The sequence below is a fragment of the Loxodonta africana genome, chromosome 3, assembly GCF_030014295.1.
Source record: "Loxodonta africana isolate mLoxAfr1 chromosome 3, mLoxAfr1.hap2, whole genome shotgun sequence".
Classification (NCBI taxonomy): domain Eukaryota; kingdom Metazoa; phylum Chordata; class Mammalia; order Proboscidea; family Elephantidae; genus Loxodonta; species Loxodonta africana.
The window spans coordinates 50,230,264-50,352,159 of NC_087344.1; the positions used below are offsets into that span (position 1 = coordinate 50,230,264).

General features: G+C 42.8%; 2 protein-coding genes and 1 pseudogene across 2 annotated transcripts; 2 read left to right on the forward strand and 1 right to left on the reverse strand.

Moving 5' to 3' along the window:
* Positions 1–13,729: 13,729 nt before the first annotated feature.
* On the forward strand, positions 13,730–21,933 carry CTRC (chymotrypsin C). Its single transcript, XM_023551915.2, has 8 exons — positions 13,730–14,123; positions 15,657–15,748; positions 15,847–15,944; positions 17,679–17,804; positions 18,618–18,754; positions 19,721–19,866; positions 20,662–20,814; positions 21,870–21,933. The coding sequence occupies exons 1-8, from the start codon at positions 14,084–14,086 to the stop codon at positions 21,882–21,884; spliced, it is 807 nt and encodes a 268-aa protein (XP_023407683.2). The 5' UTR covers positions 13,730–14,083; the 3' UTR covers positions 21,885–21,933.
* Positions 21,934–54,476: 32,543 nt separating this feature from the next.
* LOC100657159 (chymotrypsin-like elastase family member 2A) lies at positions 54,477–86,677 on the forward strand. Its single transcript, XM_064279931.1, has 9 exons — positions 54,477–54,516; positions 54,805–54,893; positions 66,253–66,350; positions 68,586–68,714; positions 72,987–73,123; positions 73,929–74,074; positions 75,288–75,440; positions 85,965–86,018; positions 86,660–86,677. The coding sequence occupies exons 1-9, from the start codon at positions 54,477–54,479 to the stop codon at positions 86,675–86,677; spliced, it is 864 nt and encodes a 287-aa protein (XP_064136001.1).
* Positions 86,678–87,741: 1,064 nt separating this feature from the next.
* LOC104846181 (caspase-9-like) lies at positions 87,742–119,144 on the reverse strand (annotated as a pseudogene).
* Positions 119,145–121,896: the final 2,752 nt, after the last annotated feature.

A 121,896-nucleotide genomic window follows, 5' to 3' on the forward strand; every position in this document is an offset into this window, starting at 1 on the left:
AGGATGAATAAAGGAGACCGAAGAAGAACTGATGCCTTTGAGCTATGGTGTTGGCAAAGAATATCGAATATACTAGGGACCGCCAGAAGAAGGAACAAATCTGTCTTGGAAGAAATACAGCCAGAATACTTCTCAGAGCAAGGATGGTGAGACGTCATCTCACATACTTTGGACATGTTATCAGGAGGGACCAGTCCCTGGAGAAAGACATCATGCTTGGTAAAGCAGAGGGTCAGCAAAAAAGAGGAAGATCCTCAATGAGATGGACTGACACAGTGGCTGCAACAACGGGCTCAAGCATAACAATGATTGTGAGGATGGCACAGGACTGGGAAGTGTTTTGTTCTGTTGTACACAAGGCCACTACGAGTCTGAAGCAACTCAATGGTAGCTAACAACAAGGCAGTCCAGACTCAAGCTTTCTCTTAGTAATCAGATAACAACAACAATAATAACAGCAAACACTTATATAGTACTTACCATATGCCAGATACTCCTCCCAACAGCCCTATGAGGCAAGTACCATTTTGATTTCCATTTTACAGACGAAGGAGCAGAAACACAGAGAGGCTGAGTCACTAGCCTAGGGTCACATAGCCACAAATTGACAGCCCTGGGTTTTCTCTGCTCTGGGGATATCATCCAACCCTAAGCAAAGCACTCAACAGCACTTCTTCAGCAACTGTGGGCAGATTTAGGGTGACCTCAGTTTTCTCCAGGGACAATGGTGGTCGCTACTTTATATAAAGGCCTTTACCTGGTGTCATGGATTGAATTGTGTCCACCCAAAATATCAGTCAGCTTGGCTGGGTCATGATTCCCTTGTATGATTGTATGATTGTCTATCATATTATCTTCTGCTGTGATTTCCCTATGTGTTGTAAAGCCTATTACTACGATATAATAAGATGGATTAGCAGCAGTTATATCGATGAGGTCTACAAGATTAGGTAGTGTCTTAAGCCAATCTTTTTTGCGATATAAAAGAGAGAAGTGAGCAGAGAGACAGGGGGACCTCATACCACCAAGAAAGCAGCGCTGGGAACAGAGCACGTTCTTTGGACCTGAGGCTCCTGCGCTGAGATGCTCCCAGACAAAGGGAAGTCTGATGACAAGGACCTTCTCTAGAGCCAACAGAGAGTGAAAGCCTTTCCCTGGAGCCACCGCCCTGAATTCAAACTTCTAGCCTACTGGACTGTGAGAGAATAAACTTCTCTTTGTTAAAGCCATCCACTTATGGTCTTTCTGTTACAGCAGCACTAGATGACTAAGATACATGGTAACTGTTTCAGAACAAGGAAGTTCCCCTAAAGCTGACTTAGCTGCTTCAAGAGAAACCAGCAACTTCCCTCCAAAAAAGGGTTTGTTTCTCTGTGAACATTTGTATTCATTTCCTAGAGCTGCTGTAAAAAGTACCACAAACTGATTAGCTTAAACAGAAATTAATTCTCTCACAGTTCTGGAGGCCAGAAGTCTGAATTTGGGGTGTTGGCAGGGCTGTGCTCCCTCTGAAAGCGCTAGGGGAAGAACTTCCCTTGTCTCTCCCACCTGCTGGTTAACTAACCAACTAACCTGTTGCCGTCGAGTCGATTCTGACTCATAGTGACCCTATAGGACAGAGTAGAACTGCCCATAGGATTTCCAAGGAGCAGCTGGTGGATTTGAACTGCCGATCTTTTGGTTAGCAGCCGTAGCTCTTAACCACTGAGCCCCAGGCTTTTCTTGGCTTGTGGCAGCATCACTGCAGTCTCTGCCTCCATCTTCATATGGCTGTCCTCCCCCTATGTCTCTCTGTCTCTGTGTCTCTTCTTATAGGGACACCAGACATATTGGATTAGGGCCCACCCTGCTCCAGTAAGACTTTGTGTAAACTCAACTAATTACGTCTCAAAGATGCTCCCTCCAAGTATGTTTTGGAGGGACACACATCCACCCATAATAACATTAAAAAAAAAAAAAAACAGGATGGCTCTCTTCATCTGGCACTTTGTTCTCTGTGTATTCGTGACTGTTTCTATATTTGTGTACATGTTTAAATGTGTGGCATATGGCTCTGTGTGTGTCTGTGTACAACTGAAGGCTTTATATGTGAGATGCTGGTGTGTGTGCCTGTGTGTAGGGGTGGAAGCCTCTCTCTGCATGTATGCGTGTATGTTTATCTGTGTAGGTATGTATGTGTGTATATGTGTGTATGGGTGTAGGTGTGTGTGTATTTGTACAGGGGTGTATGTGAGTGTGTATATGTGTATGTATATGTAGGTATGTGTGTGTGTCTGCCTGTCCCTGTACGTTTGTATATCTGTAGGCACATGCACATGGCTGAGATGGGGCACTAAGAAATTTCTGTATCTCTCTGGGTGTAAATCAACAAGCTCCCACACATGGAAGTCCCGTTAGTCATTTTCCCAGGTTGCTCAAGAGGCATAAAGAAATTGAGTCCCCAAGAGGTTGCCCAAGGTCCGAGGTCATCCAGCAAGTCACTGATGGAGACAGAAACCAGGAGCCTTGTCTCCTGCCGCCCAGCCCCTGCTACCTCCCAAGACCTGCCCCTGGCTCAGTCCCATATCACTTTGATGGTGTCAGTCCCCAGGTCAGGGTGAGCCTTTGCAGGACTTGGCAACCAAAAGTGCTGAGCCTGAGGTGGATTGGGCAGTAGCTGCTGACCCCTCTATCAGGACCAGCCCGTAAAAAGGACCAGAAGATCCTACATCCTGAGACCCCCTAGATGCCCCAAGTCTGGGCCTGATGTCATCATGGCAGGGCAGACCGCTGCACACACAGTCATCCCCTGCCTCGGTGTCTTTTTTTTTTTTTTATCAAAACTTTTTTGATTTTCTACATTACAAAAATAACATATGCTTGATTTAGAAAAGAATTTAAACTTTAAAAAAATACACAATTTAGAATCCTCTTTCACCCCACCCCCACCCCCCGACGACCACCATTGACAGTCGGGAGTGTAGCATTCTGAACTTTTTGATTGGGAAACCATTCCTAAGGTGACCAGTGGGCCCAGCTTAGAAAACAACTTCCAAGGAAACTGAGGGATGAGTGGAAAGGGAGGAAGAGCAGAGTCTAGCTGACCAGACCCAAGTCTGGCAAATGAATTAAACCAGAAGCGCCAAGATGGCCGGGGGTCTGGATGGAACTTCTGGGCACACCGTGCTTTGAACTCACAGCCAGCGCCATGAATCCAGACCCACCATTCGACCTTGGCATTCAAGTCATGGAACCTTAGGGCTGAAGAAGCCTAATGTCCATGTGGTCATATTGACCCATTTTAAAGACAAGCAGACTTAGGGGCCTTGCAGGGAGATAACTCAGCTGACTCCAGGTAGGCATTTGGCCAGCCAAGCACCTTCCAGGGTCTGCCTGTCCCTCATCAGGTCCTGGAGGGCAAGGGGTGCCCTGAGCCCTGGCAATATTAGCTGAATGAGGGCGAAAGAAAAAGAAAAGAAGCAACAGAGACTTAGGAAGACAGAGAAGGAAGCAGTGTGTCCCAGTAGTTTGAAGCCCCTGGCTGGTGTTGCTGTTGATGTTTTGCTGTTGTTATTAGTTGCCATCAAGCTGGCTCTGGCTCAAGGCAACCTTATGTATAACAGAACAAAACATCGCCCATCCTGCACCATTTTCAAGATTATTGGTATGTTTGTTTCAGCTGTTGTGTTAATGCATCTCATTTACAGTTTCTCTTGTTTTCACTGACCCTCTACTTCACCAAATATGATGTTTGTACCAGTGTTAGAAGTGCTGAACTCAAATCCTGGCTCTGCCGCAATCCAGCTGTGTGACCCTGGATGGTCACTTACCCTCTCTGAGTCTCAGCTTCTTCATCTCTAATGAGCAGATAATAGCATCTTCCTCACGTTGTGAGGAGAATTAAGTGAGATAATGTAAAAAGTATTGGGTGCCCAATAAACAACTAAAAAAGAATAAGATGGGAGAGTGAATTGGAGCTCACTCCACCCAGAGTGGTGGTGTTGCTGTCGTGTGCCATTGAGTTGATTCTGACTCACAGCAGTCTTATATGACAGAAAAGAACCAGCCCATAGGGTTTCCTGGGCTATAATCTTTATAGCGGCAGATCACTATGTCTTTTCTCCAGCAAAGCAGCTGGTGGGTTCAAACTGCCAACCTCTTGGTCAGCAGCCAAGCACTTAACCATTGCACAACAAAAGTTCCTTTACCCAGAGTGGTTGTTGCTATTGTCGTCATGATGTTAGATGTCACTGAGTTGGTTCTGACTCATAGCAACCCAATGTACCACAGAACGAAACACTGCCTGGTCCTGCTCCATCCTCACAGTCATTGCTATGCTTGAGCTCATTGTTGCAGCCACCATGTCAATCCATCCCGTTGAGGGTCTTTCTCTTTTTCGCTGACCCTCTACTTTACCAGTCATGATGTTCTTCTCCAGGGACTTGTCCCTCCTGACAACATGTCCAGACTGCATGAGACAAAGTCTTGCCATCCTCGCTTCTATGGAGCATTCTGGCTGTACTTCTTCCAAGAGAGATTTGTTTATTCTTCTGGCAGTCCATGGTATATTCAATATTCTTCAGTGACATCTCAATTCAAAGGCGTCAATTCTTCTTCTGTCTTTCTTATTCATTGTCCAGCTTTCACATGCATATGAGGTGATTCAAAATACCACTACTTCTGTCAGGCCCCCTTAGTCCTGAAAGTGACATCTTTGGTTTTTAACACTTTAAAGAGGTCTTTTCCTGCAGATTTGCCCAATGCAATACATGGTTTGATTTCTTTCTTTCTTTTTTTGTATAGAGAACAAGTGGGTGGGAGGGAGGGAGGTGTTATTGCCTATGGAGTACTGAGTTTTGGTTTACAGTGATGGAAAAATCACATTGATTAAGGGTAAGACTGCTCAGTCGATTATTATAATTGCTGTCAGTAAGTTGTATATCCTTAAAAAGTTAAATTGGCAAAAGTTGTGTGACAGACATTTACAACAAAGACAAAAAAGAGAGAATAACTGCTGGGGCTGCTTATGTACAACCAGACGTCTCATGCAATTTGCTTCCTTGGTTTGGAGGTTTAGGGTCATGGTTTCATGAGACATCTCAGTTAATTGGCCTAATAACGTGTTTAGAGCTTCTGTTCTACCTCCCAGTTTGTTGCGTAATACCTGAGGTCTTAAAATCTTGGAAGTGGCCTTCCAAGGCACAAGAATTGGTCTCTATTCTCCTGAAGCGATAGAGGAAGAAAGAGTCAGGAATAGGAGGAGGCAGTAGGATGTGTGGCTAATTGTCTCCGTGAACAACTGCCTCCTTTGCCATGAGAACAGAGGAACTGGATTGTGCCCAGGTATCACTACTGAACATTTTGATCAAAGATTCTATAGAAGAATCCTGATCAAAAGGGAGAAAATACAGAACAGAATTTCAAATTCTCATGGACTCCAGACTTCCTGAAGCTGCAGAGGCTGGATGAATCCCTGAAACTATTGCCCTGAGATAACCTTTATACCTGAAACAAAAATACTCCCTCAAATCTTAAAACCAAACAGTAGTTTAGTTTAGCTTAGCTAGTAAAAAATGTCTGCCTTGAGCATTATGCTTTTTTTTTTTTATTACTGTCCTTTTTTTAAGTTGAACTTTTGATGAAGGTTTACAGAACAAACTAGTTTCTCACCAAACAGGACACAATCATTGTACGACATTGGTTAACAATCCCACGACATGTCAACATTCTCCCTTCTCAACCCTGGCTTCCCTATTACCAGCTTTTCTGTTCCCTCCTACTTTCCAGTCCCTGCCCCACGGCTGGTGTGCCCGCTTTGTCTTGTTTTGTTCCATAGGCCTGTTCAATCTTTGGCTGAAGAGTGAACCTCAGGAGTGACTTCATTACTGAGGTGAAAGGGTATCCAGGGGCCATACTCTCAGGGTTTCTCCAGTCTGTCAGGCCAGCAAGTCTGGTCTTCCTTTTTGAGTTAGAATTTTGTTCTACATTTTTCTCCAGCTCTGTCTGGTACCCCGTATTGTGATCCCTGTCAGAGCAGTCAGTGGCGGTAGCCAGGCATCATCTAGTTGTACTGGACTCAGTCTGGTGGAGGCCATGGTAGATGTGGTCTATTAGTCCTTTGGACTAATCTCTCCCTTGTAGCTTTAGTTTTCCTCATTCTTCCTTGCTCCCAAAGGGGTGAGACCAGTAGAGTATCCTAGATGGCCGCTTACAGGCTTTTAAGACCCTAGATACCACTCACCAAAGTAGAATGTAGGGCTTTCTCTTTGTGAACTATGTTATACCAGTTGAGCTAGATATTCCCAGAGACCATGGTCCCCACAGCCCTCAGCCCAGCAATTGGGTCCCTCAGGGAGTTCGGATGTGTCTATGGAGCTACCATGGCCTTGACTTGTATGGGTTGTGCTGGCTTCCCCAGTATTGTGTACTCTCTTAACCTTCACCAAAGTTACCGCTTATCTATTGTCTATTAAGTGTTTTTCCATCCCCGCCCACCCTCCCCCCATAATCATCAAATATTGCTTCTTTTTGTATGTAAACCTTTTCATGAGTTTTTACAGTAGTGGTCTCATACGATATTTGTCCTTTTGTGATTGACTTGTATCACTCAGCATCATGTCCTCCAGATGCATCCATGTTATGAGATGCTTCCCAGACTCATCTTTGTTCTTTAACACGTAATACTCCATAGTGCATATGTACCACAGTTTGCTTATCTATTCATCTGTTAATAGGCATCTAGGTTGTTGCCATCTTTTTGCTATTGTGAACAACGCTGCAATGAACATGGGTGCACATCTTATTTCTCTAGGATATATTCCTAGGAGTGGGATTGCTGGATCATATGGTATTTCTATTTCTGGCTTTCTAAGGAAGCACCATATCATTTTCCAGAAATGTTGTGTCATTTTGCATTCCCACCAACAGTGCATAAGAGTTCAGATCTCCCTGCAGCCTCTCCAACATTTGTTATTTTCTGTTTTACTGATTTGTGCCAGTAATGTCGGGGTGAGATAGTATCTTATTGTGGTTTTGATTTGCATTTCTCTGATGGCTAGAGATCGTGATCATTTCCTCATATGTCTGTTGGCCACTTGAATGTCTTCCTTGGTGAAGTGGCTGTTCATTTTCTTCGCCTATTTTATAATTGGACTATTTGTCTTTTTGTTGTAGAGGTGTTGGATTTTCTTGCAGATTTTAGAGATTAGACCTTTGTCTGATTCGTAATAGCCAAAAATGTTTTCCCAATCTGTAGGTTGTCTTTTTACTCTTTTGATGAGCATAAGTGTTTAATTTTTAGAAGATCTCAGTTATCTAGCTTATCTTCTGAAGCTTGTGTGGTTTTGGTTGCGATTTGTATCCTGTTAATGCCATGTATTAGGGCCTCTAGCATTGATCCTATTTCTTCTTCTATGAACACCATAGTTTTTGGCTTTATATTTAGGTCTTTGATCCATTTTGAGTTAGTTTTCCTGTATGGTGTGAGGTATAGGTCCTGCTTCATTTTTTTTGCAGACGGACATCCAGTTTTGACAGCATAGTTTTTTAAAAAAGACTGTCTTTTCCCCGTTTGATGGGCTTTGGGCCCTTGTCAAAGATCAGGGGACCATAGGTGAATAAATTTACATCTGGGTTCTCAATTCTGTTCCATTGGTCAATGTATCTGTCATTGTACCAGTACCAGGCTGTTTCGAATACCATAGCTGTATACTAGGTTCTGAGGTCAGGCAGTGCAAGTCCTCCTACTTTATTCTTCTTCTTCAATAGTGCTATACTTATTTGGGGCTTCTTCCCTTTCCATATAAAGTTAATGATACGTGTTTCCATCTTTTTAAAGAATGTTGTTGGTATTTGGATCAGTATTGCATTGTATTTGTAAATCACTTTGGGTAGACTTTCATTTTCACAATGAAAACTACCTATCCATGAGTCTACCTATCCATGAGCATGGTATATTTTTCCATTTAGGTAGATCTCTTTTGGTTTCTTGCAGTAGGGTTTTGTAGTTTTCTTTGTATAGGTCTTCTACATGCCTGGTTAGATTTATTCCCAAGTGTTTTACTTTTTTAGGGGCTACTATAAATGGCATTGTCTTCCTGATTTCCTTTTCATCATTCTCTTTATTGGTGTATAGGAATCCAGATGATTTTTGTATGTTTATCTTGTATCCTGCAACTCTGCTGAATCTTTCTATTAGTTACAGTAGTTCTCTTGTGGAGTCTTTTGGATTTTCTTAGTATACAAATAGGGACAGTTTAACTTTTTCATTACCAATTAAAAGAGAAAAAAAACCATTGCCATTGAGTTGAGCCCGACTCACAGTGACCCTATAGGACAGAGTAGAACTGCCCCATAAGTTTTCCAAGGAGCACCTGGCGGATTTGAACTGCCAAACTATTTACTGGTTAGCAGCCATAGTTCTTAACCACTACGCCACCGGAGTTTCCATTACCAATTTGAATGACCTTTATTTCTGTTTCTTGCCTTATTGCTCTAGCTAAGACTTCCAAAGCAATGTTAAATAGGAGTGGTGATAAAGGGCATCCTTTTCTTGTACCTGTTCTCAAGGGGAATGTTTTCAGCCTCTCTCCATTGAGAACAATGTTGGCCATTGGTTTTGCATAGATGCCCTTTATTATGTTGAAATATTTCCCTTCTATGCCTCTCTTATTGAGAGTTTTTAACAGGAATGGGTGTTGGACTTTGTTAAATGCCTTTTCTGCATCGATTGAGATGATCAAGTGATTCTTTTCTTTCCTTTTTATTTATGTGGTAGATTACATTGATTGATTTTCTAATGTTGAACCATTCTTGCATACCTGGTATGAATCCTACTTGGTTGTGGTGTATTATTTTTTTCTATATCATGCTGAATTCTCTTGGCTAGAATTTTGTTGAGAATTTTTGCATCTATATTCATGAGAGATACTGGCCTGTAATTTTCTTTTTTTTGTGATGTCTTTTCCTGGCTTTGGTATCAGGGTTATGCTGGCTTCATAGAATGAACTGGGAAGTATCACTTCCTTATCTATGTTCTGAAATAGTTTGAGTAGTAATGGTGTAAGCTCTTCTCTGAATGTTTGGTAGAATTCTCCAGTAAAGGCATCTGGACTAGGGCTTTTTGTTGTTGTTCTTGGGAGTTATTTTATTACCTTTTCAATCTCTTGTTTTGTTATGTGTCTGTTCAGATTTTCAACATCATTTTGTGTTAGTTTGGGTAGGTCATGTGTTTCTAGAAATTTATCCATTTCCTCTAGGTTTTCAAATTTGTTGGAGTATAGTTTTTCATAATACTCTGTTATGATCCTTTTTATTATAGTTGAGTCTGTTGTAATGTCCCCCATTTCATTCCTTATTTGGGTTATTTTCATCCTGTCCTGTTTTTCTTCTGTCAGTTTGGCCAGTGGATTGTCGATTTTGTTGATCCTTTCAAAGAACCAACTTTTGGTTTTGTTGATTCTTTGTATTGTTTTTCTATTCTCTATTTCATTTATTTCTGCTCTGATCTTTATTATTTCCTTTCTTCTGGTGAGTGTGGGCTTCTTTTGCTGTTCTGTTTCTATTTGTTCAAGTTGTTTAACTAATGTTTTGATTTTGTCTCTTCTTTTTGATGTGTGCATCTAGTGCTATAAATTGACCTCTGAGGACTGCCTTTGCTGCATCCCAAAGGTTTTGGTATGAGGTGTTTTCATACTCCTTTGATTCTAGGAGCTTTCTGATTCCATCTTTGATTTCTTCTATTACCCAGTGGTTTTTAAGCAGGGCGTTATTCCATTTCCATGTAATTGATTTTTTTCCCTTGCTCTTCCTGTTGTTAATTTCTACTTTGATGACATTGTGGTTGGAGAAGATACTTTGTATCATCTCAATGTTTTGGATTTTGTTGAGGGTTGCTCTGTAGCTAAGACGTGGTCTACTCTGGAGAATGTTCCATGTGCGTTGGAAAAGAATGTGTACTTTGCAGCTGTTGGGTGGAGTGTTCTACCTATGTCTATGAGGTCAAGGTGGCTGATTGTGCTCCTTAGCTATTCCGTATTTTTGTTGAGTTTTTTTTTTTTTTTCCTAGAAGATGTTCTGACCTTTATCGAGGGTGATGTGTTGAAGTCTCCTACTATCAGTGGTGAACTGTAGATTTCTGTTTTCAGTGCTGTTAGAGTTTGTTTTTTGTATTTTGGGCATGTAAATGTTTATTATGGTTAAGTCTTCATGATGGATCAACACTTTAATCATTATATAGTGCCCTTCTTTATCTTTTATGCTGGATTTTGTTTTAAAGTCTATCTTATCTGAGATTAGTATTGCCACTCCTGCTCTTTTTTGGTAGTTATTTGCTTCGTATATTTTTTTCCATCCTTTGATTTTTAATAAATTTACATCTTTGTTTCTAACGTGTCTTTTGTAGACAGCATATTGATAGACCCTGTTTTTTTATCCATTCTGTCACTCTGTGTCTCTTTATGGGTGCATTTAGGCCATTTACATTCAGTGTAATTATTGATAGGTGTGAGTTTATTGCTGTCATTCTGTAGTGCTTTTTTTTGCGTGTGTGGTGCTAACATTTTCTTTGTTCCTCTTACTCTCCTGTGCTAAATTCCTTTTGTTTGTGGATTTCTTTTGTTTTTGCAGATTTTGTTTTTATTGAGACTTTATGTTTTTCTTCTTTATTTCGATGAGTAGGTTTGTTAACTTTCTTTGTGGTTACCTTTAAATTTACCCTTATCTTCCTTGGTTTGAACCAGTCTATTATTACTTGGAATTGCCTTGCCTTCCTCTCCATTAGAAAGTTCTATACCTGTATCATTTATTCCCTCTTTTATTGTTCTGACATTGTTGTCATTTACAGATTAACCTCTCTGGTTCCCTGTTGCAATTGCTTTGGTTTTGGATAGTCCTTGAGAGTTCATTTCCTAGGTTGGTATCTGGCTAGTAGAATCTTGCGTCCTAGATTCAGGCTGTGGTCTGATGTTGTTTGTTCTCAGACCAAAGGACTTCCTTTAATAGTTCTTGTAAGCTTGGTCTTGTTTTTACATATTCCCTTAATTTCTGTTTATCTGGAAATGTCTTAATTTCACCATCGTATTTGAATGAAAGTTTTGCAGGACATATGACTCTCAGTTGGCAATTTTTTCTTTCAAGGTTTTATATATGTCATTCCCATTGTCTTCTTGCCTGCATGGTTGCTGCCGAATAATCAGGTCTTAGTCTTATTGTTTCTCCTCTGTATGTGACTTTTTGTTTTTCTCAAGCTGCAAGAAGGATTTTTGATTTGTCTCTGGTTTTAGGGAGGGTGATTATGATATGCTTTTGTGTTTTTCTTTCAGGGTCTATCATATATGGGGTTCATTGAGCTTCTTGGATGGCCAGCTTTTCATCATTCATGATATTAGGGAAGTTTTCTGTCAGCGATCCTTCAATGATCCTCTCTGTTTTCTGTTTTCTCTCCCTGTTCTGAAACTCTGATCACTCACAGATCTTTGCTTTTGATTGAATCCCACATAATTCTCAGGGTTTCTTCATTTTTCTTTGTTCTTTTTCTGATTTTTCACTAAACAGAGCTGTATCCAAGTGTTTGTTTTCAATTTCGCTGATTCTGTTTTCCATCATTTCAGACCTGCTCCTCAGTGGATTTTTCCTCAGCCCTTCTATGACGCTGTCTGTTTCTGAAATCGTGTTTATTTTTTGGATTTCTAATTGTTGTTTTTGAATGATTTCTAGTTGTGAATTTATTTTGGCATTTTGTTCCTGTATTACTTTCTGGAATTGTTCCATTTTTTTTTTTTGTCTGTATTTTCCATGATTTTGTCTGTTTTTTCCTCATTTTTTGTCTGCTTTTTGCTTCAGCTCTTGGATTGCTCTGAATATTAGAAATTTGAATTCCCCATCAGATAGTTCTAGTGCCTTTTCTTCTACTGGAAAGTCATCTGGAGTTTTGTTTTGGACGCCTACTGGAACCATCTTGTCCTTTTTTTTTTATGTTTTGATATTGTCTGCTGTCTTTGGGACATTCGGTAGTTATTTTCTTCATTTCTTGATTGTAGATTTGTTTGTTTCATCCTGCTTTTTTGTTTTATTTGGTTATGTCTGAGCAGGCAGGCTGTGAGTTCTTTGTTGTTTGCTCATCTGTAGTCAGGATACTTTTCACCTCTTTGTCCATTGGGCAGGGCCAGTCATTCAGCTATGGACGGTGCAGCAGGGCAGGTCCAACAGGGTGGGTCAGGAATCAGTGCTGGGCATGTTCCAGTAGGCGATGCCTGTGCTGCTCAGGGGTGTGATTCTCTGTGCATGGTGCAGGTATACAGGAAAGTGGGGGGAGGTTATGCTGTGTGGAGCTAATAGGGGTATGGCAAAGAGGAGAGAGGAGAAAGAAAGTGGAGCCAAAAACAAAAAAGCAAAGAAAGGGGGGAAAAAAGAGTGCTAAGGGGGCTTGCCATTGGAGTGGCTAGATGAGAAACAAAGAAATGGAGAAAAGCTAAAAGGGAAAAAGAAAGAAAAAATAGATAAAAATTTGGGAAAGAAAAAAAACCAGGAGTCCCAGAGTCCCACCAATGGGGCTGCTAAGGCCAGGGAAGTGGCTCCCAGGCTTCTCAGTATAGCCTGGCTAGAGGGGGTATAGATGTCATGCAGCACCAGGTATTCAGGAGGCAGGAAAAGAAGATAAGTTTAGAGAGACGAGAACTGAGAAACGAAGAAAGGGAAAAAGAGAAAGTAAAGAAAAAGAAAGAAAGAAATGCCCCCAGGGATCCCACCTAGGTGGCTGTGCAGATTGGGGTAGTGGCTCCTAGGCCATGCAGTGCAGCACGGCTAGAAAGGGCTCCCAAGCTGCAAAAAGAAGATAAACAAAACAGAACAAAGCAAAACAAGGAAAAAAAAAAAAAAGGCCAGGGATTCTACCAGTGTGGTGTCACAGGCCGGGGGGAGTGGTTCCCCAGTGGAGCATGGCTTCACAGCCTTTCAAGAAAAAGAAAAGATGGCACATGGAGCCAGGTGTTCCAGAGAAAGGCGGGGGAGGTAGTAGAAGGCACAGAAGAAACCAAAAGAGACAGAAAGAACCAACACCAGCTCAAGGGCCCAACCAGCGTGGGCAGGGCAAATCCAAGCAGCCTGAGGTCAAAGCAGTTGCCTCCCGACCAAGAGACAGCAGTTGGCGGAAAGCAGAGGAGACTGAAGCGGGGGAGAAAAAGGGGCTGGGAAAGCATATATCGCTTGTTACCGGGTGCTCTGTCTTCTGCTGGGAACTTTGTGAAGCTGCTTTCCCGTACTCCCTGTCTTCTGATCTCTGACATGGGTGGGGTGAATCCAAGCAGCATGGATGTTGCACCTCCTGTCTGGCCGAGCCACCACAGCCAGCAAGGAAGGTTGTGTCATCTGCATAACGCAGGTTGTTACTGAGTCTTCCTCCAATCCTGACGCCACGTTCTTTCTTCATATAGTCCACCTTCTCGGATTATATGTCCAGTGTACAGATTGATAGGTGTGGTGAAAGGACACACCCTGACGCACACCTTTCTTGACTTTAAACCCCTCAGTATCCCCTTGTTCTGTCCGAACAACTGCCTCTTGATCTATGTACAGGTTCCACATAAGCACAGTTAAGTGTTCTGGAATTCCAATTTTTTGGAAATGTTATCCATAATTTGTAATGATTCACACAGTCAAATGCCTTTGCATAGCCTATAAAACACAGACAAACATCTTTCTGGTATTCTCTGCTTTCAGCCAGGATCTCTCTGACATCAGCAATGATATCCCTTGTTCCACTTCCTCTTCTGAATCCAGCTTGAGTTTCTGGCATTTCCCTGTCGATATACTGAATAACCATCTTTTAATTATCTTCAGCAAAATACCCAGAGTGGTAAGGGTTAGCCTGCAAACCTCAGAATTTGGCTGTGTCTCGGGATGTTTGGAAAGTCTGTACCCTCGAGCCAGCTCCATCTCCCATCCAAGTTAAACAGTAACAACCCAAGGTCGGGGAAAGAGCCTTGTTGGAACAGGTTTCTTCTCCCCAAGCGGTGGCTTAGCCTTGACCAGGTGGGGCCCACCCCCTCTCCTGCCTATAAATATACTCCAGCCCCCTTGGGGGCCATGCAGTTCGGACACTCACACCATGTTGGGAATCGCAGTCCTCGCCGCACTCCTGGCCTGTGGTAAGATCTGGGTGGGGACTAGCTGCTGCCAGTGGGCTGTGAGCTCTGAATGGCCTCCTGGGGACAAGGCCAGGGGCCCTCTTCTCAATAAGGCTTCAAAAAAGGAGTTTGGGGTCCAGTGTGGGCTGTGTGTCAGACAAGTCAGGTCCCCTCTCCTTAGCTCTGTCTCCACCCCAAAACAGGACAGTGGCCTGACCTCCCTAGGTTGGGTGAGGATTAGAGATGAGGTGTGGAAAACACCGAGCATGGGGTCAGGGACACAGAAGATGCCACATCCCAGATTCGCTCCAGGGACCATTGGAGCTTACACTTCTCTGTGACATCTCTCACTTGGGGACTCTTTGCTCTCCCATTTTGGAGGCATTCCATCAGATCAGGAATCAAAGGACTTGGCTTATATGGCACTCACTCATGGCAAGACTTAGACCAGTCACTCCATCTCTCTAAATATCACTGACTTGTTTGGAAAATAATAGCACTGGACTGAGAGTTCTTCCAGCTAAAATCCAAAACCAAACCCATTGCCGTTGAGTGAACTCCGACTCATAATGACCCTATAGGACAGAGTAGAACTGTCCCACAGTTTCCAAGGAGCACCTGGTAGATTCCAACTGCTGACCTTTTGGTTAGTAGCCGTAGCACTTAACCCTTATGCCAGCAGGTTTTCCCCTTCTAGCTAACAACATTAATAATGGCAGCCCTTGTTTATTGTGTGTTTACTATGTGCCAAACTGTGTGATAAGCTCTTTTACATGCTAATTTGACTCACACAACAACCCTGAGAGGTGTTGTTGTTGCTGGGTGCCATAGAGTCGATTCCAACTCACAGCTACCCAATGTGACAGGGTAGAACTTTCTCATAGGGTTTTCTTGGCTATAATCTTTAGGGGAGCAAATCACCAGGTCTTTCTCCCTTGGAGTCACTGGGTGGGTTCCAACTGCCAAACTTTTGGTTAGCACCCGAGCATTTAACCATGGTGCCACCAGGGCTCCTTCCCTGAGAGGTGGGTTCTATAACTACCTCCATTTTGTAGATGAGGACATTGAGGCTCAGTAAGGCTCAGTATATTGCCCAAGATCATTTGACCAATTAGTGGTTGAGCCAAAGTTTGAGTCTAGGTACTCTTGACCTATCCACACAGCTTCCTAGCAGCAACATTCCATAAGTCTGGATTCGCTGCTCACACACCCCCAGGGTAAGGGTGAAGGACGGGTGTGCTCAGGCTCCTTTTTATTTCCTTCAATATACTAAGCAGCTGCTCTGTACTGGGCCCTTGCTAAGCCTCTTATATGCATTGTTTAATTTAGTTCTCAGGACAAATGCACCAGGATAGTGTTAGTCTTCCCATTTCACAGAAAGGGAAGCTGAGGCCCAGAGAGTTAGGTGTCTTCCCCAAAGTCACGAAGTGAAATACGAACCCATGTCTGCTGGCCCCCAAACCAGTGTTCTTTCCACCTGCCCCCCAACCTGTCCCCACCCCAATGGGGATGCCAGCCCCACCCACCTGAGCTCCTCCCCTCCTGCTCACCCAGCCTCCAGCTGCGGGGTCCCAAGCTTCCCCCCCAACCTATCAGCCCGGGTGGTAGGAGGAGAGAATGCCAGACCCCACAGCTGGCCCTGGCAGGTAAGCACACTGCTAGGGGATGGGAGATGGGAATGGGGAGGGTGGTGGGGTGAGGGTCCCCAGGGACGTGACTCGTGGCCCTTCTGCACCCTCTCCAGATCTCCCTCCAATACCTCAAGAATGACACGTGGTGGCACACATGCGGTGGCACCTTGATCGCCAGGAACTATGTCCTCACGGCAGCCCACTGCATCAGGTGAACTGGGATGACACTTCACCCTGGGGTGGGGGCCTGATAAGCTGCTCTTACAGACCACCTACAGCCTACAGGCATGGGGCTAAATAAGTTACTTACATCCAGTAACTCAGTTGTTCATTTAGTCATGCAACAAATATTTATTGCGCACCTATTATGTGCCAGGGAATACAGCAGGGATGAAGACCTCGTCTGTGTTCTCAGGGAGCTATAGTCTAGTGGAAGACAGAACAACAGACAATTGAAGAAGTAAATACATATCAGGTGGTGAGGGAGAAAAATAAAGCAGGAAGAGGATAAAAAGTGGGGAGGGTTCTATTTTAAAGGGTGTGGCAGAGGGAAGGAGTCCCTGGGTGATCCAAATGTTTAACAAGCTAACCAAAAGGTTGGAGCTTCCAGTTCTCCCAGAGGTACTTTGAAAGAAAGGCCTGGTAATCTAAAAAACCAGCCACAAAAACCCTACAGAGCACAGTTCTATCCTGACATACATGGAGTGACATGAGTCAGAATGAACTTGACAGCAAATAGTTTTTTTTTTTTTTGACTGAAGGAAGACCTTGTCATAACGGGATATTTGAGCAAAGATTTGGAGGAAGTAAGGAAAGCCAGGGGACAATCTAGGGAAGGGCATTCCAGGCAGAGGGAACAGCCAGTACAAAGGCCTGCTTGGTGCGTTTGAGAAATAACAAGGAGGCCAGTGTGGCAGGAGCAGAGTGTGCGAGGGGGCAGGCAGGAGCGGGGAAGCTGGAGAGGAGACACGCAGGTCGGTAGTGCAGACCACTGTCAGGACGTTGGCTTTGACCCTGAGTGACACGGAGCTATTAGAAGGATTTTGAGCAGAGAAGGGACCGGGCTGACTTATATTTTAGAAGACTCCCACTGGCTGCTGGGTTAAGGATGGACAGTAGAGAAGTCAGGGTGGAAGCAGGGAGGCAGTTAGACCACTGTTGCAACAATGCAGGCAAGAGATGATGGTGGCTTGGACTAGTTTATTCCCGCAGCAGCCCTGGCACCCAAGTTCTCATATTATCTCCACCTTACAGGTGAGGAAAAGGTCCCTGGGTGGCATAAGCAGTTTGCAATCAGCCGCTAACCAAAGGTTGGTTGTTCTAACCAGGGCTTCCAACCGGTTTTTTCAGGCTCACACCCCTACTGAGAACTTGCATTTCTAACACGCTCTCAGGGGATGCTAACGCTGCTGGTTAGGGACCAGCTCAGAAGCACTAGTAGAGCAGTAGTCCTCAGACTTTATGTTACATGAGACTCACCTGGGAATCTTGTTAAAATGTAGACCCTGATTCAGTATATTTGGGGTAGAAATGCAAATTCTCAGGAGGGATTCAAGCTAGAACCAATAGTTCTAATCCCTGGTTCTAACCCACCCAGTACCTCTGCAGAAGAAAGGCCTGGTGATCTGCTTTCATAGAGATCACAGTCAAGAAAACCCTATGGAACAGTTCTACTCTGAAACACATGGGGTCGCCATGAGTCATAATCAATTCAACAGCAATGGGTTTGTTTGTGGGTTTTTACAGATGAGGCAACTGAGGCCCAAGGCTACCCACGAGGAGTAACGAAGCCACAACATGACCCAAATCCTTTGACTCCGAGTCCAGGGTCCTTTCCCTACACCCCACTAGGAACGGTCAGTAGGGATGGACACTCTCCTTTCTATGGTGGCCACAGGGCTGTGCCACCAAATCCACTCTGACCCTGTCTCTTTCCTCTGCCCAGCAACTCCCTTACCTATCGAGTGGGCCTGGGGAAGAACGACCTGACCGTGGAAGACGAGGAGGGCTCCCTGTTTGTGGCTGTGGACACCATCTTTGTCCATGAGAAATGGAACTCCTTGCTGGTACGGTGAGTACCTGCCTGACCATCTCACTGTTCTTGGGGACAACCCAGAAAGAAGAGAGGTCCCTGAGACAGAGCTGTAGAGCCTGCCCCTACTCTGTCCCTGACACCCCATCCTCACCCTGAACAGCCAGCCAGGCAGCCTATTTATGCAAAATGGCAAAATACTAACTGGAGACAGACACCCCTCCCACCCCAATCATTGGCAAGAGTCCTTGGAACATACGGAAGGAATAAAAACGCAGAGGCCCGAGGGTGTCCTGCCTGGAGCCTCTCAGCCAGAGGTTGAGCCGGTGCTCACCTTTGTTGAGCACCTACTGCATGCTTACCCTGCAACAGGCCCTTTACATGCCACTTCTTATTGAACCCTCACCAGGAACAAGGAACCAATGCTCAGAGAGGTTAAGGCATGTGTCTCATGTCACACAGCCCAGTACATGGTAGAACTAAGAATCAAACCAGGTCTGTCTAGCGCCGCCCACTTCCATTCTGGTAAAATGAAAATATAAAACTCACAACTGTAAGGGTCCCTCTTTCATCATTACAACTTCCCATTTGCTCTGGCTTAATTTCGGATTGATACATAACCGGCAGTGGATCGGAATGCTTCAGCTCTTGTCTCCTCCTGTTAAACCTTTGCATTTAAAGGGATGGGTGATCAAGTTAGAAGGCAGATAATTTGCCCTGGGACACATCTGTCAGCCAATAAGAAGCTAGCAGTCCATGACATTTATGGAGGACCCCTGGCCACCCCTGGCATGACTCCCAACTCACAGCCCAGGGCCCTCCAACCCACTCACCCTCTAACTTGGATTCTAGCAACGACATTGCCCTCATCAAGCTGGCGGAGCCTGTGGAGTTGAGTGACACCATCCAGGTGGCCTGCCTGCCAGAGGAGGACTCCGTGCTGCCTAATGGCTTCTCCTGCTACATCACTGGCTGGGGCCGCCTCTGGAGTGAGTACCAGTTGCCGTTGAGCTGAATCTGACCGGTGGTGACCCTATGTGTGTGTGTCAGAGGAGAACTGTGCTCCATAAGACTTTTAATAGAAGATTTTTCTGAAGTACCAGGCTGTTCTTCTCAGGCATCTCTGGGTGGACTCGAACCTCCAACCTTTCAGTTAGTAGCTGAGCACATTTAGTACACTCCTGGCAAATCATGAGAGCCTTCCTGGAGGAAGCAACTCCAACAACAAGCACTCTGAGTATACTTGCCCATCACTTTTCCTTTCTGCCTAAACATTTTCACATTTTGTTTACCTTTGTAATGATAACAGCTAGTATTTCTTACACACGTACTATGTGACAGACACTCTAACAAATCAGGGTTGTAAGGATTGAATGGATTAGAATTGGCCAAGTGCTTAGAATATGGCTTGGAACATAGTGTCATATAAGTACACGTTAAGTCAAATAAATAAACCATGGGGCAGGCATACCAGATGCCCAGATAAAGTCCAGCTGAATTAAGGATTTAAACGTAAATAAATGAAACTATAGAAGACCTAGAGAAAAACACAGATCATTACTTAGAATACCTGGGCTGAGAAAGACCTTTGACTATGGTACACCAAGGCAGAAGCCTGAAAGGGAATGGTTGACAATTAAAACCCTAGCATCCAAATTGAAGACAACTGGACTCAATGGTTATTCCTTGAAGGCTTTCTGCAGATCAATTCAGCTCCAAACCTGCTTCCCCTTCCCCACCCTCACAGGGTTCTCTCCCCCAAATGGTTCAGGACCATTGGCTCAGAGTCTTGCCTCTTGATTAAGGTCATGTGTGTGGTTCCCACAAAGCCCTGCCAGGTCTCACTCCCACCCAAGGCCTCTGTTCCCTGAAGGCCCAGCAGGTGGTGGGCCTGGGGCTAGGCTCGGGCTAGCCCCATCCTTGCTGATGTCCTGGTCACCGCCCTCTCTCCTCAGCCAGCGGCCCCATCGCCGATGAGCTACAGCAGGGCCTGCTGCCGGTGGTGCAATATTCCACATGTGCCAGAATCGACTGGTGGGGTTTCCTGGTGAAGAAAACGATGGTGTGCGCCGGGGGTGACGGTGTCATCTCGGCCTGCAACGTGAGTGCCAAGACCCTGCGCCTCGTCCCTACTCCAGGTGGCCAAGTAGGGTATAGTGAGGGAAACAAGGAAGCTGGGAGTGGGGAGACCCATATGAGTGAACCCTCTCCCTGGGAGAAGACTCTTCCCCGCATGGGTCCAGCAGGCTCAGGAGAAGACCTGTCACCCATAACCCACCCCTTCCCCTCAACTTCTCTTCACCCCTGTAGACAGAGCAGGAGAGTTGAGTCAGAGTTACACACCTAACTAGCTGTGTAACCTCAGGCAGGCTATTTAACCTCTCTGAGCCTCAAATTCCCCATCTATTAAATGGGGACATAGAAGAAGCTTCATTGACGTCTCTGCACAGGTTCCTTCATGCCATCAGCTCCACTAGTCCCAGAATACAGGGGACTTGGGGAGATCTGACACAGAACCAAGAAACACTTAAGACAGTGAGAGACTGTCCTGTTTTCAAACACACAGCCTCCTCCCCACTCCCACCTTCCCCACTTTCCCAGGTCTCCAGCACAGCCCCCAGCATCCTCACCTTTCTGGGCAGCTCACAGAGCTGAGGAAACCAAGGAACAATCACACAGCAAAACAAAAACTAGTCTGACACCACACGCACCCCCAGAGCTAGGCCAAGGCAGCCCCAAGCCAGATCTCTGCCTCCCTCACGGGAACAGGTCGAGGCATAAACAGGGGACAAAGGCTGAGGGGCCAGCCCACATCCCACTCCCCACCCTGCCTCAGTTTCCCAGGCTTGCCTCTAGGGGAGGCCTGGTGGCTAATCCTCCACCCTGTCTGGCACAGGGGGACTCGGGTGGTCCACTGAACTGCCAGGCAGAGAACGGCTCCTGGGAGGTACATGGCATCGTCAGCTTTGGCTCAAGTCAGGGCTGCAATATCCAAAAAAAGCCCACAGTCTTCACCCGAGTGTCTGCCTACATAGACTGGATCAACAAGGTGGGTGCCCGCCTCGCTCCTGTGACCCCCTCCCTCCTGCCCCCATGGACCCCTCCCCTCACACACCCATTTCTTCAATCGTTTACCCACTTGCTTACTCACCAAACAAAAAACCAAACCCAGTGCCATCGAGTCCCTTCCGACTCATAGCAACCCTATAGGACACAGTAGAACTGCCCATGGGGTTTCCAAGGTTGTAATCTTTCCGGAAGCAAACTGTCACATCTTTCTCCCATGGCGCTGCTGGTAGGTTAGATCCACTGACCTTTTGGTTAACAGCCGAGCACTTAACCACTGCACCATCAGGGCTCCTTGCTTGCTCAAAAATCAAAACCCATTGCCATCAAGTTGATTCTAGCTCATAGCCACCCTATAGGACAGAGTAGAACTGCCCCATAGGATTTCCAAGGAGCAGCTGGTGAATTTGAACTGCCGACCTTTTGATTAGCAGCCAAGCTCTTAACCACTGTGCCATCATGGCTCCTCTTGCTTGCTCAGTCACCCCTTTATTCACGCACCTATTTATTCATTCACACATTCACTCACTCATTCACTCATTCATTCAGTCACTTGCTCATTCAAGAAGTATTGATTGAGCGCTTACTGTATGCAGACCTCTAGTTGAGTGCAGTGAAGGAAACACGCATTAACTCTTCCATCCATTTGTCCATTGGCTTCAGCAAATGCTTATGTCCTGACCCCAGGCACCACACCAGTACCCCCAAAATGACATGTGGCCCCATTAGAACAGGGCCCAACAGAGGAGAGGGGTGGTGTGGATGGCCATTCATCATCTTGGGGCTCACCCTGGACTGGGGGCTTTCACATGAGGGGGTTGGGGGAGGATGTTTTCTGAGCCCCTGTTTGCAGTGGCGGTGGTCCGAGATACTGAGGGGAGTTCAAGGCCCTTGGGCAGACACAAGGCTGGCGTGTCAAAGCCCGGGGCCGCGTGTCATGCCCCTCCCCTCTGTGTGCCCACACTCCTGTCTGAGCTCCGCACGGCCCCAGAAGGGGCACACACCTGAAGTCCCTTACACTATTCTCTGCTCCTCCAGAAAATACAGCTGTGATTCGTCCTTGGAATGCATGGCAGCCACAACAACAATAAACACCCTCCCCATCAACCTGCCTCAATTCTTCCTTTGTGCCTTCCCTGGGTGTCCCCGGGCTCTCTAGCGGCTGCCCTTTTCCACACCAGGGATTCCAAAGAGAGGCCTCCTCAGCCTGGCTAGCGCACGGAGGGAGCTGCTGGGGTCGTCCCAGGAAGCCACATAGATATGAGTTAAGAACACAGGAGATACTTTCCCCCCTCTGTGATCCTGGCCAGAGCACCCTCTTCTCTGGTCCTGCTTCCACAGAGGGCTTCAGTGGGTCCTCAAAACCCCCAAGCTACAGGTGGAGGATGGAGTCTTCCCAAGGGCAGCCGCCCCCAGCCCAAAGGGGCCAGCCCCAGGAGGATTCCCAGACCCCACGGACAGCCACTGGCTCCCTGAGGAAGGGACACCCCAGCAGACCCCTGTACCGGGCACAAACCCCACAGCTGCTGTTGGCCAGGGTCTGTGGTTCCAGAAGTGTTGAATGAGTCCTGACCTCAGGCCAGCCTATGCTGGGCACAGTGGTAATGCAGCCCTCAGCTGCTCAGGTTTGAGGAAAGCAATGGTTTCTACACAGAACTACAGTGGGTCATACTGGAAAAGACTTCACTATGTTAGACAGGTGGGAAACTGAGGCCCAGAGAGGAAAGTAAGAACTGTGCAGCCATGCATGAGCAGATGGAGGCTCAGAGAAGGGAGAACACCTGAGGCTGGCTGGAGGGCAAGTGAGACCCAAAGACAGAGTGACCAGTGTCCAGTGAGGGTGGGGACAGTTATTATGAGGGACATTCTTGGACCCCTAACCGTAGGAGTGCCTAGCTGGGTGCTCCTGAAAACATGCTGATCTATGGTGGCCTTCTCCAGTACGTCTCCAGTGGAAGTGGGGCAAGGGAGCAGCTCCCTAACCCCAGCCTCTGAAGTCCCCACAATGGAGCTGCAATCTTGTATGTAGTTGTTGTTGTTAAGTGCCATTGGGTCAATTCCAGCTAGTAGCGAATCTGTACAACAGAACAACACTGCCTGGTCCTGCACCAACCTCACAATCGTTGTTATGCTGGAACCCATTGTTACAGCCACTGTGTCAGTCCATCTGGTTTAGGGTCTTCCTCTTTTTCACTGACCCTCTACTTTACCAAGCATGATGTCTTTCTTTGGGGACTGATCGCTACTGATAACATGTCCCAAGTATGTGAGACAAAGTCTCACCATCCTCGCTTCTAAGGAGCATTCTGGCTGCACTTCTTCCAAGACAGATTTGTTCGTTCTTCTGGCAGTCCATGGTATATTCAATATTCTTTGCCAACACCATAATTCAAAGGTTTCAACTCTTTTTTGTTTTCCTTATTCACTGTTCAGCTTTTGCATCCAAACACAACACGGTGGGTCAGGTGTACCTTAGTCTTTGCTTTTTAACACTTTCAAGAGGTCTTTGCAGCAGATTTGCCCAATGCAATGGGTTGTTTGATTTCTTGACTGCTGCTTCCATGGGCCTTGATTGTGGGTCCAAGTAAAACAAAATTCTTGACAACCTCAATCTTTTCCCTGTTTATCATGGTGTTGCTTACTGGCCCAGTTGTGAGGATTTTTGTTTTCTTTATGTTGAGGTGTAATCCATACTGAAGACTGTGGTCTTTGATCTTCATCAGTAAGTACTTCAAGTCCTCTTCACTTTCAGCAAGCAAGGTTGTGTCATCTGCATAACACAGGTTGTTAATGAGTCTTCCTTCAGTCCTGATGCCCCCTTCTTCTTCATAAATCTATTTCGTCAGATTATTTGCTCAGCATACAGATTGAATAACTATGGTAAAATGACACAGCCCTGATGCACACCTTTCCTGATCTTAAACCACACAGTATCCCCTTGTTCTGTTCAAACAACAGCCTTTTGGTCTATGTATAGGTTCCTCATGAGTACAATTAAGTGTGTGCATAGTAGCGAAGATTAAACAACAACAAAAAAACCCTTGCCATTGAGTCAATTCTAACTCATAGTAACGCTATAGGACAGAGTAGAACTGCCCCATAGGGTTTCCAAGCAGCAGCTGGTCGATTCCAACTGCCAATCTTTTGGGCAGCAGCTGAGCTCTTAACTCTTTTTTCTTTTTTTTTACATCTTACCAAAGATAAATTGTACAAAAAACAACGGACAGCAATAAGTTTGTAGTAACTCAAATACATCATAAATCGGGGACTACCTGTAATCCCTCTTTCTTATGTTAATGAGGTCTTATCAGTGTGGGGTGAGTTTTAAGCCAATCACTTTTGAGATACAAAGAGAGCAGATTAGGCACAGATGCAAGAAAACACAAATGGAGAAAGACTGATGCCACGTGGAGATCGCCAAGGAACCAAGGAAGAGAAGCTGAAAGAGACAAGGACTTTTCCCCAGAGGACAGAGAATCTTGCCTTAGAGCTGGCACCCTGAATTCAGACTTTTAGCCTCCTAAACTGTGAGAAAATAAATTTCTGTTTGTGAAAGCCACCCACTTGTGATATTTTTGTTGTAACAGCACCAAGAAACTAAGACACTCACAAGGCAATAGGCCTATGTGGAGCCCGACATCAGCTCAGTCCTGGGAATTCAGGGATGAGTCAGACAAGATTTCTGCTCTGGAAGAGACAGACCCATAAACAGATCATTTGATTTCTCTGCTGTAAGTGTGAAGAAAGGAAACAGACCAGAAGCACAAAAAGGCACATAGTGTCAGTTGGTGGGAGGGGTGCAGGAGAGTTTCCTGGAGGTGATGATGTCCAAGTTGAGCCTTAAAAATACAAAGTACCCACGTTCAGAAGGTACTACTAGTTGCTTGATCCAAACTTTATTTTCAACCTCCTTCTTTCACACCCATCTCTTCTTTCATACCTGTCTCTGTATTAGAGGTAACAAATGATAAACACCTGCTGTCCTTTGCAATTATACAAAGGAAATAATATCTAACATTTATTGAGCACTCTGTATATGCCACACACTGCTATACAGGTTTTACATGTATTACCTCTTTTAATCCTTGAAACAACCATATGCTGTTATTAACATCATCCCCCATTTTAAAGATAAGAAAACTGAGGCCAGACAAGATTACTGGCTTCCCAACATGATTCAGCTAGGAGGTTGTGGTGCTGTAGTCCAGACTTTGGTAGTTTGGCTCCAGAGCCCATGCTCTCAGCCACCATGCTTTGCAACATAAGAATTCTGCTTGGGAAATATATGTTTTCTGATAGGAGAGGTCTGACACAGCTGGTGCTGCCCCTTCCCCTTCTTACTGCCTCGAATATGGAGTTTATGCCTGGAGCTGAGGCAGCCATCTTGTGGCCAGGAGAATGGCAGAGACATTGGTTCCAATGTCATCAAGCTGCAGAGCTGATAACAGCAAACATCCTCCTCTGAATTTCTTGTTATATGAAAAAAATAAACCTGCATTTAGTTTAGCCACTGGCTTAGTTACCTAGTGTTGCTGGAGTACAAATAGCACAAGTGGGTGACTTTAAAGACCAGAAACATTTCCTCACAGGCTGAAAGTCCAAATAGGGGTTTCAGCCACGTCAATGCCTTCCTTGTCAGTAGCCCTGGACATTACTTGGCTTTTAGCAATCACCACGTGACATCTGTCCTCCCCAGTATATGCATGATTCTGTGTCTAATCTGCTCTTTTTATAACTCAGAAGTGATTAGGTTTAGGACACACCCTACATGGAAATAGCTCATTAACACGACAAAGAAAACCTGGTTTCCAAACAGGATCACATCCACAGTGTCTTAATTATCTAGTGCTGCTATAACAGAAATAGCATGAATGGATGACTTTAACAAACAGCAGTTTATTCTTTCATAGTTTAGGAGGCTAGAAGTCCAAATTCAGGATGCCGGCTCCAGGGAAGTCTTTCTTTCTCTGTCAACTTCTCTGTTAGCCTCTCTTCTGAGGACAGGTCCTTATCACGAATCTTCCCCTGGTCTAGGAGTTTCTCAGTGCAGGGATCCTGGTCCAAAGGACAAGCTCTATTCTTGGTGCTACTTGCTTGGGGGTATGAGATCCCTCTCCTCTCTGCTCACTTCTTTCTTTTATATCTCAAAAGAGATTGACTCAAGATACAACCTAATCCTATATATTGCCTCCTGCCTCATTGACATAATTGCCTCTAACCCTACCTCTTTAACATCATAGAGGTTAGGATTTACAACAAATAGGATAAATACATCAAATCACAAAATTGAGGACAATCACATAATACTGAGAATCATGGCCTAGCCAATTTGACACACATTTTGAGGGGACACAATTCAATCCATAACACACAGGTATAAGCGTTAGAATTTCAACACATACTTTGGGAGAATACAATTCAATCCATAACAGCCACTGTAGTTAGGTTTTCAGTTACTTGCAGCTCCGCACACTCCTAACTGATATCATATTATTGTTGTTGTTGGATGCCGTCTAGCTAGTTCAACTCACAGTGACCCCATGGGACAGAGTAGAACTGCCCTATAGGGTTTTCTAGGCTGTAATCTTTATGAATGCACATAGCCAGGTCTTTCTCTTGTGGACCTGCTAGGTGGTTCGAAAGATCAACCTTTTGGTTAGGAGCCAAGGCCTTAACCATTGTACAACCAAACCAAAAGCTCATTGCCATCAAGTCAATTCCAACTCATAGCAACTCTATAGGACAGAGTAGAACTGCCCTATAGAGTTTCTAAAGCTGTAGTCTTAAGGAAGCAGACTGCCACATCTTTCTCCCCCAGAGCAACTGGTGGATTTTGGCTATCAGCTGAGTGCTTAACCACTGTGCCACAAGGACTTCTTGCTGTGCCACTAAGACTCCTTAAATAGGGAACAACAAAAGGAGTCACTTTACTGGCTGAGAGAAGAACAGATGCAAAGTCACAGCAAAGATCAGAAGATAAATCTAAGCAGCTGGTATTGCTACACCGTAAGGTGTGGGGCAGATATGGGATGACCAACTGTACAAGTTTGCCCAAGACTGAGGAGTTTTCTGAGACACAGGACTTTCAGTGCTAAAACATGGACCATCCTGGGAAAAGTGGGATGGTTGGTCACCTTAGCAGGAAGGGACAAAGATGTGGTTGCAAAGTGAGCAAAAGCCCTTCACAGAAGGTCTTATAACCATGGGAGGGGGTAACCATGGTAGGGGGTTGTTGAGACTTTATTCTCAGGTCAATGGGGAGCCATGGAAGAGTTTCAAGTAGAGAAGTGACCATAGTGTGCAGATGTATACACTAAAGTGTTCAACTGGCAGTTAAGTGGAGGGTAGTTCAAAGCAACTAAGGTTAGAGCCAGTGAGGACAATTAGGAGGCCACTGCAATGGTCAAGGCCAGAAATAAGGTGGCCCAGATCCAGGCAGTAATGGAAAGGAGAAAAGGGAGAGATTCAGTATTTATTTAGGGTGGCTAAGTATAGTGTCACCCCCACACGTCTGTCAGTTTGTCATACTGTAGGGCTTGTGTGTTTCTGTGATGCTGGAAGCGATGCCACTGGTATTCAAATACCAGCAGGGTCACCCATGGAGGACAGGTTTCAGCTGAGCTTCCAGACTAAGACAGACTAGGAAGAAGGACCTGGCAGTCTACTTCTGAAAAGAATTAGCCAATGAAAACCTTATGAATACCACTGGAACTTTGTCTGATACAGTGCCAGAAGGTGAGCCCCTCAGATTGGAAGGGACTCAAAATACAAATGGGGAGTAGCTGCCTCCTCAAAGTAGAGTCGACCTTAATGACATGGATGGAGTCAAGCTTTCAGGACCTTCATTTGCTGATGTGGCATGACTCAAAATGAGGAGAAACAGCTGCAAATATCCATTAATAATCAGAAGTTGGAATGTACAAAGTATGGATCTAGGAAAATTAGAAATCATCAAAAATGAAATGGAAGGCATAAAGATTGATACTCCAGGCATTGGTGAGCTGCAGTGGACTGGTATTGGTCATTTTGAATTGGACGATCATATTTTTTTTTTTTTTTTATGGTCTACCATGCCCGGAACAACATGAAGAGGAATGTCATTGCATTCATCGTCAAAAAGAACATTTCAATATCTATCCTGAAGTACAATGCTGTTAGTGATAGGACAATATCCATATGCCTACAAGGAAGACCAGTTAATATGACTATTATTCAAGTTTACACACTAATCACTAGGGCCAAAGATGAAGAAATTGAAGATTTTTACCAACTTCTGCAGGCTGAAATTGATCGAACATGCAATCAGGATGCACTGATAATTACTGGTGATTGGAATTCAAAAGTTGGAAACAAAGAAGGATTCGTAGTTGGAAAATATGGCCTCAGTGATAGAAATGGTTCCAGAGATTGCATGATGGAATTTTGTAAGACGAACAACTTCTTCATTGCAAATACCTTCTTTCACCAAAATAAACGGCAACTATACACATGGACCTCACCAGTTGGAACACACAGGAATCAAATCAACTACATCTGTGGAAAGAGACAATGGAAAGGCTCAATATCATCAGTCAGAACTAGGCCAGGGGCCATCTGCGGAACAGACCATCAATTACTCATATGTAAGTTCAAGTTGAAACTGAAGAAAATTAGAACAAGTCCACGAGAGCCAAAGTACGAGCTTGAGTATATCCCCACCTGAATTTAGAGACCATCTCAAGAATAGATTTCACATGTTGAACACTAGACTGAAGACCAGACTAATTGTGGAATGACATCAAGGACACCATACGTAAGAAAGCAAGAGGAGATTAAAAAGACAGGAGAGAAAGAAAAGACCAAAATGGATGTTAAAAGAAACTCTGAAACTTACTCTTGAATGTCGAGTAGCTAAAGCAAAAGGACGAAATAATGAAGTAAAAGAGCTGAACAGAAGATTTCAAAGGGTGGCTCGAGAAGACAAACTTAAGTATTATGATGACATGTGCAAAGAGCTGGAGATAGAAAACCAAAAGGGAAGAACATGCTCAGCATTACTCATGCTGAAAGAACTGAAGAAAAATTCAAGCCTCGAGTTGCAATACTGAAGGATTCTATGGGGAAAATATTAAAGGATGAAGGAAGCATCAAAAGAAGATGAAAGGAATACAGAGTCAGTGTACCAAAAAGAATTGGTCGGCATTCAACCGTTTCAGTAGGTAGCACATGATCAGGAGGAACCAATGGTACTGAAGGTAGCAGTCCAAGCTGCACTGAAGGCATAGGCGAGAAACAAGGCTCCAGGAATTAACGGAATACCAACTGGGATGTTTTAACAAGCAGATGAAGCACTGGAACCACTCACTTGTCTATGCCAAGAAATCTGGAAGACAGCTACCTAGCCAACTGACTACAAGAGATCCATATTTATGCCTATTCCCAAGAAAGGTGATCCCACCAAATGCGGAAATTATCAAGCAATATCATTAATAACACATGCAAGCAAAATTTTGCTGAAGGTCCTTCAAAAGCGGCTACAACAGTGTATCAATAGGGAGCTGCCAATATCCAAGCCAGATTTAGAACAGGATGTGGAAGAAGGGATATGATTGCTGATGTCAGATGGATCCTGGCTGAAAGCAGAGAATACCAGAAAGATGTTTACCTGTGTTTTATTGACTACGCTAAGGCATTCAACTGTGTGGATCACAAGAAACTTTGGATAGGATTTAGAAGAATGGGAATACCAAAACAATTGTGCTTATGAGGAATACATACATGGATCAAGAGGCAGTTGTTCCAACAGAACAAGGGGATACTGCGTGGTTTAAAGTCAGGAAAAGTGTCTCAGGTTTGTATCCTTTCACCATACCCATTCAATCTGTATACTGATGAAATAATCCAAGAAGGTGGACTGTATGAAGAAGAACCTGGCATCAGATTGGAGGAAGACTCATTAACGACTTGTATTATGCAGATGACACAACCTAGCTTGCTGAAAGTCAAGAGGACTTGAAGCACTTTCTGATGAAGATCAAAGACCACAGCCTTCAGTATGGATTACACCTCAACATAAAGAAAACAAAAATCCTCACAACTAGACTAATAAGCAACATCACCATAAACGGAGAAAAGATTGAAGTTGTCAAGGATTTCATTTTGCTTGGATCCACAATCAACACCCATGGAAGCAGCAGCCAAGAAAGCAAAAGATACATTGCATTGGGCAAATCTGCTGCAAAAGACCTGTTTAAAGTGTTGAAAAGCAAAGACGTCACCTTGAGGACTAAGGAGCACCTAACCCAAGCCATGGTTTTTTCAATCACAACATATGCATGCGAAAGCTGGGCAATGAATAAGAAAGAGTGAAGAAGAATTGACGCTTTTGAATTGTGGTGTTGGCGAAGCATATTGAATATACCATGCACTGCCAAAAGAATGAACAAATCTGTCTTGGAAGAAATACATCCTGAATGCTCCTTAGAAGGGAGAATGGCGAGGCTTCGTCTCACATACTTTGAACGTGTTATCAGGAGGGATCAGTCCTTGGAGAAGGACATTGTGCTTGGTAAAGTAGAGGGTCAGCGAAAAACAGGAAGACTCTCAAGGAGATGGACTGACACAGTGGCTGCAACAATGGGCTCAAGCATAGCAACAATTGTGAGGATGGCTCAGGACCAGGCAATGTTTCATTCTGTCATGCATAGGGTCGCTATAAGTTGGAACCGACTCTACGGCACCTAACAACAACAACAACAACAAGTATAGTGTTGAACATCAGCCCTCCAACTCCACTCCCAAATCTATATAAACTTTTGGGAACGTGATTGAATTATCAAACCACTTTCATTAGCTAATAAATGGTGAAACATAAGCCACAGGCGTGTTTGCATAACAAGAATGTAAAATTTTCAGATTTAGAGACAAGATCCATTATTATATCCAAATGGCCACCCGAAGCTGTCCACATCCTAATCCCCAGAAACTGTGAATATGTTACCTGGCAAAAGAGACTTTGCAAATATGACTAATTTAAAGGTCTTAAAATGGTGGGATTTCCTGGATGAATTGAGTTAACTGGATTAACCCAGGACTGCGGGCACCCTCTAGAAGCTGGAAAAGGCAAGGGAACAGATTCTCTCTCCCCTAGAGCCTCCAGACAAGACTAGCTCTGCCAACACCTTGACTTTAATCTGGTGAGATTGGTTTTGGACCTCTGACTTCCAGAACTATAAGACAACAAATTTGGGTTGTTTAAACTACTATCTTTGTGGTAATTTGTTACAACAGCCAGAAACTAATCCACCATCCCTCCATCCATGTAAGAAGGCAAAATCCAAAGTACACTGTGGTGAGGGGAGGGGTCAGAGACAGGGAGGGGTCAGGAAGAACTCCCTGGGTTCTGGCTTGGATAACAGAAGGGATTTGTGGATTTTGTCCAAGAGGTTGTTGAAAGTGAGGGAAAGTGGGAACTCAGGCACTGCCTCTCACGCCTCCAACTTCTGCTTGGGAAGGGGGCCTGGTCTAGGAGGATGAGACACCCCCCCCACACACATGCCAATGATCTACCAGGGTGCCACTGGGTGTCTAATCGCAAGTCCCATGGCAGGCGTGTCTTGAGCACTTGGTCATCTCTGTGCTAGGCACCATTCGTGGGTTTCACACACACGATCTCATTTAATCCTCATATCAACCCCATGGTGGTGGGGCTATTACACGGTTATGGATTGAACTGTGTCTCCCAAAAATATGTGTTGTAAATTCTAACCCCTATACCTGTGGTTGGAAACCCCAGTGCCATAGTGGTTAAGAGTGACGGCTGCTAACCAAAAGGTCAGCAGTTCAAATCCACCAGGTGCTCCTTGGAAACTCTGTGGGGCAGTTCTACTCTATCCTATAGGGTTGCTATGAGTCGGAATTAACTCGAAGGCAATGGGTTCTTCATATACCTGTGGTTATAATCCCATTTAGGAATGAGTTTTGTTTGTTATGTTAATGAGGCAATATTTGTGTAGGGTGTATCTTAAGTTAATCTCTTTTGAGATATAAAAGAGCTGATTGAGCAAATAACTAAGCAAGCAGAGATGGGGCAAGATAGATGCCATAGCATATGAGATTTCCAAGGAGCCAAGAAATGGAAGCTGAAAAGAGACAAGGACCTTGCCCCAGAGCCAACAGAGAGAAAAAGGCTTCTAGAGCCAGCTAGACGGCTTCTAGCCTTCTAAACTCTGAGAAAATAAATTTCTGTTTATTAAAGCCACCCACTCATGGTATTTTTGTTTTAGCAACACTGGGTAATTAAGACACCCCGCTTTACAGATGACGAAACTGAAGCTCAAACCCAATTGAAAACCCACTGCCATTGAGTCAATTCTGACTCATAGCAAACCCATAGGACAGAGTAGAGCTGCCCCATAGGGTTTCCAAGAAACAGCTGGTGAATTAGAACTGCAGAGCTTTTTGTTAGCAGCTGAACACTTAACCACTGCACCACCAGGGACCCGAAGCTCAGAGAGGTTAAAAAAAGAAAAAACTCACGCCCATTCTCTCCAAGATCACACAGCTAGTAATTTGTCACCAGGATTTGAATCCATGGAGTCCCTGGGTGATACAAACACTTAAGCGTTCAACTATTAATCAAGAGGTTGAAGATTCAAGTCACCCAGACGTGATCTACTTCTGCAATGAATTAATCACTTTTGTGTGTGGCCTTTCTAGCCATAGTTTTGTAACTCCCACCCAGGTGATTGGGCAGGACTGTGCGATAGGTTAATTGTGGCCTACCAAGGGGATTGTTCAGCTTTGTCTTAAAAGAGAGCCAATTCCAGAGCAGACAGGAGGATCCTACCACCACCAAGGAAGAAGAGCCAGGAGTGGAGAGCACATCCTTTGGACCCAGGGTCCCTGTGCTGAGAAGCTCCTGGAAGCAGGAAACAGAGAGATAGAGAGAAAGCTCTTACCCTGAAGCCAGTGAGAAGTGATGGCAGGAGAGACCCAGCATCAGGAGACAGTGTGGTGAGGTTCCCAGGCCCCAGAGAGAGAAAGCTGAGTGCTTTTGGGCAGAGGCTTAGGGCCGGGGAGAGGTGTGCCTGCAAGCACAGTTGGGAAGAGGCTGTCCTGATGAAAACACTGTATCTGAGTGTTTCTGAGCCTGAATTGTAACTGTTTTTTCCCTTATAATAGACCCCATAATCACAATTATGGTCTTTGAATTCTGTGTGGCCATTGCAAGGTATTATCGAATGCAGCAGAGAGGTAGAGAGTGCTGTGGGGGACGGCTGGTGTCAGAGTTGGTAAAGATGGCAGAGAGATGAGGCGTGTCTGACGTCCATCTCACAGGAATCAGCCTTGTACTGTTGATCTTGGTTCTCCTTCCGCCTTGTAGAGTTGGAGGAGGTCAGACACCGCCCCCACATCATTTTTACAACTTCTGAAAAATAAGCCATTGAAGACCTCATGGAGCACAGTTCTACTCTGACACACATGAGGTTGCCAGGAATCGACTCGGCAGCAACAGGTAATCTGACTCCAGAGTCTGTGTGACTAACAACCATGTTACTCTCGCTCATAATAAAGTCTCAAAGACCCCTCACACACTGGTCCTTCTGGTGACCGTGCCGGGGATGGTGTAGGCTGTGGGTATGCTGACGAGGCTCAGTGAAGCTGGCAGTGAGCCCAGATAAACAGGAACCTGAGGGGAGAATTGTTGCTCACAGATGTTCACAAAGGGCTTCCACCTAGTGTATCAGCTACTGTTGACATAATAATGCTGCATAACAAAATAATAATAACCATAACAATCATGCTGTGTAACAACAACAAACCATCAGTGGCATCCAAGGATAACCATTTATCCACTTACTGCTCACACATCTAGGATGCGGGGATGAGTTAGGTGGCCCCACTGATCTGGCTTGGCTCACTCATATGTCTGGAGGTCAGCTGAGGATTGGCTGATCTAGTCTGGATCTGCCTGAGGCAGTTCGGCTCCATATGTTTCTCATTCTCCTCCTAGGAGGACATTGCAAAGCTACATGGCAAAGGGCGTGGATACAGGGAAGGGTGAAGAATTGGGGCCATCATGGCACTCTACCACACACACATTATCTCTGGCATAAATTAGTGGCATGAACTGGCAGGGCCCACTACCCGCCTCTTAGTGTGTTGTACTATGGTGGCTTGCATGTTGCTATGATGCTGGAAGCTATGCCACTGGTATTTCAAATACTTTCAGGATCACCCATTGTTAACAGGTTTCAGTGGAGCTTCCAGCCTAAGATAATGTAGGAAGAAAGACCTGGCAATCTCTCCCAAAAATTAGCCAAGAAAATCATATGGATCACAACAGAATATTGTCTAACTAGACTCAAACATACCAACGGTCATGAAGACGGTGCAGGACCAGGCAATGTTTCCTTTTGTTATACATAATGTTGCCCTGAGTCGGAACCAAGTAGCCAGTAACTAACAACAACAACACAGCAGGGTAGGCCAAAGGGAAGGGTATTGAGTGAGCTGGAACTCTGAAATCTGCCACTAATAGGCAATGTCAATGACCACATCACTTAATCCCTATGGGCCTCCATTTCCTCATCTGTAAAATGGAGAGCTGCACTGCCTCCCAGGAGTCATTGCTACTGGAGTCCTCTCATCCTGGGCTCCAAATATCAAATCTTCCCTATCCCTTTTCTTCCTTAGGAGAAGAAGCCTCATTGCCAGTATGTCTCAGGGCTCCAGCATGTTTTGAGGGTCCGGTCCCTCAAAGCCCACTCATCAGATTGCAGCACATGTCTGTGAAAGTTCACAGGCCAGAGCACATGGTAGAAGAATAAACACAAAACATCTTCCCAAAGCATCAGATTTTCTGTGAAATTTGGGTTGTTGTTGCTATTAGGTACCATCTAGTTGGCTCCAACTCATAGTGACCCTATGTACAACAGAACAAAATACCGCCCAGTTCTGCACCATCCTAACAATCATTGTTATGCTTGAGCCCATTGTTGCAGCCTCTGTGTCAATCCATCTCCTTGAGGGTCTTCCTCTTCTTTACTGACCCTCTACTTTACCAAGCATGATGTCCTTTTCCAGGGACTAATCCCTCCTGATAACATGTCCAAAGTATGTGAGGTGTAGTCTCACCATCCTTGCTTCTAATGAGCATTCTGATTGTACTTCTTCCAAGACAGATTTTTTTGTTCTTTTGCAGTCCAAGGTATATTCAATATTCTTTGCCAATACGTCTATTCAAAGGCATCGATTCTTCTTTGGTTTTCCTTATTCATCCTCCAGCTTTCACCTGCATATAAGGCTTGGGTCAGGCACACCTTAGTCTTCAAAGTGACATCTTTGCTGTTTAACACTTTATAAGAGGTCTTTTGCATAGATAACTTTGGTGAAGGGTAAGACAGTACACAGTACTGCACAGCTTGTACAAGGGAAGGTCACAGAAGCTCCATTGACACATCCAAATTGCTGGGCTGAGGGCTGTGGGGACCATGGTCTCAGGGAACATCTAGCTCAAATGGCATAAAATAGTTTATAAAGAAAATTTTCTACATTCTACTTTGGTTAAGTAGCATCTAGGGACTTAAGAGCCTCTGTGAGTGGCCATCTAGGATACTCCACTGGTCTCATCCCTTTAGGAACAAGGAAGAATGAAGAAAACTAAACATACAAGGAAAAGATTAGTCCAAAGGACTCATGGACCACATCTACCACAGCCTCCATCAGACTGAGTCCACTACTACTAGATGGTACCCGGCTACCACCACTGCTGTGACAGGGATCACAACAGAGGGTCCCAGACAGAGCTGCAGAAAAATGTAGAACAAAATTCTGACTCAAAAAGGAAGACCAGACTTACCGGCCAGACAGAGACTGGAGAAACCCTGAGAATATGGCCCCCAGACACCCTTATAGCTCAGTAATGAAGTTACTCCTGAGGTTCACCCTTCAGCCAAAGATTACACAGGCGTATAAAACAAAGCAAGACTAAAGGGGCACAACAGCCGAGGGACAAGGACTAGAAGGCAGAAGGGGACAAGAAAGCTGGTACTAGAGAACACAAGATCAAAAAGGAAAAGTGTTGACATGTTGTGGGGTGGTTAACCTATGTCATAAAACAATATGTGTATTAACTGTTTAATGAGAAACTAGTCTGTTCTGTAAACCTTCATCTAAAGTACAATAACAAGGCGGGGCCAAGATGACAGAATAGACAGATGCTTCCAGTGAGCCCTCTTAAAACAAAAACCTGAAAAAACAAGTGAAACGGATATATTTATGAAAAGCTAGGAGCCCTGAACATCAAAGGCAAGGTTAGAAAATGAACTGAGAGGCAGGGGGAGGAAGAGACAGTGCAGTAGCACTGAGGAGTTACCAGACCTGAATTGCCAGGAGCCCTCAGGCACCATTCCTGGAAGCAGCTGCAGCTGGCTGGTACTAGCATTCAGCCACAGTTTCCTCAGGAAGAAGCAGCCAGCCACACAGCCTACTCACACCTCTGGAACCAAAGGAGAACAGCGCCTTCAGCAAAAGCTAAGTACTCGTATATATTTTACTGAGTCCCCCACCCCTAAGCTGGCTTCAGTGGCTGTTGATCTCCTTAGGCCTGAGATAGGCCCTGTGAGAGCCTAGAGCCATCCTCCAGGCCCTGGAGAAGGAATAAATTAGCAAATAGGGGAAAAGATAATTTGCCAACTCCACTCACAAGGGGAGCTCAGGACAGAAGCAGCGCCTGTCCAGGCATAAATGATCTGTGGACTTTGAGTACCCTTCCCTTCTGCATGGACCTGTGTGGGCCTATTTCAGGAGAACAAGCCCTTGTTGGCAGACTACAACTGATTCAGCTGTGCGGTGGAGAGGTGGGTATTTGATGTTTGACACTGCTTTGCCTATTAAACAGGGTAATCACCTACCCACATCAGGGGCCTCAGGACTGGTGGCTCCACTCAGGTCACCCAGCCACCTGTGCCAGGGGTCCAAGGATAACTGGTCCCTCCCAGTCCTTACAACCAAAAACATTGGGTGCCCATGGTCCGTCTGCAGAACCCACCCACCTGTATGCTGTAAGGAACAGGGACACACTTTCCTCAGGGACACTTGGGAGAAAATTCTCAGCCCCCTGCCTTGTTCAGAGTGTGACCCCTGCTGCAACCTGATACTACTACCTACACCAATCACCCCTGCCTCTCTAAGACTGTAGGACAGAGCCTGTACCACACACTTGAGAATCAGCTACCTGGACACCTGAGCTGAATTCATACAAGAAAAGTGAATGGACTCCTAGACCGACATACCTGATAACAACTCTAGCCATCTGGGGACAGGACATCAGAGCTCCAAAGGCAAAAATAATCAAGCTAGCACACTCAAGCAACCCATTTGGGCATATCAAAACAAAACAAAGCAAGAAGCTATGATACAGTAAGCAAACATAAAATAAACTAATACAGTAATTTATAGATGGCTCAGAGACAACAGTCAATATCATGTCACATAAATAAACAGACCATGACAGCCTCAACAAGCTCTCAAAACAAAGAATCAAGGGATCTTCTAGATGAAAGTGCATTCCTGGAATTACCAGAGGTAGAATACAAAAGATTAATATATAGAACCCATGAAGACATCAGGAAGGAAATCAGGCAATACACAGAACAAGCCAAGGAACACACAGAAAAAGCAGATGAAGAAATTAAAAAGGTTATTCAGGAGTGTAATGAAAAATTTAATAAGCTGGAAAAATCCATAGACAGATGGCAATCAGAAATTCAGAAGACTAACAATAAAATTACAGAATTAGACAACTCAATAGAAAGTCAGAGGAGGAGAACAGAGCAAGTAGAAGGTAGAATTGGTGACCTTGAAGATAAAGCACTTGGAACCAATATATTTGAACAAAAATCACATAAAAGAATTTAAAAAAATGAAGAAACCTTAAGAATCATGTGGGACTCTATTAAGAGAAATAACCTACGAGAGATGGGAGTACCAGAACAGGGAGGGATAACAGAAAATACAGACAGAATTGTTGAAGATTTGTTGGCAGAAAACGTCCCTGATATCGTGAAAGATGAAAAGATATCTATCTAAGATGCTCATTGAACTCCACATAAGGTAGATTTTAAAAGAAAGTCACCAAGACATATTATAATCAAACTTGCCAAAACCAAAGATAAAGAGAGAATTTTAAGGGCAGCTAGGGATAAATGAAAAGTCACCTACAAAGGAGAGGCAATAAGAATAGGCTCAGACTACCCGGCAGAAACCATGCAGGCAAGAAGGCAATGGGGTGACTTATATAAAATATTGAAGGAAAAAAATTGCCAGCCAAGAATCTTATATCCAACAAAACTGTCTCTCAAATATGAAGGTGAAATTAAGACATTTCCAGATAAACACAAGTTGAGGGAATTCGTAAAAACCAAACCAAAACTACGAGAAATACTAAAGGGAGTTCTTTGTTTAGAAAATCAATAATATCAGGCATCAACCCAAAACTAGAACACTGGGCAGAGCAATCAGAAGTCAACCCAGACAGGGAAATCACAAAAATAAATCAAGACAAAAAAACACTCAAAACAGGGAAACAGAGATGTTATTACATAAAAGAAGACAACATTAAAATAGTAAAGACGGGCTAAGAAATGTAGTCATAGATCTTCCATACAGAGAGGAAGAAAAGGCAATACAAAAGGAATAAAAGTTAGGTTTAAATTTAGAAAAATAGGGGTAAATAATAAGGTAACCACAAAAGAGACAAACCATCCTACACATAAAAATAAAATACAAGAAAAAAATAGAGACTCAGCAGAAACAAAATCAACAACAAACATGCGGAAAGGACAATATATAAAGGTGATCTACTCAGCACATAAAATTAAGTGGGAAAAAGAAACTGTCAACAACACACAAAAAAAGACATCAAAATGATAGAACTAAATTCATACCTATCCATAATTAACGCTGAATGTAGACTAAATGCACCAATAAAGAAACAGAGAGTGGAAGAATGGATTAAAAACACAATCCGTCTATATGCTGCCTACAAGAGACACACATTAGACTTGGAGACACAAACAAACTAAAACTCAAAGGAAGAAAAAAATATATCAAGCAAACAACAATAAAAAATGAGCAGGAGGGAGCCAAGATGGCGGAATAGACAGACACTTCCGACAACCCCTCTTTACAACAAAGACCCGAAAAAACAAGTGAAACGAGTATATTTATGACAAGCTGGAAGCCCTGAGCATCAAAGGCAAGCTTAGACAATGAACTGAGGGGTTAGGGGGAGGAAGAAACAATTCAGAAGTAGAGAGGAGTTACCGGACCTGAATCGGGAGGAGCCCTCAGGCACCATTCCCAGAGCGGCGGCTGCAGTGGGCTGGTACTAGCGTTCGACCGCAGTTTTCTCAGGGAGAAGCAGCCAGTCACACAGCCTACTCGCACCTCCAGAACCTAAGGAGAACAGGGTGCTCTCAGCAAAAGCTAAGTACTTGCGTATATTTTACCGTGTCCCCCACCCCCAAGCCGGCTTCAGCAGCTGGATCCCTGGGCCTGAGATAGACCCTGGTGAGCACCTACAGCCGTCCTCCCAGCCTTGGGGAAGGAAAAAATTTGCAACTGAGGGGGGAAAAGATAATTTGCTAGCTCCATTAACCAGGGGAGCTCAGGGCAGAAGCTGCTCCTGTCCAGGCATAAACTACCCATGGATCTTGAGCACCTTTCCCTTTTGCACAGACCTGTGTGGACCTATTTTGGGAGAATAGGCCCTTGTTGGCAAACTCCAACCATTTCAGCTGTGCAGTGGAGAGGTGGGTGTTTGACGTTTGACATTGCTTTGCCTATTAAACAAGGTCCTCACCTACCTACATCAGGGACTTAAGGACTGGTAGCTCCACTCAGGTCACCCAGCCACTTGCGACAGAAGTCCAAGATAACTGGTACCTCCCAGTCCTTACAACCAAAACCTATGGGTCCCCATGGTCCAACTGCAGAACCCCCCCACCTGCATGCTCTAGGGAACAGGGATGCATATTCCTCAGAGATGCTCAGGGGTTGGTTCTCAGCCCCCTGCCTTGTTCAGAGTGTGACCCCCTTGCTGCAATCAGATACCAGTATATACACCAATCACCCCTGCCCCTCTAAGACTGTGGGACGGAGCCGGTACCACACACTTGATAGCAGCCACCTGGAAACCTAAGCTGAATTCATACAAGAAAACTAAATGGACTCCTAGACTGATACACCTGATAACAGCTCTAGACAGCTGGGGACAGGACACCAGAGCTCCAAAGGCAAAAATAATCAAGCTAGCTCACTCAAGCAACCCATAGGGGTATACCAAAACAAAACAAAGCGAGCAGCTATGACACAGTAAGCAAGCATAAACTAATACAATAACTTCTAGATGGCTTGGAGACAACAGTCAATATCAAGTCACATAAAGAAACAGGCCATGATCACCTCAAGAGGCTCTCAAATCAAAGAATCCAGTGATCTTTTAGATGAAAGTACATTTCTGGAATTACCAGATGCAGAATACAAAAGTTTAATATACAGATCCCTTCAAGACATCAGGAAGGAAATGAGGCAATATGCAGAACAAGCCAAGGAACACACAGATAAAGCAACTGAAGAAATTGGAAAGATTATTCAGGAACATAATGAAAAGTTTAATAAGCTGGAAAAATCCATAGACAGACAACAATCAGAAATTCAGAAGATTAACAATAAAATTACAGAATTAGATAACTCAATAGAAAGTCAGAGGAGCAGAATTGAGCAAGTAGAAGCTAGAATTTCTGAACTCGAAGATAAATCACTTGGCACTAATATATTTGAAGAAAAATCAGGTAAAAGAATTTTAAAAAATGAAGAAACCTTAAGAATCATGTGGGACTCTATCAAGAGAAATAACCTATGAGTGATTGGAGTACCAGAACAGGGAGGGATAACTGAAAATTGTTGAGGATTTGTTGGCAGAAAACTTTCCTGATATTGTGAAAGATGAGAAGATATCTATCGAAGATGCCCATCGAACTCCACACCAAGACATATTATAATCAAGCTTGCCAAAACCAAAGATACAGACACAATTATAAGAGCAGTGAGGGATAAAAGAAAAGCCACTTACAAAGGAGAGCCAATAAGAATAGACTCAGACTACTTGGCAGAAATTATGCAGGCAGGAAGGCAATGGGATGACATATTTAAAAAATTGAAGGAAAAAAATTGCCTGCCAAGAATTTTATATCCATCAAAACTGTCTCTTAAATATGAAGGTGAAATTAAGACATTTCCAGATAAACACAAGTTGAGGGAATTCATAAAAACCAAACCAAAACTATGAGAAATACTAAAGGGAGTTCTTTGTTTAGAAAATCAATAATATCAGGGATTGACCCAAGACTAGAACACTGGGCAAAGCAACCAGAAGTCAACCCAGACAGGGAAATCCAAAAAAACAAAGCAAAATTAAGAAAAAAGGAAAAAAAAGCCCAACACAGAGTAACAGCGATGTTATTATGTAAAAGAAGACAACATTAAAATAATACAGAGGGACTAAGAAATGTAATCATACACCTTCCATATGGAGAGGAAGATAGGCAATACAAAGAAATAAAAGTTAATTTTAAATTTAGAAAAATAGGGGGAGATAATAAGGTAACCACAAAAGAGACAAACTGCCCTACTCATCAAAATAAAATACCAGGAAAAAATACAGACTGAGCAGAAACAAAATCAACAACAACAAATATGAGGAAAGAACAATATATAAAGGTGATCTACTCAGCACATAAAATCAAGTGGGAAAAAGAAACTGTCGACACACAAAAAAAGACATCAAAATAATAGCACTAAATTCATACCTATCCATAATTACCCTGAATGTAAATGGACTAAATACACCAATAAAGAGACGGAGTGTGGCAGAATGAATTAAAAAACAAGATCCGTCTATATGCTGCCTACAAGAGACACATGTTAGACTTAGAGATACAAACAAACTAAAACTCAAAGGATGGAAAAAAATATATCAAGCAAACAACAATAAAAAAAGAGCAGGAGTGGCAATATTAATTTCTGACAAAATAGACTTTAAAGTTAAATCCATCAGAAAGGATAAGGAAGGACACTATATTATGATTAAAGGGACAATACACCAAGAAGATATAACCATATTAAATATTTATGCACCCAATGACAGGGCTGCAAGGTACATAAAACAAACCCTATCAGCATTGAAAAGGGAGATAAGCAGCTCCACAATAATAGTAGGAGACTTCAACACACCACTTTCGGTGAAGGACAGGACATCCAGAAAGAAATTCAATAAAGACACGGAAGATCTAAATGTCACAAATCAACCAACTTGACCTCATAGACATATACAGAACCCTCCACCCAACAGCAACCAACTATACTTTCTATTCTAGTGCACATGGAACATTCTCTAGAATAGACCACATATTAGGTCATAAAGCAAGCCTTAGCAGAATCCAAAACATTGAAATATTACAAAGCACCTTCTCTGACCATAAGGCCGTAAAAGTGGAAATCAATAGCAGGAAAAGCAGGGAAAAGAAATCAAACACTTGGAAACGGAACAATACCCTGCTCAAAAAAGACTGGATTATAGAAGACATTAAGGATGGAATAAAGAATTTCATAGAATTCAATGAGAATGAAAACACTTCCTATCAGAACTTTTGGGACACAGCAAAAGCGGCACTCAGAGGCCAATTTATATCAATAAATGCACACATCCAAAAAGAAGAAAGGGCCAAAATCAAAGACTTATCCCTATGACTTGAACAAATAGAAAGAGAGCAACAAAAGAAACCCACAGGCACTAGAAGAAAACAAATAATAAAAATTAGAGCTGAACTAAATGAAATAGAAAACAGAAAAACAATTGAAAGAATTAACAAGACCAAAAGCTGGTTTTTTGAAAAAAATCAACAAAATTGATAAACCACTGGCCAAACTGACAAAAGAAAAACAGGAGAGGAAGCAAATAACCCGAGTAAGAAATGAGATAGGTGATATTACAACAGACCCAACTGAAATTAAAAGAATCACATCAGATTACTATTAAAAACTATACTCAAACAAATTTGAAAACCTAGAAGAAATGGTTGAATTCCTAGAAACACACTACCTACCTATACTAACACAAACAGAGGTAAAGGTAGAACAACTAAATAGACCCATAACAAAAGAAGAGATTGAAACGGTAATAAAAAAAAAACTCCCAACAAAAAAAAAGCCCTGGTCCAGACGGCTTCACTACAGAGTTCTACCAAACTTTCAGAGAAGAGTTAACACCACTACTACTAAAGGTATTTCAGAGCATAGAAAAGGACGGAATACTACCAAATTCATTCTATGAAGCCACCATATCCCTGATACCAAAACCAGGTAAAGACACCACAAGAAAAGAAAATTATAGACCTATATCCCTCATGAATGTAGACGCAAAAATCCTCAACAAAATTCTAGCCAAGAGAATTCAACAACATATCAAAAAAATAATTCACCATGACCGAGTGGGATTCATACCAGGTATGTAGGGATGGTTCAACATTAGGAAAACAATTAATGTAATCCACCACATAAATAAAACAAAAGACAAGAATCACATGATTTTATCAATTGATGCAGGAAAGGCATTTGACAAAGTTCAATACTCATTCATGATAAAAACTCTCAGCAAAATAGAAATAGAAGGAAAATTTCTCAACATAATAAAGGGCATTTATACAAAGCCAACAGCCAACATCACCCTAAATGGATTTTTGAGCCTGAAAACTTTCCCACTGAGTTCGGGAACCAGACAAGGATGCCCTTTATCACCACTCTTATTCAACATTGTGCTGGAGGTCCTAGCCAGAACAATTAGCCTAGATAAAGAAATAAAGTATCTCTATTTGCAGATGACATGATCTTATACACAGAAAACCTTAAGGAACCCTCCAGAAAACTACTGAAACTAATAGAAGAGTTTAGCAGAGTATCAGGATACAAGATAAACATACAAAAATCACTTGGATTCCTCTACACCAACAAAAAGAACATCGAAGAGGAAATCACCAAATCCATGCCATTTACAGTAGCCCCCAAGAAGATAAAATACTTAGGAATAAATCTTACCAGAGATGTAAAAGACTTATACAAAGAAAACTACAGTACACTTCTGCAAGAAATCAAAAGAGACATACATAAGTGGAAGAACTCAAGGATAGGAAGACTTAACATTATAAAAATGTCTATTCTACCAAAAGCAGTCTATACATTTAATGCAATTCCGATCCAAATCCCAACGACATTCTTTAATGAGATGAAGAAACAAATCACCAATTTCATATGGAAGAGAAAGAGGCCCCAGATAAATAGGCATTACTGAAAAAAAAGAGCAAAGTGGGAGGCCTTACTTTGCCTGATTTTAGAACCTATTATACCACAACAGTAGTCCAAACGGCCTGGTACTGGTACAACAACAGATACATGGACCGATGGAACAGAATTGAGAATCCAGACATAAATCCATCCACATATGAGCAGTTGATATTTGACAAAGACCCCAAAACAGTTAAGTGGGGAAAAGACAGTCTTTTTAACAAATGGTCCTGGCATAACTGGATATCCATCTGCAAAAAAATGAAACAAGACCCATACCTCACTCCATGCACAAAAACTAACTCAAAATGGATCAAAGACCTAAATATAAAATCTAAAACGATAAAGATCATGGAAGAAAAAATAGGGACAATGTTAAGAGCCCTAATACATGGCATAAACAGTATATAAAACCTTATAACGAATGTAGAAGAAAAACTAGATAACTGGGAGCTCCTAAAAATCAAACACCTATGCTCATCCAAAGACTTCACCAAAAGAGTAAAAAGACTACCTACAGATTGGGAAAAGTTTTTAACTATGACATTTCTGATCAGTGCCTGATCTCTAAAATCTACATGATACTGCAAAAACTCAACTGCAAAAAGACAGATAACCCAATTAAAAAATGGACAAAAGATATGAATAGACACTTCGCTAAAAAGACATTCAGGTAGCTAACAGATATATGAGGAAATGTTCATGATCATTAGCCATTAGAGAAATGCAGGTCAAAACTACAACGAGATTTCATCTCACTCCAACAAGGCTGGTATTAATCCAAAAAACACAAAATAATAAATGTTGGAGAGCCTGTGGAGAGATTGGAACACTTCTACACTGCTGGTGGGAATGTCAAATGGTACAACCACTTTGGAAATCGATTTGGCGCTTCCTTAAAAAGGTAGAAATAGGGGACCAAGATGGCTGACTAGGTAGACGCTACCTCGGATCCCTCTTGCAACAAAGACTCGGAAAAACAAGTGAATTGATCACATACATGACAATCTACGAACCCTGAACAACAAACACAGATTTGAAGAGTTGACCTGAGTGACAGAGATGGAGAACGAACAACTACGGAGAAGTAGCGACTGTTTTCGGAGCCTGGAGCCAGCGTCCCAGTCAGGTAACCTTGGCGCGGGGCTTAGGACTGGGCCCAGCAGAGCTGAACACAACATCTTGTGATGGCGCAAACACAGGGCACAGCCCTACTCCCCTGAGCTAACCCCAGGAGGGGGCCCAGCCGGTCTATGGAGGCGGAGCGGCGACGCGGCTGGTGGGACGAGAAGTCCCTGGGAGGCAGCAACTGATTTTGGAGCTGGGAGTGCAGCGTCCCAGCAGGGGCACCTTGACGCTGGGCTTTGGACTGGCAGCGAAGGAACTGACCCCAGCTTCAGCGGGCCAGATCCTCGGGGGCAATCTCCACACAGCCAGCATACAGAGGCAACACGCCCCTCGGGAATCTCAGATAAAATAGTCATCCCAAGCAAGATAAGCAACTTTGGCTATATTCCGGGGTGCTACTCTCTCCTGTTTTTCTGAACCCTCCCCTCCCCTTCCCAGGCAGCTTCATTAACATTGGAATTTCCTGAGCCAGAGGGAGAACGGCTCCGGCTCCACAGCTTTGCTTTTCCCTTTTTTTTTTTTTGGTCTTTTCCTAACCCATTCTTCCGGTCTGAGAGAAGCAACCACAAAAAACCCAGGGGATCTGACTGCATTTTTTTTTAGCGGATTTACTGGAAAAACAAGCTTCCCAGGTCTGATATCTCTGCTTATTCAACAGAGCCCTAACTGACCCACAACAGGGAACTGAGGGCTGAAGCTTCCCCCAGACCACCTAGCCTCTTGCCTTAGGGGTCTAAGGAGGGTGACACCTACCAATCAGTAAAGGTACTTGCATTGGGGGCCTAAGGTACAGCTGCAGTGCCCTCCCACCAAGGTGCTTTAGGAATAGAGACACACCTACCTCACTGACACTTGGGGGCAGCCTGTCAGCATCCTGCCCCCCCTGGAGTGTGAACCCCAGATGCTAATAGAATCTGGTGCATACAACTATCACCACTACTTCTTGAGGTGGATAGGTGTTAGGGTGCAGCACACACCTGATGACCCAAAATCAGGTTCTACTCAAGAATAGTGAATAGACTCAGGCATATATATCTGGCAACACCCCAAACCAGCTGGTAATAGGTCATAAGTAAGTCAAAGGCTACAACAAACAAGACAGCACAATCTGGTAGCCCATCCACGTATATTGAAAGAAAACAAAACAAGATAAGACTCAGTGAGGAATTACAGAATAAACCACTACTATATCTTTTCTTTTTTTTTCTTAGTGATGGCTCGGAGACAGCAGTCGATATCAAACCACATAAAGAAGCAGGTCATGACAGCTTCTACAACCCCCCAACCAAAAGAATCAAAATCTTTCCCAAATGAAGATACAATCCTGGAATTATCAGATACAGAATATAAAAAACTAATTTACAGAATGCTTCGAGACATCAGGGATGACCTCAGAAAAGAAATAAGGCAAACTGCAGAAAAAGCCAAGGAACACACCGATAAAACTGTTGAAGAACTCAAAAAGATTATTCAAGAACATACTGGAAAAATTAATAAGTTGCAAGAATCCATAGAGAGACAGCACGCAGAAATCCAAAAGATTAACAATAAAATTACAGAATTAGACAACGCAATAGGAAGTCAGAGGAGCAGACTCGAGCAATTAGAATGCAGAGTGGGAAATCTGGAGGACCAGGGAATTAACGCCAACGTAGCTGAAAAAAAATCAGATAAAAGAATTTAAAAAACTGAAGAAACCCTAAGAATCATGTGGGACTCTATCAAGAAGGATAACTTGCGTGTGATTGGAGTCCCAGAACAGGGAGGGAGGACAGAAAACACAGAGAAAATAGCTGAAGATCTGCTGACAGAAAACTTCCCTGACATCATGAAAGATGAAAGGATATCTATCCAAGATGCTCATCGAACCCCATTTAAGACTGATCCAAAAAGAGAAACACCAAGACATATTATCATCAAACTTGACAAAACCCAAGAGAAAGAGAAAATTTTAAAAGCCGCCAGGGATAAAAGAAAGGTCTCCTTCAAGGGAGAATCAGTAAGAATAAGTTCAGACTACTCAGCAGAAACCATGCAGGCAAGAAGGGAATGGGATGACATATACAGAGCACTGAAGAAGAAAAACTGCCCCAAGGATCATATATCCAGCAAAACTCTCTCTGAAATATGAAGGTGAAATTAAGATATTTACAGATAAACACAAGCTTAGAGAATTTGCAAAAAACAAACCAAAGCTACAAGAACTACTAAAAGAAATTGTTTGGTCAGAAAACCAATAATATCAGATACCAGCACAACACAAGGTCACAAAACAGAACATCCTGATATCAACTCAAATAGGGAAATCACAAAAACAAATTAAGATTAATTAAAAAAAAAAAAAAGCTCAAAACAGGGAATCACTGAAGTCAATATATAAAAGATCACAATAATCAAAAAGAGGGACTAAATACAGGTGGCATAGAACTGCCATATGGAGAGGGATACAAGGTGATATAGGACAATACGAGTTAGGTTTTTACTTAGAAAAATAGGTGTAAATATTAAGGTAACCCCAAAGAGGTATAACAACTCCATAACTCAAAATAAAAGCCAAGAAAAACGTAACGACTCAACAAACATAAAGTCAAATACTATGAAAATGAGGATCTCACAATTGACTAAGAAAAACGTCTCAGCACAAAAAAGTAAGTGGAAAAATGAAATTGTCAACAACACACATAAAAAGGCATCAAAATGACAACACTAAAAACTTATTTATCTATAATTACCCTGAATGTAAATGGACTAAATGCACCAATAAAGAGACAGAGAGTCACGGACTGGATAAAGAAACACGATCCATCTATATGCTGCCTACAAGAGACATACCTTAGACTTAGAGACACAAACAAACTAAAACTCAAAGGATGGAAAAAAATATATCAAGCAAACAATAAGCAAAAAAGAAGAGGAGTAGCAATATTAATTTCTGACAAAATAGACTTTAAACTTAAATCCACCACAAAGGATAAAGAATGACACTATATAATGATAAAAGGGACAATTGATCAGGAAGACATAACCATATTAAATATTTATGCACCCAATGACAGGGCTGCAAGATACATAAATCAAATTTTAACAGAACTGAAAAGTGAGATAGACACCTCCACAATTATAGTAGGAGACTTCAACACACCACTTTCGGAGAAGGACACGACATCCAGTAAGAAGCTCAATAGAGACACGGAAGACCTACTTGCAACAATCAACCAACTTGACCTCATTGACTTATACAGAACTCTCCACCCAACTGCTGCAAAGTATACTTTTCTTTCTAGCGCACATGGAACATTCTCTAGAATAGACCACATATTAGGTCATAAAACAAACCTTTGCAGAATCCAAAACATCGAAATATTACAAAGCATCTTCTCAGACCACAAGGCAATAAAAGTAGAAATGAATAACAGAAAAACTAGGGAAAAGAAATCAAATACTTGGAAAATGAACAATACCCTCCTGAAAAAAGACTGGGTTATCGAAGACATCAAGGAGGGAATAAGGAAATTCATAGAATGCAATGAGAATGAAAACACTTCCTATCAAAACCTCTGGGACACAGCAAAAGCAGTGCTCAGAGGCCAATTTATATCGATAAATGCACACGTACAAAAAGAAGAAAGAGCCAAAAGCAGAGAACTGTCCCTACAACTTGAACAAATAGAAAGTGAGCAACAAAAAAATCCATCAGGCACCAGAAGTAAACAAATAATAAAAATTAGAGCTGAACTAAATGAATTAGAGAACAGAAAAACAATTGAAAGAATTAACAAAGCCAAAAGCTGGTTCTTTGAAAAAATTAACAAAATTGATAAACCATTGGCTAGACTGACTAAAGAAATACAGGAAAGGAAACAAATAACATGAATAAGAAACGAGAAGGACCACATCACAACAGAACCAAATGAAATTAAAAGAATCATTTCAGATTATTATGAAAAATTGTACTCTAACAAATTTGCAAACCTAGAAGAAATGGATGAATTCTTGGAAAAACACTACCTACCTAAACTAACACAATCAGAAGTAGAACAACTAAATAGACCCATAACAAAAAAAGAGATTGAAACGGTAATCAAAAAGCTCCCAACAAAAAAAAGCCCTGGCCCGGACGGCTTCACTGCAGAGTTCTACCAAACTTTCAGAGAAGAGTTCACACCACTACTGCTGAAGGTATTTCAAAGCATAGAAAATGACGGAATACTACCCAACTCATTCTATGAAGCCACCATCTCCCTGATACCAAAACCAGGTAAAGACATTACAAAAAAAGAAAATTATAGACCTATATCCCTCATGAACATAGATGCAAAAATCCTCAACAAAATTCTAGCCAATAGAATCCAACAACACATCAAAAAAATAATTCACCCTGATCAAGTGGGATTTATACCAGGTATGCAAGGCTGGTTTAATATCAGAAAAACCATTAATGTAATCCATCACATAAATAAAACAAAAGACAAAAACCACATGATCTTATCAGTTGACGCAGAAAAGGCATTTGACAAAGTCCAACACCCATTTATGATAAAAACTCTTACCAAAATAGGAATTGAAGGAAAATTCCTCAACATAATAAAGGGCATCTATGCAAAGCCAACGGCCAATATCACTCTAAATGGAGAGAACCTGAAAGCGTTTCCCTTGAGAACGGGAACCAGACAAGGATGCCCTTTATCACCGCTCTTATTCAACATCATACTTGAAGTCCTAGCCAAGGCAATTAGGCTAGACAAAGAAATAAAAGGTATCCGGATTGGCAAGGAAGAAGTAAAGTTATCACTATTTGCAGATGACATGATCTTATACACAGAAAACCCTAAGGAATCCTCCAGAAAACTACTGAAACTAATAGAAGAGTTTGGCAGAGTCTCAGGTTATAAAATAAACATACAAAAATCACTTGGATTCCTCTACATCAACAAAAAGAACACCGAAGAGGAAATAACCAAATCAATACCATTCACAGTAGCCCCCAAGAAGATAAAATACTTAGGAATAAATCTTACCAAGGATGTAAAAGACCTATACAAAGAAAACTACAAAGCTCTACTACAAGAAATTCAAAAGGACATACTTAAGTGGAAAAACATACCTTGCTCATGGATAGGAAGACTTAACATAGCAAAAATGTCTATTCTACCAAAAGCCATCTATACATATAACGCACTTCTGATCCAAATTCCAATGTCATATTTTAAGGGGATAGAGAAACAAATCACCAATTTCATATGGAAGGGAAAGAAGCCTCGGATAAGCAAAGCATTACTGAAAAAGAAGAAGAAAGTGGGAGGCCTCACTCTACCTGATTTCAGAACCTATTATACAGCCACAGTAGTCAAAACAGCTTGGTACTGGTACAACAACAGGCACATAGACCAATGGAACAGAATTGAGAACCCAGGAATAGATCCATCCACGTATGAGCAGCTGATATTTGACAAAGGACCAGTGTCAATTAACTGGGGAAAAGATAGCCTTTTTAACAAATGGTGCTGGCATAACTGGATATCCCTTTGCAAAAAAATGAAACAGGACCCATACCTCACACCATGCACAAAAACTAACTCCAAGTGGATCAAAGACCTAAACATAAAGACTAAAACGATAAAGATCATGGAAGAAAAAATAGGATCAACCCTAGGAGCCCTAATACAGGGCATAAACAGAATACAAAACATTACCAAAAATGATGAAGCGAAACCAGATAACTGGGAGCTCCTAAAAATTAAACATCTATGCTCATCTAAAGACTTCACCAAAAGAGTAAAAAGACCACCTACAGACTGGGAAAGAATTTTCAGCTATGACATCTCAGACCAGCGCCTGATCTCTCAAATCTATATGATTCTGTCAAAACTCAACCACAAAAAGACAAACAACCCAATCAAGAAGTGGGCAAAGGATATGAACACACATTTCACTAAAGAAGATATTCAGGCAGCCAACAGATACATGAGAAAATGCTCTCGATCATTAGCCATTAGAGAAATGCAAATTAAAACTACGATGAGATTCCATCTCACTCCAACAAGGCTGCATTAATCCAAAAAACACAAAATAATAAATGTTGGAGAGGCTGTGGAGAGATTGGAACTCTTATACACTGCTGGTGGGAATGTAAAATGGTACAACCACTTTGGAAATCTATCTGGTGTTATCTTAAACAGTTAGAAATAGTACTACCATACAACCCAGAAATCCCACTCCTCGGAATATACCCTAGAGATACAAGAGCCATCACACAAACAGATATATGCACACCCATGTTTATTGCAGCTCTGTTTACAATAGCAAAAAGCTGGAAGCAACCAAGGTGTCCATCAACGGATGAATGGGTAAATAAATTGTGGTATATTCACACAATGGAATACTACGCATCGATAAAGAACAGTGACGAATCTGTGAAACATTTCATAACATGGAGGAACCTGGAAGGCATTATGCTGAGCGAAATTAGTCAGAGGCAAAAGGACACATATTGTATAAGACCACTATTATAAGATCTTGAGAAATAGTAAAAACTGAGAAGAACACATACTTTTGTGGTTACGAAGCGGGGAGGGAGGGAGGGAGGGAGAGGGTTTTTTATTGATTAATCAGTAGATAAGAACTGCTTTGGGTGAAGGGAAAGACAACACTCAATACATGGAATGTCAGCTCAATTGGACTGGACCAGAAGCAAAGAAGTTTCCGGGATAAAATGAATGCTTTAAAGGTCAGCGGAGCAGGGGCGGGGGTCTGGGGAACATGATTTGAGGGGACTTCTAAGTCAATTGGCAAAATAATTCTATTATGAAATCATTCTGCATCCCACTTTGAAATGTGGCGTCTGGGGTCTTAAATGCTAACAAGCGGCCATCTAAGATGCAGCAATTGGTCTCAACCCACCTGGAGCAAAGGAAAATGAAGAACACCAAGGTCACACGACAACTAAGAGCCCAAGAGACAGAAAGGGCCACATGAACCAGAGACCTACATCATCCTGAGACCAGAAGAACTAGTTGGTGCCCGGCCACAATCGATGACTGCCCTGACAGGGAGCACAACAGAGAACTCCTGAGGGAACAGGAGATCAGTGGGATGCAGACCCCAAATTCTCATAAAAAGACCATACTTAATGGTCTGACTGAGACTAGAGGAATCCCGGCGGCCATGCTCCCCAGACCTTCTGTCGGCACAGGACGGGAGCCATCCCCGAAGACAACTCATCAGACATGAAAGGGACTGGTCAGTGGGTGGGAGAGAGATGCTGATGAAGAGTGAGCTGATTATATCAGGTGGACACTTGAGAGTGTGTTGGCAGCTCTTGTCTGGAGGAGGGATGGGAGGATAGAGAGAGAGGGAAGCTGGCAAAATTGTCACGAAAGGAGAGACTGAAAGGGCTGACTCAATAGGGGGAGAGCAGGTGGGAGTACGGAGTAAGATGTATGTAAACTTATATGTGACAGACTGATTGGATTTGTAAACGTTCACTTGAAGCTTAATAAAAGTTAATTAAAAAAAAAAAGTCATCTCCAATGGTATCAAGATAAAGGGGCTTAAGAATGAGACAAACCTAGCCGGGAATCACTGCTTTGTCACTTAGAAGTTGTTATGATCCATACAGTCGAATACTTTTGCGTAGTCAAAGAAACACAGGTAAACACCTTTCTGGTATTCTCTGCTTTGAATGAAGATTTATCTCACATCAGCAATGATATCCCTCGTTCCACATCCTCTTCTGAATCTGGCAAATCACTTTACCTCTCCGAACCTCAGCTTCCTCATCTGAAACATGGGATCCTCTCAAAGGTTTTTTTATAAGGATTAGATTAGATGATGAGGCAGTGGTGGTTTAGTGGTAGGATTCTCTCCTTCCATGCAGGTGACCTGGGTTCAGTTCCTCGTCAACGAACCTCACACACAGCCAACAACCATCAGTGGAAGCTTGCGTGTTGCTGTGATTCTGAACAGGTTTCAGTGGAGCTTCCAGACTAAGACAGATTAGAAAGGCCTAGTGATCTACCTTTGAAAATCAGCCAATGAAAACCTTATGGATCACAGTAGTTCAGCTGCCCATTCCATTGTGCATGGGGTTGCCTTGAGTTGGGGGCCAAGTGGACAGCCGCTTATAAGAACAAGATGATTAGATAACAAATGTAAAAGCATCTGAAACATACGTGGTGCTTGGTGACTATCCACTCTCCTTTCTTTGTTTTTACCTCTTCCTTAGAATCTCCTGCTTTCAGCCCAATTGGAAGATGGAGTCACTGGAAAACAGCAAAGTGCCATTATCTTGGAAGCAGATGATAAAATGCATCTTGTTCTACCCCAACAAAACTGTCCTCTGCCAATACCCTTCCCTTCATCGCATCACTGGGGCTGCTAAATCCCAACTGTGTGGGCCTGTCTTGGGCTTTTTCTACGTAAGCGTGTTTCCCACTCCAAACACAGTTTTTAAATCCTCACCACAAGGTTGTGAAGCAGACTGGGCACATGTTTCTCTCCTTGTTTCACAGATGGGCAATCCCAGGCCCAAAGACATATGTGACTTATCCAAGGTCGCACACCCATCTGGGGCATAACCTAGAACAGGATTTCTCAACCTTGGCATTACGGACATTTTGGACATTGTGGGACTGTCCTGTGCATTGTAGAATGTTTAGCAACATCCCTGACCTCTACCCACTAGGTGCTAATAGTACCCCAGTCCTGACCATGACAAACAAAAATGTCTCTAAACATTGCCAGATTTTCCCTGGTGGATAGAATGAACACTGTTGAGAACCACTGGCCTAGGCTATAGCTTGTTCAGCAGGCCAACTTAATCTTTTCTTGGAAAACACAATTCCAAAGACCAACAACCAATGTTTTTCTTCCTCCCCTAACACACAGTGTAATCTCTTGAAAGCGGATAGAACCCATATTTCAATACCCACTTTTGGCATCTTTTTCAAAGTCTTTGCAGGATGATGAATGGGAGAACACAGGAAAAAAATATTTGGACACAAACCCTTTTTTCCATTGGGCTTGAGAAAATCTCCATCTTGCATGCTCCTTTTGTATCTCTGGCTGATAAGACCTCTCATAAAACCAGGGCCTTTGGCCAAGCCATGTGTACAGAACTGCCACGGACACAACATGATCAAAGCACTACTAGTGTCTGCATTGGTGGCTGGAGGTAAGCCTTGTCACCCAGAGACACTGCTTTCCCCATCCCCTAGTGGAGTTAGGGGTGAGTAGGACTTCACTCTGCTCCACCCGAACTCAATCCTGTGGTTGTAAGGAACTTAGAGTGGAGTTCCAAAGAAGAGTTTCGAAGAAGTGGAACAAAGGACAGGACTTTATGGGAGTCCCCGGGATTCCTCCAGAACAAGAGTTTTCTCGTTGGGGTTGGGAATGCGACAACTGTAGTTTACTTGGTTTGAATCACTGCTCCCTGGACTCACAACTCTTTCTCTTTTTGTAGCTCTCAGCTATGAGCTCCCCACTGACCAGGACCAAATGCCCAGGGTGGTTGGAGGTGAAGATGCAGTGCCCAACAGCTGGCCCTGGCAGGTGAGTCCACTTCTTCCCTCTCTGCCTCTACTCATCTCGAGTCACCCCCTTTGCCCTTCAACCATGGGGTCTATTGTGCTGGCAAAGATGAGGATTGGTGGGGACTCAGAAGGCAGGATGGGAAACTCCACCAACAAAATAATTTCTATGGCCTTGACCAACCTTGGGGGTTGGGAGAAAGGTGCATTCTCCAGCTTAAGTATGGAGCGACTCAAACACACATATTCACAAATATATTCTTTTTTTTTTGAATAAGTTTTATTAAGCTTCAAGTGAACGTTTACCAATCCAATCAGTCTGTCACATATAAGTTTACATACATCTCACTCCCTACTCCCACTTGCTCTCCCCCTCTTGAGTCAGCCCTTTCAGTCTCTCCTTTCTTGACAATTTTGCCTGCTTCCCTCTCTCTCTATCCTCCCTTCCCCCCTCCAGACAAGAGTTGCCAACACAATCTCAAGTGTCCACCTGATATAATTAGCTCACTCTTCATCAGCATCTCTCTCCTACCCGCTGACCAGTCCCTTTCCTTTCTGATGAGTTGTCTTCGGGGATGGTTCCTGTCCTGTGTCAACTGAAGGTCTGGGGAGCATGGTCGCCGGGATTCCTCCAGTCTCAGTCAGACCATTAAGTTTGGTCTTTTTATGAGAATTTGGGGTCTGTATCCCACTGATCTCCTGCTCCCTCAGGGGTCCTCTGCTGTGCTCCCTGTCAGGGCAGTCATCGATTGTGGCCGGGCACCAACTAGTTCTTCTGGTCTCAGGATGATGTAGGTCTCTGGTTCATGTGGCCCTTTCTGTCTCTTGGGCTCTTAGTTGTCGTGTGGCCTTGGTGTTCTTCATTTTCCTTTGCTCCAGGTGGGTTGAGACCAATTGCTGCATCTTAGATGGCCGCTTGTTAGCATTTAAGACCCCAGACGCCACATTTCAAAGTGGGATGCAGAATGATTTCATAATAGAATTATTTTGCCAATTGACTTAGAAGTCCCCGCAAACCATGTTCCCCAGACCCCCGCACTTGCTCCGCTGACCTTCGAAGCATTCATTTTATCCCGGAAACTTCTTTGCTTTTGGTCCAGTCCAATTGAGCTGACCTTCCATGTATTGAGTGTTGTCTTTCCCTTCACCTAAAGCAGTTCTTATCTACTGATTAATCAATAAAAATCCCTCTCCCACCCGCCCTCCCTCCCTTCCTCGTAACCACAAAAGTATGTGTTCTTCTCAGGTTTACTATTTCTCAAGATCTTATAATAGTGGTCTTATACAATATTTGTCCTTTTGCCTCTGACTAATTTCGCTCAGCATAATGCCTTCCAGGTTCCTCCATGTTATGAAGTGTTTCACAGACTCGTCACTGTTCTTTATCGATGCGTAGTATTCCATTGTGTGAATATACCACAATTTATTTACCCATTCATCCGTTGATGGACACCTTGGTTGCTTCCAACTTTTTGCTATTGTAAACAGAGCTGCAATAAACATGGGTGTGCATGTATCTGTTTGTATGAAGGCTCTTGTATCTCTAGGGTATATTCCTAGGAGTGGGATTTCTGGGTTGTATGGTAGTTCTATTTCTAACTGTTTAAGATAATGCCAGATAGATTTCCAAAGTGGTTGTACCATTTTACATTCCCACCAGCAGTGTATGAGAGTTCCAGTCTCTCCGCAGCCTCTCCAACATTTATTATTTTGTATTTTTTGGATTAATGCCAGCCTTGCTGGTGTGAGATGGAATCTCATCGTAGTTTTAATTTGCATTTCTCTAATGGCTAATGATCGAGAGCATTTTCTCATGTATCTGTTGGCTGCCTGAATATCTTCTTTAGTGAAATGTGTGTTCATATCCTTTGCCCACTTCTTGATTGGGTTGTTTGACTTTTTGTGGTTGAGTTTTGACAGAATCATGTAGATTTTAGAGATCAGGCGCTGGTCGGAGATGTCATAGCTGAAAATTCTTTCCCAGTCTGTAGGTGGTCTTTTTACTCTTTTGGTGAAGTCTTTAGATGAGCATAGGTGTTTGATTTTTAGGAGCTCCCAGTTATCAGGTTTCTCTTCATCGTTTTTGGTAATGTTTTGTACTCTGTTTATACCTTGTATTAGGGCTCCTAGGGTTGTCCCAATTTTTTCTTCCATGATCTTTATCGTTTTAGTCTTTATGTTTAGGTCTTTGATCCACTTGGAGTTAGTTTTTGTGCATGGTGTGAGGTATGGGTCCTGTTTCATTTTTTTGCAAAGGGATATCCAGTTATGCCAGCACCATTTGTTAAAAAGGCTATCTTTTCCCCAGTTAATTGACACTGGTCCTTTGTCAAATATCAGCTGCTCATACGTGGATGGATCTATTCCTGGGTTCTCAATTCTGTTCCATTGGTCTATGTGTCTGTTGTTGTACCAATACCAGGCTGTTTTGACTACTGTGGCTGTATAATAGGTTCTGAAGTCAGGTAAGGTGAGGCCTCCCACTTTCTTCTTCTTTTTCAGTAGTGCTTTGCTTATCCGGGGGTTCTTTCCCTTCCATATGAAATTGGTGATTTGTTTCTCTATCCCCTTAAAATATGACATTGGAATTTGGATCAGAAGTGCGTTAAATGTATAGATGGCTTTTGGTAGAATAGACATTTTTGCTATGTTAAGTCTTCCTATCCATGAGCAGGGTATGTTTTTCCACTTAAGGATGTCCTTTTGAATTTCTTGTAGTAGAGCTTTGTAGTTTTCTTTGTATAGGTCTTTTACATCCTTGGTAAGATTTATTCCTAAGTATCTTATCTTCTTGGGGGCTACTGTGAATGGTATTGATTTGGTTATTTCCTCTTCGGTGTTCTTTTTGTTGATGTAGAGGAATCCAAGTGATTTTTGTATGTTTATTTTATAACCTGAGACTCTGCCAAACTCTTCTATTAGTTTCAGTAGTTTTCTGGAGGATTCCTTAGGGTTTTCTGTGTATATAATCATGTCATCTGCAAATAGTGATAACTTTACTTCTTCCTTGCCAATCCGGATACCTTTTATTTCTTTGTCTAGCCTAATTGCCCTGGCTAAGACTTCCAACACGATGTTGAATAAGAGCGGTGATAAAGGGCATCCTTGTCTGGTTCCCGTTCTCAAGGGAAGCGCTTTCAGGTTCTCTCCATTTAGAGTGATATTGGCCGTTGGCTTTGCATAGATGCCCTTTATTATGTTGAGGAATTTTCCTTCAATTCCTATTTTGGTAAGAGTTTTTATCATAAATGGGTGTTGGACTTTGTCAAATGCCTTTTCTGCATCAATTGATAAGATCATGTGGTTTTTGTCTTTTGTTTTATTTATGTGATGGATTACATTAATGGTTTTTCTGATATTAAACCAGCCTTGCATACCTGGTATAAATCCCACTTGATCAGGGTGAATTATTTTTTTGATGTGTTGTTGGATTCTATTGGCTAGAATTTTGTTGAGGATTTTTGCATCAATGTTCATGAGGGATATAGGTCTATAATTTTCTTTTTTTGTAATGTCTTTACCTGGTTTTGGTATCAGGGAGATGGTGGCTTCATAGAATGAGTTGGGTAGTATTCCGACATTTTCTATGCTTTGGAATACCTTTAGTAGCAGTGGTGTTAACTCTTCTCTGAAAGTTTGGTAGAACTCTGCAGTGAAGCCGTCCAGGCCAGGGCTTTTTTTTGTTGGGAGTTTTTTGATTAACGTTTCAATCTCTTTTTTTGTTATGGGTCTATTTAGTTGTTCTACTTCTGAATGTGTTAGTTTAGGTAGGTAGTGTTTTTCCAGGAATTCATCCATTTCTTCTAGGTTTTCAAGTTTGTTAGAGTACAATTTTTCATAATAATCTGAAATGATTCTTTTAATTTCATTTGGTTCTGTTGTGATGTGGCCCTTCTCGCTTCTTATTCGGGTTATTTGTTTCCTTTCCTGTATTTCTTTAGTCAGTCTAGCCAATGGTTTATCAATTTTGTTAATTTTTTCGAAGAACCAGCTTTTGGCTTTGTTAATTCTTTCAATTGTTTTTCTGTTCTCTAATTCATTTAGTTCAGCTCTAATTTTTATTATTTGTTTTCTTCTGGTGCCTGATGGATTTTTTTGTTGCTCACTTTCTATTTCTTCAAGTTGTAGGGACAGTTCTCTGCTTTTGGCTCTTTCTTCTTTTTGTATGTGTGCATTTATTGATATAAATTGGCCTCTGAGCACTGCTTTTGCTGTGTCCCAGAGGTTTTGATAGGAAGTGTTTTCATTCTCGTTGCTGTCTATGAATTTCCTTATTCCCTCCTTAATGTCTTCGATAACCCAGTCTTTTTTCAGAAGGGTGTTGTTCATTTTCCAAGTATTTGATTTCTTTTCCCTAGTTTTTCTGTTATTGATCTCTAGTTTTATTGCCTTGTGGTCTGAGAAGATGCTTTGTAATATTTCGATGTTTTGGACTCTGCAAAGGTTTGTTTTATGACCTAATATGTGGTCTATTCTAGAGAATGTTCCATGTGCGCTAGAAAAAAAAGTATATTTTGCAGCAGTTGGGTGGAGAGTTCTGTGTAAGTCAATGAGGTCAAGTTGGTTGATTGTTGTAATTAGATCTTCCGTGTCTCTGTTGAGCTTCTTCCTGGATGTCCTGTCCTTCTCCGAAAGTGGTGTGTTGAAGTCTCCTACTATAATTGTGGAGGTATCTATCTCGCTTTTCAATTCTGTTAAAATTTGATTTATGTATCTTGCAGCCCTGTCATTGGGTGCATAAATATTTAATATGGTTATGTCTTCCTGATCAATTGTCCCTTTTATCATTATATAGTGTCATTCTTTATCCTTTGTGGTGGATTTAAGTCTAAAGTCTATTTTGTCAGAAATTAATATTGCTACTCCTCTTCTTTTTTGCTTATTGTTTGCTTGATATACTTTTTTCCATCCTTTGAGTTTTAGTTTGTTTGTGTCTTTAAGTCTAAGGTGTGTCTCTTGTAGGCAGCATATAGATGGATCGTGTTTCTTTATCCAGTCTGTGACTCTCTGTCTCTTTATTGGTGCATTTAGTCCATTTACATTCAGGGTAATTATAGATAAATAAGTTTTTAGTGCTGTCATTTTGATGCCTTTTTATGTGTGTTGTTGACAATTTCATTTTTCCACATACTTTTTTGTGCTGAGGCGTTTTTCTTAGTAAATTGTGAGATCCTCATTTTCATAGTGCTTGACTTTATGTTTGTTGAGTCGTTACGTTTTTCTTGGTTTTTATCTTGAGTTATAGAGTTGTTATACCTTTTTGTGGTTACCTTATTATTTACCCCTATTTTTCTAAGTAAAAACCTAACTTGTATTGTTCTATATCGCCTTGTATCACTCTCCATATGGCCGTTCAATGCCTCCTGTATTTAGTCCCTCTTTTTGATTATTGTGATCTTTTACCTATTGACTTCCATGATTCCCTGTTATGTGTATTTTTTTTTTAATTAATCTTAATTTGTTTTTGTGATTTCCCTATTTGAGTTGATATCAGGATGTTCTGTTTTGTGACCTTGTGTTGTGCTGATATCTGATATTATTGGTTCTCTGACCAAACAATATCCTTTAGTATTTCTTGTAGCTTTGGTTTGGTTTTTGCAAATTCTCTAAACTTGTGTTTGTCTGTAAATATCTTAATTTCACCTTCATATTTCAGAGAGAGTTTTGCTGGATATATGATCCTTGGCTGGCAGTTTTTCTCCTTCAGTGTTCTGTATATGTCGTCCCATTCCCTTCTTGCCTGCATGGTTTCTGCTGAGTAGTCAGAACATATTCTTACTGATTCTCCCTTGAAGGAAACCTTTCTTTTCTCCCTGGCTGCTTTTAAAATTTTCTGTTTATCTTTGGTTTTGGTGAGTTTGATGATAATATGTCTTGGTGTTTCTCTTTTTGGATCAATCTTAAATGGGGTTCGATGAGCATCTTGGATAGATATCCTTTCGTCTTTCATGATGTCAGGGAAGTTTTCTGTCAGGAGTTCTTCAACTATTTTCTCTGTGTTTTCTGTCCCCCCTCCCTGTTCTGGGACTCCAATCACCCGCAGGTTATCCTTCTTGATAGAGTCCCACATAATTCTTAGGGTTTCTTCATTTTTTTTAATTCTTTTATCTGATTTTTTTTCAGCTATGTTGGTGTCGATTCCCTGGTCCTCCAGATGTCCCAGTCTGCATTCTAGTTGCTCAAGTCTGCTCCTCTGACTTCCTAGTGCGTTGTCTAATTCTGTTATTTTATTGTTAATCTTTTGGATTTCTGCATGTTGTCTCTCTATGGATTCTTGCAACTTATTAATTTTTCCAGTATGTTCTTGAATAATCTTTTTGAGTTCTTCAACAGTTTTATCAGTGTGTTCCTTGGCTTTTTCTGCAGTTATCCTAATTTCATTTGTGATATCATTAAGCATTCTGTAAATTAGTTTTTTATATTCTGTATCTGATAATTCCAAGATTGTATCTTCATTTGGGAAAGATTTTGATTCTTTTGTTTGGGGGGTTGGAGAAGCTGTCATGGTCTGCTTCTTTAAGTGGTTTGATATGGATTGTTGTCCCCGAGCCATCACTGGGAAACTAGTTTTTCCAGAAAATCCGCTAAAAAAAAAAAATGCAGTCAGATCCCTATCAGAGTTCTCCCTCTGGCTCAGGCTATTCAGATGTTAATGAAGCCGCCTGGGGAGGGTAGGGGAGGGAACAGAGAGATAGGAGAGTAGCACCTCAGAATATAGCCAGAGTTGCTTGTCTTGCTTGGAATGACTATTATATCTGAGACTCCCGCGGGACGTGTCGCCTATGTGTGCTGGCTGTGTGGAGATTGCCCCCGGGGGGTCTGGCCCGCTGGAGTCACGGTCAGATCCTCTGCTTCCAGCTCCACGCCCAGCGTCAAGGCTCCCCTACTGGGACGGTGCACTCTCGACTCCAAAATCAGTCGCTGCCTCCCAGGGACTTCTCGTCCCTCCAGCCGCGTAGCCGTGCCACCTCCGAGAGCCAGTTGGGTCTCCTCCCGGGGTTAGTTCAGATGGGTGGAGCAGGTCCCCGTGCTTGTGCCGTGACCGAGTGTCCCGACTGGGACGCTGTTCTCCCCGCTCCAATACCAGTCGCTGCCTCCCAGGGACTTCTCCTACCGGCTGCGTCCCACGCCACCCGCGCGACCCGGCTGGGCCCCTTCCCGGGGTTAGTTCAGGGGGGTGGAGCAGCTCTCCGTGTTTATGGCGTACCTGCGTCCAGTCCAAATCCCTGCGGGACGGTTCCCCGGCTCGGATGCTGCTCTTTCTGCTCCAAGACCAGTCACTGCCTCCCGGGGACTTCTCCTACCGGCTGCGTCCCACGCCGCCCGCGGAACCGGCTGGTCCCCCTCCCGGGGTTAGTTCAGGGGGGTGGAGCCGCTCTCTGTGCTTGTGCCGTACCTGACTGGTACGCTGGCTCCAGGCTCTGGAAACAATCGCTGCTTCCCCGTATTAGTTCGTTCTCTGTCTCTAAATCTGTGTTTGTTGTTCAGGGTTCGTAGATTGTTATGTATGTGATCGATTCACTTGTTTTTCCGTGTCTTTGTTGTAAGAGGGATCCGAGGTAGCGTCTGCCTAGTCAGCCATCTTGGCTCCGCCCCCCACAAATATATTCTTATATTCTCTATTCAACCAGATGTTTGCTTACAAATATATGGATATCTTATGAACCATTCATCACCATTATGCAAATATACCTTGCTTTAAGGAAACAATCAGTGCTGCTTATGCGAATTAATCCTTAACTACAGGCGAATCAATGTTACCAGTAAAAATAAGTGTTTACTCATCTTAGTACAATCATAATGATATCAAGACTTTTAAGGTATTGGGTGGGGCACAGGCACAAATTATTAGGACCTGTTAATCCTGGGGTTTTTAATCCTAGGACTCTCAAAGGAAATGTGTGAGGTTTATGTTGCCATATATAAATATAGTAAAATCTCTCTTATCTGACATGATTGGAAGTGAGTAATGGAAAGTTGGAAACCCTAGTGCTAGTGGTTAAGAGTTCGGCTGCTAACCAAAAGGTGAGCAGTTCAGATCCACCAGATGCTCCTTGGAAACCCTATGGGGCAGTTCTACTCTGCCCTATAGGGTTGCTTTCAGCCGGAATCCACTCAACAGCAACAGGTTTGGTTTAACTGAAAGTTGGTTATAATGAGATTGTTAAAAATCATACATATAGACTTTAAAATTTTTATTTTAATTTAGGACATGTAAATATACATTCGTTCACCAATCTTTCGAGTTCTTAACTACCTTTCTTTTAAAACCACCTCCAGAATGGATTATCTTCAATTTCATTTCTTTAAAGCAGAGCAATCCTTTGAAATGCTCATGAAGCAACCTGAGTAATGAGCCCTTCCAGATTTCTGACTTTTTTGCCCAGTCTTTTGGTTTTCTCACAGTCACCTAATTCAATAGTAATTTTTAAAGTCCCATTTATACAGTTTTTCCAAGCATTTAACTTAATTTCCATATAAATCAAAACTCTCTCTCTTTGAACTCATATGTTATTGGTTACATGTTTAATCAAATTATGTATAATTACAACACAACCACAACTGACACAAACAGCTTTGGAGACAAACCCAACTGAATCTGGGTGAACTTACAACATAAATGGTGGAGCATCTAGCAGGCTGCCAGCTCTGAGTGAGTCCGTGTGTGTACATATGTATATATATGCATGTACACATGTGGGTGCTTGTGTACATGGGTCTATATGTACATATATATGTGTGTCAGATGTGTGTGAGCACTTCTGTTTTTAGCTAACTTGGTCAGAGTAAGCCTCACATAGAAGGTAATCTTTGAGCAGAGACCTGTAGGAGGTAAAGGACAGTGGATGCTGATACCTGGGAAAAGAATACTCCAGGCAGAAGGAACAGCAAACCCAAGTCCCTGAGGCAGAGGTGAGCTTGGTGTATTTGCAGAACCACATGGAGACCAGTGTGGCCAGAGCAGATGGGAGTGGGAGCCAGCGAGGTCAGAGAGGTCATGTAGGGACTTGGAGGCCATCGTACAGTGGGGGGTTTTAACTGTTTGAGAGAGGGAGCCACTGGAGGGGCTAAGCAGAGAGGAGACAGAACAGATTTCCATTTAAAATGGATCCTTCCAGCTGCTGCATTGGGAAAATATGGATTGGGGTCTGGACCAGGGTGGGAGCAGGGAGAACAGATGGGTTAAAGTAAAAGTCCCATGAGAGATGAAGGTGGTTGGCACTAGCAGCTGAAGTAGGAAGAAAGGGTAAAAGAAAGTAGAAACTCCCTACATACTGTGGAAGCAGAGCTGACAGGATTTGCTGATGGATTTGGGTGACAGGTATGAGAGCAAGGGGAGTGAAGGATGACACCAAGGCTTTTGGCCAGAGCAGCTGATAAAGCTCGGTCACCATTTACTGAGATGTGGAAGGGCAGAATTTGGGGGAAAATCAGGAATTTGGTTTAAGGCATTAAATTTGAGGGCTGCGTCCTAAGGAAAGGAGCGCTGGTGGTACAGTGGTTAATAGTTTGGCCGCTAAGCAAAAGTTCAGCAGTTTCAATCCACCAGTGGCACGTTGGAAACCCTAAGGGGCAGTTCTACTCTGTCCTGTAGGGTCTCTGTGAGTCAGAATCCATTCAAGGGCAACAGATTTTTGTTTCTGCTTTGTTTTTGTCTTAAGGAGAGAGCTCCCAAGAAGGAGGCAATCCCAGCAAACCAAATTGCAGAAAGATGTTCAGAACAGAGTTATTTTTTGATAGCGTCTTTATTTAAACAAGCCCCGGTGGTACAGTGGTTAAGCATTTGGCTGCTAACCAAAAGGCTGGTAATTCGAATCCACCAACCGCTCCTTGGAAACTCTAGGGGCAGCTCTATTCTGTCCTACAGCATCGCTATGCATCAGAATCGACTCAAGGGTAATGGGTCTGGTTTTGGTTTTTATTTAAAATTTTGTTATTTTGTTTATCATGGATTTTTTGCATTAATTTTGGTATTTTTCAAATATTGCATAGAAATACTATTTATCTCAATCACAAAAGGACAAATAATGTACGACCTCACTTATATAAAAAGACAAGAACAGGCAAACATGTAGAGACCAAAGTTTATTACTGGTTACCAGAGGCTGGAGGAAGGAGGGGAAGGGAAGTTACTGCTTATGGAGCACTGAGTTTTTGGTTACAGTGACGGAAAAATCAAATTAATTTAAGGGTAATAGTTACACAGCCAATTAATATAATTGATGTCAATAAATCGTACACCTGTAAAAAGTTGAATTGGCAAATGCTGTGTGGTAGATACATCTACAATACAACAAAGAAAGAGCAGGTGCTGAGGCTGTTTATGTACAACCAAACACCTCATGGGATTTGGTTTCTTGGTTTGGAGATTTAGGGTCATGGCTTAATGGGACATCCCAGTTAACTGGCCTAACATCACCTTTAGTATTTCTGTTCTACCTCCTGGTTCCTTGCATAGTGCCTGGGGTCTTCAAAGCTTGCAAGCAGCCATCCAAGGCACTATTCCAAGGTCCCCATTCACCTGGAGCAACGGAGGAAGAAGGAGAGTAAGAATAGAAGGAAGAAATGGAATGTGTGGCTAATTGCCTACATGAACAGCTGCCTCCTTTGCCATGAGACCAGAAGAACGAGGTGGTGCCCAGCTACCATTACTGAATGTTTTTACCAAAGATTCTATAGAAGAATCCTGATCAGAAGGGGGAAAATGCAGAATAGAATTTCAAATTCTCATGAAATCCAGACTTTCTGGAGCCATGCAGGCTGGATGAATCCCTGAAACTATTGCCCTGAGATGATCTTTAAACCTTAAACCAAAAATATTCCCTGAATTCTTCTTTAAACCAAACAACAGTTTAGCTTAATTTATAAAGAATGTCTACCTTGAACATTGCTGTCTTTTAAGAACTATCTGTATGGGATCAAAGTGAAAGCAGCAACTAGAAAGATTAGATAGGAGACTTAGTGGGCAGTGAGTTTAGGTGAATGAGGAACAGTTTGGAAAAGGAAGGTGAGAATGGTTGCACAACTTGAAGAATGTGATCAATGTCACTGAATTATACATGTAGAAAAGATCATACATGTAGAAAGCCTGGTTTTCATGAGAATTTGAAATTCTGTTCCATATTTTTCCCCTTTGAATCAGGATTCTTCTATAGAATCTTATGTTTTGCTGTGTATATTCTCAACAACAATAAAAAAAGAACTAAAATCAATTAATTTTTTTTTTTTTAATGTGAAGGAAACATCACTTAAGTTGACTACTAAGTTCTAAACCTGAGGAGAGTGCCTTACGCACCTCACCCTGGTCTCAGCCCTGCTCTCAGGGATGCTGAAAGAGCAGAAACAGAGGCCTAACTACTAAAGCCTGCATTTCTTCCCAGGTCTCCCTGCAGTACAGCTCCAGTGGCCAGTGGCGTCACACCTGTGGAGGGTCCCTGGTGACCAAAAACTGGGTCTTAACTGCTGCTCATTGCATCAGGTAACTGCCATTCCCCAGTCACCCAGCCTGCTCTCCCCAGCAGCCAGCATGCTGCTCTGAGAGTTGGAGCCCAAGTGGCCTGAACCACACTATATAAAGAAGTCTTGCAAATAACCACTTGTCTGGCCAAGAAACCAGCTTCAGTCAATCTATAGTTCAGTCATTGGTCAACTGATGGGTCAATACATGACAGGTATTGAGTCTCATGATAGACACTGAGGGGAAGAGGGAGGGGGGAAAACCCAGTTCTTGCCCTCTTGGGGGTACTAGATATGGCCTCAGAATCTGGAATCAGGTTTTCTTGAGCAACTTAAATGAATCCTCCAAGCTCCAGTGCCGTCACCTGTAAAAAAGGGGATAAAAGAATTAACCAAAACCAGCAAACTAGTTGCCATTGAATCAATTCTGACTCATGGCAACTCCACGTGTGTCAGAGTAGAACTGTGCTCCATAGAGTTCTCAGTGGCTGATTTTTTAGAATTAGATTGCCAGGATTTTCTTTTGAGGCACCTCTGAGTGGACTCCAACTTCCAATCTTTCCATTAGCAGCCAAGTGTGTTAGCCATTTGCACCACCCAGCAACTCCTGACAGAATTAGGTGTGGATTAAATGACTTGATAGGTGTTAAGGTCCTGGCACTGAGTACTCGATAAAGGTTAACTATTACCATTACCAAGGTCCACAAGGGAAAGAAAGGCTCCACAGCATTGTTCACTTGTCCCCTTCCCTCCCTGTGACCTCCGGGTATTTTGCATGAGCTGGAGCTCACTGGGGCTTTGGTTGGGTCTGTGTTACTCTCTCATTGCTGGAAGTGATCCATCCTCCCCCATCTAAGTTATAAGCTCTGTGAGGTGGTGCGAAAAGGAAAAGAGGCCTGGACATCAAGACTCCCGGCTTCCAGTTCTGGATTCTAGTGGGACTCTGGACTAGTTGCCCCTTGCTAGGCCTCACTTTCCCCATTTGGAAATGAAGGATAGGGGATTAAACTAGAAAATGAGCTAGGATTCCCTGGGAGGAAATGATGGCTATTTCCTCTATGTGCATCTCATTCCCCACATATATAAAACCTAGAACCCAGTGCCGTCGAGTCCATACGGGGTTTATATTATTACAACTTTTATATTGTATTAGACTTTATAACTATTCTATTATAGTTATAATTAGTATTATATTGTTATAGTTATTATATAGTTTATATTATATTATAACACAGATGTAATATATTGCGATTACCCTGGGGTATACTATACAGTGACATCACTATGGGAGTACAGGAGGTATGGAACCCCAGTGGGTGACACTGTCAGAGAGAGTGACATCAAAAAGATTGTCTATAAAAATATCCCTGTAGTTAGTTTTGACAACAAAAGCATTTTTCATAAGCCTGGCTTACATGTATCAATATACCCACAAGGCTAAAATCCTGCGCTAATTTACTTTTTGAACCTTCTCATGCGCTCTGGTCAGAGCTGTCATTATTACCCAATTACAGTGACGCTTTGAACCACGTGGTTTCATTCACACGCACTACAAGCACGCACTGTTGTTTTCATTGCCGCCAGTGTTTTTATAGTTGCTGATTTTGTCAAGTTTTCTAATGGTTTAGCTACACTATTGCGGTAATTAGCATTTGTGGATGTGTATCTGTAACTTTTTTGAGAATGAAGCAGTAATTAGAGGAAAGGAAGGAGTGATATACAGAAATTATGATATATGAGTGACATTAGTACAAAAAACATTACTAAGGATTCCGTACAGTTTGGTACAGCAGCAGGTCTATGTGGGCGGTGACACCATGAGTTACCCCACTGGGTAACACCAGCCCTAGTGATGCCACTGATATTATGTCTCTATATAATAGCTCCAAGTAGTAGCTCACGAGGAGTCCCTGGTTGACACAAATGGTTAAGAGCTAGACTACTAACCAAAAAGTTGCTGTTCGGACCTGCCTAGAGGCACCTCAGAAGTAAAGTCTGGCGACCTACTCCAAAAAGGTCACAGCCTTGAAAACCCTGTGGAGCAGTTCTACTGTGCACTCATGGGATCCCCATGAGTCAGAATCAACTCGAGGGCAACCAACAACAGTGGCTTGAGCAGCATTTGCTTATTTTGGCCCATCATCCAAAGGAAGCCACTAAACCCATGCCGCTGGGGAGGGGTGTCCCTGCCCATGGGGGCCAGAGAGAGGAAAGGATAGCTGGAGCTGACCCTCTCTGCTTGGTCCTCTTTCCCCAGCTCCTCCAGGACCTACCGTGTAGCACTGGGCAAGCACAGCCTGTCCTCAGTGGAATCCGGCTCCGTGAATGTCTCGGTCTCCAAGTCGGTGGTGCATGAGAAATGGAACTCCAGCCAGCTCTCCAAAGGGTACCTTCTGCCAAGCGTCTGGAGATGCTTAGGTGGGGGGTGGCAGGGACAGTGGTAGGGGGGCTCAGCCCCACCTCCACCTTTGCTCCTTCTCTAGGGAGAGGAAAAGGAGCTCTGACCACATGGAGGTGGAGCCAGCCCCTCCTGCTCCACAGGTGCCTAGGGTGTGGGTGTTATTGGGGGAGCTCGGAGTCTCCTCCCAGTTAAGCTGCAGGTCCACCCTGGACACTCACTGACCATGTACCTACTCTATGCCAAGCCCTGCAGACACCGGGTGGATGCTGCAGGCCCCATGGCTGTCAGTGGAGTTAGGACAGTCTCTCGTCTCTCCTGCCTCCCTTCTCTGTGCTCCCCTCAAACAAGGAGGCCCTTTACGTTTTCAAGGATTTCCTGATACCTGTCAGAGACAGCCTGGAGTGACACATGCAGGAAGAAGACAGGGTTCTGGAGCTCTCTGAAGCCCCACAGCAGTTATTCCCCAGCCTGCAGGGAAATGCTGATAGCCTTCCCACCTCTCTTTTGAGATGCTTATGTACCCGACCCTCTTACCTTTTATGGAGCCCCGCCAGTGTCATATGACATGCTGGGGACTAGACTCTGGGTGCTGGACACAAAAATGCACAGGTCACTGTGCCTGCTCTCAAGGAGCTTGTGTTAGTGAGGCAGTGTGGGGTAGTGGTTAGGAATTGAGCTTTTGGTGCCTGATTGCTCAGATCTGAATAATGACTGTGCAACCTTGTGTGAGTTACTTAACCTCTCTGTGTCTCAGTTTCCTCTTGTGTAAAATAAGGATAATAACAGTGCCTACCTCTAGGGCTGTGAGGATTAAAGGAGATAATATATGGAAAGCACCTAAAAAGGGGCCTGGTACATAACAGGAGCCATATGCATGACCTCTCATCATCATCACAAGCATCATTATTAGGGCAATAAAAAGCTGTAGGTGCTGGGATATGTGAATAATGATGGAGGGGCCTGAGGAGTCTGCCCTCGAGGGTGGGAATGGGCAGGAGCAACTGGCTGATTTTGCCAGAATTCTCTCTATGTGCAGACCAAGTCGAGGCATATAACACGCCACATTAGAGATAAGAGCTCACATGTTTAATTACCCTTCTGGATGGGATCTTCCAAGAGCTGGGGCTGTGCCTGATTCACTCCTGAATCTCTAGCCCCTAACCCAGGGTGTGGGCACATAGTAGGGATGAAGGAATGTTTGCTGAACATCAGGTTTCTTCCATGAACACTAATCCTAAGATCCAGGTGGTGGTAAACAAAATCCAGAGTCTTAGCTTCATTCACACCTTCATTCAACAAATATTTGTTGAGCACCTACTGTGTGCCAGGCCCTGTTCTAGGCACTGGGGAAACAGCAGTGAAAGAGACACACAAGCTCCCTGCCCCATGAGGTTTACGTTAACTCCTAAACTTGAGCAGCTCCTTGTAGCTCCGAGGGATGCCCCTTGCTAATCCCACAAGCATGGGTGCTCCAGTGGTCAATGGCGTCTGTACCTGGCGACTCTGTCTTCTATTAGGACAGGCTGGACTGTCCAACATTCCAGAAACTCTGCCATCACAGCTTCCTTTCTAATAAGCTCTCTGCCCACCATAGCGGTTAGCTTTCACAATCCTACAAACACTTAGTGCATCCCTTGTGCTAGGCACTGTGCTAAATGTTTCCTGTGTATTGTCTTATTTACTCCTCACACCACCTTTAGGAGGGAAGCACTATTATTAATTATTAATGCCATTTTACAGATGACGAAGCTAAGACTTAGTGACGTTACGGCACTTGCACGAGGCTACAGAGCTAGAGAGTAGCATTCAATGGGTGTGACGCACTAAGCAGAGAGCCTGGTCATAGTAGGCCTTCAACACACACTTTTATCATTATTGGCACCATCGTTGTCATTGTGGTTATCTCCCTGCCGGAAGCAGAAGTCATCTTCCCTTTTCCCTCCTTCTCCATCATCTTGCTGGAATCCAGAGCTGCCCATCATCCTCCCCTTCCCCAATCCAAAAGGGCAAGTCTGCAGCTCCAGAAAGGCTTCCAGGAAGAAGCTACCCAGTCATCACTTCAAATCACAGAGTTTTACTTCAACAGGCATACAGCCTCTTCTGCAGCCCAAGATGCTACTCTTGGGTGGCTGCCAATAGCTCAATCTGCCACATCTTCCAAAAGGCCCCTCATCCCAGCCTGATGGAGAGCAGGAGAGAGCCATATGGCCACAACACTCGGGATCCTCTCATTTAATCAGCCAACAAGCATGGGGATCTACTGTTGTCCAGCACTGAGGAGGGCTTACGGAGGGGTCCAGGAGTCATGAGTCAGTCCCATCCCTCAAAAAGCTTGTTGGCACATGAACCAGCAACTACATTATCCTGAGACCAGAAGAACTAGATGGTGTCTCGCTACAACCGATGACTGCCCTGACAAGGAACACAACAGAGAACCCCGGAGGGAGCAGCAGAGCAGTGGGATGCAGACCCCAAATTCTCATAAGACCAGACTTAATGGTCTGACTGAGACTGGAAGGACCCCGGTGGTCATGACCCCCAGACCTTCTGTTGGCCCAGGACAGGAACCATTCCTGAAGCCAACTCTTCAGACATGGATTGGACTCTACAATGGGTTGGAGAGGGGCGCTGGTGAGGAGTGAGCTTCTTGGATCAGGTGGACACTTGAGACTATGTTGGCATCTCCTGCCTGGAGGGGGGAGATGAGAGGGTGGAGGGGGTTAGAAGCTGGCAAAATGGACACGAAAAGAGAGAGTGGGGGGAGAGAACAGGCTGTCTCATTAGGGGGAGAGTAATTGGGAGTGTGTAGCAAGGTGTATATGGGTTTTTGTGTGAGAGACTGACTTTATTTGTAAACTTTCACTTAAAGCACAATAAAAATTATTAGAAAAAAAGGTTGTTGGCAGATGAGACACATACACAAGACACTGGAGAGACACAAAACAACACTGGATGTGTCAGAGGATGTGGGTGGACAGAGAGTTTGAAAAAAGGCCTTTCAAGTCAGGAACTGCCAGGACAAGGGACCTGCCACAGAATGGGCAGGTGTGTGCTAGAGCAGTGACCAGCTGTCTAGCTGGAGAAAAGGATCAGTGTAGAGAAATTATGGAGGAGATCAGGAGGATGGTGCGTTAGAACTGAGAAGGCTGTCAGCCTTAAGGACCTTAAATGTCTGTCCCATCAAAGGGTGTCACTGTCCCTGTTATCTATGGCTATAGAGCAACTTACCCAAAATTTTAATGGCTTAAAACAACAGTTGTTCATTATAATTATCTCTCACTGTCCTGACTGGGCTCAGTTGGGCGGTTCTCACTCAGGGTCTCTCATGAGGTTGCAGTCAGATAGTGGCTGGGGATGGATCATCTCAAAGATTCCTCACGCACATGTCTGGGAGCTCATGCTGGCAGTCAGCTGGGACTACTGTCCAGGCCATCCACACGTGGCCTCTCTCTGTGGCCCGACCTTCTTCACAGCATGGAGGCTGAGTTCCAAGAGCCAGAGTCCCAGAAGGACCAGGCAAAAGCTGTATCTCCATTTAGGCCTAGTCTCAGAAGCCACATAAAGTCGCTTCTGCCGTAATGACAAGCCCTCCCAGATTCAAGGCGCAGGAACACAGATCCCACCTCTTGATGGGCAGTGTCATCACGTTGCAAGAAGAATGTGTGGGATGGGAGATCTTGCTGCTGCCATCTTGGAAAATATAATCTGGCACAACCACTGAAGGTTTTCTGAGCGACAGTGATGAATCTGGCAACACATGCAAGGTAGAACAGAGGAGAGAAAGACTAAAGGCCAAAAGGTCTTTTGATCTGAACATGTCCTGCCATTTTCTCAACCAAACACAGGAAATACATGGCAGAACAGACATCATCAGGCAATCATGGATTTTTTTTTTTTTTCTTGCTGAGCCTGGACAAGACCTCAGAATTCCTGACACACAGGACTGCCGGCAGCCATGGCTAGTTCATCAGAGTGGACATTGCAAAACAAAACCTATTTGCCAGCCCTGTTCTAAACTTTCTCCTAAAAGAGTTTAGAGAAATTAAGGTCTCCAAGCTCCACCAGGGTCAGAATGTAATCCTGTGGTTTTTACCACAGCTCCTCCAATCCCTCTTAGCCCTGAGAGAAGGCAGATTCACAATCAGCCTGGCTGAGGAGGGGTTCAATACTTCCAGCTGGGGTTAGAATCAGAAATAAAATTGGGGTAGGAAAAGTCAATGCTTTCCTTATGCTCTGCCTCTTTCCTGCCTGACCCAGGAACGATATCGCTCTGCTCAAACTGGCCAACTCCGTCTCCCTGAGTGACAAGATCCAGCTGGCCCGCCTCCCAACTGCTGGCAGCATTCTGCCAAACAACTATGCCTGCTACGTCACGGGCTGGGGAAGGCTGCAGAGTAAGTGGGAGCCAAGGCCGCCCCAAGACTTGGGAGGGGGATAGAAATGATATCAGCCCTCTACGGTCAGCGGTTCTTACCCCAATCATCATTCCAGGATCTTTGGAGGAAACAAAATTGAATTCACTGCAACAGGACTAGTTTGGTACCTTCACCAAACCAGAATATTTTTCCCATTTAGGGGACTCCAAATATCAGGAGGCTCACTGTCATTTTTATTACATGTCATTTTTATCACATCACATTTATAACATCACATGGATCTAGCTAAGCAAAAGCGGGATTTGTTACCTTTGTTATAAGGGTGTTTTACCTTTGTTATAAGGGTCTCAACCCAAGGGCAGAGAGGGAGCAGGCTTCAGGAATAGCCTAGAATCAGGGGCTGGAAGGCTAAAAAAAGCCTAGGAAACCTTTTCTCAGTATCTCTTTTCTTGGAGAACCTCCTTCATTCTTCTCCACATGGAAGAAAATGGCAGCCACTGCCAACAGCTCCCAGGTTTACATCCTCTCTGGCTGGGATCACTTAGTCCCAATCCTAAATTCCCAAGGGAAGAAACTCAGTGGCTTAGCTTGAGTCAGGTGTTCACCCCTGAACCAATCACCAGTGGCCAGAACAATGACCAAATCAGCTGTGAGGACACAATATAGGCAAGCATGGCTGCTCCCATTGCAATTCTATGGCTAGAGGGAAGGAAAATGGGCTAGAAGAAGAGGTGCTAGGCAGAAAGCACAAAGAGTGTCCACTACTTCCTTTCTCCTCAATAGACCGTTTACCCCATAACACTTTCTCTCTGGTCTCTTGCAGCCAATGGTGCTGCTTCTGACATCCTGCAGCAGGGCCGTTTGCTGGTTGTGGACTATGCCACGTGTTCTAGCTCTAGCTGGTGGGGCAGCACCGTGAAGACCAATATGGTCTGTGCTGGTGGTGATGGTGTGGTCTCCAGCTGCAACGTGAGTACAGAGAGTCAGGTGACCATTCTTCACAATGAAATGTGGCTGGGGGTGAGGAGTGTCTGGGGGTCATAGTATCCATCCTTCCACCTCCTGGCAAAAGCTCCCAGGAACAGTTCCAGACATTTGAGCAACTGGTCTTTGCCCTTGTAGTCTCCAGAGAAAATATTTTGAGGTTCCCCTCACAGTGTCCACAACCCTCATTGCCAGGAGGTCTGTCCTTGGGTCTCATCAAGCTCTCTCATTACAGTTATCTCTCTTCTTTCTTCTACATAGGAAGAGACTCAAGGGGAGGTATTCTCTGGGTTACCGGTTGCCATTCAGTCAATTCCTTACTCATGGTGGCCCCATGTGTGTCAGAGTTGAGCTGATTTTTTAAAGTAGATCACCAGTAATTTTTGTGAACCACCTCTGGTTGGACTCAAAAAGCCAACCTTTCTGTTAGCAGCTAAGCTTGTTAACCATTTGCACCACTCAGGGACTCCATTTTAAGAGGAATTCTACTTTATCTGTCAAGTTAATCCCTGTAATGTCCCAATGTGTCCCCTCAAGGTAGCTGCCACAGAAGCTATCCTCTGGACAGCACTTTAGCCAGAAGGAATTGCTATATCATAGGCTTCGAACCTCAGTGGACAGAGCAGGAAGGCACTCTGTCACTAACAGTGGGGACTTCCACGCACCCTTCACATCACACTGTGGCCTACACTCTCTGCCCTTATAGATCGCCTTCAGGAAAACTCCCTCATGCTCCCTCATCAGCACAGACCATATTGGTCTTCACTGTGCCGCCCCATCAGCCAGAGCTGGAAATATCCAATGGTGGTTAGGAGCATGGGGTCTTAACTCTGGGACTAGGTCTTGTCTCCTTCACTTACTGCCTGTACAACCTCAGACAAGTCAACCTCTGGGAGCTTCAGTTTTTCCTCATCAGTGAAACGGGGCATATTAACAGTATTTACCTCATGGGTTTTTATGAGGATTAAATAAGGGATATAAAGTGCTTGGCTCAGTTCCAGACACACAGAAAGATTTAATAAACGTTAGCTCTTGGTATCATGGTGCCATTTTGAGCTGTGACTGCTAGGTCCAGCTCAGAGGATATGGCAGCCCACAGTCGAGCAATATAAATGCATTGAGAACAAGCAAAACACAGGATTCTAATGGGCAGCCCCCTCCCCTCCTACCACATCACCCTTGCTCTATCCGTCTTCAGGGGGACTCCGGGGGACCGCTGAACTGCCCAGCATCTAACAGCGAGTGGGAAGTACACGGTGTGGTCAGCTTCGGGTCCTCCCTCGGCTGCAACTACTACCACAAGCCCTCTGTCTTCACACGAGTCTCCAATTACATCGACTGGATCAATTCGGTAAGAACCAGCAAGCCCTGGGCTCCCTGGGCTCACCCTGCTCATCTGCCCCCACGAGGGCAAAGCCTGTTGGGGTCTGAGAACCCTCCCCTTCCTTCTGAGAGCTAGGCAGGGGTCCCCTAGGAGGAGGCTGCAGGCTTGGGCAACTCCCTCATGGGCCCCAAAATCTCTGTGTGGATAAAGTTGAGTGAAAAGGAACATAGAGGACAGCCTTGGCCAGAGGGGTTAAAGACAAAGGATACTCCTCCAAACGTTAAGAGTGGGATTGCTAGGATTAGTATTTTATTTTCGTGTATCCATATGTATATGTATAGTTTTAAACCCTACCATTCAGTGCTATTAATAGTAGTATTTATCTGCAAAGCCTCAAACCTGATAGTTCAAGACCTCCACAGCCTTAATTAGAAGAAATCAGAGGCCCTGAAGGAGGTACTCATTTGTTTATAATAACCATAGAAAATTATTTAAAAAAAAGAAAAAAAAATCTGGCGCCAATATTGGGAGCAGCCATTGCTACCAGCAACAGTAGGTAGAAGAGGCAACAACAGGAAGAGTCATCACAAGAATTGGTGCCTGGGTGAGGGGGAAGGAGGCATTGCAGCCTGGTGATTGATGGTGGGAGGAAAAAGGAGGACACTCTGTGCTGATCGGGGGACTTTTTTTTTATCATGGTAAATATATATGTAACAGAACATTTGACAGTTCATTGATCTTCCCAGGTACATTTCAGTGACCTTTATTATGTTCATCATGTTGTACAACCATCACCCTATCCATTCTCACATCTCTCCATCACGCTTAACAGAAGTTCAGTGTCCTGGGGGGACTTGCAAAAACCACTTCCCGGCATTGCCACAGCCTCAATTTGCTCGTCTGTGAAATGGGATAGGGCCTCAGCATTTCAGGAGGCAGAACAAACAGGAGGTGCACTGCTGTGGCAAAGCCCCAAAGAAGAGAAAGTTGGCATCTGGTTTCATTATTTTAAGTTTAATTTGCAAAGAGCAGCTAAATGGAATTAAACTGACACTCCATTATAAAGTAAAATATGACACCATAGCCATGAGCATGTGGTCACAGGAAGAAAAATACTCTGTCAAGTCAAGCAGGTGGGCTGCTTCCAAGTTTCCCCATCAATACTCTCTGCTCCTTCTCCGTTTGTCTGTCTGATGGCATTTCTTTGTCAACAAGTGGTCAGAGGGACCAGACACTCCGGAACAGCTTGTCAGAGAAAATTCTAAAACCAAGAAGAAAGTGGACATGAATTTGTATTTTTTTTTTTTAATTGAAGAAAAGTCATGATTTCATTTTAGCAGAGGAAAAGCTGAGTTCAGCTTTTGAGGTGCCACTGGCATTTCAAAGGAACCTGGCACAAGCCTCATTGTATGGAAGGATACTTAGTGGTCTTTTCCTGGCCAAACCTGAGGCTCCTTTTCTAGCCCCAGCTGCCATGTGAGTCACCATGCAGCTGGTCCTGGCAGTACCTGGGGGACCCAAAGCAGGGGTCTGGGGCAATTGTCCTAATTTGTTGTCCCCAGTATCAGCTATTCCCAGCAACACACACAAGGAGGACAGAGCAGACCATAGCCAAAAGCCATGGCCAGACAACAGAGGGCATCAATGGGGAAAGCAACCCTTGAGAGAGAGCTGGGCAGAGGCCCTGTATTCAGCTGCCCAGTGGCAGCTTCCAGGAGTGGGCAAGCCAAGCTGCCGCCACAGCCAGTTGTCCTCTGCGGAGGCCACCCCCGGCAGCTGCATAGGAGCCAAGTGGAATCCAGCCCAGGGGCCCATCATGGAGTCAGGCACAGCTGCAGCTCTGGGGTTACTTGGGAGCACCTGCCTGGATAAACCAGACGGTGACAAACCAAGGCCGGGAAGCTGCCAACAAAAGGCATGAGCAGGGAAATGACAGGAGGAGACAGGTGGCCAAGGGCATTTATCCTTTCAACAAAGGTTTATGGAGTGTCAGCAACACAGAAACCTGTAGCAGTTACTAGGTTTTTTTTTCCAGCAAGTAATACATAGTCTTTGTTAAGACAGCAAAGTATGGGAGGCTATTGCTTAATGGGTAGAGTTTCTGTTTGGAGTGGTGGAAAAATGTGGAAATAGTGGTGGTGGTTACACAACGTTGTACATGATCAATGTCACTGAATTTTACACTTAAAAATGGTTAAAATGGCAATTTTATGCTAAATATACTTTCCCACATTAAAAAAATAATTTTAATAGTAAAAGATTATAAGAGTGTATCAAGTAAGAAAGTAGAAGTCCCCACTCATTCCATACCTTCATCTCCACGGCCCAAGGATAATCACAGTTCTGAGACTGATGTGTGGTCTTCGGGACTTTATTTATATATTATGAACACACATGTACATAGTGTCTTCCAACCAAAAATAGGATCTTATTCTTCATACCATTCTGCAACTTGGTTTGGGGAGGCAAAGCCAACCTGACTCTATAGACAGAAGCACCACGCCCTTCCTCCACAGCAAAGACTCAAAAACTAAGTAAAACAGAGACAAACATCAACCCTGAAACCCTAAGAGTCAAATGAAGGGATAAAAAACTCAACCAAGCACCAAATGGAATAAGAAAATGACAGAGAACAGAGAGTGGGAAGAACTACAGAGTGGAGGTCCCCTATCAGCTAACAAGGCATGGATTCACCATCTTGGGCCCCTGAGCCACCCCAAGAACAGTGGACGGGGAGTACAGAAAGGCAGCTTCACTGAGCTCCCAGCGGGGGACACAGCACCTGGTAACCAGTGAAACACACTTTCCGACCATCCCACCTTCTTCCCCCTGTGCGGCCTTTGCAGCTTTCCAGCAAGCCATGGTCACTCAGTCAAGGACACACTGGCTCCTTGCAGCTTAGATTTGCCCCGCCCATACAGGCCAGCTTTTTCAGTGCCAGTTTTTTGTGCCGTGGTTCTTTTGGCTTCTTTTCTTTCCTTCTCTCCCTCTCACCTCCTTCCTTTCCTTTCACTCAATCATCTGGCTCCATTTGCCATCTCCACTCCTTCTTGACAGGCTGTGCAGCACCACTCAGCTGGGGAACCATGTCCCTGGATCACGTGGCCAAGCCAGAGGGCTCCCTTGGGGCTTTTTTTTCTTCTTCTTTTTCAGTTTCTTGTCTCTATCATCCTTCCTTTCTTTTATCCTAAACACCTGGTGCCTTTTGCCATCTGTTCCTTCTAGACGGGGTGTGCAATGTAGCTAGGCTGGGGAGCCCCTTCCCTGATCTGCACTGCAAAGCCAGAGGGCTTCCTCGGGGCATTTTTTTTTTCTCTTGTTTTTCTCGGTTTCTTGTCTCTCTTTATCTTCCTTCCTTACCCTTCTCCGGAACACCTGGCATCGTGGTCCAGCTCCATTCCTTCTTTACAGGCTATGCAGCCACATCTTGGCTGGGGAACCACTCCTGGTGGGCTTCTTTGGGACATTTTTTGTCTTCTTTTTTTCTTGGTTTCTTGTCTCTACCTTACTTCATTTCCTGCCCCCCAACTACTTGGCATCTGTTTTTTTTTCCCCTGCTCCCTCATTTTTTTGTCTCTCAACCTTCCTTTCCTTTCTCCTGACCATCTGGCCGCAAGTGCTTTTCACTATTTATTTATTTTTTAATCTAGTTTATCTTTCTCTTCATTTTTTTCCTTTCTTCCACCCACCTAGCTGCATGTTCTGTATCTAACCCTTCCTGAGAAGCTGTGCCACACTCTCCAGCTACAAAGCCATGCACACACATCTTCCCCAAGTCTGCACCACTCCAATGACAGGCTCCCTCAGCACTTTTCTTTCTTTTTTGGCTTCTGTTTCTCCTTCCTGTTTCTCTTCTTTCCTTCACCCACTTAGCTCCACACATCACATCCTCTCCCCTCCCTCCTGCCTATCTGCACCATGCCCTGAGCATTGCACCCCTGAGGAGCACAGGCACAGTCTACCATGGCCCCACCCTGTAGGCCCCAGTACCTGCCGAAAAAATGACCCATCCCAGCCTCTCCCCCTCTGCTGGACATGCCATGCTTCACCATAGCAGAGCAACTGGCCCTTCCCATTGGACAAGGTGGTGAGAAGTATAGTGCCCATGGACCAGCAAACAACAAAGAACGCTCAGCTCACCTGCTCAGACATAACCAAATAAAACAAAACAGCAGGACAAAACAAACAAATGTACAATTAATAAATGAATAAAATAATTACTGAATGTCCTGAAGACAACAGACAATATCAAAACTACCTGATAGGGAATTCAAATCTCTAATATTCAGGGTGATTGAAGAGATGAAGGAAAAAGTAGACAAAAATGAGGAAAAATAGACAAAATCATAGAAAAGACAGCAAAACAATGGAAGAAGTCAGGAAAATAATACAGGAACAAAATGTCAAAATAAACTCACAACTAGAAATCATACAAAAACAGCAATTAGAAATCCAAAAGATAAACAACAAGATTTCAGAAATGGACAGCGTAAGAGAAGGTTTGAAGAGCAGGGTTCAAACAATGGAAGAGAGGATCAGCGAAATTGAAGACACATCCTTAGATACCACTTTGTCAGAGAAAAGGATGAAGAAAAATGAAGAAGCCCTGAGAACAGTGTGGGATACAATCAAAAGCAAAAATGTGTGAGTGATCGAAGTTCTAGAACACGGGAAGAAAACAGAAAACACAGAGAGGATCATTGAAGAATTGCTGACAGAAAACTTCCCTAATATCGTGAAAGATGAAAAGCTGACCACCCAAGAAGCTCAACTTACCCCATATAGGATACTCATCAAAAGAAAATAACCAAGGCACATCATAATTACAATCGCTAAAACCAGAGACAAAGAAAGAATCCTGAGACCAGCTCAAGAAAAAGAAAAGTCACATACAGAGGAGACACAATAAGACTAAGTTTTGATTACTCAGCACAAACCATGCAAGCAAGAAGGCAATGGAATGACATACATGAAACCTTGAAATAAAATAATTGCCAACCAAGAAAAATATATCCTGTAAAACTCTCACTCAAATATGATGGTGAAATTAGAACATTTCCAGATAAACAGAAATTAAAGAAATATGTAAAAACTGAGCCAAACTTACAAAAATTTTAAAGGGAGTCCTTAGGTTAGAGAACCAACAACATCAGACAACAGTCTGAATCTAGGATGCAAGACCACATCAGTCAGATACCAATATAGGTAGTGAACTCTCAAGGAAAAATTTAACTAAAAGATTTACAACAGGGAACCACAGAGGTTAATCTATAAATGAAAACAATGTCAGAACAATAAAAGAGGGAATAAACAGTGTAGGTATAGAACTTCCAAATGAAGACAAAGTCAAAGCAATACCAAGTAATAAAAGACTGGTTAAAACTTAGGAAGATAAAGGTAAATTTCAAAGTAACCACAAGAAAGTTAACAAACATACTCATCAAAATGAGGAAGAATAACATAAAATCTCAGTAAAAACAAAACCTACAAAAATGAAAGAAATGAACAAAAAATCCATAAGCAAAAGTAATTCAGCACAGGAGAGCAAGAGGAACAAAAACAAGTCAGCACACACACACACAAAAAAAGCACTACAAAATGACAGCAGTAAACTCACACCTATCAATAATTATACTGAATATAAATGGCCTAAATGCATCCATAGAGACAGAGAGTGACAGAATGGATTAAAAAAAAAAAAAAAAAAAAACCACATATCTTAGAAACAAATACATAAATTCATTAAAAATCGAAGGATGAAAAAAAAATTTGAAGAAAACACCTACCAAAAAAAAAGCTGGAGAGGCAATAGTAATCTCAGATAAAACAGACTTTAAAACAAAATCCATCATAAAAGACAAAGAAGGACATTATATATAATGATTAAAGGGACAATGCATCATGAAGATGTAACCACAATAAATATCTATGCACCCAATGACAGGGCTTCAAAATACATTAAAAAAAAAAAAGCTAGTAGCACTGAAAAGAGAAATTGATAGTTCTACAATATTAGTAGGAGACTTCAATACAGCACTCTTGGTAAAGGGCAGAACACCTACAAAGAAACTCAACAAAGACACAGATCTAAAGTCCACAATCAGCCAACCTGACCTCATAGACATATATAGAACAATCCACCCAACAGCTGCAAGGTACACATTCCTTTCCAGTTGCACATGGAACAGTCTTCAGAATAGACCACATCTTAGTTTTTTGTTTTTAGGCCACAAAGCAACACTCAACAAAATCCAAAACACTGAGATAATACAAAGTATCTTCTTTGATCACAATGCCATCAAAGTAGAAATTAACAACAGGAAGAGCAAGGAAAAAAAAAATCAATTATATGGAAACTGAATAACACCCTGCTGAAAAACCACTGAGTAATAGAAAAAAATCAAAGATGTAATCAAAAAACCCCTAGAATCAAACGAGAATGAAAACGTATCATACCAAAACCTTTGGAACACAGCAAAAGCAGTGCTCAGACATAAATGTATAGCAATAGATGTACACATCAAAAGAGAAGAAAGGGACAAAATGAAACATTCACAACACAACTTGAACAAATAGAAAGAGAACAGCAAAAGAAGCCCACAGCTACCAGAGGAAAGGAAATAATAAAGATCAGAGCAGAAAGAAATGAAATAGAGAACAGAAAAACAAAAAAAAGAATCAACAAAACCAAAAATTGGTTCTTTGAAAAGATAAACGAAATAGACAAAACACTGGCCAAATTGAGAAATGAAAAACAGGGGAGGAAATATGCAAATAACCCAAATAAGAAGTGAAATGGGAGACATTACAACAGATCCAACTGAAATAAAAAGGATCATAAGAGAGTACTATGAAAAACTATACTCCAACAAATTTGAAAACCTAGAGGAAATGGACAAATTTCCAGAAACACATTAGCTACCCAAACTAACACAAACTGAAGTTCAAAATCTGGACAAACCCATCACAAAAGAAGAGATTGAAAAGGTAATTTAAAAAAAAAAAAAAAAAAAAAACTTCCAACAACAACAATGGCTTCACTGGAGAATTCTACCAAACATTCAAACATTCAGAGAAGAGCTTACACCAGTACTACTCAAACAATTTTGGAACACAGAAAAGGAAGGGATACTTCCAAATTCATTCTATGAAGTCAGCATAACCTAATACCAAAACCGGGCAAAGACACCACAAAAACAGAAAATCACAGACCAATATATCTCATGAACATAGACGTAAAAATTCTGAACAAAATTCTAGCCAATAGAACTCAACATCATACCAAAAACACAATACACTATGAACAAGTGGGATTTATACCAGGTAAAAAAAAAAAAAAAAATTTTTTTTTTTTATGCAAGGATGGTTCAACATTAGAAAATCAATCAATGTAATCCACCACATAAATAAAAGAAAATAAAAGAATCACAGGATCATCTCAATCAATGCAGAAAAGCCATTTGAAAAAGTCCAACACCCATTCCTGATTAAAAAAAAAAAAAACTCTCAGCAAAATAGGTATAGAAGGGAAATTCCTCAACATAATAAAGGGCATCCATACAAAACCAGCAGCCAACATCATTCTTAATGGAGTGAGGCTGAAAACATTCCCCTTGAGAACAGGAACAAGACAAGAATGCCCTTTACAACCACTCTTATTTAACATTGTGCTGGAGGTCCTAGCAAGAGCAATAAGACAAGAAAAAGAAATAAAGGGCATCCAAATTGGTAACAAAGAAGGAAAACCATCCCTATTTGCTGATGATATGATACCATACATAGAAAACTCAAAAGACTACATGAGCAAAGCTACTGGAACTAACAGAAAGATTCAGCAGAGTAGCACGATATAAGATAAACATACAAAAATCAGTTGGATTCCTATACATCAATAAAGAGAATGTCGAAAAGGAAATCAGGAAACCAATACCATTTATAATAAGAAAAAAAAAATTAATAGCCCCTAAAAAATAAAACACTTAGGAATAAATCTAACCATGGATGTAAAAGACCTATACAAAGAAAACTACAAAACACTACTGCAAAAAAACAAAAGAGAACTACATAAATGGAAAAACACACCATGCTCTTGGTTAGGTAGACTCAACGTTGTAAACATGTCAATTCTACCCAAAGCAATCTACAAATACAATGCAATCCCGATCCAAATACCAACATCATTCTTTAAAGAGATCTAAAAACTAATCATTAACTTTATATGGACAGGGAAGAGGCCTCAGATAAGTAAAGCACTATTGAAGAAGAAGAATAAAGTAGGAGGACTCACACTACCTGACCTCAGAACCTACTCTACAGCTACGGTAGTCAAAAGAGCCTGGTACTGGTATGACACATACACTGACCAATGGGACAGAATTGAGAACCCAGAATGTACATCCATCCACCTACAGTCACCTGGTCTTCCAAAACGGCCCAAATTCATCAAATGGGGATAAGGCAGTCTTTTTAACAAAAAGAAAAAAAATATTTTTTTTAACAAAAGGAGCTGGCAAAACTGGATGTCCATCTGCAAAAAAACAAAACAGGACCCATACCTCACACCACACACAAATACTAATTCAAAATGCATCAAAGACCTAAATATAAAACCAAAAACTATAAAGATCATAGAAGAAAAAATAGGATCAATGCTAGAGGCCCTAATACACACATAACTAACAACAAACAAACTCTGGAAGATAAGCTAGGTAACTGGGATCTTCTAAAAATTAAACACTTATGCTCATCAAAAGACTTCACCAAAAGAATAAAAAGAGAACCTATGGACTGGGGAAAAAAATTTTGGCTATTACAAATTCTACAAAGGTGTAATCTCTAAAGCCTACAGGAAAATCCAACGCCTCTACAACAAAAGATAAATAATCCATTTAAAAAATGGGCAAAGGATATGAACAGACACTTCACCAAAAAAGCATTCAAGTGGCTAACAGACAAATGAGGAAAAGCTCACGATCATTAGCCATTAGAGAAATGCAAATCAAAACCACAATGAGATACCATCTCACCCCAACATTACTGGCACAAATCAAAAAACAAAAAATAACAAATGTTGGAGAGGCTGGAGGGAGATTGGAACTCTTATGCACTACAAGTGGGGATGCAAAATGGTACAACCACTTTGGAAAATGATATGGCACTTCCTTAAAAAGCTAGAAATAGAAATACCATATGATCCAGCAATCCCACTCCTAGCAACATATCCTAGAGAAATGAGAGCCATCACATGAATAGACATATGCACACCCATGTTCAGTGCAGCACTGTTTACAATACCAAAAAGATGGAAACAACCTAGATGCACATCAACAGAAAAATGGGTAAACAAACTATGATACATACACACAATGGAAAACTACACAAAGATAAAGAACAATGGTGAATCTGCGAAGCATCCCACAACATGGAGGAATCTGGAGGGCATTATGCTGAGTGAAATAAGTCAATCACAAAAGGGTAAATATTGTATGAGACCACTGCTATAAAAACTCATGAAAAGGTTTACCCAAAAAGAAACAATCTTAGATAGTTACGAGATAGGGGAGGGGTGGGGATGGAAAAACACTAAATGGACAACAGGTAAGTGGTAACTTTGGTGACCGGTAAGACAGTACACAACACTGGATAAGCCAGCACAACTTGTCCAAGGAAAGGTCTTGGAAGCTCCACAGACACATCCAAACTCCCTGAGGGATCGAATTACTGGGCTGAGGGCTGTGCAGACCATGGTCTCAGAGAACATCTAGCTCAACTGACATAACACAGTTTATAAAGAAAACGTTCTACGTTCTACTTTGGTGAGTAGCATCTGGGGTTTTAAAAGCTTGTGAGCAGTCATCAAAGGTACACCACTGGTCTTACCTCACCTGGAGCAAGGGAGAATGAAGAAAACCAAAGACATAAGGGAACGATTAGTCCAAATGACTAATGGACCACAACTACTACAGCCTCCACCAGACTTGGGTCCAGCACAACTAAATGGTGCCCGGTTACTACCACAGACTGCTATGACAGAGATCACAACGGAGGGTCCTGGACAGAGCTGGAGAAAAATGTAGAACAAAATACTAACTCACACAAAAAAATTTTTTAATGACCAGACTTACTGGTCTGACAAAGATTGGAGAAATCCCCAGAGTATGGCCCCCAGACACCCTTATAGCTCAGCAATGAAGTCACTCCTGAGGTTCAGACTTCAGCCAAAGATTAGACAGGTCCATAAAACAAAACGAGCCTAAATGGGCACACCAGCCCAGGGGCAAGGACGAGAAGGCAGGAGGGGACAGGAAAGATGGTAATAGGGAACCCAAGGTCGAGAAGGGAAGAGTATTGACATGTTGTGGGGTTGGCAACCAATGTCACAAAACAGTATGTGTAGTTTCTTCCGTAAACCTTCATCCGAAGTACAATTAAAAAAAAAAAAAACATTTAACAGGTACAGCTTAGCAGCAGCTGAAGACAGGTTACAGCCTCACCCATACGGCATGAAATCCATAAACACTCCCATCCACACATTTCGCGTGTAATTTTTAGGAGTCCACAGGCCCCCTGGAGCCCAAGGAGGACTCCAGGCCAGGACCGCTGCAGGTCAGTGGAAGGCTGTGATAACACCTTGTTCTCCTCAGACAGGAGCTGCCTCTGATTCTAGGGCTTCGAACTGGTTCATTCCAGTTTGAACCCCTGCTGAGAATTTGGATTTCTAACAAGTTCCCCAAAACCCAAGCCCACTGCCATCAAGTCGATTCCAACTCATAGCAACCCTATAGGACAGAGAGTAGAACTGCCCCGTAGGGTTTCTAAGGCTGTAAATCTTTACGGAAGCAGACCGCCACATCTTTCTCCTGCCGACCGGCTGGTGGGTTCGAACCACCGACCTTTTGGTTAGCGGATGAGTGCTTTTAACCACTGTGCCACCAGGGCTTGCTTAACAAGTTCCCAGGTGACACTAATGCTGCTGCTGGTTAGGGACCAGTTCTGTGACTCACTAGCAGGGCAGCGGTTCTCAAAATTTATTATACCTAAGAATCACCTGGGGATCCTGTTAAACCGTAGATTCTGATTCAGTATATCTGGGGAGGCAATGCAAATCTCAGCAGTGGAACAAACCGGTTCAGAGCCCTGTCTGATTCACATGAGCAGTGCATTGCCCAAGAGAAAGGCAGGGAAATTGCCAAGCTCAGCTCTGCAGTTTGGTTCACTTGATTATTTTCTTGTCTGTGTCCCTGCAGGTGATTGCAAATAACTAACCGAAAGAAGTCCCCAGGACTGTTTCAGACTTGGAATGGTTACAGAGGAAAAAATAAAATAAAGTGGCAACTACATCAATCTTACCTTGGTGCGAGTCCTTTTAGCAAACTGTCTTAATGTCCAAAAAAGAAAACCAAACCCACTGTCATCTAGTTGATTCTGACTCACGGAGACCTCATGTGTTACAGAGTAGAACTACTTCACAGGGTTACCTCAGCTATAATTTTTGCAGAAGCAGGTCACCAGGCCTTTCATCTGCAGTGCTGCTGGGTGGGTTTGAACCAACCTTTAGTTTAGTAATTGAACACAAACCATTTGCACCCCCAAGGGCTTCATCCTAACATCACAAAACCAAAACCCATTGCCATCAAGTCAATTCCGACTCATAGCAACCCTATAGGACAGAGTAGAACTGCCCCATAAGGTTTCCAAGGACTGGCTGGTGGATTCGAACTGTGACATTTTGGTTAGCAGATGAGCTCTTAAACACCGCACCCCAGGGTTCCTCCTAATGTCCAGGGGTCCTAAAAGCAAGAAAGAAGCTGGGAGCAGGACAGCCTAAAGGACCTCAGGGATGGGGCCTGGGGTCCCAGGATTGCCCTGCAGTCTCGGGGTCCTTTAGCAAGTCGGGCACTTGGGAGGCACAGGCCGGGAGCCAGGTCTCCTTACTGGTTAACTACATTTCCCTGGACAAGTGATTTCACCTCCCTCGGCACAGGCTTCACACCCCTGCCACCTCCCTAGGACAGGATGGGCGTCAAATGAAATGCGATGGGGAAATGTTTTGAAAAAGGCAAAAGTTACCTCTGTAAGGAAGATGAGTGTGAGCAAAATGAGGGGGGAAAATGGGCAGAAGAGAGTCCATATTCACCTAAGATTTGTTTTTTAAGAATACAACACAGAAAAAAATAGCAAATTGTAAAGCTTCATTCAGAATCCACAGATTAAAGTTGTTCGGGGCCTAGTAGCCCCAAGCCTGCAGAGCTAAGAGATGATGGTTTCTTTGTTGTCAAAAACTCCTACAATCATTGGTTCTCAAGCCCGGCAGTTTTGCCCCCCAGGGGACGTTTGGTGATGTCTGGAGTCGTTTTTGGTTGTCACAACTTGGCAAAGTGCTACTGGCACCTAGTGGGTGGAGGCCAGGGATCCTGCTAAGCATCCTACAGGGCACAGGACAGCCTCCCACCACAAAGAAGCACCCGGCCCCAAATGCCAACAGAAGGCACAGGGGCCACAGGCCACAGTCACTGGCCCAGGAGCCAGCCACGGGTGAAGGGGCCACGTGGTGCCCAAGACGCCCTTCGGCACCTCTTCCTCCATTGCTTGCCCATCCTTCATGTCCAATACGGAAGCCTGTCTGCCCTTATGGGGAAGGAGCAGCCGCTCCACAGGCTACAAAATCCTTCAAAGCCTGACAGCCAGTCATAGGGACATCCAGGCCTGGAGCAGGAAGGCTTGGGGCTGAAAGGTAAGGCAGGGTGTGGGGCCTGGGCCTCAACAAATTTTAAAGAAAAGTTTTTTCCGGAGGAAATTAAAATAAGCCGGCATCTGCTTGTAAATCTCTTTCTCTGAAACAGCATTGGCGACCTGTGAAGACACAAGAACAGAGAGGGCTGTGTGAGTTCTCGTTACTGACGTAAGAATTCAAAAAAGGGGCTGGGAAGAAGAGCCACTAAATCGGCACTTGATAGTGGCAAAAGGACAGTGCATGATCTCACCCCTGGAGTTGTGCTAGGTGTGGCCTGCCCTTGCTTCTCTTCTCTCCTCGGCTCTGCTCAGCAGAGAACAGAGCCGGAGCCTCCCTCAGGAGAAAGGCGTGGTCCCAGCCCTAAAGCCCCTTCCCACAGCAGGAAATACCTGCGCAGAGCAGGAGGGACCCTAGTGTGCTAATGCTCAAAGGCAAGGACTAGACTCTAGGCCCTCAGTGGAGGCAACTGTTAGAGTGGGGTTTTCACTTAGGGGGCTGAAGCTCTATCAAGCCTTCCTTTGGTGGTCTTCCATTAGGGCCTTCTGAGAAGGGGTATGCTAAGGGGTACTCATGGTTCTTGGGCAGTATGACTACACAGAGAGGCAAAGGGTGCCAAGATGGCCCCACAGCCTGCCTCCTTGGTGCCATGCTTGGCCACAGAGCCATCCCACCCTGGCCCTGTTCACCCACACATCACAGGGGAGTGGGGAGAGCTTGAAGGTTTTAGCCTAGGAGCCTCAAAGGAGACAGTGGGGAACGGCACCCCTGGAGATCCCCGAAGGGCAAATGTCACAGCAGGCAGTTCCATCTCACATTAAGAGAAGAAAGAACAGTGACTCTCATGGCAAATCAAGGCACAAAAGCAGATGTGGCACTTATTGTCTTTTACCTTTTGTTTGAGCTTGGTGCTTTCTCAACTCAGGCCAGCGCTCTGCTCGGCACCCCTACCTGCCCTGAGGAGGGCACCCCGCTCACTCCCAACATGTGCCTCCTTCTGCTGGAAGGCAGGACTCACCCTGAGCAGGAGGGTCTGTAGGTCTTCAGAGTCAGCCCACTGCTCAAAGACGCCATCTAGGGTCTCCATGTACCAGGAGCCACTCTTGGTACCCCTCCAGGAGACAAAAACTTAGAAAGAGAAAGGCTGGACCTTGCTGGTGGGCCAGGGCCCCCATGGGTCACCCCCCTCCCTGGGCATGGAGGCTTGGCACAGTTTCAAGTCTAGCAGTAGCAGCCCACATCTCTGCGGCTCTGTCCCCTCTGTGATCTTATTTCATCCTCACAACCATCTTGTGACTTTGGTTATGGTTCCTACCCTCTCGACCAGGAAAATAAGGCTCAGGAAAGTCAGGTGTCTCCTGCATAGGCATTAGAAAACTACCACCTATTCTGTGCCAAGCTCTGTGCTCAGTGACATGCCAGCCACCTTGTTTAATCCCCATGACAACTCCTGAGGTACGATTACATTCCCATTTTAAAGATGAGGAGGCTGAGGGAGGGCCAGGACCGGGGGGAGGAGATGAAGCGCACCAACCCGAGAGCACGTGCCTCCTTAAACTTTGCACCCTAGGCACCGCCTTGCCTCACCCTGAGCAGGGCTCAGAGTCACACAGGTGGCAAGAGGCAGAACCAGGACTCAAGAACGGGTCTCTTATTTCCCCACCACAACTGCCTCTAGGGCAAGTGAGAGGACTCACTGGGCTAGGAGGACGTGTCTCCTGGTGCACTCACCTGGGAAGGTAGAGTAGGACACGAAGATATCACTGGGTGTGGGCAAACTAGCCACGGCGTCTGGCTGGTCGGAGTTCCCCGGGCCTTCTGGGAACGGGCCAGCATCTGACTCGGGGTTACTGCCAGAGGCCCTGTCTTTAGGGGGAGCAGAGGCCACCTCAAATCCATGGTCTTTCTGTTCTGCAAGAAGTAGACACAAACACTAATTCGTCACCAAAACACAGACCAGAGTTCCTTACCTCACTTCTTGGCACCATCCAGCCTGTCCCCAGCCCGAGACTGTTTGATTTCCCCTGAAGGCAGGGTCTCAGTGTCAGGCAGACACAGGCAGGAAACAAAAACAAAGTTTTACTTCAGAGAAACGATAAAAATATCAGATGTGTTATGGACTGAATTGTGTCCCTCCAAAAAGATATGGTGAAATTTTAACCCCCATAACCTGTGAATGTTTGTTTGTAAATAAAGTTTTTAAAGATGTTATCAGTCAACATGAGGTCATACTGGAGTAGGGTGGGTGCTAATTTCAATTCTTTTAAAAGAGAAGAAGAGAGACAGAGAGACACTCGGGGGAAGACCATATGAAGATCCATCAACAAAGCCAAGGAACACCCAGGACGACCAGAGCTGAGAGAGACAGGGGAGGATCTTCCCCTAGAGTTTCAGAGAGCGCATGGCCCTGCCATATCCTCAATGCAAACAACTAGCCTCCAGAACTCTGCGACGATAAATTTCTCCTCCTAGAAGCCACTCAATTTGTGGCATTTTGTTACAGCAGCCCTGGGAAACCAATACAATGCTGATTAGATAAAGTTGGGGGAGAAAAAGGAGAATGTAGAAATTTTACAAGCGGCTTTAAAAACAAGTTACAGAACACTTTGTAAAGATAAATAGATAGATGGGTGGGTAGGTGGGCAGGCGGGCAGGCAGGTAGATAATAGAAAGGAAGAAAAGTCTGGAAGGAAACACCAACTATTAGCAGTGGCTACTACTGAGGAACAGGATTTGGGGTGGGGTTTGGCAGAGGCCTTTCCCTTTCCACCTAAGTATTGTTTGAGGTCATGATTTACAAGATGGTGAAAACGTACATGCGTGCACAGATGTCCATAGACACACACATGTCTACACAGTGCACATGTCCACACATGTCCGCACACGCACACATGTCCACACACGTCCATACACATGTCCACACACATCCATACATGCACACATGTCCACATGTGCACACATGTCCCCATACATGCACACATCTCCACACACACATGTCCACACACATGTGCACACACACACACACGGCACCCCGGGGTACAAAGCTCCTGCACAGGCACTGAGGGGAAACAATGGTAAAGGAAAGATGGGTTCTTCTGTCTTGGGGGCTAAAAGACCAAACTGAGAAAACTATGTCCTCATTTACACTGAGAATCGCACTAAAAAGAGCCACATAAAGCTTGTGTTCCTCTTTTTTTTTTTTTTTTGTAGGAATATAGTGAGGAAAGTGTCCACTGTATCACACAGTATCCTCTCTATGAAAGGGAGCCCTGGTGGCACAACAGTTAAACTCTTGGCCGCTGACTGAAAGGTTGGTGGTTCAAACCCAATCAATGGCTCCTCAGGAGAAAGACCTGGCAATCTGCTCCCGTAAAGATTACAGCCTAGAAAACCCTATGGGGCAAAAAGACAAATAACCCAATTAAAAAAATGGACAAAAGATATGAACCGACACTTCACTAAAGAAGGCATTCAGGAAGCTAACAGATACATGAGGAAATGCTCACAATCATTAGCCATTAGAGAAATGCAGATCAAAACTACAATGAGATTCCATCTCACTCCAACAAGGCTGGCATTAATCCAAAAAACACAAAATAATAAATGTTGGAGAGGTTGTGGGGAGACTGGAACACTTCTACACTGCTGGTGGGAATGTCAAATGGTACAACCACTTTGGAAATCGATTTGGTGCTTCCTTAAAAAGCTAGAAATAGAACTACCATATGATCCAGCAGTCCCACTCCTTGGAATATATCCTAGAGAAATAAGAGCCTTTACACGAACAGATATATGCACACCCATGTTTATTGCAGCACTGTTTACGATAGCAAAAAGATGGAAGCAACCAAGGTGCCCATCACTGGATGAATGGATAAATAAATTGTGGTATATTCACACACTGGAATACTACGCATCGATAAAGAACAGTGAGGAATCTGTGAAACATTTTATAACATGGAGGAACCTGAAATTAGTGAAATTAGTCAGTTGCAAAAGGACAAATATTGTATAAGACCAGTATTATAAGAACTTGAGAAATAGTTTAAACTGAGAAGAAAACATTCTTTTGTGGTTACGAGAAGGGGGAGGGAGGGAGGGAGGATGGGAGAGGGGCCTTCACTAATTAGATAGTAGATAAGAACTACTTTAGGTGAAGGGAAAGACAGCACACAATACGTGGGGGTCAGCACAATTGGACTAAACCAAAAGCAAAGAAGTTTCCTGAATAAACTGAATGCTTCGAAGGCCAGCGTAGCAAGGGCAGGGGTCTGGGGACCATGGTTTCAGGGGATATCTAAGTCAATTGGCATAATAAAATCTATTAAGAAAACATTCTGCATCCCACTTTGAAGAGTGGCCTCTGGGGTTTTAAAAGCTAGCAGCAGCCATCTAAGATGCATCAGTTGGTCTCAACCCACCTGGATCAGAAGAGAATGGAGAACACCAAGGACACAAGGCGATTACAAGCCCAAGAGACAGAAAGGGCCACGTGAACCAGAGACTACATCATCCTGAGACCAGAAGAACTAGATGGTGCCTCGCTACAACTGATGACTGCCCTGACAGGGAACACAACAGAGAACCCCTGAGAGAGCAGGAGAGCAGTGGGATGCAGACCCCAAATTCTCATAAGACCAAACTTAATGGTCTGGCTGAGACGGGAAGGACTCCGGTGGTCATGGCCCCCAGACATTCTGTTGCCCCAGGACAGGAACCGTTCCAGAAGTCAGCTCTTCAGACATGGTTTGGCCTGGACAATGGGTTGGAGAGGTATGCTGGTGAGGAGTGAGCTTCTTGGATCAGGTAGACACTTGAGTCTATGTTGGCATCCCCTGCCTGGAGGGGAGATGAGAGGGTGGAGGGGGTTAGAAGCTGGCGAAATGGACACAAAAATAGAGAGTGGAGGGAGAGAGTAATTGGGAGTGTGTAGCAAGGTGTATATGGGTTTTTTGTGAGAGACTGGCTTGATTTGTAAACGTTCACTTAAAGCACAACAAAAATTATTAAAAAAAAAAAAACCCCTATGGAGCATTTCTGCTCGGTCTCATGGGGTCACTGTGGTCAGAATCACCTCAGTGGCACCCAACAACAATACTCCCTTTTCATGTCAACTGAGGGAGGCAATTTCTTAGGTCACAGTACCAAGGCTGATTCTCCTGAAAAATGCAGCTTCTGTCTTATGGAGGCTGTGGATCTTATGAGGGATCTTATCTTGCTTCAGCTGCAAAGCCAAATTTGCAGGCCATCGCTAGCAAGTAGGTAAGACCTCACCATAAGTATTTCTGGGTACCGAACTTACTCTTATTTTCTTCATTCCTCAGATTTCCCCTCTCTCTATTTTGTTCTACTACATCATTTGTATTTGGTCTTAGCTGCCATCCAGTTGGCCCCCGACTTACAGCGATCCCATGTACAATGGAACAAAACACTGCCCGGTCCTACACCACCATCCCCATGACCAGTTGAGGATCAGACCATTGTGATCCACAGGGTTTTCACTGGCTGATTTTCAGAAGTAGCTCACCAGGCCTTCTTCATACTCTGTCTTAGTCTGGAAGCTCTGCTGAAACCTGTCCAGCATCATAGCAACACACAACCCTCCACAGACAGACAGGTGTAGCTGTGCACGAGGTATACTGACCAGGAATCGAACCCGGGTCTCCTGCTTGTCTTTCTCAAGCTATCTCAAATCCTTTTCTGGAATCAAAGGAGGCGTGAGAAGCATGCCAAATAATGACACAAACTCACAAGTAACAGGATCCGTGGAGACGTTTCTACCTCTGGCCCAGTGATTCCACTCCTGGAAACATATTCTAAGGAAGTAATTCTATTAAGGCCAAAAGCTCGATGTATATAAAGACATTTGTGATCGTGTTAGCCAAAAATTGGATATCACCTAAATGGCTAACATTAGGGAAATGGTTTGGTACATTATTGCATATCACTGAAATGGAACATTATAAAGCCATTTGAACTAGCGATTACAAAGACTGAGGAGATGTAGAAAAATGCTTAAGGAATAATGTGAGACAAGAGAAGCCGACAGCCCGTGGGCCAGGATCCAAGGGTAAGAGTCCAAATGAGATGCCAGTCAGGCTCCTACAGGATTTGTTGTTGTTGTTGTTATTGTCAACTTTTCTGTCTTTTCGGTTTCAGAATCCAAACTCCCTGTTACGGATTGAATTGCGTCTCCCCAAAATGTGTGTCAATTTGGCTAGGCCATGATTCCCAGTATTGTGTGGTTGTCCACCACTTTGTCACCTGATATAGGGTCGCTATGAGTCGGAAGCAACTCGACGGCACTGGGTTTGGTTTTGGTTTTTTTATGATTTTCCTGTGTGTTGTAAATCCTACCTCTATGATGTTCATAAAGCAGGATTAGAGGCAGTGATGTTAATGAGGCAGGACTCAATGTACAAGGTTAGATTCTATCTTGAGTCAATCTCTTTTGAGAAATAAAAGAGAGATGGGAGCAGAGAGACAAGGGGATCTCACACCACCAAGAAACAAGAGCCAGGAGAATAGCGTGTCCTTTAGACCTGGGGTCCCTGCACTGAGAGCTCCTCAACAGAGAAAGATTGACGACAAGGACCTTCCCCCAGAGCCAACAGAGAGAAAACCTTCCCCTGGAGCTGGCACCCTGAATTTGGACTTCCAGCCTCCGAGACTATGAGAGAATAAATTTCTCTTTGTTAAAGCCATCCACTTGTGGTATTTCTGCTATAGCAGCACTAGATGAGTAAGAGAGAGGACTCAAGCCTGCAGAGGGGCCTTCTTAGATCTGTGAAAGTTTTCCGATCTATTCATAGCTTTCTCAGTTCATCCAGGCAGCTGCTTGACTTTGACCATGACCTGGTATCACGTAGACATTCCACAATAAGGTTACCCACTTGTGACACGCTTTTCAGCCCTGGGGCTCGCACAAACTCCTAATGAAGAGGTAGATAACGTGTCAGAGGTTTCTTTCCATTGTTTTAAATTATAACAACAGTGAATTTAAAAATAGCAAAGCAAGAGTCACCAAAATTCCAGCCAACCTTCTGAGGCACCAACACTGACAAAGAAGGCAGACTGTTCTGTATTTCTCCTCCCTAGTTGAAGTGGCACCACCTTGTGGCAACAGTGTTAAACATGTGGTCGCGATGCCTGCCAGGGACAAAGCAGATACAGAACTCAAGTCTGTCCAACTCCAAAGGTGGCGTCTTAATCACTGCACTCCAGCTTGCAAATCTTGCTGTTCCCAGTGAGTTTTCTAATTAGGCGTGGGTGGAAGGGGTGGTTGGGGGGGCAAGGGGGAGTTGTTAGTTGCTGAATCAATTTTCAACTCATGGCGACCCCATGTAACAGAGTAGGACTGCCCTACTGCCCCCTAGGGTTTTCTAGGCTGTAATCGCTACAGGAGCAGATCACCAGGTCTTTCTCCTAAGGACCCACTGGGTAAGTTTGAACCTCCAACCTTTCAGTTAGCAGACAAGCAGTTAACCTTTGTGCCACCAGGACTTCTTAATAAGAGAGGAAGGGGCTGTCTGAACTATTCCAAATTTTGCTCATAGATATTTTTATATGGTTCTATTTCAAATTCAAATAATTAGAATCCACGAAAGACGCACCCCTACTAGGAGCTTTGTGCCAGGCTGGGGACCTGGCTGTGGGGCAGACAGTCCTGTGGCCTCAAAAGAGCTGACCATGTGATGGGCCTTCTCAATTCAAGGAGAAAGTGCTAGGATGGCCCTGGGATGTAGCACTGCCTGGTTCTCCCCCTTTATTTGGGAGATCGCACGAAGGGGCAAGAGACACCTTTCAAACATCTGACCCCTGAGGAGCCCAGAGCAGAAGCGATTTAACCCATTGCCATCAACTCGATTACAACTCATAGTGACCCTATAGGACAGAGTAGGACTGTCCCATAGGGTTTCCAAGGCAGTAATCTTTATGGAAGCAGACTGCCACATTTTTCTCCTGTGGAGTGGCTGGTGGGTTTGAAACACCAATCTTTCAGTTAACAAGTGAGCACTTAACCACTGCATCACCAGGACTCCTTAGAAGGGACTTGCTGGGACAGAATTCTCAGTGTTTTCAGCTTCTACCCTCAAGTCCCACAATTCCAGGAAGCACAATGTTCCCCCCCCCTCATTTTTTTATTTTTAAGAGAAAATCAAGCTATGTGAAGTAGAAGTTAGGTTTAAAGTCAGAGCATACAAGCACATGGCAAAACTACAAATAATCTTTAAAAATCCCTCAAGGCTGAGGTGGGACCAAAATGGTAGAGTAGTGAGACACTTCCAGTGATCCTTCTTACAACAAAGACGCCAAAAAACAAGTGAAACAATTATATTTATGACAAACTAGGAGCCCTGAACATCAAAGGCAAAGTTAGAAAATGGACTAAGCGGCAGGGGGAGGGGAAGATGGTTCAGAAGTGGAGAGGGATTGCGGGACTTAAATAACAGGGAAGCCTCAGGCACCATTCCCTGGAGCGACCGCGATGGGGCTGGTGGTAGCTTTCCAGACGCAGTTTCCTCAGGGAGAGACAGCGAGCCGCACAGCCTACTCACACCTCCGGAACCAGAGAAGAATGGTACTCTCGGCAAAAGCTAAGTATGTGCATTTATTTTACCATGGCCCCAGCCCCCAAGCCAGCTTCAGTGGCTGTCGACTTCCTTGGGCCTGGGATAGGTCTTGCTGCATGTCCTGAGCCATTTTCCTGGCCTTGGAGAAGGAATAAATTAACAATTGGGGGAAAAGATAATCTGCCAGCTCCACTAAGCTGGGGAGCTCAAGACAGAAGCAGCTCCTGTCCAGGGACAAAAGGTCCATGGACACTGAATATTTTTTGCCCCTGCATGGACCCGTGTGGGTCCATTTCAGGAGACTAGGCCCTTGTTGGCAGACTGCAACTGTTTCAGCTGTGCAGTGGAGAGGTGGGCATTTGATGTTTGACACTGCTTTGCCTATCAAACAGGGTCCTCACCTACCCATGTCAGGTTCCTAAGGATGGGCGGCCCCACCCACATCACCTAGCCACCCACAAACGGGGTTCAAGGATAAGGTGTACTTTCCAGTCCTTACAACAAAAAGCATTGGGTGCCCATGGTCCAGCTGCAGAACCCACCCACCGGTGCACTCTAGGCAACAGGGACATGCTTTCCTTACAGACACATGAGGCATGGTTGTCAGCCCCCTGCCTTGTTCAGACCATGACCCCCTGCTGCAACAAGATACCTGTACCTACACCAATTACCCCAACCCCTCTAAGACTGTAGGACAGAGACTGTACCGCACCCTTGATGACCAACAACCTGGACACCTGAGCTGAATCCATACAAGAAAAGTGAATGGACTCCTAGGTTCATATAAAACCCAGAATACCTGGTAAAAACTCTAGCCATCTGGTGATAGGATGTTAGAGCTTCAAAGGAAAAAATAATCAAACTAGCTCACTCAAGCAGCCTATTTAGGCATATCAAAACAAAATAAAGTAAGAAGCTAGGATACAGTAAGCAAACATAAAATAAACTAATACGATAACTTGTACATTGCTTGAAGACAACAGTCAATACCAAATCAGATAAAGAAGCTGATCATGATCGCTTCAACAAGCTCTCAAAACAAAGAAACATGGAATCTTCCAGATGAAGGTGTATTAGTTGAATTACCAGATGCAGAATACAAAAGATTAATATACAGAACTCTTCAAGACAGCAGGAAGGAGATCAGGCAAAATGCAGAACAAGCCAAGGAACACACAGATAAAGCAGTTGAAGAAATTAAAGATGTTATTCAAGAACTTAATACAAAATTTCATAGGCTGCAAGAATCCACAGAGAGACAGCAACCAGAAATTCAGAAGGATAACAAATTACAGAATTAGACAACTCAACAGAAAGTCAGAGGAGAAGAACTGAGGAGTTGGAAGGTAGAATTAGTGAGATTGAAGATAAAACACTTGGTACCAATATATTTGAAGAAAAATCAGATAAAAGAGTTTAAAAAAATGAAGACGCCCTAAGAATCATGTGGGACTTTATCAAGAGAAATAACCTACAAGTGACTGGAGTACAAGAACAGAAAAGGATAACAAAAAAATACAAGAGAATTGTTGAAGGTTTGTTGGCAGAAAGCTTCCCTGATATCCTGAAAGATGAGGAGATATCTATCCAAGATACTCATCGAACTCCACATAAGGTAGATCTCAAAAGAAAGTCACCCAGACATATTATAAACAAACTTGCCAAAACCAAAGATAAAGAGAGAGTTTTTAAGAGCAGCTAGGGATAAACGAAAAGTCACCTACAAAGGAGAGTCAATAAGAATAACTTCAGACTACTCAGCAGAAACCATGCAGCAAGAAGGCAGTGGGATGACTTATATAAAGCACTGAAGGAAAAAAATTGCCAGCCAAGAAGCATATATCCAGCAAAACCATCTCTCACACATGAAGGCTAAATTAGGACATTTCCAGTTAAACAAAATCTCTGGGAATTTGAAAAAAACAAACCAAAACTACAAGAAATACTGAAGGGAGTTCTCTGGTTAGAAAATCAATAATATCAGATATCAACCCAAAACAAGAACACAGGACAGAGCAACCAGATGTCAACCCAGATAGAGAAATCACAAAAATAAATCAAGATTAAAAAAAGGCTCAAAACAGGGAAACAGAGATGTCGTGATGTAAAATAAGAGTACATTAAAACAATAAAGAGATACTAAGAAATGTAGTCATAGATGTTTCATATGGAGAGGAAGTCAAGGTGATATAAAGAAAAGTTAGGTTTAAACTTAGAAAAATACGGGTAAATATGAAGGTAACCACAAAGGAGACGAACAATCCTACTCATCGAAATAAAATACAAAAAAGAGATTCAGCAAAAACAAAATCAACAACAATTAAGAGGAAAAGACAATATATAAAGATAAATTACTCAACACCAAAAATTAAGTGGGAAAAAGAAACTGTCAACAACATACAAAAAAAACACCAAAATAACAGCACTAAACTCGTATCTATTCATAATTACACTGAATGTAAATGGACTAAATACACCAGTAAAGAGACAGAAAGTAGCAGAATGGATTAAAAAACACGATCTGTCTATATGCCACCTACAAGAGACACACCCTAGACTTAATGACACAAAAAAACTAAAACTCAAAGGATGGAAAAACATATATCAAGCAGACAACAATCAAAAAAGAGCAGGAGTAGCGATACTAATTTCTGACAACATAGACTTTGACATTAAATCCACCACAAAGAATAAGGAAGAACACTATATAATGATTAAAGTGACAATATACCAGGAGGATATAACCATATTAAATATTTATGCACCCAATGACAGGTCTTCAAGATACATAAAATAAACTCTAACAGCATTAAAAAGTGAGATAGACAGCTGCACAATAATAGTAGAAGACTTCAACACACCACTTTCTGTGAAGGACAGAACATCCAGAAAGAAGCTCAGTAAAGACATGGGAAGATCTAAATGCCACAATCAAACAACTTGACCTCATCGACATATACAGAACACTCCATCCAACAGCAGCCAAGTATGCTTTCTTTTCCAGCACACATGGAACATTCTCTAGAATAGACCACATATTAGGTCATAAAACAAGTTTTACTGGAATCCAAAACATCAGAATATTACAAAGCATCTTCTCTGACCATAAGGCCATAAAAGTAAAAATGAACAACAAAAAGAGCAGGGAAAAGAAATCAAACACTTGGAAACTGAACAATACCCTGCTCAAAAACTACTGGGTTATAGAAGAAATTAAGGATGGAATAAAGAAATTTATAGAGCCCAATGCAAACACTTCCTATCAGAACCTTTAGGACACAGCTAAAGCAGTGCTCAGAGGTCAATTACTATTAATACATGCACAAGTACAAAAAAAAAGAAAAGGCCAAATCAAAGGATTATCCCTACGACTTGAACAAATAGAGCAACAAAAGAAACCCTCAGGCATCAGAAGACAGCAAATATTAAAAGTTAGAGCAGAATTAAACAAAATAGAGAACAGAAAAACTACCAAAAGAGTTAACAAGACCAAAAGCTGGTTCTCTGAAAAAATTAACAAATTGATAAACCATTGGCCAAACTGGCAAAAGAAAAACAGAAGAGGAAGCAAATAACACGGTTAAGAAATAAGATGGGTGATATTACAACAGACCCAACTGAAATTAAAAGAATCATATCAGATTACCATAAAGAATTGTACTCTAACAAATTTGAAAACCTAGAAGAAATAGATGAATTTCTAAGAAACACACTACCTACCTAAATTAACACAGAGGAAGAACAACTAAAGAAACCCATAACGAAAGAAGAGATTGAAAAGGTAATTAAAAAAGTCCCCCCACCCCCCCCCCAGAAAAAAGCCCTGGCCCAGACAGCTTCACTGGAGATTCTGCCACACTTTCAGAGAAAAGTTAACACCATTGCTACTAAAGGTATTTCAGAGCATAGAAAAGGATGGAATACTCCCAAACTCATTCTATGAAGCCGGCATATCCCTGATACCAAAACCAGGTAAAAACACCACAAAAAAAAAAAAAAAGAAAGAAAAGAAAATTACAGACCTATATCCCTCATGAACTTAGATGCAAAAATCCTCAAAATTCTAGAGAATAGAATTCAACAACATATCAAAAAAAATAATTCAGCATGACCAAGTGGGATTTATACCAGGTATGCAGTTTTGTTTTTTTTTTTTTTTAATGCAGGGATGGTTCAACGTTAGAAAAACAATTAATGGAATCCATCATATAAACAAACAAACAAACAAAAAAGACAAGAACCACCTGATCTTGACATGACAAAGACCAACACCCATTCGTGATAAAAACTCTCAGCAAAATAGGAATAGAAGGGAAATTCCTCAACATAGTAAAGGGCATTTATACAAAGCCAACAGCCAACATCATCCTAAATGGAGAGAGCCTGAAGGCATTCCCCTTCAGAATGGGAACCAGACAAGGATGACCTTTATCACCACACTTAACATTGTGCTGGAAGCCCTAGCTGGAGCAATTAGGCTAGGTAAAGAAATAAAGCCCATCCAGATTGGTAAGGAAGAAGTCAAAGTATCTCTATTTGCAGATGACATGATCTTATACACAGAAAACCCTAAAGAATCCTCAAGAAAACTACTGAAACTAATAGGAGAGTTCAGCAGAGTATCAGGATACAAGATAAACATACTAAAATCAGTTGGATTCCTCTACACCAACAAAAAGAACATCAAAGAGGAAATCACCAAATCAATATCATTTACAGTAGCCCCTAAGAAGATAAAATACTTAGGAATAAGTCTTACCAGAGATGTAAAAGACTTATACAAAGAAAACTACAAGACACTATTGCAAGAAACCAAAAGAGACCTACATAAGTGGAAAAACATACCGTGCTCAGGGATAGGAAGACACAACATTGTAAAAATGTCGATTCTACCAAAAGCAATCTATAGACACAATGCAATTCTGATCCAAATTCCAATGGCATTTTTTAATGAGATGGAGAAACAAATCACCAACTTCATATGGAAGGGAAAGAGGCCCCGGATAAGTAAAGCATTACCGAAAAAGAAGAACAAGGTGGGAGGCCTCACTCTATCTGATTTTAGAACCTGTTATACCGCCACAGTAGTCAAAACAGCCTGGTACTGGTAGAACAACAGATACATAGACCAATGGAACAGAATTGAGAATCCAGACATAAATCCATCCACATATGAGCTGCTGGTATTTGACAAAGGCCCTAAGTCAGTTAAATGGGGAAAAGACAGTCTTTTTAACAAATGGTGCTGGCATAACTGGATATCCATCTGCAAAAAAATGAAACAAGACCCATACCTCACTCCATGCACAAAAATGAACTCAAAATGGATCAAAGACCTAAATATAAAATCTAAAATAAAGATCATGGAAGAAAAAATAGGGACAATGTTAGGAGCCCTAATACATGGCATAAACACTATACAAAACATTACTAACAATGCAGAAGAGAAACTAGATAACTGGGAGCTCCTAAAAATGAAACACCTATGCTCATCCAAAGACTTCACCAAAAGAGTAAAAAGATTGCCTGCAGACTGGGAAAAAGTTTTTAGCTGCGACCTTTCTGATCAGCATCTGACCTCTAAAATCTACATGATACTGCAAAAACTCAACTACGAAAAAAATTCAAAAAAAAAAAAAAGAAATCCAACACTCATAACATTCACCCGAAAAAAAACCTCATAGATCAACCAGTCCAGTGGTCCTTAATCGGTGGTGCACCAGAGAATGATGTCGACAGACTCAGGCCCAAGCCCACCCTCAGGGCGTCAGAGGCAGCACCTGCTCCAGGCCCAGTAATTCTCTCTCATAGCACAGTATTTGTTGCTGCTGTTAGTTGCCATGGAATTGACTCTGACTCACGGCCACCTTATGTACAATGGAACAAAACCTTGCCCTGTCCTGTGCCATGTTCACGATCGATGGTATATTTGAGTCCAGTGTTGTCGCTATGGTGTCAGTCCATCTTACTGAGGGTTTCCCTCATTTTTGCTGACCCTCCTGCTGACATGTCCAAAGTAAGCATGAAGAAGTCTTGCCACCCTCACTTCTAAGGTTGTAAGAATGGTTCTATTTCTTCTTAGACTGACTTGTTCATTCTTCTGGCAGTCTGTAGTACATTCAATATTATTAGCCAACACCACAGTTCAAATGCATCAATTCTTCTGTCTTCCTTTTTCACTTATCACTATGTACTTATATTTATATATGTATTTTCATGTCTATTTGTTTAACCTCTCTATCACATGCTCTAATGGTGGCTCCACAAGAGTTTGAGACACATGTGGTCTGTTCCCCAGGTATCCCAGCATAGAGCCCAGGGCTGGCACACAGAAATCACCCAGTAAATATCTGTAAATGAAAGTGAGTGATTCAGTCTGCGGTGGACACCACACCCAATTCTGAAGCCAACCCCTGGTAAAGACCAACCCCTTGACTTTACAGATGAGGAAAGCGCAGGCTGGACAATCTGCTGCAGCAGGTGCTGTGCGAGGCCAGGAGCTGTGGGAGGGCTAGACTGGAACCCAACTCTCCCCTGAGATGAGTCCCCTGCAATCCTAATATACCTGCAGGGAACAGAGCAGCTGGCCCCAAATCATATGAAGGCTCACCAAATCAGCATTTCCTCCCAATCTCGGAGCACCTGGAGACAGAGAGAAAGAGGGAAAGCATGAATGCCAGGGTCTGATGTGGTAGGGGAGGGGGAACGCTGTGAGGAAAGTTTTGACAAAAAACGAAGAGGAGCAGGCACTCAGGAACACTCAGGCACTGCTAGTGAGAGAGTCAAGTGGTCCAGCCACCTTGCAGAAGGGTTTAGTAGCTTCTAAAGTTAAGAGGGCAGTGGTAGCTCAGTGGTAGAGTTCTTGCCTTCCATGCAGGAGACACAGGGCAATTCCTGGCTAATGTACCTTACGCATATCCACCGCCCATCTGTCAGTGGAGGCCTGCATGTTACTATGATGCCGGACAGGTTTCAACAGAGCTTCCAGGCTAAGACGGACTAGGAAGAAAGGACTAGTGATCTACTTCCAAAAATCAGCCAAAGAAAACTCTATGGGTCCCAATGGCCTGATTCCCAACTGATCGTGGAGGTGGTGCAAGATGAGGCAGCATTTGTTACATTGTGCATGGGTCACCCTGAGTCAACAGCAGCTAACAACAACAGGAAAGTTAAACACACACCTATCCTCTGACCAGTAATTCCACTCCCCGAAATAGAACCAAGAGAAATGAGTGCCTATGGGCAAAAGAAGACTTGGCTAAGAATTTTCACTGAAGAAGCCTCATTCATAATGCTTGAAACTGGAAGCAATCTGAACAATCATCAACAAGTTGAAGGATAAGTAAATTGTGAGCCTCAAGCCATACCAGGAAAAACAACACGGCCTAAAAAGGAAAAAGATGTCAATATATAAAATGAGACAGATAATCTCAAAAAGATTTTGCTGAGAGGGCTTCCAGCCAACATGTCACCATAGACAGAAGCACCATGACGTCCCTCTACAGCAAAGACCCAAAAAACTAAGTAAAACAGAAACAAACGTCATTCCTGGAACCTGAAGTGTCAAATGAAGAGATAAAAAAAACTCAGCCAAGCACCGAATGGAATAAGTAACTGACAGAAGACAGAGAACGAGGAGAGATACAAACGGAGGGGTCCATCAGCTAACGCACCACGGATCACCATTTTGGACTCCTGTCGGAGATCGGCAGGCAGGGAGCAAGGGAGAGCAGCTTCCTGGAACTCCAAACAGGAGACAGAGCACCCAGTAACCAGCGATACACCCTTTTCCACCCCCCATTCTTTCTCTGCTGCTCTACCTCAGAGCTTCCTGGCCAGCTGTGGTGGCTCGGCCCTCTGGGAAGTACAGCGTCGGTGCCACTTGGATTTGCCCCACCCACATAGGAAGTTGGCACACAGGGAGTGCATGAAAGGAACTTCACGGAGTTCCCAACAGGACACAGAGCGCCCACCTTTCTTCCTCCCGCTTTCAGCCTCCTCTGCTTCCCACCAGTGGCAGTCTCTTGGCCAGAAGACAACTGCTTTAGTCTTGGGCTGCTTGGATTCACCCTGCCCACACTGGCTGGGCCATTGAGCTGGTGTTGGTTCTTTCTGTCTCTTTTGGTTTCTTGTGTGCCTCCTACCACCTGCCCCTACTTTCTCTGGAACACCTGGTTCCATGTGCCATCTTTGCTGCTTCTTGAAAAGCTGTGAAGCCACATTTAACTGGGGAACCACTCCCCTGGTCCACGATATCACAATACCACCTCGGTGGAATCAATGGGTTTTTTTTTTTTTTTTTTTTGTACTGTTTTGCTTTGTTCTGTTTTGTTTGTTTTCTTTTTCTTTTCACAGCTTGGGAGTCCCTTCTAGCAGGGCTGTACTGCATGGCTTAGGAGCCACTCCCCCATTCTGCTCAGCTGTGTAGGTGGGATACCTGGGGCATTTTCTTTCTTTCTTTCTTTTTTCTCTCCCTCTCCTTTTCCCTTTCTGTCTGTCTTCATTTCTCAGTTCTTGTCTCTCTACACTTACGTTCTTTTCCTGTCTCCTAAATACCTGGTGCTGTGTGACATCTATATCCTCTCTACCCAGACTATACTCTGCATCCTGTGAGTTATTTCCCTGGTCTTTGCAGCCATACCAGTGGGACTCTGGGACTCCTGGGGGCTTTTCTTTTCTTTTCCAAATTTTCACCCAGCTTTTTGTTGTTTTTTTCCCACTTTTTCTTTTTTTGCTTTTCTCTATTTCTCGGTTTCTCTTCTCTCTACTCCAAAGGCAAGTTCCCTTAGCACTCTTTTTTTTCTTTTCTTTTTCCTTTCTTTGTTTGCTTCTCTGTTTTTGGCTTCTGTTTCTCTCTCCTCTCTCCCCTCTTTCCCATACCCCTATTAGCTCAACACATCGCAATGTCCCCTCTCATTCCTGCCTTCCTACACCTTGCACTGAACACCACAGGCACAGGTTACTGGAACCTGCCCAGCATTGATTCCTGGCCCACCCTGTTGGCCCTAGTACTTGCCACAAACAACCCATCCCAGCCCCTCCCCTTCAGCTGGACATGCCCTACTACACCACAGCTAATTGACTGGCCCTGCCCATTGGATAAGGAGGTGAGAAGTGTCATGACTACAGATGAGTAAACAGCGAAGAACACACAGCCTGCCTGCTCAGACATAACTAAATAAAACAAAAAAGCAGGATGAAACAAATAAATCTACAATCAAGAAATGACGAAAATAACTACTGAATGTCTCAAAGACAGCAGACAATATTAAAACATATTTAAAAAAGGACAGGATGGTTCTAGTAGAAGTCCAAAATAAAACACCAGAGGACATTCCAGTAGAAGAAAAGGCACTAGAACTACCTGACAGGGAATTCAAATCTCTACTACTCAGGGCAATACAAAAGTTAAAGCAGACAAAAATGAGGAAAAAACAGACAAATTTATGGAAAAGGCAGACAAATTCATGGAAAATAGACCAAAAAAAATGAAACAATTCAGGAAAGTAACACAGGAACAAAATGCCAAAATAAATTCACAACTAGAAACCATTCAAAAACAACAACTAGAAATCCAAAACATAAACAACAAGATTTCAGAAATGGACAGTGTCATAGAAGGGTTGAGGAGCAGGTTTGAAACAATGGAAGACAGAATCAGTGAAATTGAAGACAAACACTTGGATACAACTCTGTTTGAGGAAAAATCAGAAAAAAGAACAAAGAAAAGTGGAGAAATCCTGAAAATTACGTTGGATAGAATCAAATGCAAAACTTTGTGAGTGATCGGAGTTCCAGAACAGGGAGAGAAAACAGAAAAGACAGAGAGGATCATTGAAAAACTGCAGACAGAAAACTTCCCTAATATCATGAGTGATAAAAAGCTGACCATCCAAGAAGCTCAATGAACCCCATATAGGATAGACCCCAAAAGAAAATAACCAAGGCATATCATAATCACACTCACTAAAACCAAAGACGAAGAAAAAATCCTGAGAGCAGCTTGAGAAAAACAAAAAATCACATACAAAGGAGAAACAATAAGACTAAGCTCTGATTATTCAGCAGAAACCATGCAGGCAAGAAGGCAATGGGCTGACATATATAAGATATCGAAAGAAAAAAATTGCCAACCAAGAATAATATATCCTGCAAAACTTTTGTTCAAATATGATGGCGAAATTAGGACGTTTCCAGATAAACAGAAATTAAGGGAATATGTAAAAACAAAACCAAGCTTACAAGAATTATTAAAGGGAGTCCTTTTGCCCTGAGAGCAAACAACATCAGACCACAGCCTGAATCTAGGATGCAAGATTGTACCAGACAGATACCAACCTAGGAAATGAACTCTCAAGGACTATCCAAAACCAAAACAATTGCAACAGGGAACCAGAGAAGTTAATCTGTAAATGACAACAACATCAGAACAATAAAAGAGGGAATAAATGGTATAGGTATATACTTCTAATGGAGAGGAAGGCAAGGCGATACCAATTAATAATAGGCTGGTTCAAACCGAGGAAGATAAGTGTAAATTTCAAGGTAACCACAAAGAAAGTTAACAAACCTACTCATCAAAATAAAGAAGAAAAACATAAAGTCTCAATAAAAACTAAATCTACAAAAACAAAAGAAATGCACAAACAAAAGGAACTCAGCACAGGAGAGTAAGAGAAACAAAGAAAATGTTAGCACCACAAAAAAAGCACTACAAAATGACAGAATAAACTCACACCTATCAATAATTACACTGAATGTAAATGGCCTAAACGCACCCATAAGGAGACACAGAGTGACAGATCGGATTAAAAAACAGGGTCCATCAATATGCTGTCTACAATAGACACACCTTAAAAACAAAGACATAAATTTATTAAAAGTCCAAGAATGGAAAAAAATATATCAAGCAAATAACTACCAAAAAAGAACAGGAGTGGCAATATTAATTTCAGAGAAGATAGACTTTAAAACAAAATCCACCATAAAAGACAAAGAATGGCACTATGTAATGATTAAAGGGACAATCCATCATGAAGACTTAACCAGAATAAACATCTACGCACCCAATGACGAGACTCCAAAATACACAGAACAAACTCTAACAGCACTGAAAACAGAAATTGACAGTTCCACAATAACAATAGGCGATTTCAACACACCACTCTCAGTAAAGGACAGAACACCTAGGAAGAAACTCAACAAAGACACAGAAGAGTTAAAGAGCACAATCAGCCAATTTGACCTCATAGACGTATATAGAACACTCCACCCAACAGCTGCAAAGTACACGTTCTTTTCCAACACACATGGAATGTTCTCCAGAATAGACCACATCTTAGACCACAGAGCAACCTTCAGCAAAATCCAAAACATTGAGACAATATAAACTATCTTCTCTGACCACAATGCCATCAAAATAGAAATTAACAACAAGAAGAGTAAGGGAAAAAAAATCAATTACATGGAAACTGAATAACACCCTGCTGAAAAACCACTGGGTAATAGATAGAATCAAAAAGTTCCTAGAATCCAACAAGAATGAAAACACCTCATACCAAAACCTTTGGGACACAGGAAAGGCAGTCCTCAGAGGTCAATTTATAGCACTAGCTGCACACATCAAAAAGAAGATTAGTTACACAACTTGAACAAATAGGAAGAGAACAGCAAAAGAAACCCACAGCTACCAGAAGAAAGGAAATAATAAAGATCAGAGCAGAAATAGAGAATAGAAAAACAATACAAAGAATGAACAAAACTAAAGTTAGTTCTTTGAAAGGATAAACAAAAACAACAAACCACTGGCCAAACTGACAAAAGAAAAACAGGAGAGGATACAAATAAACCAAATAAGAAATGAAATGGGGGACATTACAACAGACCCAACTGAAATAAAAAGGATCATAACAGAGTATTATGAGAAACCATACTCCAACAAATTTGATAAACCTAGAGGAAATGCACAAATTTCTAGAGACACACTACCTACCCAAACTAATACAAAATCACGTTGAAAATTTGAACAGACTCATAACAAGAGAAGAGATTGAAAAGGTAATAAAAAAAAAAAAAAAAGCCCTGGCCCAGATGGCTTCACTGGAGGATTCTACCAAACATTTAGAGAAGAGCTTACACCAGTACTACTCAAACTACTTCAGAACATAGAAAACGAAGGGATACTTCCAAATTCATTCTATGAGGCCGGCATAACCCTGATAACCAAAACCAGGCCAAGACACCACAAAGAAAGAAAATTACAGACCCATATCTCTCATGCATATAGATGCAAAAATTCTCAACAAAATTATAGCCAATAGAATTCAGCATTGTCTTCATCATCTAGTGCTGCCATAACAGAAATACCACAAGTGGATGGCTTTAACAAAGAGAAATTTGTTTTCTCACAGTAAAGTAAGCTAAAAGTCCAGATGCAAAGCATCAGCTCCAGGGGAAGGCTTTCTCTCTCTGTCAGCTCTGGAGGAAAGTCCTTGTCCTCAATCTTCTCCTGGTCTAAGAGCTTCTCAGGTGCAGGGAACCCAGGTCCAAAGGATGAGCTCTGCTCCCCGTGCTGCTTTCTTGGTGGTATGAGGTCCCCAACTCTCTGCTTGCTTTCCTTTCCTTTTATCTTTAGAGATAAAAGGTGGTACAGGCCACACCCCAGGGAAACTCCTTTTACCTTGGATCACGGAGATGACCTGAGTGAGGGTAGTGTTACAATCCCACCTTAATCCTCTTAATGTAAAATTACAATCACAAAATGAGGACAACCACACTATATTGGGAATCATGGCTTAACCAAGTTGATACACACATCTTTGGGCAGACACAATTCAATCCACGACATGCATCATATCAAAAAAATAATACACCATAACCAAGAAGGACTCATACCAGGTAAGCAAGGATGGTTCAACATTAGAAAAGCAACCAATGTAATACGCCACATAAATAAAAGTAAACAAAAGAACCACGTGATCATCTCAATCGACGCAGAAAAGGCATTTGACAAAGTCCAACACCAATTCCTGACAAGAACTCTCAATAAAATAGGTATAGAAGGGAAATTCCTCAACATAATAATGGGCATCTATGCAAAACCAATGGCCAACATTGTTCTCAATGGAGAGAGGCTGAAAACATTCCTCTTGAGAACAGGAACAAGACAAGGATGCCCTTTATCACCACTCGTATTTAACATCGTGTTAGAAGTCTTAGCTAGAGCAATAAAACAAGAAACAGGAATAAAGGGCATCCAGATTGGCGATGAAGAAGTTAAACTGTCCCTATTTGCAGATGATATGATTCTAAGAAAATCCGAAAGACTCCACCAGAAAACTACTGGAACTAATAGAAAGATTCAGCAGAGTAGCAAGATACAAGGTAAACATACAAAAAATCAGTTGGATTCCTATATACCAATAAAGAGAAGATGAAAAGGAAATCAGGAAAACAATAACATTTATAATAGCCCCTAAAAAAATAAAATACTTGGGCATAAATCTAACCAGGGCTGTAAAAGACCTATACAAGGAAAACTATAAAACACTACATCAAGAAACCAAAAGAGATCTACACAAATACAAAAACATACCATGCTCATGGATAGGTAGACTCAACATTGTGAAAATGACAATTCTAACCAAAGCGATTTACAAATACAATGCAATACCAATCCAAATACCAACAACATTCTTTAAAGACATGGAAAAACTTATCATTAACTTTATATGGAAAGGGAAGAGGCCCCGGATAAGTAAAGCACTATTGAAGAAGCAGGCTAAAGTAGGAGGACTCGTACTACCTCACTTCAGAACCTACTATACAGCTACGGTAGTCCAAATAGCCTGATACTGGTATGAAAAATACATTGACCAATGAAACAGGATTGAGAACCCAGATGTAAATCCATCCATGTATGGCCACTTGATCTTTGCCAAGGCTCCAAAGTCCATCAAATGGGAAAAAGACAGTCTTTTTAACAAATGGTGCTGGCAACACTGGATGTCCATCCGCAAAAAAATGAAACAGGACCTATACATCACATCACATACAAAAACTAACTGAAAATGAATCAAAGACCTAAATATAAAGCCAAAAACTGTGAAGTTCATAGAAGAAAAAATAGGATCAATGCTAGAGGCCCTAAAACACGGCATTGACAGGATACAAATCACAACAAACAACGCACAAGCTCCAGAGTATAAGATAGATAGCTGAGATCTTTCTAAAAATTAAACACTTATGTTCATCAAAAGACTTCACCAAAAGAGTAAAAAGACAACCTACAGACTGGGAGAACATTTTTGGCTCTTACAAATCAGACAAAGGTCTAATCTCTAAAATCTACAAGAAAATTTTGTCTAATACAAAAAGACAAATAATCCAATTAAAAAATGGGCAAAGGAAATGAACAGACACTTCACCAGAGAAGACATTCAAATGGTCAACAGACACATGAAGAAATGCTCACAATCTCTGTCCGTCAGAGAAATGAAAATCAAAACCACAATGAGATACCATCTCACCCCAACATTACTGGCACAAATCAATAAAACAAAAAACTACAAATGCTGAAGAGGCTGCAGGGAGGTAGGAACTCTTAGGTACTGCTGGTGGGAATCCAAAATGATACAACCATTTTGGAAAACGATATGGCTCTTAGGAAGCTAGAAAGAGAATTACCATATGATCCAGCAATCCCACTCCTAGGAATATATCCTAGAGAAATAAGAGTTGTCACACAAACAGATATATGTACACCCATGATCATTGCAGCATTGTTCACAATAGCAAAAAGATGGCAACAACCTAGACGCCCATGAACAGATGAATGGATAAACAAACTGTGGTACATATACACGATGAAGTATTATGCAATGCTAAAGAACAGCAATGAATCTGTGAAGCATCACATAACATGGATGCATCGGGAGGACACGATGCTGAGTGAAATAAGTCAACCACAAAAGGACAAATATTGTATGAGACCACTACGGTAAAAACTCATGGAAAGGTTTACCTACAAAAAGAAACAATCTTGGATGGTTACAAGTGAGAGGAGAGGTGGGATGGAAAAACACTTAATAGACAATAGATAACAAATAACTTTGCTGAAGGATCAGACAGTGCACGATACCAGGGAAGCGAGCACAGCCTGTACAAAGCAGGGCCATGGTAACTCCATAGACACATTCAGGCTCCCTGAGGGGCTGAATTGCTGGGCTGAGGGCTGTGGAGACCATGGTCTCAGGGAACATCTAGCTCAATTGGCATAACAGAGTTTAAAAAGAAAAAGTTCTACATTCTACTTTGGTGAGCAGCATCTGGAGTCTTAAAAGCCTGTGAGTGGCCATCTAGGACACTCCACTGGTCTCACCTCTACAGGAGCAAGGAAGAATTAAGAAAACTAAAGACACAAGGGAAAGATTAGTCCAAAGGACTAATGGACCACATCTATCACGACCTCCACCAGACTGAGTCCAGTACAATGAGATGGTGCCCAGCTATCACCACTGACTGCTCTGACAGGGATCACAATAGAGGGTCCCGGACAGAGCTGGAAAAAAATGTAGAACAAAATTCTAACCCAAAAAGAAAGACCACACTTGCTGGCCTGGCAGAGACTGGAGAAACCCTGAGAGTATGGCCCCCGAACACCCTTTCAGTTCAGTAATGAGACCACTCCTGAGGTTCACCCTCAGCCAAAGATTGAACAAAACGAGACTAAAGGGGCACACCAGCCCTGGGGCAGGAGGTAACAAGAAAGCTGGTAATAGGGAGCCCAGGGTTGAGAAGGGACAATCTTCACATGTCATGGGGCTGTTAAGCAATGTCATACAACAATATGTATACTAAGTGTTTGATGAGAAACTAGTTTGTTCTGTAAACCTTCATCTAAAGTCCAATAAAGGAAAAAAAGAAAAACATTCTACTGAGGGAAAAAAAAAACAGACACAGAAGAGTATCCCCGGTGTGACCTCATTCTTGAACAGAAAGGGGTAAGGGAAGGTCCAGGAGAGCAGATGTTTCCTGTCTGCCCAACCGATGAGGCCCAGCACACAGTAGGGTCTTAGGAAATATTTGCAGAACAAATAAATGAGTAAAGGTGGTTGTTTCTCCTTCAATGTCAGAAGAGTTTTCTTTTCACTTAGCGTGAACTCAGCTGGCCACCAATCTATGAAGTCATGGGGCTTTTCTTTCTTTTTTAAACAAAGAGAACACAATTGTTCTGGAGCCAATATTTGACTCCAAGGATGCTTAGAGAAAGCCTGGACCCAGTGTTTTTAATTAATATCTCACCTGTTTAAAGCTACAACAGAAAAGCAGTCACATCCCATTTTTTTATTAGAAATTGTCTTACCTGGCCTGAAGACATTAGGTCACTGATTAATTCTGAGAACTTTTGTTCATTTCCAAAATTATTCTGGGCCCCCAAAATACAACTGTCATCCACTACTGAGAAATTCATTCATCCCCCGAATTAGAACAAAAGATCCACAAAGCAAAATGGCTGCTCTCAAGAGGCTCCTGAGGTATAGTGATAGAGGGCTTGCCCTACCTCCAACCACACAGGGTGGTTTAGATGACCTGAGAAGGCATGGTGTATACTACAAACTGATATACACATTTAAAGTGATCTTACTGCTATTACTATTTACCATTCAGATTTAAGCTCTTACTGGGAATAAAGATTCACAACAAACAGGAAATAAAATACCTCACAAAAGAACAGAGCCACTAGCGAGTGGGTCCCCTTGTAAATTTCAGCCCACACAGTGATGGTACCATCACACACGGACAGTCACGAATATGCAAAGCACTTTTGCATGGAAGATCTCACTTCATCCACCAAGTCCCTATAAGCCAAATAAGCAATCAGAGCCCTGATTTCCAATTCCTTCCTTTATCTATTAACAGATATCTCATCCACAGAATGGCAAGCCATGAGATAAGCTAGAGAGATGGCGTGAAATGACAGAAATGAGAATGAGCTCTGGCATCACACCCCAGTTCCACCACTTACCAGCCTTATAACCTTAGGCTACCTATTTAACCTCCCTGAGCCTCAGTTTACTCCACAAAGATGGGGGTAATGATACCTGCCTTGCAAGGCTGTTTGAGGGAAGGAGGTATGGGTACATAGGCACCTGGAGCAGTCAGAGCCCTCCTTCCTGTCCCTAGGCCTGGGCTAGCCCTCACCAGTTACCTAGACCCAAAGGCAAATCCTGAACAATTAACTTGATCTAGTAACAATGATCAAAACCGAGGACATCCAAAATGGACTGTTCAGAGGAGGGGCTGCCAAAATTATATCTTCTGAAGGCCTACCAGAATATTCCACCCATCTCCTATGAGCATTCAAAAGGATAATCCTCTGAGGCAATTCTACCCTGTCCTATGGGATCGTTATGCGTCAGAATCGAAAATTAAATTCTGGATCTCAGCCCACCTAACTGTACCAACGATCACTCCTCAATGGCTGCTCATCATGCCCACTCATCAACCACCCTGGATAGTCACAGGCATCACAGAGTCCTCCAGAGCCAATGGTCACTGGCCTGAGCACCTCTGGCCTGAGCTCAGCTGGCCTGAGCTGGTCAGACCCCAGTACACTGTGGGGAGATGTCCCATGGTCGACCTCAATGGGTCCTGCTTCACCACTTCAGCTCATGCAGGTTGAAATCCACTGGTCCAAGCACACAGTCCAGGTGTCTGGCTGCTTCCAGATGCCAATTTGCTGCTTGGTGACTGACACTCAAGAATGAAGCCAGCATGTCCTGGCCTGTGTCTTGTAAGCAGGAGATGAACAAAGGAAGGGTCTGGCTGTCACAAACCTCTAGATCTGTGATCAGCTGCCTGGCCTGATCCCACTGAGATCCAGAGCCTGCTTGCTGTTTGGAAAGAAAGAAAAAGCACTAATTACCCAAGAGGGCAGTGGCAGTTCAGTGGTAGAAGTTGTTCTTTCAGGCAGGAGATCAGGTCCAATTCCAGGCCAGTGTACCTCATGTAGTCACTACTAGTCTGGCACTGGAAGCTTGCACATTACTATGATGCTGAACAGGTTTCAACAGAGCTTCCAGACCAAGACAGACTATGAAGAAAGGCCTGGCAATCTACTGCCAAAAATCAGCCAACGAAAACCCTATGGATCACAATGGTCAGATCCACAACCGATCATGGGGATGGCTCAGGATCAGGCAGCATTTCATTCTGTTGTGCAAGGGGTTGCCATGAGTCAGGAGCCAACTCAACTAACAACAGCAATAATTACCCAAGTACTTTCCTGGCAACTCTCACCTTGTCTCATCATTTTCCCTCTAGTATAAGTCTAAGCAAACAGGCACATGGCCAAGTGAGCCTACGAGTGAACTGAGTCTATGCTACTTGTCAATCTTTGATTATCTATTCATTCAATCAGTATTTTGGAGACATCTGTTATATGCCCAGCACTGTGCTAAGTACTGACATTACAGCAGTGAACAGTCTTGGCCATTAAGGACAAACGTCTAGTGGAGGAACGCAAATAGACAGGGCACCCAACTCAGCCTTGGGAGGGTCAGAAAACCCTCAAGGAGGGGATGTCTTACCTGAGATCCCTGGGACCATTAGGAAGTAAAAAGCAAATTCAGAGAAACACAAGCAGGTAGACCGAGTGACAGCGGTGAGGGACGAGGCCTGCACCTGGTCAGGCCAAGAAATTCATCCTGAGAGCTATGAGGAGCCATTGAAAAGTTTTAAAATGGGAGTGACGGAGTCAGATCTGTCTTAGACAAGTCATCCTGGGGCAGGGTGGGCAATGGAAGGGAGTAAGACACAACTGGCCAGGAGGTGGCAAAGATAGTACAGCTGGAATAGAAAGTAGTGAGAGGATGGATCAGAGAAACGAGGAGGGAGAGTTGTTAGGACATGGGCATTAATTGGGTGGACTGTGAAGATGGAGTACGGTCAAGGTCAGCACACAGATGTCAGGATGGGGGTCTGGTCACTGAAACTGGGAGCAAGGTGGAACAGGGAAAAGATGCTAGTCATCTGTTTATCTCTGCTGTCATTTGAGACCACTGGGTAATTTCTAAAAACTAAACCAAAATTACAAGAAATATTAAAGGGAATCCTCCATTTAAAGAACCAAGAATATCACACAACAATCCATGACTAGGACAAAGGACAGATCAATCAGTTATCAACCCAGATAGGGAATTCACAAAAACAAGTCAAAGCTAAAAGATGGAAAATAGGGAACCAGAGACATCAGTATGTAAATGATGACAATATCAAAAGAAAAAAAGAGGAAATAAGCAGTGTAGTCATACAATTTCCATATGGAGAGGAAGTTAAGGCAATATCAAGAACTAAAAGACTGGTTTAAACTTAGAAAAATAAAGGTAAACTTCAAGGTAACCACAAAGGAAGCTAACAAACCTACTCACCAAAATAAAAAAGAAGGGAAACATAAAGACTTAGTAAACACAAAATCAATAATAATGAAAAAGATGAAAAGAAAATGCATAAGGGAAAAGAACTTAGCACAGAAAATTAAGCAGAACAAAGAAACTGTCAACACTTCAAGAAAAATACATCAAAATGACAGCACTAAACTCATAAAAAACCTATCAATAATTACACTGAATATAAACAGCCTAATTTTTTTTAATGCACCAATAAAGACAGAGAGTAGCAGAATGAATTTAAAAAAAAAATGATCCATCTACATGCTGTCTACAAGGGAAACATCTTAGACACAAAGTCATAAACAAACTAAAACTCGAAGTATGAAAAAAAATATCAAGCAAACAACAACCGAAAAAGAGCAGGAGTGTCCGTATTAATCTCCAACAGAATAAGCTTTAAAGCAAAATCAACCATAAAGGAAAAGGAAGGACACTATATAATGATTAAAGGCCTAATACACCAGGAGGACAGAACCATAATAAATATATACACACCCAATGACAGGGCTCCAAAATACATAAAACAAACTCTAACAGCATTGAAAGGAGAAAGAGACAGCTCCACAATAATAGTCGGAGTCTTCAACACACCACTTTCAATGCAGTGCAGAACATGTAGAAGGAAACTAAATAAAGATACAGAGGATCTAAATGCCACAATCAATCAAATTGACCTCACAGATATATATAGAACACACCACCCAACAGTGGAAAAATACACACTCTTTTGCAAAGCACATGGAACATTCTCTAGAATAGGCCATAATTTTAGGCCACAAAGCAAGCTTTAACAGAATCTAAAACGTAGAAACAATACAAAGCATCTTTTCTGATCATAATGTAATAACAGTAGACATCAGTAACAGGAACAGCAAGAAAAAAAAATCAAATACATGGAAACTGAACAACACTTTCCTTAAAAACTACTGGGTTTTAGAAGAAATCAAGGATGGAATAAAGAAACTCAAAGAATCAAATGAGAATGAAAACACATCTTACCAAAATCTTTGGGAAACAGTAAAAGCAGTGATTAGAGGTCAATAAAAACCCATAAATGTACACATCCAAAAAGAAGAAAGGGCCAAAATCAAAACATTAACCCTACAACGCAAACAAATAGAAAGAGAACATCAAAAGCACTCCTCAGGCATGAGAAGAAGGAAAAAAAGACTACAGCCGAAATAAATGAAACAGAGAATAGAAAAATAATTGAAAGAATCAGCAAGACCAGAAGTTCTTTCTTTGAAATGATCAGAAAAATTGACAAACTATTGACTAAACTGACAGAAGAAAAAGAGGAGAGGAAGCAAATAACCCAAATAAGAAATGAGATGGGAGATTTCACAACAGACCCAACTGAAATAAAAAGGATCGTAAGAGAATACAGTGAAAAACTGTACTCCAACAAATTTGAAAACCTAGAGGAAATGGACAAATTTCTAGAAATACACTGCCTACCTAAACTAACACAAACTGAGGTAGAAAAACTAAGTAAACCCATAACAAAAGAAGAGATTGAAGCAGTAAAAAAAAAAAAAAAAAAACTCCCAACAGGAAAAAAAAAAAAGCCCTGACCCAGACAGCTTTACTGGGGAATTCTACCAAACTTTCGGAGAAGAGTTAACCTCAGTACCACTAAAAGGATTTCAGAGCATAGAAAAGGAAGGAATAACCCCCAAACTCATTCTGCGAAGCCAGCATAAACCTGATACAAAAGTCAGGCAAAGACACACAAAAAAGAAAATCACAGACCAATATCCCTCATGAACATAGATGCAAAATCCTCAACAAAATTCTAACCAATAGAATTCAACAGCATATCAAAAACATAATACCTCATGACCCAATGGGATTCATCCCTGTTGTGTAGGGTGGGTTCAACCTTAGACAATCAGTCAATCGTAATCCATTACGTAAATAAAACAAAAAAATCACATGATCTTATCAATTGATGCAGAAAAGGCATTTGACAAACTTCAGTGCCCATTCCTGATAAAAATTCTCAGCAAAATAGGAATAGAAGGGAAATTCCTCAACATAATAAACGGCATTTCTACATAGAATTCCTTGCAGAATGTAAAGAGGACTTGAAACACTTATTGATGAAGGATTCTAAGGGGAAAATATTAAATGACACAGGAAGCATCAAAAGAAGATGAAAGGAATACACAGAGTCACTACATCAAAAAGAATTGGTCAACGTTCAACCATTTCAGGAGGTAGTATACGATCAGGAACAAATGGTACTGAAGGAAGAAGTCTAAGCTGCACTGAAGGCATTGGCAAAAAACAAGGCTCCAAGAATTGACAGAATACAAATTGAGTTGTTTCAACAAATGGATGTAGCGCTGGAAGTGCTCACTCATTTATGCCAAGAAATTTGGAAGACAGCTACCTCACCAGCCGACTGGAAGAGATCCATATTTATGCCTATTCCAAAGAAAGGCGATCCAACAGAAAGCAGAAATTATTGAACAATATCATCAATACAGCATGCAAGTAAAATTTTGCTGAAGACAGTTCAAAATAGGCTGCAGAAGTAAACCAAAAGAGAACTGCCAGAAATTCAAGCCGGATTTAGAAGAGGACATAGAACCAGGGATATCATTGCTGATGTCAGATGGATCCTGGCTGAAAGCAGAGAACATCAGAAAGATGTTCACCTGTGTTTTACTGACTACGCAGAGGCATTTGACTGTGTGGATCATAACAAATTATAAATAACATTGGAAAGAACACGAATTCCAGAAACTTAATTGTGCCCATGAGGAACCTGTACATAGATCAGGAGGCAGTTGTTCATACAGAACAAGGGGATACTGTTGTTGTTGTTGTTAGGTGCCGTCGAGTCGGTTCCGACTCATAGCGACCCTATGCACAACAGAACAAAACACTGCCCGGTCCTGCGCCATTCTTACAATAGTTGTTATGCTTGAGCTCATTGTTGAAGCCGCTGTGTCAATCCACCTTTTTGAAGGTCTTCCTCTTTTCCGCTGACCCTGTACTCTGCCAAGCATGATGTCCTTCTCCAGGGACTCATTCCTCCTGACAACGAGCCCAAAGTATGTAAGACACAGTCTCGCCATCCTTGCCTCTAAGGAGCATTCTGGCGGCACTTCTTCCAAGACAGATTTGTTCGTTCTTTTGGCAGTCCATGGTATATTCAATATTCTTCATCAACACCACAATTCAAAGGCGTCAACTCTTCTTCGGTCTTCCTTATTCATTGTCCAGCTTTCACATGCATATGATGTGATTGAAAATACCATGGCTTGGGCCAGGTGCACCTTAGTCTTCAAGGTGACATCTTTGCTCTTTGACACTTTGAAAAGGTTCTTTGCAGCAGATTCGCCCAATGCAATGCGTCTTTTGATTTCTTGACTGCTGCTTCCGTGACTGTTGATTGTGGATCCAAGTAAAATGAAATCCTTGACAACTTCAATCTTTTCTCCGTTTATCACGATGTTGCTCATTGGTCCAATTGTGAGGATTTTTGTTTTCTTTATGTTGAGGTATGACCCATACTGAAGGCCGCGGTCTTTGATCTTCATAAGTAAGTGCTTCAAGTCCTCTTCACTTTCAGCAAGCAAGGTTGTGTCATCTGCATAACGCAGGTTGTTAATGAGTCTTCCTCCAATCCTGATGCCCCGTTCTTCTTCGTATAGTCCAGCTTCTCGGATTTTTCTTCAGCATCCAGGTTAAATAAAAAAAAATAGGTATGGTGAAAGAATACAACCCTGATGCACAGCTTTCTTGACTTTAAACCAATCAGTATCCCCTTGTTCTGTCCAAACAACTGCCTCTTGATCTATGTAAAGTTTCCTCATGAGCACAATTAAGTGTTCTGGAATTCCCATTCTTCGCAGTGTTATCCATAGTTTGTTATGATCCACACAGTCCAGTGCCTTTGCATAGTCAATAAAACACGGGTAAACATCCTTCTGGTATTCTCTGCTTTAAGCCAGGATCCATCTGACATCAGCAATGATATCCCTGGTTCCACACCCTCTTCTGAAACCGCCCTGAATTTCTGGCAGTTCCCTGACGACGTACTGCTGCAGCTGTTTTTGAATGATCTTCAGTAAAATTTTGCTTGTGTGTGATATTAATGGTATTGTTCGATAATTTCCACATTTGGTTGGATCACCTTTCTTGGGAATAGGCATAAATATGGATCTCTTCCAGTCAGTTGGCCAGGAAGCTGTCTTCCATATTTCTTGGCATAGATGAGTGAGCACATCCAGCGCTGCATCTGTTTGTTGAAACATCTCAATTGATATTCCACCAATTCCTGGAGCCTTGTTTTTCACCAATGCCTTCAGAGCACCTTGGACGTCTTCCTTCAGTACCATCGGTTCCTGATCATATGCCACCTCTTGAAATGGTTGAATATTGACTAATTCTTTTTGGAATAATGACTCCGTGTATTCCTTCCATCTTCTTTCAATGCTTCCTGCGTGGTTTAATATTTTCCCCGTGGAATCCTTCACTATTGCAACTCGAGACTTGAATTTTTTCTTCAGGTCTTTCAGCTTGAGAAACGCCAAGAGGGTTCTTCCCTTTTGGCTTTCCATCTCCAGCTCTTTGCACATGTCATTGTAATACTTTACTTTGTCTTCTCGGAAGGCCCTTTGAAATCTTCTGTTCAGATCTTTTACTTCATCAATTCTTCCTTTTGTTTTAGCTGCTCGATGCTCAAGAGCAAGTTTCAGAGTCTCCTCTGACATCTATCTTGGTCTTTTCTTTCTTTCCTGTCTTTTCAATGACCTCTTGCTTTCTTCATGGATGATGTCCTTGATGTCATTCCACAACTCATCTGATCTTCAGTCACTAGTGTTCAATGCGTCAAATCTATTCTTGAGATGGTCCCTAAATTCAGGTAGGATATACTCAAGGTCATATTTTGGCTCTCATGGACTTGCTCTGATTTTCTTCAGTTTCAGCTTGAACTTGCATATGAGCAATTGATGGTCTGTTCCACAGTCGGCCCCTGGCCTTGTTCTGACTGATGATGTGGAGCTTTTCCATCGTCTCTTTTCACAGATGTAGTCAATTTGATTTCTGTGTGTTCCATCTGGCGAGGTCCATGTGTATAGTCGCCGTTTATGTTGGTGAAAGAGGGTATTTGCAATGAAGAAGTCGTTGGTCTTGCAAAATTCTATCATTCGATCTCCGGCATTGTTTCTATCACCAAGGCCATATTTTCCAATGACTGATCCTTCTTCTTTGTTTCCAACTTTCGCATTCCAATCACCAGTAATTACCAATGCATCTTGTTGCGTGTTCGATCAATTTCAGACTACAGCAGCTGATAAAAATCTTCTATCAGTCAGTCAGTTTGTCGTACTGTGGGGGCTTGTGTGTTGCTGTGATGCTGGAAGCTATGCCACTGGTATGCAGATACCAGCAGGGTCACCCATGGAAGACAGGTTTCAGGTGAGCTTCCCAACTAAGACAGACTAGGAAGAAGGACCTGGAAGTCTACTTCTGAAAAGCATTAGCCAGTGAAAACCTTATGAATAGCAGCAGAACATTGTCTGATATAGTGCTGGAAGATGAGCCCCCCAGGTTAGAAGGCAGTCAAAAGATAACTAGGGAAGAGCTGCCTCCTCAAACTAGAGTCGATCTTAATGACGTGGATGGAGTAAACCTTTCGGGACCTTCATTTGCTGATGTGGCACGACTCAAAATGAGAAGAAACAGCTGCAAACATCCATTAATAATCGGAA

What these genes read in the sequence shown, in the direction of transcription:
- CTRC (XM_023551915.2), top strand. Translation starts at nt 14,084, where the DNA reads ATGTTGGGAATCGCAGTCCTCGCCGCACTCCTGGCCTGTG. An exon ending in CGCCGCACTCCTGGCCTGTG is followed by an intron (nt 14,124 to 15,656) that starts GTAAGATCTGGG and finishes CTGCTCACCCAG; the next exon opens with CCTCCAGCTGCGGGGTCCCA. An exon ending in GTGTCATCTCGGCCTGCAAC is followed by an intron (nt 19,867 to 20,661) that starts GTGAGTGCCAAG and finishes TGTCTGGCACAG; the next exon opens with GGGGACTCGGGTGGTCCACT.
- LOC100657159 (XM_064279931.1), top strand. Translation starts at nt 54,477, where the DNA reads ATGATCAAAGCACTACTAGTGTCTGCATTGGTGGCTGGAG. An exon ending in ACTGCTGCTCATTGCATCAG is followed by an intron (nt 66,351 to 68,585) that starts GTAACTGCCATT and finishes CTCTTTCCCCAG; the next exon opens with CTCCTCCAGGACCTACCGTG. An exon ending in GTGTGGTCTCCAGCTGCAAC is followed by an intron (nt 74,075 to 75,287) that starts GTGAGTACAGAG and finishes ATCCGTCTTCAG; the next exon opens with GGGGACTCCGGGGGACCGCT.